The sequence below is a fragment of the Cornus florida genome, unplaced genomic scaffold, assembly GCF_030987335.1.
Source record: "Cornus florida cultivar Cherokee Brave unplaced genomic scaffold, ASM3098733v1 CherokeeBrave_3.0.0_Hap2_Chr09, whole genome shotgun sequence".
Lineage (NCBI taxonomy): Eukaryota > Viridiplantae > Streptophyta > Magnoliopsida > Cornales > Cornaceae > Cornus > Cornus florida.
This window is the reverse complement of record NW_026775579.1, coordinates 75,642,949-75,746,504: the sequence shown is the minus strand read 5'-3', so window position 1 is coordinate 75,746,504 and position 103,556 is coordinate 75,642,949. Positions and strand designations below refer to the sequence as shown.

The 103,556-nt window shown below is 35.6% G+C and overlaps 1 protein-coding gene, 2 long non-coding RNA genes and 3 pseudogenes across 4 annotated transcripts; 4 read left to right on the top strand and 2 right to left on the bottom strand.

The window, feature by feature from the left end:
• Positions 1-18,504: 18,504 nt before the first annotated feature.
• Positions 18,505-47,518, top strand: LOC132272891 (uncharacterized; annotated as a pseudogene).
• A 2,494-nt stretch (positions 47,519-50,012) lies between these two features.
• Positions 50,013-52,969, top strand: LOC132272890 (wall-associated receptor kinase 2-like; annotated as a pseudogene).
• A 215-nt stretch (positions 52,970-53,184) lies between these two features.
• Positions 53,185-57,128, bottom strand: LOC132274464 (uncharacterized). Its single transcript, XR_009470432.1, has 3 exons — positions 56,979-57,128; positions 56,011-56,056; positions 53,185-53,648 (listed from the first exon to the last, which is right to left on the bottom strand). It is a non-coding gene; the product is annotated as an uncharacterized LOC132274464 (long non-coding RNA).
• Positions 57,129-74,372: 17,244 nt separating this feature from the next.
• On the top strand, positions 74,373-77,655 carry LOC132274461 (wall-associated receptor kinase 2-like). The gene is made up of 3 exons (XM_059775733.1): positions 74,373-75,222; positions 75,331-75,495; positions 76,457-77,655. The coding sequence occupies exons 1-3, from the start codon at positions 74,373-74,375 to the stop codon at positions 77,653-77,655; spliced, it is 2,214 nt and encodes a 737-aa protein (XP_059631716.1).
• Positions 77,656-84,619: 6,964 nt separating this feature from the next.
• LOC132274462 (uncharacterized) lies at positions 84,620-97,120 on the top strand (annotated as a pseudogene).
• On the bottom strand, positions 93,254-98,118 carry LOC132274463 (uncharacterized). Of its 2 annotated transcripts, none has more exons than XR_009470430.1 (3): positions 97,771-98,118; positions 93,794-93,985; positions 93,254-93,712 (listed from the first exon to the last, which is right to left on the bottom strand). It is a non-coding gene; the product is annotated as an uncharacterized LOC132274463 (long non-coding RNA). The 2 variants fall into 2 exon arrangements; XR_009470431.1 differs by having other exon boundaries at positions 93,794-94,005; positions 97,771-98,116.
• Positions 98,119-103,556: the final 5,438 nt, after the last annotated feature.

Sequence of the window (103,556 nt, the reverse complement as noted above, 5' to 3'; positions counted from 1 at the left end):
AATAAATAAATTGCTGAAAAGAAACTAAAACAATAATCCAATAATTAATCCTCAGAATAAATTTCCATTGATTAATAAATCATTCTGATACAATTAATCCTCTAATATAATACAACTCGGGAATCCATACTATGTGGACCCCTAGAAAATCCAAACTGAATAATATCTTTATTTGAAAGCTGAATCATAAACGAATCTCCAAAATAGAAGCGGAAGAATGAAGTAGACTGATCCCTGCTCAGCACGAACAACCTCTACTCCTGACGAACACCTGAAAAATAATGATGGGTCAGGTCCACAAACAAGTTCTACTCTATTACAGTCCAAGCAGAGATCCGATACATGTATACATCCTATTCAACTCAACAATAGCTATATAGTCCATACATAGATATATCCACACTAAGGGACTCTCACTGGACTACAAAGGGGGTTTCAACCTGAATAGAAGGCAACATGCAAAACGCACCTGAATGGGCATGAGTACCTAAGCCTAATAGGGTATACCTCTACCATCATAGCCAGCTACTCATCCTACTGCATATATGCTCCCTAACCGTCGATCCTGAGACTCAAGCTCATATCACGGTATTATAAAAATATATTTAAAGTCCATCCTATCCCTTTTAGGTAAGTCCAGTTAGTCATTCAGCTTGTGCAGCTTCTTTGACTTAACATAAATAACAAGTAATCTAATTAGTCATTCAGCTTGTGTAACTTCTTTGACTTAATTATAAGTAGGATTTTATTCATATAATCCGTTCCCTTATTCCGATATAGGTATAATATAGTATTTTGAAACTAATCCGTCCCTAGTATGCCACCGTCCCATACCGGTGCATACAATCCATCCATCCAGCAGTTGATAAAATAAATAATGAATGCAAATATCAACTAATCCACAAAATCCATATAACTGACAAAACATGGATAAATGCTTACATCAATTAATTCCATAGCAAGCATAATAACATTGGCCAATTATCATGCTTATATTTTCAGTCCAACAATTAATGCGACAAATATTGAAATTTAAACATCAATTTAATCCTTAACAAGCATAACAAAAAATATAAGATTGGACATGCATATTTTTCTATTGATACATGATTTGAAACATATAATCACTGAACTAAAATTGCTAAAATAAATCCAAGCAATTTAATTTTCCATAGCCAAAACAAGTATGCATAAATTGTTAAGAAATTGTTTTATAACTCCGTGTTATCCAATTCCTTAAGCATATGACGTGTATTATGCATTATAGAACCTTCCAAAGTCCATTTAACCCATTTAGATTTAACTAAAATAGGTTTAAAAACAATTATAGGCAATTAAAACCAATATTCAGGTCACGGTCCAACTGAGCAGGCTGAGTTCCCAACTTAGTTGGCTGAGTTGGTGCTGAAGTCATCTTCTTCGTCTGTTCAGCCTCTGTAAACCCTAAAACTCCATAGTTAAAGCCTCTAAGCTTCAACCTAAGTCCCATACGTCCATACTAAATTATTTTAGATGTTTTAACATGCAAAGATTAAACTTAAACATCAATTATGCATTAAAAATTCCAGAATCATTCAAAACAAGAATATGAAACTAAAAATATGCAATCCTTTGTTTAAGTTCAATTAAGCATGCATAATACTTCAGTTTAATTGTTTAAGTCTCCGGGAATATCCTAGGCATGTATAGAAACACAGATCAAAGGGAGAGAGTAAGAGAAGAACTTTCCTTAGGATTTCAGATTGAAAATCCCAAATCTCCTTCTCTGTGTTCTTCCTCTGATTCCGGCGACCTTGGTTGCCATCGAACCTTTTGCTGCTCGGTCTTAACCACACGAACAGTCTCTCCTTCTTCCTCCTAGGGTTTGGCCTTGAACCCTTGGCCAAAGCCTCCTTCTTTTTCCTTACGTTTTCCTCTCTGTATCTCTCTGCCTCTAAGTATAAAATATATCACGAATAAGAAAACCTAGCCTCCCACAGACCTATACTATTATATATATAGTAATCCAATATTACCCTAATCCAAATCAAACCCTAAGTCTGCCTTAAGGAAAAATATAAGGAAAAAGGAAAATAAAAATAATATATATATAAGTTTGTTATAAAACTCACGTGAATAAGCATACATACATATATATATATACTATATAATCTTCTAACTATATATATAATATATATCTGACTATAGTTAAATTACTATTAACTATTTATAATACTAATGAATATAAAATCCTTATATACATATATATCCATATATATATGTACATCCATCCATGGGTAAACATTCGTACCCAACCAACTCCTATCCAAGTAGTCCATGTGACCCATTGGGTTGGTCCATTACTACTATTTATATTCAACTCCTTTAAAATAAAATACAACATAAAACAATTAAATGATTTAATCCAAATAAATAACTACAATTAAATCACACATCAATTTAGCAAGTAAAACACCCAATTAATTAACTACACAAGCACTTAATTAATTCAAATAAATCATATAAGCAATTAAGACAATAAACATATAATCATGTAGCCACATAAACACCTAGCCACGTAAGCACATAATCACATAATTAAATTCCCTTTTTATCCTTTTGAAAATGTAATAAAATAAATAATTAAATTCCCTTATTATCCTTTTGAAAACTATGGGTATTACAATTAGTTAACGAACCGGGTTAAGTTCTTTGTGCATAATTCATGTTAAACTGATGTTGGTAATTGAAAAAGGAATTCAATGGGTCGAGGAACCTGCTGGGACTTAGTTTAAACATCTAAGTATCTTAGGAATGGATGGCAGACCGTCGGAAAACCGCCGGAGTTGGAAGAAACGAAGAACAGAAGGAGAACCAGCTCCCGTTGGAGCCCCAAACGAAAGAGCAGGCTCCCTGGATGAGGGAGCCGGCTCTAGAGACCATGGAGGTAGCTCCCCATGGTGGGGAGCCGGCTCTAAGCTTTAGAGAGCAGGCTCTCTCCAATTTTCTCATTTTTTTGGTTTTTCGGCGACAGTTTGGGCTACGAGGCTTGGATTTTGGGATTTTCAGATTCTGTTAAGAGTATATTAGGGGTTTTTAGTATGTTCTAAGGCCATATTAAAACTTCCAAGGGTTGGTTGATGTGCATTAAAACACTAGGGTATATAGTGAAACATTACATAAATCGTTACATGCAAATCTGGATATTGTTATTGGAGATGAAGAGTTTTAATTACTTATGATTAATTTAGCAGTTTATTGTGGATGGTTACACCCTGCTAAATATAGAACAGCGGTAGGAATAAGCATGCGTAAATTTAACTGTTGCTGGCTACGGATTTAAATGACGGTTATCAGTTAACGACTTATTTTATTTAGTATTGGTTTGGTATAAAAAGTAAACATGTGAATTTATATGTTTTGTTATGCTAACTTGGAATTAATTGATGTTCACATGCATGATATGTATAGTCAATTATTGGATCTTGGAAAGTAATATGTATAAGCCTGTTAATTTATAAAATTTTATCATGCTTAATGTGGAACAATTGATGCCTATATTTAATATATTATTATCAATTGTAGACTTTAGGAATAGTTGGTATCTACATATATGGTTGTATTATCAACTGCTGGATGATGGATTGCATGCACTGGTATGGGATGGTAGCATGTCTAGGTTTAGATTAGCTCAAATTGTTAAATCCTACCTATATCGGAATAAGGGAATGGATTATATAAACAAAATTCTACTTATAATTAAGTCAAAGAAGTTGCATAAACTGAACGACTAATTGGATTACTTGCTATTTATGTTAAGTCAAAGAAGCTGCACAAGCTTAATGACTAACCGGACTTACTTTAGATAGATGGGATGGACTTTAAATATATATACTTATGGTACCACAATTTAAGCTTGAGTCTCAGAGTTGTCAGTTAGGGAGCGTATATGTAGTAAGATGCGTAGCTGGATATGATAAGTTGAGGTATACCTTGTTAGGCTTAGGTACTCATGCCCACTTAGGTGCGTTTTGCATATTGCCTTCTATTTAGGCTGAGACCCCCTGCATAGTCCAGTGAGAGCCCTGTAGTGTGGATATATATATATATATATACGGACTATATAGCTATTGTTGAGTTGGTTAGAATGTATATGCGTATCAAGTCTCTGTTTGGATTGTAATAGGATAGAACTTGTTCGTGGGCCTGACCCATTTCTATTTTTCAAGTACTCGTCAGTTCCAAACTTAGACCTGATCGTGCTGAGCAGAGATTACTACTAACTCTTCCGACGACGTAGGACTTCTCTCCATGGTTTAACTTTGAATGTCTTTTAGCTAGTTATATTTCAGTTTGGATTTTCATATTAGGGGTCCAATGGATGGATTCCCGAGTTGTTTAAACTATTGGAGGTTTTGGAGTTTAAGTATTTAATTTTTAAAGGATTCTATTTTAGATTTCTTCCAGCTGTTAATTATTTATTTCATATTCAGTTTTGTAATCTGTGTTCATTTAAAATACTTTAATTATTTGATATTCCCTCGGGTTTGGGCTTGAGCTCGATCAACCCGTGTCTCGGATCCGAGGGGTATCACAGTTAGTATCAGAGCACTCCAGGTTCAAGTGTCTCTAGGATGTTTCGTACTAAGATTTCCGCATAGCGTTTTCTCTTAATTAGAGCTTAAGTTTAACTTTCATTGTATTCCTTTACGGTTCGGTTTAAATCATTCTGATGTCTTTTCTTTCTTTGTTAATAGATGGTTAACGCTAGGAGAGGACATAACCTACAAGGGAACAGGCAGTAAAGGAGAGCGGCACGTAGGCAACAAGATCGCCTATAGCGTCAGCTAATGGAGGAAGAATAACATTTGCCTGGGTTTCAGGATGATGGTCAGTTTCAGGGGGAGTAAAAGGGAGTTCAGCAGACTCGGGATGAGAGAGGAGATCCAGAGTATCCTCCTCATCTCAACGACCTCATTGCTTGGGCTATAGAAGCAGGGGTAATGGCTGCACTTCGGAATTAGCCTCAGGTACAGCCGACACTATTACCAGCACTGGTTGTTCAGACTGATACATGGGAGAAGGCTTGGAGTTCTTTCATAAAGGGGAGCCCGCCTGAATTCACAGGTTCCACCAATGCGAAAGCAGCTCATCAGTGGAAGAAGGATATCGAGCGACATCTTCAATTAGTTCAGTGCAAGGAGGTTCAGAAATAGATGCTTGCTACCTTCAACATGGTCGGGGATGTACTACAATGGTGGGAGTCAGTTACCACCACAGAGGAGAGGGTGTTATTGACTTATGATCAGTTTAGTACACATTTTGATGAGAAGTACTTCCCTTATGCAGTCAGGACAGCTATGAAGACAGAGTTTCTTAATCTGCAGCAGGGGAACATGACAGTGGCAAAGTATGAGCAGCAGTTTACGCGCTTATCTCTTTTTGCTCTAGATGAGGTGGATACAGAGGAGAAGAAGCGCAACAGTTTTGTTAAGGGACTAATGTGGTCTATCAGGAAAGCTATTACAGGTAATCCAGCCTATACTACTTACGCTCAGGTGGTAGACGTCGCTCTACAGCAGTATTAGTTGACCATGGACTTCAGACAGGCCAAGGGTGAGAAGGGGGTGACAGAGACTCTGCAAATTAGTCAGCTGAGAAAGGGAATGGCAACGGTGACCGACAGAATGACAAAGGAAAATTCCAGGGACAGCAGTCATGGAAGAAGCACAAGGGTGGTCCGGATGCTCACAGGGATGGGGCACCTGTTCAGTGACAGCAGAATGGGGGACCACAGGCAGGATAGGGTCAGCCATAGGCTAACTAACAGAGGAGGCCATTCGGCACTTTCCAGGGTAGTTGCTACACTTGTGGAGAGTATGGACACACTTCCAGGCTGTGTCCTAAAGCAGGATAGGGATGGGGACAGCATGTACAGCAGGGGCAGAGGGCGCTAGTGCCTTTACCAGCTCCACAGGTTCCACGGATTCAAGGATAGACACATCTGGCATTACTGGCACCGCCGCAGCCTCAGGGACAGGCACTGCAATTGTTGCATTATGGCAAGGTTTTCAACCCCATGCCGCAGGATATTCAGGCACCTCAGGCTGTTGAGGGTAAGTTTCTTATTTATGGTTCATTGGGACGTGTTTTATTTGATACGAGTGCTACACACTCGTTTGTATCTCGATCTTTTGTTATTTTATCTGGGATGATGACGCGGGTATGTGATAGACCTCAGAGTATTTCTACACTTTTGGGAATACAACCATTTTACATGAGAGTGATGGGCCTGTGACACTAGATATTGGAAGGCTCAGATATCTAGCCAATCTACTGGTCCTGAATATGCACACTTATGATGTGACACTTGGGATGGATTGGTTATCTCACTACCATGCCCAAGTTAATTGTTATGATAGGTTTGTTGTGTTTACCATACCTGGTTAGAATCTGTACATCGTCGCTATGCCACGTTCTAACGGGGTTAATAACACTTATTTGTTTCATGTGGAGTAGGAAACGGAAGAAGAGGTTACTGTGTCATTGGATTGCATACCAATTGTACAGGATTTTCCGGATGTTTTTCAGGAGATTCCAGGGTTGCCACCTAGTCGAGAGATCTATTTTATGATTGATTTAGCTCCAGGCACTACGCCTACTGCTAGGGCACCATACATGATGGCACTAATAGAGATGTGAGAGTTGAGGGATCAGATTCAACAATTACTCAGCCAGGGTTTTATTCGTAGGAGCACTTCACCCTGGGGAGCACCGGTTTTGTTTGTGAAGAAAAAGGATGGTTCACTTCGCCTTTTTATAGATTACAGGGAGTTGACAAGGTTACTATTCGTAACAAGTACCTTTTACCCAGGATTGATGATCTTTTTGATCAATTGAAGGGAGTCACGTACTTTTCTAAGATTGATCTGCGTTCTGGATATCATCAACTTTGGGTTAGGGAGCAGGATGTTCCGAAGACAGCGTTTCTCACTAGATATAGATCTTATGAGTTTCGAGTGATGCCGTTCGGGTTGACTAATGCACCAGCGGTCTTCATGAATTTAATGAATAGAGTCTTTAGGGCTTACTTAGATCAATTTGTCATTGTCTTCATAGATGACATTTTAATTTATTCTAGGTCTGAGGACGATCATGTTAGGTATCTTTGGATTGTGTTGCAGATGTTTCGTGAACACCAGTTATACCCCAAGTTCGAGAAATGTGAATTTTGGCAGCGGGAGGTGAAGTTTTTGGGTCACGTGGTGTCAGAAAGGGGAATAGCGGTGGATCCAACTAAGGTTTCTGCAGTGGTTGAGTGGGGGCAGCCTACTTCACCTACCGAGATCCGGAGTTTCCTCAGATTGGTAGGATACTATCGTAGATTCATTCAGGGGTTCTGTAATACCCTTAATTTTACAAAGGATAGTCCTGATATTTCATTAATTGGTTAATTGTTATTTTTTTAATGGTTAATTGTTTAATTGCTTGATTGGTTGCATTATTTGACCTGATTGTGATTATTTGACTTATGTGTCAGTTTACTTGATTCTTGATTTATTGATAATTGATTATTTAATTGTTTTGATTTAATTGATATTTAATTAATTAATTGTTTTAATTTAATTGTTGTAAATTGAAGTGATGTAATTTAATTTATTTAGTTGTAACATAACTATAGGGTTGGTTGCATATATAGTATACACATAACTAACCGACAAAATTTTTAACCTAGATTGTTCTATGGGGCCGAGTAGTTCATGTTTAGGGTTTAATTTAACTTAAGGTTAGTGGCCTATAAATATACGAGTAATAGTCTGACTAGGGTTTTAGAAAACTATCACGCTATAGTAAGGGCTGAGGGACTTGGAGACGGCTGGGAAGAAATAGAGAGCAAACAAAGGATTCGTCGAAAATTTGAAACGAACATCGGTGTAAGGCAAGTTCTATCCTTACTCTCTCTCTTAGGCTTCGTGTTCTTTGCATTCTTAAACAGTTTTAGGATTAATTGAATCAATTAAAAACATTCTCTGTTCGTGCTTAAACTGAAACTTATCAGTATGTTTTATGCTTTGTAAAACTATTAAAAACATAATGTTTGCTTGCATAAATCCTTGTTTAAAGCCACGTATGTAATGTTAACTGGACTTAAGCATGGATTGGGAGTGTACTGGGATTGGGTTGCACCCTCTAGAAGTCATGGTGTGAGGTAGCAGAGGTGTAAAACGGAGACAGAAGGCGAAGAGAAGAGGCAGAGAGGGGGAGAGCCGGCTCTCCCTTGGAGAGAGCAGGCTCCCTTTGATGGGAAGCGGCTCCCAAGGGTGTAGGAGCCGGCTCCAAGGGTAAAAGAGCTGGCTCCACATTTGTTTGGAGTAGGCTCTTGCTCCAATTTTCTTTTTTTCTTTTTTTTTTTTTGTTTTCTGCTAGTTTTTGCATGCAATGATGTTTTCTGGAGTTTTCAGATGTGTTTAAGATTGGATGTGAAAGGTCTAATTGAAGCATATGGTTGAATTAAGGCTCCAGATGTAGTGTTAATTAATCTAATTACCTAGAATTGCTTGGATAGTAGAGGAATTAATCAGATAATTACACTGTGATTAGATTTGGAAAACTAGTAAAGTTTAACTCTCTGCATTAGTAATCTTTTGAGACGGATAATATAATTGTAACATGTTTAACTGTATACCATGATCATGTATTTGAATTATACATGGGTAGGATGTGTTAGTGTTGAATGAAATTAAGTTTTAAATTTAACACTAATGGAATTTTGTAAAACAACCTAAACTAAGCATGTATATATACATATTGTAATTCTATCTTGATGCTTGCATTAATACTATTAGTACCAACTGTTGGAGGAATGAACTTTGTTGATGTTTACTCTAAATGTCTGTAATATCAACTGTTAAGTGTTGAATGATAATTTGAGATAATTCTATCATTATATCAGATTTAATAAAACAACCTAAATTGAGTAGGTTTGTATATATATGGTGACTATATTTCTTGATGCTTACATTATGACTATTAGTATCAGTGTTGGATATACAACTAAACATGTTTATGTATATAGCTGATTCTGTTTATTGATGCTTACACTATGCCTGTTAGTATCAGTGATGGAGTTATGAATTTAGTTGATGTTTTGTTGATATTATCAACTGCTGGATAATTGGATATTATACACCGGTATGAGACGGTGGTATACTAGGGACGGTTTGGTTTCAAAATACCAAAACCTACCTATTCTAGATTAAGAATTGGATTAACTAAAAGTTAAGTCCTATTGATTGTAGTGTCATGGCAACGACTAGTTGAGCGGCACTACTAGGATTCAGGATGGATTTTAAATATATTGTTATGGTACCTCGATATGAGCTTGAGTCTCAAGATCAACGGTTAGGGAGCGTATATCTATTAGGATGCATAGCTGGATACAATGGTTAGAGGTGTACCCTATTTAGGTTTAGGTACACATGCCCACTTCGTGTGCGTTTTAGCATGTTACCTCTATTTAGGTTGAGATCGGCCTGTGCTCCAGTGAGAGTCCTTTAGTGTAACTATATATATACTTACGGATTATTAGCTATTGTTGAATTGTTTAAGGTGTACATACGTGTCGGGCCTCTATTTGGATTGTAGTAGTATAAAACTTGCGCGTGGGCCTGACCCACTTCTATTTTTCAGGTACACGACAGTTCCAGTCTTAGACGTGTTCGTGCTAAGCAGAGGTTTCTACTCACTCTACCGACGATGTAAGATTTCTCTCCGTAACTTATCAGGATGTTCTTTCAGTTGTTCTATTTTAGTTTGGATTTTTACTAGGGGTCCACTAGAGTTGGATTCCCAAGTTGTTAAACTTATGGAGTTTTGGATTATCAGATTTTCGGTATTTAATTTTTTAAAGGATTTATATTTAGTTTCTTTCAACTTAAATTTTATTTCTTAATTCAATTTGTATTCTGTGTTCATTATAAAATATTAATTGTTTGATATTCCCTCGGGTTTGGGCCTAGGCCTGATCAACCCTTGTCTCGGATCCGAGGGGTATCACAGGTTCTCGAAGATAGCGAGACCACTTACTCATTTGACTAAAAAGGGTGTACGGTTTGTGTAGGATGAACATTGTCAGAAAGCTTTTGATGAACTGAAGACTAAGTTAACCTCTGTACCAGTTTTGTCTACCCCACAGAGCGGGACAGAGTATCTTGTCTACACAGATGCTTTTTGCAGGGTATTGGATGTGTTTTGATACAGGAGGAGCGATCGATTTCGTATGGATCTCGTAAGCTTAAGCCACACGAGCTTAATTATCCAACACATGATTTGGAGTTGGCAGCTGTAGTCTTTGCTTTACATATTTAGAGGCGTTATCTGTTAGGTGAGTCCTTCAGATTATTTAGCGATCACAAGAGCCTACAGTATTTGTTCACTCAGTGAAAGCTAAATATGAGACAGCGCAGATGGTTGGAGTTTGTGAAAGACTATCACTTCTTTATACAGTACCATCCAGGGAAAGCGAATGTGGTGGCGGATGCACTTAGTCTTCGACCTGTTGCTAGCCTTTCTGCGCTAGTCACTACTAAGTGGGACGCTTTGAAGACGGTGGATGAGTTGTTAGATACTTTCATGGTTTGCATGGTAGTTACACCTTCTATCATTCACAAGGTTTTGAAGGCACAACTCGCGGATTAGCATTGTATTAACAAAGTTGTAGAGATAGCTTCCGGTGAGGTCCCATTTTACTATGTTGTTGAGGTACAAGGGACGGTTGGTGGTACCTTCTGCTGATGATTTGAGAAAGGATGTGATGACTAAGACTCACCACTCTGAGTTTTCTGTTCATGCAGGATGCGACAAGATGTATCAGGATATGAAGCGTCAGTTTTAATGGGCAGGTATGAAAAAGGACATTGCTATTTTCGTCTCTCGATGTAGTACTTGTCAGATGGTCAAGATTGATCGTCAAAGGCCGCCAGGAGCTCTACAGCCACTGCCGATACCAGAATGGAAATGGGAGAGCATTTCTATAGATTTCGTGGAGGGATTGCCTAATTCCTTCAAGGATCACAATTCCATTTGGGTCATTGTGGATAAATTGACTAAATTAGCTCATTTCTTACCTATTCGCAATGACTTCACCTCGGAGCAGTTGGCAAGACTTTACATTTCAGAGATTGTAAAACTGCATGGCATTCTATTGTCTATTATATCGGACAGAGACTCGAGCTTTGTGTCAAGATTTTGGAAGAGTTTTCAGCAGGCTTTGGGTACAGAGTTGCATCTTAGCACTGCTTATCATCCTCAAACTGATGGACAGACTGAGAGGGTTAATTAAATCATGGAGGATATGCTTCGGTCGTGTGTTCTTGATTTCAAGGGCCATTGGGAGGATTATTTGCCGCTTGTAGAGTTTGCATATAACAATAGTTTTCAGAAGACTATTGGGATGGCACCATTTGAGGCATTGTACGACCGACCATGTTGATCGCCTGTTTGTTGGATGGAGGTTGGGGAGAACAGATTCTTGGGTCTTGAGTTCATTAAGGATACTTTTGAGAAGATTGCTCTTATTCGAGATCGCATGTGTACTGCCCACAGTAAGTAGAAAAGTTATGCGGATCGTCGCACACGTGCTTTGGAGTTTCAGGTTGAGGATCAGGTTGTACTAAAAGTGGCTTCTATGAAGGGTGTAATGCGCTTTGGGAAGAAAGGGAAGTTGTCTCCGCGATTTGTCGGTCCATTCATGATTACGGATCGAATTGGAGCTGTCGCTTATCGGTTGGCACTTCCGGATAATTTGGATCGTGTGCATAATGTGTTTCATGTTTCCATGTTATGGAATTTCTACGAGATGAGGATCGGTATCAGCATATCGATGTTGGGGAGATTGAGTTGCAACCGGATACAACTTATTTGGAACCACTGTGTCATATTATCGACCGTAGGGATCAAATCCTTCGTAACAAGGTTATCACTTTAGTTCGTGTCCAGTGGAGTCATCACAATGAGTCTGAGTCTACTTGGGAACGGGAGGATGTCATTCGCTCGCAGTTTCATAAAATATTGGACGAAGGTAAAAGCGAATTCCGAGGACGGAATTCATTTTGTTAGGGGGAAAGAATGTAATACCCCTAATTTTAAAGGATAGTCTCGGTAGTTTATTTTGAGGTTATTGTAATTTTGCATTCTTATGTGGTTATTTGGCTATTTGTTTGGTTTTTTTATTTGTTGTTAATTAATTGATTAATCGTAGTATTTTGTTTTATTTAATTAATTGAATTACTTGATTAATGGTGTTATTAAATGGAATTAATTATTTTTATAGAACTTATTGTTTTCCTTTAATTGAATTAATTGGTAAATGGTTTAATTTAGTATTCATTGATTTATTATAATTGTTTAAATACGTTAATGGGATTAAGTTAGGGTTTTGGTTTTTTTCACTCTATAGCCGACCTCGTTTTCCCATCTAGTATTAGGACTAGAATTAGGGTAACCTTATGGGCCTATAAATACATGTCTTAAGGTTCTGCCTAGGGTTTTAGAACCCTATTCATGATTGTGGAGGCAGAGAGAAAACAGAGAGGGCAAACAGAACATTCGTCGGAGAATTAAGGAAGACGTCGGTGTAAGGTTTCGGATTGAGACCTAAAGGCAAGTTCTAATCCTAACTCCTTCCCTTTGGCTCGTATTCTTTGCTTGTCTAACTCAATTCCAAGAACAGAGAAAGATTAAAATCAATTTATTACGCATGTTTGCATTATTTGTATCAATATGTGTTCATAAACTGTTAACTTCTTGTTTTACATTCTTTGTACATAATTCATGACTTAAATTGATGTCAGTTGATGAATAATGAATTTTACTAGTTCTGAAACACGTAGGGAAATATTAGAATTAATCTGGTTCGCTTGGTTGAACGTCTTAAAACAGTACGTGTTCTTGATTAGTTAACGGGCCGGGTTAAGTTCTTTGTGCATAATTCATGTTAAACTGATGTGTGTAATTGACCAAGGAATTTAATGGGTTCAGGAACCTGATGGGACTTAGTTTAAACATCTAAGTATCTTAGGAATGGAGGGCAGACGGTCGGAAAACCGCTGGAGTTGGAAGAGACAAAGAACAGAAGGAGAGCCGGCTCCTGTTGGAGGGGAGCAGGCTCCCCAAACGAAAGAGCAGGTTCCCTCAGGGAGCTAGCTCTAGAGACCATGGAGGCGGCTCCCCATGGTGGGGAGCCGGCTCCAAGCTTTAGAGAGCAGGCTCTCTCTTTGAGGGAGCAGGCTCTCTCCAATTTTCTCATTTTTTTGGTTTTTCGACGACAGTTTGGGCTACGAGGCTTGGATTTTGGGATTTCAGATTCTGTTAAGAGGTATATTAGGGGTTTTTAGTATGTTCTAAGGCCATATTAAAACTTCCAAGGGTTAGTTGATGTGTATTAAAACACTAGGGTTTACAGTGAAACATTACATAAATCGTTACATGCAAATCTGGATACTGTTATTGGAGATGAAGAGTTTTAATTACTTATGATTAATTTAGCAGTTTACTGTGGATGGTTACACCCTGCTAAATATGGAACAGTGGTAGGAATAAGCATGCGTAAATTTTACTACTGCTGGTTACAGATTTAAATGACGGTTATCAGTTAACGACTTATTTTATTTAGTGTTGGTATGGTATAAAAGTAACCATGTGAATTTATATGTTCTATTATGCTAACTTGGAATTAATTGATGTTTACATGCATGATATGTATAGTCAATTATTGGATCTTGGAAAGTAATATGTATAAGCCTGTTAATTTATAAAAATTTAATAATGCTTAATATGGAACAATTGATGCCTATATTTAATATATTATTATCAATTGTGGACTTTATGGAATAGTTGGTATTTACATATATGGTTGTATTATCAACTGCTGGATGATGGATTGCATGCACCGGTATGGGACGGTGGCATGTCGAGGTTTGGATTAGCTCAAATTGCTATATCCTACCTATATCGGAATAAGGAAACAGCTTATATAAATAAAATTCTACTTATAATTAAGTCAAAGAAGCTGCACAAGCTGAATGACTAATTGGATTACTTGATATTTATGTTAAGTCAAAGAAGCTGCACACGCTGAATGATTAACCGGACTTACTTTAGATAGATGGGATGGACTTTAAATATATATACTTATGGTACCACGATCTGAGCTTGAGTCTTAGAGTTGTCAGTTAGGGAGCGTATATGCAGTAGGATGCGTAACTGGATATGATAGGTTGAGGTATACCTTGTTAGGCTTAAGTACTCATGCCCACTCAGGTGCGCTTTGCGTGTTGCCTTCTATTCAGGTTGAGACCCCCTGCATAGTCCAGTGAGAGCCCTGTAGTGTGGATATATATATATACGGACTATATAGCTATTGCTGAGTTGGTTAGAATGTATATGCGTATCAAGTCTCTGTTTGGATTGTAATAGGATAGAACTTGTTCGTGGGCCTGACCCACTTCTATTTTTCAGGTACTCGTCAGTTCCAGACTTAGACCTGATCGTGCTGAGCAGAGATTACTACTCACTCTTCCAACGACGTAAGACTTCTCTCCATAGTTTAACTTTGAATGTCTTTTAGCTAGTTATATTTTAGTTTGGATTTTCGTATTAGGAGTCCAATGGATGGATTGCCGAGTTGTTTAAACTGTTGGAGGATTTTGATTTTAAATATTTAATTTTTAAAGGATTCTGTTTTAGATTTCTTCCAGCTGTTAATTATTTATTGTATATTCAATTTTGTAATCTGTGTTCATTTAAAATACTTTAATTGTTTGATATTCCCTCGGGTTTGGGCTTAGGCCAGATCAACCCGTGTCTCGGATCCGAGGGGTATCACAGTTAGGGTTGGGAACACAGGAATCAAACTTGTTTGAGCTTCGGTCCCGTTATTGATCAGGCGATGGATATGGGGCGTCGGGGTCTTAAACTGGTACCTAAATCGAAACCCATCTGATGAAATCAGGAGAACAATTGGGTGGTTGAGTTTGGTGAGAAGACGAGTAAAATTTTCAATTGATTCAGAGGTTTGATTGGGGTCGGATTGAGATTGAGATTTAGTTGGAGAAAAAGAAGAAGACAAAAGAGAAGGCGTCGGAGATAGCGACGGAGGTGGTGAGGATGAGAGAGATGATGATGACGGCGGCAGTGGTGGATTTGGAGGGAAGGGTTCATGAGGTGACGGTGTTGAAGGACAGAAGAGCTGTGGTTTAATTTGGTGGATCTTTTTCTTCATGGATTTTGATTGGTGTCGGCTTATTATTATTTGAGGCCAAGATAGAGAGAGAATCAGAACCCATGGGGAGAGAGAGAGAGGTCGTCTTCCTCAATGGGTTTGAGATTTCAAGATTCTGTGAACTAGGTTGTGTTTTACTCTTTCAGAAGAATCTGTGATCTTCTTCTGGGTTATATATCGTTATTGTACAGAGGAAAAGAGAGAAAATGGGGTCGATTCTAAAGAGAGAAAAGGAAAGGTTGGCTGGGCATGAACACAATTGGCCTAAAAAATTTATAGGCTTTGTTTTGGTGAATTAATGAAATGGGGGTAGCATGGCAATTTGGCTCAAATAGTGAAAGGTTATTTTGGGTAACAAACTATAGTGAACAGTGAAAGTTTATGTTCGCATCATCAATTTAGTCAACTTCATTTTTTAGAAACTATAGGATTTTGACTACATAATATTGTAAATATAGGCCCATAATTACATTTATATGTAAAAATCCTTATAAAATACGAGAACTCTAAAGAGACTTTTTGCCCTCCATCAATATAGCCCACATATTGGCGATAGATTTCCAAAAGTCTACATGCCCATTAATTTAATCTCACACACATACTTTTCTCTTTAACCTTCTCAATGATTATCAAACCTTTTTAAGCGTCCTTTCATCTCTCACCTAATAACTTCACAAACACCGAGAATGCCACCAACATCACCAGAGCTCCCACAATCAGATGGTGCATATTTCTCAGCGGTTTCAGAGACCCCGTAATCGTACACACCGTTGGCAAAAAATCATCCACCTTAAAAAACCACGTTTCCAGAATCTCCGCACATTTTTTCCACAACAACGGGTACAAAAAAAAAAAAAAAAAAGTGATTATGGTGGTGGTTGCCGCCGTTCATTTCATCCTCGGCGTAGATTCTGTTTACCACAAATTCAACGATTTCCCCACGCGGTGGTATAATCTGCCAAGTGATGATAGTGGGTGTGGCTAGAATTTGACCATCATTTGTGGCAAAGTTGGTGGCGTCACTGATTGACATCGCCAGAGGGCAAACAATAAAAGAATTGATGATTAATTAAGAACAAAATTGAGAAAAAAGTTTAAAAGAGAGAGTGAAGTATTGGACCACAGAGAAGAGGCGGTGATGCACGTGAGGGTGGTGTTTTCGGTTATGATTTTCTCACATATTAGAAGTTTGATTTGTTTTCTCTTTCTAGAAGTTGTACTTATGGTGTGACACAGAGATATGGGATCAAAATGGATAGCAAGAAGAGAGGTTCATCCGCTATTAGAGCATCACCAACAGTTGTGTTTATATATATATATTTTTTTTTTGTAAATCTGATGTGTCATGATAGATTTACACAAAAAATTTATTTTTTGTGTAAAAATATATTCTTCAATAACAACCAACCATGTGTTATATCAGAACTCACATAACTTTTATAAACCTACTTAAAATAGACTTGATTCTTTAATGTAATGAGAAAGTAAGGTTGATTCTTTAATGTAATGAGAAAGAGGGAGTAGAAAGGAATTATTCTGATGTGGCTGTGTAAAAAGGTTGTGTAAAATTTACATGCACAATAATTTTACACATTGATAACGTGGCAGTGTATATATCTTAACACACTAATGAAGATAAAAAAAAATTATATATCATATGTGATCGTGTATATTTTATACAAGAATATTTTAACAGACTGCTGGAGATACTTTTAGTGTGCGTTTGTGAGGGTTAATTTGTTTCCATAAAATAACATCTAATTGTTAAAAAATAATTTCATCATTCAAACACGACAACTAACAAGTAAAAGTATAATAATGTCAATTCACTATATCAGATGTGACATGTGATTAATGAAAGTATCTTTATTAACTTTATTAAATCTCGACAGATGTTATTGTTAAAAAATAAATCTAAAAAGGCGTAAGTGTAATTTATCTTATTTTGTTATGTTTTGTACTCTAAGACGATAATTGGTTTAGTTTGGTATGTTATTGTTTGGTTTTGTACCTTGCTATTAATAAAATTTGTTTGTTTCTAAAAATAAATAAATAAACCGGCTAGAAGAGACAGCTTCTTCTGCCTCGGAAAGAGCATTACAATTATTATATTAATTAATAAATTGATTAGAGTTTGGGAAGTAAAGTCAAAATTGATCAAAGAAACAAATTGGCCAATTTTATTGAAGGATCCATATTCCCACCTAACAAACCTTGATTCCTATTTGACTTGTTATAATCCATATTGATTCGAAAAAAGATTATTTTCCTCTTCCCCTTTCGTTTTATCAACTATATATAAGCTCCTTTAAATCGCTTTATAAACTGAGTCCTTCCCTACATGTAAGGGTTTCTTTAGTGCGGGCATGAAAGTAGTTGTTCAATCACATCCATGGAGAGTTGAGATTCATCAAGTGGTGATGCAATCACCCATTGGTACTTACTACCCAGAAACTAATTATTTGTTTAATCCAAATTGCACAATTGTGTTCTAGTTGATAATTTCAATTTTCAAGTGTTGTCACAATCACTGTATAGTATTCTAATTATTGTTGTTGCAATTTGCAAAGTGTACCACCACGGGCTTGTACTAAATTAACTTAATTTGGCTGATCATTTATTGATTAAGGGGCAGAAAGTTGTTAAGTCAACTGTTAAAAACTTTTAGATGTCATAGGATCCGGATCTTTTACTGCAGTGGCCCCTATGGTAAGGGGGTGTATTTTTTTTTTTTTTTTGATATATTTGTTCTAATTTTCAACAAATTTATTTTGTATTTTAACACAATTTTAATTAATAAAACAAATATATTAAAACACGATTTAAGTATATTAAAGCTATAAATGATGATGTTTGGAGATATCAACAACTTAAATTATGTTACAAACACATTTGAACATTTGTTGAAATCTAAAACAAATTTAATAAAAATTATTAAAGGTTATAACTTAGTTTAGTGTTTTTTTTTAATTTAAATTTTTGTTTTTGAAATGTGTTATTTCCTCCTTATAGATAAATGTGTGAGTTTTTTTGTCCAAAATTTTTTTTTTTTGAAGTAAACGAAAAAAAAAAAAAAAAAAAGCAAAAAACAAAAATTATTGAGCAATTTACAAATGGAACACCCTGGACCATTTCTCATTCTCTTTTTTTATTTATTTTTTTAAATCGGTTGTTACTTCTCCTTTCATTTTCAAAAGTCTGTAAAATCAGAACGTCAGAGCTCTCAAATCTCAATGCTTTATGTCATGTCCCATCAAGTACACCATATAGTTCTATTCTTTTATCACAGTGCATTGAATTGGTCTTCCAGTGAAGTATTCTATAAACGACCAACAACCAGTATCTTAAGTGTCCACGAGAAACAAAGCCTTCTGCAACTGAATCTGGTGGGAGTTGTTTTAGCAACCATGGCAGCACCAACAAGTGCTCAAGCCAAGCCAGGTTGCCAAGACAGCTGCGGCAACGTTAGCATCCCATTTCCATTTGGGACAAAACCGGGCTGCTACTACAACGACGAATTTCTCATAACTTGTAACAACACTTTCAATCCTCCCAAACCTTTTCTAACAAACAGTAGTATTGATATCACCAACATTTCATTCCATGGCCAGCTGCAAATCATGCAGTATATAGCCCGCGATTGCTACAAGAAATCGGGTGCACAGGCCGCACATAACGTACCCTGGCTCAGGCTGTCCAAATTCAGAATTTCTAGTACCAGAAACAAGTTTACAGCAATTGGTTGTGACACTTACGCGACCATTCAAGGTTACCAAGGTAGTAAAAATTATGCCAGTGGGTGCATATCAGTATGTGACAGCATAGACTATGTTACCAACTGGTCTTGCTCTGGAATTGGTTGTTGCCAAACATCGATCCCAAAAGGAGTAAGATTTTATGAACTGACATTGGATATCTTTTTCAATCATACAAGAGGATAGGTTCAACTTCTCCTCCAACAATCTTAGTGATTTAAAGAAGGTAAACAAGCTTCCGGTGGTGCTTGATTGGGCAATCGGAAATGAGACATCGTGTGAAGTTGCAAGAAAGTCCTCTGGATATGCATGTAAAGATAACAGCAACTATTATGAGGTTGATTATGGTTCTGGGTATCGTTGCAATTGCTCGGAAGGTTACAATGGAAACCCATACCTTCCTAATGGTTGCCAAGGTATGTATCTATCACATTCATTGTTGGGTATATATATGTTCATTGATTTTCATTATATTACCTATAGTAATTTGTTTAATGATTCATTTCTCTTCTATTGTCCTGCAGATATCAATGAATGTAATGATCAAACACTCAACGAGCGTGAAAAATTTGTGAAAATACGGCCGGGAATTACACGTGTTCTTGTCCTAAGGGGTACCATGGAGATGGCAGAAAAAATGGAAGTGGCTGCACTGTTGATCAACTACTGGTAATTAAGATTGTTTTAGGTAAGAATATGAGCTTAATTACCTAAAAATAAAAAATAAAAAAAGTTTCAAAATCTAACAAGTAAAATGTGTGGTCTTATTTTACTTGTTCCCATTAACTAGCTGCAATTTTAATGTCAGAGTAAATGGAATCATTTTTTGCCAAAAAAAAGTTGTAGCTTAATTTATAGATTGTTCAGAAAAATGACACACATATGAATTATGAAATTTTCCATTATTCCCTAGGTATGTGGTTTATGAAGGTCCTCAATCCATTAAAATAGATTGAATAGAGACAAACAAGATCATGTGAAGATAATAAAATTGTCTAAACTGGCTATTTGCACCAGTCTGAAAGCCATGGGAGGACAACTTGAGAGTTTTATTTTAGTTCAGAGGAGCAATATACAAATAACTTCTCCAAATTATTTTATGGAGAGATTTTTTCATGCTGACAAATTGTGTCCATTGGAAAGTCATCTGCTGGCAAGTCATCATAAGCTAAAACTTTCAAGTTTCAAGACAAATTGATATAGCAATTGGACTTGAGAGGAAAACAAATTAACTGTTTTTCATCATTACATTTCACATTTTGCAAAAACAAATCAGTCATACATTCACATTAAGGATAGTTATCCGAGCAATAGGTAAGAGTGAAATTTAATAAATGATCAAGAGTAGCTAAGATTTAAGCTATATATGCCTCGGTGGTTTTTCTGAGTCAAATTGCAGAACGGTGTTACAAATTTACTTCCATAATTAATAGTACAAAGGAATTTATCTAAGTCACACCAAAGCTGAGAGATTTGTGTGCTTAATCCACTATTTGTAGGATGAGTGTGACAAGAATTTTTCTTCTGATTTGCAGTTCTCTGAAATGTTCCGAGTTCTGGACAATCAATGACTTAACCAAATAGAAGTCTGAAAATTCTTTACAACAATGAATTTTCAATATTTCAAATGCAGGTATTGCAATAAGTGTTTCAGTTCTACTTGTGGGTTTCACTTGGTTGTACCTGGGACTCAAGAAAAGAAAGCTCATTAGGCTCAAAGAGAAGTTCTTTCAGCAAAATGGTGGTTTAATGTTGCAACAGCAACTCTCTAGACGGGAAGGATCCACAGAAACAGCAACAATTTTCCACAGCCGAAGAGCTCAAAAAGGCTACTGACAACTACAGTGATGACAGGATTGTAGAACGAGAAGGTTATGGTATAGTTTTCAAAGGAACTTTAACGGATAACAGAGTAGTAACCATCAAGAAGTCCAAATTAGTGGATCAAAGCCAAATAGAACAATTCATCAACGAGGTCATTGTACTCTCCCAAATCAATCACAGAAATGTGGTCAAACTTTTGGGTTGTTGTTTGGAGACAGAAGTCCCTTTATTAGTTTACGAGTTCATCACAAACGGAACTCTCCATGACCACATACATAATAAAACTAAGAAGTCTTCACTTTCCTGCCAAACTTGTCTAAGGATAGCAGCAGAAACTGCCGGAGTACTGTCTTATTTGCATTCTGCAGCTTTGATTCCTATCATCCATAGAGATGTCAAGCCTACAAACATATTCTTAGATGACAATTACACTGCAAAAGTGTCTGACTTTAGAGCATCGAGGTTAGTTCCCTTTGATCAAATGCAATTATCTATAATGGTTCAAGGAACTCTTGGATACTTGGACCCTGAGTACTTGCAGACAAGTCAATTGACTGAGAAAAGCGACGTTTATAGCTTTGGGGTTGTCCTTGTGGAGCTGTTAACGGGAAGGAAGGCAGTCTCATTTGACAGGCCAGAGAAGGAGAGAAATCTAGCTATTTATTTTCTTTCTGCGTTGAAAGAAGAACGTTTATTTGAAGTTCTTGACCACAGTATTGTTCATGAAGGAATTATTGAGCAACTCAAAGAGGTTGCTGTTCTTGCAAAGAGGTGTTTACGAGTAAATGGGGAGGAAAGACCTAGCATGAAAGAAGTAGCAATGGAATTGGAGGGACTAAGAAAGATGGAGAAACCTCCATGGGTTAACAATGAATTGAATTCTGAAGAAACTAAGTACCTGCTAGGTGACACGTCGGACTCTTATGGATTTGGAGTTGCTTATAAGACAACAGGTGAGTATGATAGCACGAGAGGGCATATTGTTCTGCCACTAGATGGTGGGAGGTGATTGTTTTGTCATTTGTGTATATGCATCTTCATTGAAAGTGTGTACTGTGACTGTGCCCAATCCAATGACTGGAGTGTCTAGCGATATCCTATTTTGCTATACCTGACGAGCATGAAAGATGTGTAGCTGTGTAGTTATCTACTTGGAACGACTTCAAAATTTTGATTTACACTCTCTTCTCTTTATCTGTAGAATTTTATTTTTCCCCCTTTTTCTTTGGTATGTTTGTGTGTGTTTTCTAAGTAATTGTGGAATTGTTGGGCAGATGCGTTGATATGTTATTCTTATTTGTCATTGACTATTTGTTTCACAAGGAAAAACACTGTGAGTTTGGATTCTCTCAGTATGTTTAACAACTTACGTATTTTTTGAGTGTAACATGGTTCCATAATGCTAACAAATTATAAGTTGAACAATTTATTTTGAGTTCAACAATATGGTGTTGATGTCTCGAAATAATGTGTTGATGCCAAAAATTTATTTCAAAAGTGAACTTATTAAATCGATTCTCAATGTAATTTGTTGGATTAAGTTGTTACACGTGAATCTGGACTCAAAGGTCACATCCCAAAATTATTCTTTATCATATGATCACGCACACAAACACACATCTCTTAATATATTGCTTATAGAGTGGTAGCGGTTAATTAAATAATAACTAAAATGTGTTAGTGATAAGATGAAATAAAATAGCCTAATATGGTATGAACACAAATTAGAAGATCTATGAATGTTTAGGTAAAAAGAGAGAGACTAATTTAAATGGAAGAATTGGATAAAATCATTAAAAACGATTTTAAAAAGTCAATTATTATAAGAAAAACAATTTGCAATAGAAAAAATAAACAATAGTAAAATAACAAAAGATAGAAGAATAATTATGATGGTGATGAGGAGTCTTCAGCTAGGAAGTTTGACCGTCACACAAAGCTGTAAATCAGGATAAACTCCACTATCTTGGATAAGGATAAGAATATGTTCTCCCTTCCGTGTTGGAAAAATATAAGGAATACTACTCCTCCTTCAATACAACTTGACACCCCTATAAAGAGGGCTTTCAGGTTAACATAAAAGTACGACACAAATCCCTAAGAGAGTTTTGAACTTTCTTTCCAACCTCCTAATCTAGCACTGACTTGATCGTCGGAGGCTTTTAGGCCGGTACTACTCCAGTACTCGATCACCTTTCTCTTCATTTTTCAGGTACGACGTCGTTTCGGGTCGCCGCAGAATCTCGCATCATCAGTTAGCGCCGTCTGTGGGAAATGATATTAGTTTCCTAGAATAACAATGATGTTGTGATCCGGAGTCCATCTTGGAGAAGGAAGTCAGCACCCCTTGCGTCTTAATGGAGGAAGCCACCAAGACCAATCACATGATGGTAGCAGCCACCATCAACCTGATGGCAGAAATCAATCGCACGATGATGACAGTCACCATCATGAGCATGGTATGAACCAGTCGCATCATGATAGTGACCGTCAATTACACCATCACCACAACCAAGCTCGCCTCGGGGACGACCACCTAAGGGGAGAACATTCCGTGCACGCATCCCATCATGAGAGCATGTCAAGGCGTGCTCTGGAAGACGGGGAGCGTGTTCCAGCATTGGAACAACATGTTTAGAACCTTAGTCAAGGTATGAACCAACTGGTCGAGCAAAATGCAGCAATCAATCGAAAATGTTTCAGATCAGCGTCCGAAATTGAAGACTGAACGTTGTCTCCCATGTCTACATTAATATTATCCATCACATGGAAATAACAATGGAAGAAAAAGACATTTACCTTGAAAGGTGATGACAGGTTATAAAGGTAACAGCTTACTCTTCTATACTCTTTAAATAAGGAGAATAGGTGAAGAAGGAGAGCGTATGGGTAGTTCATTTTCAAAAAAAACAAAAACAAAAAATAAACTAATGGTAAAGGCATGCTTGATTTCTCAGACTTTATCTGATGCCTCTGGTGATGCTTCAGTAATGGTGAAGGCGTGCCTAATTTCTCAGGCTTTATCTGATGTCTCTGGTGATGCTTCTGCGCACATAGCTGCTGCGCCTACTCCTACTTTACTTTTCTGGCCCGTAAGAGTATCCTACTTTACTTTACTGCGCCTACTCCTACAGCAGCCTACTGTTATACAACATACAAATGTTAGAAGATGTCTCCGACGCTGCCACGTGGCCGCCATACACCTCTCTACAGCAGCCTGCCACGTGGCCGCCAGCCTCCTCTACAGTAGCCTGGCACACCTCCTGCCATGTAAGCTACGTCTTTTAATTAAAAAGAATATTTTGGCGCTTGAAGGGAGTTTTAAACCCATGACCCTTGGCACCAAGGTGGAGGGTCTTAACCATGTGGGCTGCATAAGCCCATGTGCATTTCTGCAGCAAATAAAGTATATATGTGTTATTTTTACTTGTTGGTCAAAAATAAAATGTAACGACCCTAAACTGATACCTTTTTTTAAAAAAAAATTTGGCATGACCTCTCCTAAAAAGAGGACTACAACCACCTGCTCAAATAAAAAAAACACAATGGCCCTTCTTGCCCTTTCAAAACACCTCCAACCAATCCCAACACATAATACAATTAATATACTCCAACATCCCATCCATCCGTTCATTATACCTTAACATGGCTCATTTCATGGTGAAACATCAACATACCGTTTAATCCAAATTATCATAATTACAGTCCCAAAATATAGTTACAATAGCAACAGTTCACAAATCTCTATACCAAATATAGCAAACTAAGATTTTACAAAAATATGGGACTTAATACAAAAATAGCAAAAAGAAGTCTTCTAATCCAAATTAGGCCTGTGGTGGAAAGTCATCTGCCACTTCTTTCCCGTTTCCTGAAAAAAAATTATTAAATAATAGGGTGAGCATAAAGCTCAGTAGGTAGCACTTAAGACACGCATCTTGTGTTCTTGTGAATCTATACAAATAATAGATCAATAGGAATGGGGATCACACAATGTCGGGATAATACAACATGCTAACCAAATTCAAATACAATCAATGCAATGCCATGGAATGCAATGCATGCTGATGTCATTTCCCATTTTCAACATTCGAAACCATCACTTTCAAACTGTTAATATAACCCGCCATTTGGTGACCCCGCAGCGACATGAGAGAAGGATTGGCTAGTGTCCCTGACCCTTAGTATCCCCGCGGCATCATTATGGGGCCCAGCTAACTCAACCACGCTAGGGCGACTCCCTAGTTCCCTTTAGACTATATTAATACTCCGGCCCTTTGGTACCCCCGCGGCGACCGGGTTTTCATAAAACCATTTCATAAAAATTATTTCCCAAAATTCCACTTTTTATTTCAAAGGAAAAATTCTCCCACTTCATGCCCAATGCAAATGCACGGATGCATTAATACCATGTACATGTCTATTATTCCATAACCAATTCAACTTTAGTAATCGAAGCATAGTTTCATAAGGATTTCTAAAGAAATTACAACATGTTTTTATACAATATAATTTTAGCAAGATGAACATATATAAACCATCCCATAAACATGCTCTTTACATAACTCATTTACCACACATAGTTGCACAATTAATGTATACACATAACAACCAACAATTTACTAAAGTTCTAAACAAATTGATCATGCTAAACAACAGTTTAAAAGGGATTAATTCACTAAAGCACAAGACTTCATGGATTAAGAACCCCTACCTTGATTTTAAACAAAACCCTTAAAATGTTCGAAGTCCCTAGGGAGGCTCAAAGCTGGAATTTCTGGTACACATGCGTAGAGCTCGTCGTGCTCTTTGTTTGCCTCAAACAGCACTCAAAAACTCCAAGGATTGAAGATGGAATCAAGCTTCAAAGATTTGAAGTAAAATGAAAAAGAAAAAGTAAGAACAAGAGTGAGAGAGAGGAACTTACGGGAGAGAGAAATAAGAAGACAGAATTGTGGTCTCTAGACCACTTTTAATATAGTGGTGGGCCCCACGAATTTTATTTCTTTTCTCATTATCTTTTACTTGAAATTTTACACCATATAAAATGCATCACCATTTAAATGTCACACCATCATATAAATTAAAATGCACCAAATGCAATTGGATCCAACCACAATTCCACACGAAAAACGTGAAAAGATAGAAATACTCTTACTTCGAAGAAATTCCGGAAAAATGGAAAGTGCCGAAAATCAGAAACGTCACAATCTACCCTCCTTAAAGAGATTTTGTCCTCAAAATTTACCCTCCTTAAAAGAAGGAGGCTCACAACCACAGTCTTTCGAAGAACACCCCACAAAATTCCGAGACTAAAAACTCAACAACCATATTACTTTTGACACCAGCGTCAATAGGCAATCACACACTACCGCCAGAAAACTCAATGATTACCACCCCATGAGGGAACTCATCACTCACAACATCAAGCACAAAACCCACTGAATCCTATACTCGACTTAAGACCAACACTGGTCTCTTCTACACTACTACATAATACCTTGGAGCTCGAAGGAGAATGGTCACAAAACCCCGAAACATGATAGCATCCTATCACACTCATCCTTCTAAAGGGCAACCCAGACCCTAAATGAGGAACCTCATCCAACACACAATCAGACTCAAACCCAATGTACACGTCACCGTCCAACCAATACTCGTCATCCAACATACCTATACTCCTACAAAATCATACAATGACCACCAACCACACTAACCGATAATTATAATACTGGTCAACCTCAAGATAACAAAATGATGAATCCCCCAACAATTATTCAATCATGAGTCACCAAAACAATAAAATGTACTAGCTTGTGTTCTGAACACAAATCCTCAAAACGAGATTCTCTATAATCAATGATTGTACTACTAACTTGTTATCAAACACCCAATACCACCTAACACCTTTCGTCACCCAAGATAAATCATGTAAATCCACATTGTCGTATCAACACAACGCATAGTACCATACTCTCACTATCACCAACAAATCGGAACGACCTTTGACCCGACATCGTGCTGAAGAGGGATTGATTCAGGAGAAATGGTTGGCCAGGCCATTCTCATCCTCAATCCGATCTCAACACAGATATCGTTCCTATCCTTAGGTCTAAACCTCAAACACAACTCTACATAGTTCTCAAAGCAACCACGAGATCCACTCTCTAATCAATCCGTCACTCCAAATAACCTCAACAACTATACAATCACATACCAGCACTAAGAATCTCAATCATTCAATCACATAACCCATAACAACTAATAATAACATGACATTAAATACATTAATCATCGACTAGCTCATAAGATCCATGTTCTCTCCATAGCCCCATACCACACAAACAACTCCCTAAGATCATTCAATTAATTATTACTTCTTCAAAACACATAATATGACCGTCTCATACCTGTAACCTCAAAATCAAAGTCAATCATTCTTATTATCCCTCAATAGAATCACACATTCACTTTCTCCAATCATAAAATTCTAAAGCAATAACAACACTTATCCTCAAAACACTGCTCGAATTAGACACCTACAAAATCATCCGAGTACATGAGTCACATCACATCACGTCACTTATTCATCCTTAAACTTTCCTTCATGACAACATCCTTGCCGCCACCGCAATTAATAACACTAGAAACACAGTCCCCACTCGGCAACCTGTGCCTCATCCTACTAGTCAAAACCATTCACAGAACAAGCACTACAAAACCTAAAGACTCCACCTCCCTCCATAGGAGTGAGTCGACCCATTCAACCAAAACCTCTACCAACGAACCCCAACAGCATAACAAACCACCCCTAAACCTGTCCACCCACGAATGTGCACAACTCCTAATTGGAGAACAAGACTCGTGACAATCAACGTCCTTGCCAGGACTAAAATAAACGGAAAGGGTAACAAGCCCCGCTCTCTCAAGAGACTAACAACTCAAGCCTAAGTGTACCCGACCACCTGTCACACGTTATCCATCAATTATCCAACCATAGACACCCAATCTCTTCTGAGACGAAATGAACTCCTTACACACAAGGAGTAAACCCAACTGGAACACATACGGAACTACGAACACAATTCTAGACAACCTTGCCACAAACAAGCCGTCACACCCTATCAACACAAACACCTCGCATAAGAGACTCCAAAACACCCATGCTAACCTAAACCAATCAGAGAAAAGCACCAGCACCCTTAACAAACTAACACTAGGAACCATCAATGTACATTGGACACTGCGTCCCATCCTACTTGATAATCCCCTAATGTGAAACTTTATGAATTATAACAACACTTGATCATCTGTTCCACTTCTACTTGTGAAGTCGACACTGCCTCAATCATTGTGCGCGCAAGACCCGTAACCTTAATCACAACTATCCACTGACTCCTCAAAAGAAAAAGGTGCCCATCCGATAACACCACTCTCACTAGTTCTAAAAGTTTAATCCGTCCATAACCGCCTCAACTGGCGCACAATCCCCTGACATACCTGTCAGCACAGAACAACATTCATAATTTTCAACCTACATTCGGATCATACCTCGAACCATTATGCTCATCAATGCCAAACTTCACGTCATAACACCCTCATTGCCATTCATTTAAGACAACGGTTTAAGCCTATCACCCCCCTCAAACCATCATGCCACTACCAAGCGATTCTTCTTTCAATAACCTTAATGTAACACCATCACAACAATAAAATGAGCACCACTCTCAGTACTTACCACAACTACCACTATTTACCACATGAAAGGAATATCCATATAGCAACACCATGTTGACAAATCCTCAAACAAAATAAGCATAAAAATCCAAAATGCTCAACACCCAACTGTCTTCTTAAAACCATCAATAATGCGATCAATCACCACTGTCTTCCTGAATACTGGGATCACCTCTAAACTAACTTACTCTATAATACAAGAACCTTAAGTACTAATACCCCATGATAATCTTTCCCAAAATGACTGCACAACTCTTATCCCTGGGAAACAACAAACCTCCACTACCAACCATTCCTTCAAAAGTGACGCCAACTTGACACGAAAACACACATCACTCATGATACCCAACACCATAGTCAACAACCCGCTACAAGAAAAAGAATCATACGTAGCATTCTACAGAAACAGCCCCCAGAGGAAAACAAACACTACGCTAAATGGTCAAACACAAAAACTGTAGCAGACAACGACTACAAAACAATGGTCTCCCATTAGTATCCAACTGGACACTCAAGTCATGCCTACAACCATGACTGACATCCAACACAATGGAATGTCCATATCGATTTCATCTGAGTTGTGTGCTCGTAGCTCGCTCAGTATGGTAGCCTTCTGGTGCCACCTGCACACACTCACACACACCCGCCCACAACGCCACAAAACAAATAAATCAAATAGAATAGGTCACCAAGCCCAAGAGGTCACTCCTCATCCTAGCTCAACACAATCTGTGATCAATACTCTATGGTCACCAAACAACATTACACTTAGTTTCTGCCTTCTTCACTGGAAACCATAACAAAAGGTGTGTGATACCCCTCGATTCTAGAGCCACAAGTGATCAAGTCCGAGCACAGATCCGAGGGATATCAAACATTAATATTTAAACAAGCACTGGAATACAAGATGAATTAAAAATAAATAGATAAGCTAAAAAGAAAACTAAATAATAATTAAAAATCCCATACTAAAGTTCTCCAATCCTCTGATACCAGTAAATAATTAAAATCACAACTTGGGAATCCATATTGTGGACCCCTAATAATATCCTAACTGAAATAACTGAACTGAAATAAAATAAATAATTAAATCAATTAAACAAGTAAACAATTAGCCAAAAAATTAACTAAATAATTAAATGCAATTAAAATAATTTTTAAAAAATACCGAGACTATCCTTTTAAAATCAGGGGTATTACATTCTTCCCCCCTAATAAAAGGAATTCCATCATCGAAATTCGCCCTTACCTTCTTCCATTATATCTGGGAACTGTGAGCGAATGACATCCTCTTGTTCCCAAGTAGACTTAGCCTCATTATGGTGACTCCATTGGACACGTACTAACGATATGACTTTATTGCGAAGAACACGATCCTTACGGTCTATAATGTGACATGGTGGCTCCACATATGTTGCATCCGGTTGCAACTCAATCTCACCCACATCTATGTGCTGATACCTATCCTCATCGCGCAAAAATTTTCGCAACATGGAAACATGAAACACGTTGTGGTCGTGATCCAAATGATCCGGAAGTGCCAATCGATAAGCAACAGCTCCAACGCGATCCGTGATCATGAATGGACCGACAAACCGCGGTGACAACTTACCTTTCTTCCCAAAGCGCATGACACCTTTCATAAGCGACACTTTGAGTAGAACCTGATCTCTAACCCTAAACTCCAAAGCACGAGTACGCCGATCAGCATAACTCTTCTGCCTACTCTGGGCAGTGCGCATGCGATCCCTAATAAGAGCAATTTTCTCAGAAGTATCCTTAATGAACTCAGGACCCAAAAATCTGCTCTCGCCAACCTCCATCCAACAAACAGGAGATCTACATGGTCGGCCATATAATGCCTCAAATGGTGCCATACCAATAGTCTTCTGAAAGCTATTGTTATATGCGAACTCCACAAGTGGCAAATACTCCTCCCAATGGCCCTTAAAGTCAAGGACACAAGAACGAAGTATATTCTCCATTATCTGATTAACCCTCTCGGTCTGTCCATCAGTCTGGGGATGATAAGCAGTACTAAGATGCAACTCTGTATCCAAAACCTGCTGAAAACTCTTCCAAAACCCTAATACAAAGCTCGAATCCCTATCCGATATAATAGATAACGGAATGCCATGCAACTTCATAATCTCTGTAATGTAAAGTCTCGCTAACTGTTCCGAAGTGTAATCAGTGCGAATAGGTAAGAAATGAGCTGATTTGGTTAACCTATCAACGATGACCCAAATGGAATTGTGATTCTTGAACGAATTAGGCAATCCCTCCACAAAATCTATAGAAATGCTCTACCATGTCCACTCTGGTATCGACAGTGGCTGTAGAGCTCCTGGCGGCCTTTGATGATCATTCTTGACCATCTGACAAGTACTACATTGTGAGACAAATAGAGTAATGTCCCTCTTCATACCTGCCCACCAAAACTGCCACTTCATATCCTGATACATTTTGTCACCTCCTGGATGAACCGAAAACTCAGAGTGGTGAGTCTCAGTCATCACATCCTTCTTCAACTCATCAGCAGAAGGTACCACTAACCGTCCCTTGTCCCTTAAACCTCCATCAGCCTCAACATAGTATAATAGAACCTCTTCGGAAGCTATCTCTGCAACTTTATCAATGCACTGTCGATCTGTGAGTTGTGCCTTCAAAACTTTTTGAATGATAGAAGGTGTAACTATCATACAAGCAAGGAAAGCATCCGACAATTCATCCACCCTCTTCAACGCATTCCACTCAGTAGTGAATAGAGCAGAAAGACTACCAACAGGTTGACGATTGAGTGCATCCGCCACCATATTCGCTTTCCCTGGATGATACTGTATAGAAAAATGATAGTCTTTCACAAACTCCAACCACCTGCGCTGTCTCATATTCAGCTCCCGCTGAGTGAACAAATACTGCAGACTCTTGTGATCGCTAAATAATCAGAAGGACTCACCCAACAGATAATGCCTCCAAATACGTAAGGCAAAAACCACAGCTGCCAACTCCAAATCATGCGTTGGATAATTAAGCTTGTGAGGCTTAAGCTTCCGAGATCCATACGAAATCGGTCGCTCCTCCTGCATCAACACATATCCAAGACCCTGCAATGAAACATCTGTGTACACAAGATACTCTATCCCGCTCTGTGGGGTAGATAAAACTGGTGCAGAAGTCAACTTAGTCTTCAGCTCATCAAAAGCTTCCTGATAATGTTCATCCCACACGAATCGTACACCCTTCTTAGTCAAATGAGTGAGTGGTCCCGCTATCTTTGAAAACCCCTGGATGAACCTCCTGTAATATCCTGCCAAACCGAGAAAACTCTGAATCTCGGTAGGTGATGTAGGCTGTCCCCACTCAACCACAGCTGAAACCTTGGCTGGATCCACCTCTATTCCCCTTTCTGACACCATGTGACCCAGAAATTTCACTTCCCGCTGCCAAAATTCACATTTCTCAAACTTAGCATACAACTGGTGCTCACGAAGCGTCTACAAGATTATTCGAAGATGTCTAGCATGATCGTCCTCTGACCTTGAGTAAATCAAAATGTCATCTATGAAGACAATGACAAATTGATCCAAGTAAGCCTTGAAGACTCTGTTCATTAAATCCATGAAAACCGCTGGTGCATTAGTCAACCCGAACGGCATCACCTGAAACTCATAAGATCCATATCTAGTGAGAAACGCTGTCCTCGGAACATCCTGCTCCCGAACCTGAAGTTGATGATATCCAGACCGCATATCAATCTTAGATAAATAGGTAGCTCCCTTCAACTGATCAAACAAGTCATCAATCATGAGCAAAGGATACTTGTTACGAATAGTAACCTTGTTCAACTCCCTGTAATCTATATACAAGCGGAGTGAACCATCCTTCTTTTTCACAAATAAAACCGGTGCTCCCCAGGGTGAAGTACTCCTGCGAATGAAACCCTGGCTGAGTAGCTACTGAATCTGATCCCTCAGCTCGCGTATCTCTACTGGTGCCATCCTATACGGTGCCCTAGCAATAGACGTAGTGCCTGGAGTAAAGTCTATCACAAAGTCGATCTTGCGACTAGGCGGCAACCCTGGAATCTCCTGAAATACATCCGGGTAATCCTGTACAATTGGTATGTTATCCAATATTACAGTAGTCCCCTCCTCCGTTTCCTCCTTCATATGAAACAAAAAGGTGCTAGTGACCCCCCTAGAACGCGGCATAGCGATGACGAACATGTCTTGACCAGGTATGGTGAAAACAACTGACCTATCATAACAATCAACTTGGGCATGGTAATGCGATAACCAATCCATCCCAAGTATCACGTCATAAGTGTGCATGTCCAGGACCAATAGATTGGCTAGAAATCTGAGTCTACTAATATCTAGTGTCACAGGCCCATCACTCTCATATAAAATGGCTGTATCACCCAATGATGTAGAAATACCCTGAGGTTTGGTGTATACCCTCGTCCTCATCCCAGATAAAGCAATAAAAGTCCTAGCTACAAATGAGTGTGTAGCACCCGTGTCAAATAAAACATGTCCATGCAAACCATGAATAGGAAACTTACCCTCAACAGCCTGAGGTGCCCGAACATCCTGTGGCATGGGGTTGTACACCCTGCCATAGTGCAACTACTGCTGTGCCTGTCCCTGAGATTACGGCAGTGCTGGTAAAGCCGGGAAGGTCTGTCCCTGAATGCGCGGAATCTGTGGAGCTGGTAAAGGCACTAGCGCCCTCTGCCTCAGCTGCACATGCTGTCAATGTCCCTGTCTTACTGTAGGACACTACCTGGAAGTGTAACCATACTCTCCACAAGTGTAGCAACTATCCTGAAAAGTACCAAATGGCCTCCTCTGTCGGTTAGCCAGTGGCTGACCCTGTCCTGCCTGTGGACCCCCATTCTACTGTCGCTGAATAGGTGCCACATCCCTGGGAGCATCTGAATCACCCTTGTGCTTCTTCCAAGGCTGTTGTCCTTAGAACTTGCCCTTGTCATTTTGTCGGTGTCCGTTCCCATTCCCTTTCTCAGCTGACTAATTAGCAGAGTCTCTGTCACCCCGCTTCTCACCCTTGGCCTGTCTGATATCCACGGTCAACTGATACTACTGTAAAGCGGCGTCTACCACCTGAGCATAGGTAGTATAGGTTGGACTACCCGTAATAGCTCTTTTGATATACCACATCAGTCCCTTGACGAAACTGTTGCGCTTCTTCTCCTCTGTATCCACCTCTTCTGGTGCAAAGAGAGATAAACGCGTGAACTGCTGCTCATACTCTGCCACTGTCATGTTCCCCTATTGTAGATTAAGAAACTCAGTCTTCATGGCTGCCCTGACTGCATAAGGGAAATACTTTTTATCAAAGCGTGCACTGAACTGATCGTAAGTCAATGTCATCCTCTCCTCGGCGGTGGTAACTGACTCCCACCACTGTAGTGCATCCCCAACTAGCTTGAAGGTAGCAAGCATCTGCTTCTGAACCTCCGTGCAATGAACTAAACGAAGATGTCGCTCGATATCCTGTTTCCACTGATGAGCTGCTCTCGCATCGGTGGAGCCTGTGAACTCAGGTGGGCTCCCCTTTATGAAAGAACTCCTGGCCTTCTCCCAACTATCAGTCTGAACAACCGGTGCTGGTAACGGTGCCGGCTGTACTTGAGGCTGATTCCGAAGTGCAACGGTTACCCCTGTTTCTATAGCCCGAGCAATAAGGTCATTGATGTGAGGAGGAAACTCTGGATCTCCTCCCTAATCCCAAGTCTGCTGAACTTCCTCATGCTCCTCATAGAACTGACCCTCATCCTCCTGACGCTGCCTACGGGCCGCCTCTCTTCATTGCCTGTTTCTCTGATTGTCCCGTCTTCTTCTAGCGTTAACCATTCTGTTAACGTAGAAAAATAGACATTAGTACGATTTAACCGAACCGTAAAGAATACAACGAATCCTAATCTTAGGCTCTAAATAAAATAATACGCTACGCGGAAGTCTTAAAACGATAGATCCCTAGAGACACTTGAACCTGAAGTGCTCTGATACCAACTGTGATACCCCTCGATTCTAGAGCCACGGGTGATCAAGTCCGAGCACAGATCTGAGGGATATCAAACATTAATATTTAAACAAGCACTGGAATACAAGATGAATTAAAAATAAATAGATAAGCTGAAAAGAAAACTAAATAATAATTAAAAATCCCATACTAAAATTCTCCAATCCTCTGATACCAGTAAATAATTAAAACCACAACTCGGGAATCCATATTGTGGACCCCTAATAATATCCTAACTGAAATAGCTGAACTGAAATAAAACTAATAATTAAATCAATTAAACAAGTAAACAATTAGCCAAAAAATCAACTAAATAATTAAATGCAATTAAAATAATTTTTAAAAAATACCGAGACTATCCTTTTTAAAATCAAGGGTATTACAAGGTGCAACCTACTCATCCCGTCGCCAACTCAAGATCAACCTCAACTTTTACTCCCAAAATAGCAATCTAAGAGACAACTCGCAATCTTAAACATTAATGAACTTCTAAGTAAAAATTCAAATACAAGCCTTGTTTAACCTGCACAATACCTGAACCTTAGAAGTTAGACACTACTTACCACCTCATATCTTGTGACATCACATCAACTTTGCGTACGTGAAAAGAATCCCATGACTCACACACCCTACTCTACTAATCCATCATCCCAAGAGTCCATTCGTTACACCGAGGAAACACAACACAAACCCTCGCCCGTGTAAGAAAATGAGGACTTCTATCCAGAAAGACACCTAAGATCAAACCCTTTCACCGTTACTAGTCTCTAGGAAGAAGACTCCCAATGGAACAACACGTTCCGGTAGATTGTGCTATTCACATCACCCTTGCTCATAATGCTGATACCTACCCCAGTCATAAGGGATAACTTGCAAAATTAATACAACATAAAAAGATGCCTGCTAAACAATTACATATTAAAAAAATAACACCTACTCATGGGTCGTTTAACTTAGTGCTGCACACATATAACATATAAGCATGTGATCACATAAGCAAATTAACAAGTAGGCAATTAAACAGGTAAGCAAGTAAACAAGTAGGCGTGTTGCTCAACATTTAAACACTTTAACATATACCACATAGGCAAGTAAACAATTTAGCATGCTTCCTCAAATATCTAAACACGTAACAAATAATCTCATACGTAATGCAAACAACTTCCTATGCAATCCTACATAGGCCTCTACTCGTCGTCCTAAGGTTTTCGAGCCATCGCTCTGATACCATTTTTGTAACGACCCTAAACTGATACCCTTTTTAAAATAAAAAAAAATTTGGCATGATCTCCCCTAACAAGAGGACTACAACCACCTGCTCAAATAATAAATAAAAAAAACGCAATGGCCCTTCTTACCCTTTCAAAACACCTCCAACCTGTCCCAACACATAATACAATTAATATACTCCAACATCCCATCCATCCGTTCATTATACCTCAACATGACTCATCTCACAGTGGAACATTTACATACCGTTTAATCCAAATTATCATAATTACAGTCCCAAAATATAGTTACAATAGCAACAGTTCACAAATCTCTATACCAAATATAACAAACTAAGATTTTACGAAAATATGGGACTTAATACAAAAATAGCAAAAAGAAGTCTTTTAATCCAAATTAGGCCTGTGGTGGAAAGTCATCCGCCACTTCTTTCCCGTTGCCTGGAAAAAAATTATTAAATAATATGGTGAGCATAAAGCTCAGTAGGTAGCACTTAAGATACGCATCTTGTGTCTTTGTGAATCCATACAAAGAATAGATCAATAAGAATGGGGATCACACAATGTCGGGATAATACAACATGCTAACCAAATTCAAATACAATCAATACAATGTCATGGAATGCAATGCATGCTGACGTCATTTCCCATTTTCAACATTCGAAACCATCACTTTCAAACTGTTAATATAACCCGCCCTTTGGTGACCCCACGGCGACACGAGAGAAGGATTGACTAGTGTCCCTGACCCTTGGTATTCCCGCGGCATCATTATGGGGCCCAGCTAGCTCAACCACGCTAGGGCGACTCCCTAGTTCCCTTCAGGCTATATTAACACTCCGGTCCTTTGGTACCCCCGCGGCGACCGGGTTTTCATAAAACCATTTCATAAAAACTCTTTTCCAAAATTCCACTTTTTATTTCAAAGGAAAAATTCTCCCACTTCATGCCCAATGCAAGTGCACAGATGCATCAATACCATATACATGTCCATTATTCCATAACCAATTCAACTTTAGTAATTGAAGCATAGTTTCACAAAGATTTCTAAAGAAATTACAACATGCTTTTATACAATATAATTTTAGCAAGACGAATATATATAAATCATCATATAAACATGCTCTTTACATAACTCATTTACCACACATAGTTGCACAATTAATATATACACATAACAACCAACAATTTACTAAAGTTCTAAACAAAATTATCATGCTAAACAACAATTTAAGAGGGATTACTTCACTAAAGCAAAAGACTTTATGGATTAAGAACCCCTACCTTGATTTTGAACAAAACCCTTAAAATGGGTTCAAATTTTCGAAGTCCCTAAGGAGGCTCAAAGCTGGAATTTCTGGTACACATGCGTAGAGCTCGTCGTGCTCTTCGTTTTGCCTCAAACAGCACTCAAAAACTCCAAGGATTGAAGATGGAATCAAGCTTCAAAGATTTGAAGTAACATGAAAAAGAAAAAGCAAGAACAAGAGTGAGAGAGAGGAACTTACGGGAGAGAGAAATGAGAAGGCAGAATTGTAGTCTGTAGACCACTTTTAATATAGTGGTAGGCCCCACGAATTTTATTTATTTTCTCATTATCTTTTACTTGAAATTTTTTACACCATATAAAATGCATCACCATTTAAATGTCACACCATCATATAAATTAAAATGCACCAAATGCAATTGGACCCAACCACAATCCCACACGAAAAACGTGAAAAGACATAAATACCCTTACTTCGACGAAATTTAGGAAAAATGGAAAGTGCCGAAAATCGGAAACGTCACATAAAAAAAATATATAATCGTGTAAATATATATATGGCATGATGAAGAATAAGTTAGGGAATAAATCTTTACATTTTCTACGTTCGACATAGGAACCCGAGAATGGGGGGCAACTAATGAGGGCTCTTCAGCTAGGAAGTTTGACCGTCACACAAAGCTGTAAATCAGGATAAACTCCACTATCTTGGATAAGGATAAGAATACGTTCTCCTTTCCGTGTTGGAAAAATATAAGGAATACTACTCCTCCTTTAATACAACTTGACACCCCTATAAAGAGGGCTTTCAGGTTAATATAAAAGGTACGACACAAATCCCTAAGAGAGTTTTGAACTTTCTTTCCACCCTCATAATCTAGCACTGACTTGATCGTTGGAGGCTCTTAGGCCAGTACCACTCCGGTACTCGATCATCTTTCTCTTCCTTTAAGGTACGACGTCGCTTCGGGTCGCCGCAGAATCTCGCATCATCCGATGGTGATGCCATTTTAGTTGTATTTATAGTTTAATTTAAACTTGATTGGATTAGACCTAAATTTAAGCTAATTAATCCCAGAATTAGACCTGGTGAGTTGACCAATAAAATCAGACCCGTTTACCGTCCAATGACCTGGCCTCCCAACAGCCCACCAGAATGGCCTGCCAACATGGCCACCAACTCGCCATCTAACGTAGCCCTAGAGCTAGGTCTGGGCTTGTCAAATTTAGGAACAACAGAACCCAGCCGTTAATAGGTGGACAACCCGATAGATCTGACCCTGGGCCTATACAGGGCCAAGCCTCTCCGCTCTACCAAATCGCCCAAACGAATGTTTTTTTTTATAGATTGTATTTTTAATTATTCACACATGTAGATAATTGAGAGAATTATAGCTTTTCTATTTTTTCTCTCTAGTTGCTATATTACATCAAATTTGAATAGAAAAGATCGAATTTGAATGGATAAGATCTTAGGTCTGTAAGGATAAGTAAACTGCGACCAAATACTTTTCTCTTTGATATACTTTAATTATTCTAAATTATAAAAGTAAAATGACAGTTATAAGCGCAAGTTTCATTTGTCGAGAGGGCGTTTTCATTGCTTCTTAGTCCAACTAATTAATATGGTTCATTTGAAGACATAAATGCTTAGTATACAATTTTATATGTGCTATAGGACGTTTCATTGTTTCTTAGTCCAACTAATTAATATGGTTCATTTGAAGATATAAATGCTTAATATACAATTTTATATGTGCTATAGTTCATCTGTCGAGAGAAAAATTTAATGAATTGATTTATTAAAAAAAACAATTTAATGAATTAATTGAATGACACCAATATTATGTTTAAATCATAAATTGTTTTTTGCAAGATATCCTAAAATACATATTTTATTGTGTTCTTATTACTTCAAGATTATCTATTAAATTTATGTTAGAAATGTTAAATAATGTCAATTTAAGTATTCACGAAAAAATGTCGAGGAAGTGTCTAAAAAATATAGCCTATTTGATAGCGGGCCAAGCGCCTCTGCTCTGGACCATGTCGTTGGTTTGGTCAGCACAAATATTTTTCTTTTCCTGTTTTTTTTGTCCTTTTCCTTTTATTCTTACGTGCGCGTTTCTAGCACAAAGGCTCTCTACCAAATCGCCTCGATGAATGATTTTTTTATAGATTATTTTTAATTAGCTTTCCTATTTTTTTCTCTCTAGTTGCCATATCATCAGACAAAGTTGCAATATTATCATCTCTCTAATTTGAGATTCTACATCAGGAAAATAATTATGCCCCAAGTCAATGACCAAGAAATCGAAACAGATCCTCTCCAATAAAAATTCTCTTCAAACATTTACAGATATTAATCCTATGACTATTAAGGTCAACAACTTCTTTGATTCACTGAATATATTAAAAGTTATTGCACTTTCTTAAAATATCTAACTATGTTAAATTACAAGTTTACCTATATTAAAAATTTTTTTTAATTTTTTTTTTTTTTCCTCTTTCTCCTCTCTTTCTTCTCTCTTATATATATATATATATATATATATATATATATATATATATCTACAGATTATATACGATTCAACTCTCTTCTTTACTGTCGAATCGATTTTTTATTTTTTATTTTTGTCAATTCCAATTAAAATTGATTATGATCCTTCAATTTGTATTTATATCCGATTTAAGAAATTCAAGTATGGTTCTCCAATATTATATATTTAAGAGTTTGAACAGTTTTGTTGATTGCCATCACCAAGCATTAAAATTATTAATTGATTCGAAGGCTTTAAGCTTGAATAATTGTTGATTAAAGGCTTGAAGCATTTTTTCTCCACTTTTCAATGGATTCTTGTGAACCCAATTCGATGAGACACACAGCTCTCTGGAACGACATAGAAATAAAGAAAGAAAGAGGAGGTTTGAGAGAGAGAGAGTTGTCAATGGCGGATCAAGAAAAGGAGCAAATTGGGTCTATTCTAGCCATGTGTGTGTGTGTGTGTGTGTGTGTGTGTTATATATAGGAGAGAGAAGGAAGAGATGAGAAAGAGTAAAAAAGTTTTTTTTTTTTTTTAGTTGTGGCTAAACCTATAATTTAACATAGTTAGATATTTAAGAAAGTGCAGTAACTTTTAATATATTTAGTGTGTCAAAGAAGTTGTTGACGTGGCGCCTTAGTAGTAGTAGGATTAATAGTTGTAGATGTTTTACCTATTGATCAGAGTTGCAGCTTAGTTCGTGGTTAAATGATCTGGACGTTAAACTTAAATCTCAACAAGGTTTGATATCATGAATCGAGATATTTATATCTAACTAGTATTTATTTATGCATTATAAATTATGTGAAAATAATGAAATTATAAGATTATGGGATTCATGTTTATTTTGTGATGAATGACTTAACACAAATAATTATAGTTTACATGTGGTATTAGAGTTTACGCTTTAAGAACTCATTATTTTCCTCTATATAAATAATGTGTAAATATAAAGTAAAATTAAATATTTATATAATTTAATTTTTTTATGAAATCTATATATATATATATTGTCTTATATTCGATGATTGATCCAAATTACAAACCCATATATATAATATTTGTTTTTGATCGGTCTCATGAGACTATTCACGAATTACCGATCGGTCTCATGAGACTATTCACGAATTACCAAATATATGGGTTTGTAATTTGGATCAATCACCGAATATAAGACAATTCACGAATTACCATAGTAATAGTATGCATAGCGTGGTAACGCCCCATCTGGTATAGATTGAAACTGCAAATAGGTTGAGGTTGCTTTATAATTATTGCTTTAGAATTCATATTTTTTACATGGCTGGCATAAAGACAAACAAGATACATGTATTTGTTTCTTGGTCTTTGTGCACAATTGGAGTAACATATAGATGTGGTATCAGAGCTTACGGTTTAAGAACTTATTATTTTCCCCTATATAAATAATGTGTAAATATAAAGTAAAATTAAATATTTATATAATTTAATTTTCTTATGGAATTTTTATTGGAGAGGATCCGTTCCCAAGAAACCCGAGTATGTTCATAGCTGAGGAAGTTTCTCAAAATAGCAAAATTGACCTCCTAATGCCCGCTGTATTATGAAGGTGCCAGAGAAATAATGTGGTAAATTCGTGTATGATATGTGAATTATATATGTACATACGAATTTTTTAAAAATATTTTTATTTATCGTTCAGAATTAAAAAATACGATAAAATACACACAAACTACATCTTTTAATATAGTCATTTTATTTCACATTAGCTGTACTTTCAAAATAATACACTCAGTCATTCTAGTAGGTTATCACTCTATTTTTTTTCTTTCTAAATCTATCATCGTTGTCACTCCGATGCACTCTCTCTCTCTCTCTCTCTCTCTCTCTCTATATATATATATATATATATATTAGATATTTTAAAATTTGTTAGTATCTTTATTTATTATTTATTATTTATTTTTAATTTTTTTGAAGTTTGTAGATTACCAGACTCAATAAATGTTTAAGTAGAATATAAAGATATTTTCACAACTTACAAGTATCACACTATATACCTATGTATTTATTATATATATATATATATATATATATATATATATATATATATATATGTTATGTACTTGGGGTTATTGATTACTTATATTTAGATAGTTTATTTTCTTTTATGATTATTATAATAGTGTCCATTGGAATATATTTATTTTATTATATGTTACATATTATTTATTATTCTTACAAATATATGCTGATATATAAGAAAATAATAAGATGTTTATAGCCGAATTTTTTGTCCCGAATTTTTAGTGCATATAATGTATTATACACGTCACGTACGTATTCATCTTCATAGTTTTATGTTTACGTTTCCAGTTTTTTTTTTTTTTTAACTGAATTTTTGAAATGTATTTTAAAAAAATAATATTAAAATTATACTCACACGTTTTCGTATTTATCTTTTTTTCGTACCATATTTTACTAACTATGGCATATACCATTGAGTTTTAAGTTAACAACTTATCTCTAGCTATATGAAAACCTTTACAATTTTTTTCTTTCTTTTATTTTTTCTTATTTGATTTTGCTAGAAAAATTAAAATATCTCTAACAATTTAAACTTTAATAAATTATGATTAACATGATAATTAAAATCTCGCCATTACCTGGCTAATTAAAATTAAAACACACATGGCAAAGAATTCATTTGACATGGTAAGGGTGGGAAAGGTGTACACGTTTCATATATTTGTATTTTTGTTAGACTTTTACGAGTTGGCAGTTTTGAAACTTATCATGCAAAGCAACGAGAAGAGTGTGATTGATGTGAGTCCTACAAATGAGGTTCACTCATTTAACAATCTAACAGAAGTGTCACAGTCATGCGAGAGGACTCGATTGGCACGTGGAATGAGATTCTTCGAGGAATATTATTAATTCAAACCAAATCGGTTCCATCGTATAAGTATTAGATAGATGTGGAAATTTGGAAATGGAAATTTGGAAGGGTCGACTCCAAAGACCTGTGGAGCGTGAGCCTTGAGATAGTCCATGGCTTGTAATTGCGTATTTGTTGCCATTGCAGTGTAATGTATTTAAAAGAATATCGATATAAATTGATCAAATAAATTAGTTTATGAGAATATATAACAATATCAAATACTAAGAAATATAAGTTACTTAACATATATTCACATGCATATATAATAATATCATATATATATATATATATATATATATATATATATATATATATATTGTTCTGATAAACTATAGTAGGGTAGTTGAATACGAGCACACTTGTTACACGTTACACGTTACGCTACCATTGAATGATGCCTTTTATTCAGTCAAATTAGAGGAGGATATTTGAATAGGAACACACTACATGGCATAATATAATATTAATTAATTGGAATAAAAATTGCTCCTTATAAAACCAAGATTCCAAGACTTGGTACCAAGCTTACCGTTCCATCAAGTTTGATTTTCAATCTTCAAAATTATTCCACCAATGAAGTCTGTTCAATTACAATCTATGGTGACCTTAGACTACTCGCGTTCTCACATGGAATATCTCAAAAACTTTTCGATCTTCAAAATTATTCCACCAATGAAGTTTGTTTAATTACAATCTATATGGACCTTAGAGTAATCGCGTTCTCACATGGAATATCTCAAAGCTACATTTCTTTGACGCAAATTGCCAAGTAGAAGTTTATACTTAAATTGTATATTTGGAGTTTTCTGAAAGCAAAAATATTGTGTCGATCGGAACATACAATTGTATATTTCTTTAGCGTCTTGCGCTGAATTGGTCGTCATTAAAAGATTTTCTATAAGATAAGCAATAACAATTAGAAGTTTTCCAAATTACAAATATCTCATCTAGCCTCACAAACAAAGAGCCCCCCATGAATTTGCTAAAAATGTTTCTGCTGGTCACTCTAGTAGCAGCCATGGCAGCACCAGCAAGTGCTCAAGCCAAACCAGATTGCCAAGACAGCTGTGGCAACGTTAGCATCCCGTATCCATTCGGCACAGAGCCGGGCTGCTCCTATGACGATGCATTTCTCATAACTTGTAACTACACTACCACTCCTCCCAAACCTTTTTATGGTAATATTGATGTCACCAACATTTCACTCCATGGTGAGCTGAACATCTTGATGGAGATAGCCTATGATTGCTATACCCAGTCGATTGCATTCACACCCTCGCTCAGGATGACCAAATTCAGGATTTCTAGTACCCGAAATAAGTTCACAGCAATTGGTTGTGACACTTACGCGTACATGTATGGTAACGTACGTGAGAATGAATACGGGAGTGGTTGCATGTCCATATGTGACAGCATAGACTATGTCAACAATGGGTCTTGCTCTGGAATTGGTTGTTGCCAAACATCGATCCCAAAAGGACTAAGCTATTATGAAGTGTCATTGACAAGCTACAACAATTATACAAGAGTGAAGAATTTCAGCCCCTGCAGTTTTGCCTTTGTTGTTGAAGAGGATAAGTTCAACTTCGCTTCAACTAGTTTTGCCGATTTACGGAATGTAAGCATGCTTCCGGTGGTGGTTGATTGGGCAATTGGAAATGAGACATCATGTGAAGTTGCAAGAAACTCGTCTGAATATGCGTGTAAAAACAATAGTGAGTGTTACGAAGTTGATTATGACGCTGGGTACCGTTGCAATTGCTCCGAGGGTTACCATGGAAACCCATATCTCCCTAATGGTTGCGAAGTTATCAATCATATATATTCATGTAATTATTGGGTATGTTCATTGCTAATTTTATGTGGTGATTTACTTCTTTTTTTATTGTACTGCAGATATAAATGAATGTAATGATCCAACACTCAATCAGTGTGAAATTAGTTGTGAAAATAGAGCTGGGAGTTACAACTGTTCATGTCCCAAGGGGTACCACGGAGACGGCAGAAAAGATTGAACTGGCTGCACTGCTGTTGTTGCTGTTGCTGATCAACTATTGGTGATTAAGATTGCTCTAGGTAAGCATTTGGGCTTAATATCCTAAAAATAAATGTGAATTTTCTAATGGCAGAGGAATTCCAAATTTCCAATAATATTTCTCAAACAAATGTGTAGTTTAGTTTCAATGTAAAATATATAATTTTTTTGTAAAATATTTTCTGTAAGAAACATTTACATGTAAGATAAGTTTCTTGTCCCATTTTTTTGGTCATTGGCAACAACTTGAAAACCAAGGTTCCAGTGGTATCTCCCCTATCTCTTAAAGTGAATGGTGAGTGTTTAAGTTTCCAAAGGGACAAAGTTGGTGTTTGAGTGATGTATTTTCTTGCCATTAATAAAAAATAAAATAAAAAATAAACAATTTGAAAATATTTTTAAGGGTAAAGTGCAACAAATCTTCCTAAAATAAGTTCGAATTTGCAAATAATCCCTTGAAGTATATTTTGTACATAATACTCCCTTAACTATTTATTACATTTTGTTGCAAAATGCACAAATGGCTAGAGTGTATTTCATTAAATGCCCATAATGCAATTTCTTATTAAGTACATTTAAACTATTTTTCTTATTAAAATAAATTACGAAAAATATTCATACTAATTTCAAGTCATTTTCTCCATTAAATTTGCATAAATTTACCTTTACTTTTTCAAATTAATTGTATAAATAAAAATCTTAAGTAAAAAATTTAAAATAATTTCTTTATTTTTCATGAATATATTGCATGAAAATGAACATATAGTTTATTGAAGTAATTTATTAATTTTTCATTAATATATTGTATGAAAAATTAAGAAGGTATTTCTTGCGGTAAAAAAATTAAAACTCAGTTCACTAAGTTTTTTTTTTTTTTTTAATTTTTTATAAATAATAAAGTTTTAATAATAATTTAATCATTTTAAAAAATGGTAGTTACATTTTTTTTTTTTTTTTATGATAAATTGATACTAATAATAAAATTAAGGTAAATAGAATAAATAAATTAATAGTTGATGGGCCATTTGTAGTTCAAGGGGCAATTTACAAAAGGGCAAATTTATTTATTTATTTATTTATTTTTAACTTTACCCTATTTTTAACAAAAAGAAAAGAGTCAGTCTCCCATGCAATGGGCAAGAGTGAAATTTAAAATATGATCAAGACTAACTCAGATTCAAGAATAATATACCTCGTTGGTTTGTCTGAGTCAAATTACAGAACATGTTACAAAATTACTTCCAAAACTAACACTACAAAGGAATTTATCTTTGTTAAGATTTTAATTCAACAAAGCTAGTGATTTGTGTGCTTAATCCATTATCTATTAGGATGAGTGGAACTAGCATTTTCGTTCTGATTTCAAGTTCTCTGAAATGCTCTACGTTCTGGACAATCAACTAGTTGAGCAAATAGAATTCTGAAAATTCTTACAATAATCATTCAAACGCAGGTACTGCAATAAGTGTTACAGTTCTACTTGTGGGTTTCACCTGGCTGTATTTGGGACTCAAGAGAAGAAAGCTCATTATGCTCAAAGAGAAGTTCTTTCAGCAAAATGGTGGTCTAATGTTGCAACAACAACTCTCTAGACGGGAAGGGTCTACCGAAACAGCAAAAATTTTCACAACAGAGGAGCTCAAAAAGGCCACTGACAACTACAGTGATGACAAGATTGTCGGACGAGGAGGTTATGGTACAGTTTTCAAAGGAACTTTATCAGATAACAGGGTAGTTGCCATTAAAAAGTCCAAAATAGTGGATCAAAGCCAAATACAACAATTCATTAATGAGGTGATTGTACTCTCCCAAATCAATCACAGAAACGTGGTCAAGTTCTTGGGTTGTTGTTTGGAGACAGAAGTCCCTTTATTAGTTTATGAGTTCGTCACGAACGGAACTCTCTATGACCACATACATAATGAAAGTAAGACGGCTCTACTTTCCTGGCAAACTCGTCTAAGGATTGCTGCAGAAACTGCCGGTGTTCTCTCTTATTTGCATTCTGCAGCTTCGGTTCCTATCATCCATAGAGATGTGAAGCCTACAAACATACTCTTGGATGAAAATTACACTGCAAAAGTGTCTGACTTTGGAGCATCGAGATTAGTGCCCCTCGATCATATGCAGCTATCCACATTGGTGCAAGGAACTCTTGGATACTTGGACCCTGAGTACTTACAAACAAGTCAATTGACGGAGAAAAGCGATGTTTACAGCTTTGGGGTTGTCCTTGTCGAGTTGCTAACGGGACAGAAGGCAATCTCCTTTGACAGACCAGAGGAGGAGAAAAACCTAGCTATTTATTTTCTTTCTGCGTTGAAAGAAGATCGCTTGTTTGAAGTTCTTGAGTGCAGTATAGTTCACGAGGGAAATACTGAGCAGCTCAAAGAGGTTGCTGTTCTTGCAAAGAAGTGTTTACGAGTAATTGGGGAAGAAAGACCTAGCATGAAAGAAGTAGCAATGGAACTGGAGGGACTAAGAATAATGGAGCAGCATCCATGGGTTAATGGTGAATTGAATTCAGAAGAGACTGAGTGCCTACTAGGAGACACATCAAACACTTTCGGAATTGAAATTACTGGTAACACAACAGATGCGTATGATAGCACTAGGGAGCATATTGTTCTGCCATTAGATGGTGGGAGGTGATTATTTTGCCATTTGTGCATATGCATCTTCATTGAAGGTGTGTACTGCAACTGTGCCCTATCCTATGACTAGTGCCAAGTGATGTCCTAGTCTGCTATATGATCAGCATCTATACCTGTCGAGCATGAAAGATGTGTAGCTGCGTAGTTATCTACTTGCAATGACTTCTAAAATTTGATTTTCAGTCTCTTTTCTTTATATGTCGTTTTTTTTCCCCCCATTTTATATTGTTTGTGTGTTTTTAAGTAATTGGGAAATTGTTAGGCAGATGCACTAATATGGCGTTTTCTATACCTATATTGTGTGAATGTGTTTTGCTGCAACCTAAAGTGATCAGACCTGTTACAAGAGTGAACTTTTCATTGTGGTTTGTAAGAACATTTTGTGATGTAACTTGTCGTAAAATGAGTTTTAGCAACAGCTATTTACCACCTTGTGTACTACAAGAACTAGTTTCTCAATGATGGAAATAAAAGACGAATAAATGATTGGGAGGAAAAAAACAGAGGACCCTTTGAAAGATCAATTAATTTACATCCCTAGAGGGTTCTTCATCAGATTATTTCTTTAACAAGCAGCAAAATTGGCTTAGGAGCTATGAAAAATGTTTCTCCTATTATTAACTAAAGTTGTATTCAAAAGCACCTTCAATCAGTGAAGGGGGGAGAGAATTCTTTTGGGAGGGGGTGGTTAAACAACAATAAGGTAAATTATTTTCAAACTATCATAATAAACAAAAACAAAATATATATATATATACTTTAACCGATAATTTCATTGAGTACCTTCACAATTGTCGTCGACGAGTTTCCATACTTCAAAAATTTTGTATGATAACTTCATTATCTATGCTATTAAATATATCTTTTTCAACATATACAGTCAATCTATCACTCTTCCATTAATATATCGAGAACTCTCCAACAGCACAAGATCATGAAGCCCATACTCCCCTATTCCAAGTAACACCAGATATCACCTCAGAGCTCTACAACATTCTCAACAAATACACGAATCTAAAATACAACACATATTGGTGTTAGTTGAAAAAAATAAATAATAAATAATAAAAATGAGAGAGAGAGAGAGAGGATTAAGGATTTTAAAACAACAAAAACAGAAAACCACTCATAGTTTGTATCAGACACTGTAGTCAATGGAAGAATGTTGTATTACACAAGATTAGGGGCAATTACAATCTAGGGTTTTGCGAACTCGAATGGAAGCTTTCTTAACCCTAGAATGGGAAAATGGGGCGAAGGATCCTAGACCTCCTCCACATCCGCCAGATTAATTCTTTAAGGTTCGAGAAAAAACAGTAGCAACTGAATTTTAACTCGATTGAATTTCAGTTGCTTATTTTGGGCCTTTTGGGCCATGTTTTGTGCTAGTTTGTCCTTGTACATTTGTTCCTTTTGGCCCATTGGGCTTAATATTCTTAAATTCAAGCTGAAGCCTGTATAAAATACCAACGTGCTCTCATGTCATATGAAGCACATGGACTGTGAACTCTATTTGTTTTCTGTGATTGGATAATAAACTAAATAGTAAAAGAAATGGGTTCCTGTATTTTGCTATTTTTCCTTACTACCCTCAACAATGAACAAACCCAATTTTACAGAACTCTGTACAATTACCATGATAACAATGACTCGCCATTTAATGGTCACAAGACGAAGGAACAATCACTCTGTACAGAACATCTGCAAATGAAATCCAAGAGAAAGAAAGAGAGTTGGAAATCTGAAAACGAAGAGGAGGGGGAAATTGAAGAGAGTGAAAGGTGAAAAAAAATATTACCAACGTGCTCTCATTTACAGTGTCCTTTTGTTCTATCATTTTTGTTTTTCTCTACTTCTTTTTTATTTTTATTTTTATTTTTATGTTGAACGTGATGTTTATATATTGTTCAATTCAGCAACGAAAAAGACATGTACATATATTTAATAACAATTATGGTTACAAATTATCAATTTGCCTGAGTCTTCGGAGGGAAAAAAAGTTAGTCCCACATACTATAGAAAAATAAACACACACCACAAAGAACATAAAGATTTACAGATTCAAAATAAACTTTATGTTTAGAGTCAAGATCAAACAAAAAAATTCATTATGCAAAAAATAAGAAATTATAAATTTCAGCTACCAAACATTATCTCTCATCTAATATGCGTCTTTCAATGGGATTCACAAGAGAAAGCAAGTCAAAAAAACAAAAAAAGTGTCAAAATTGGATGGCAACCAGACTCAAGCCCAAACAAAATTTGGCTACAACTTCGCATCCCCTTGTCCCTTTTACGTGCTTTCTTTATGCGATCAACACTTAACTCAAAAACAAACCATGGTAACAGGATTATGGTACATACGAAAATTGTGTTTGGCAATAAACATTATTACGACATGGACTAAAAATAAATAAGCTAATGAGCGACCATACAAATATACAACAATATCACTAAACCAAAGTCAAGATATTGCAAGAGAGATTTTCTTTCTGTTCACAAAATTTGATAGAGTTGCACCAAATGGTTCTTTCAATGAAGTTAATACTAACCAACATTGCCAACTATTCCAACTAACCTCAGCCCAAACTTAGTGCAGACACATTTATATCTCTTTGTATATCACACTACAGTGGACTTGGTCTTCCACTAGAGTGCCTAAAAAAGACCAAAAAAAGGGCTTGTGACTCTGTATGCACCAAAAAGTAGCCATCAGAAATCAAACAAAGTTGTCACTCACAATGGGTTTGCCTGTGATGCCTGTCCAAATTCTCTCCCTTGTGCTGTTGATATTCTCCTCAGCACCAACTGCTTCGCCAGCGAATACACCCATAGCCAAACCCGGCTGCGCTGATTATTGTGGGAATGTAAGCATCCCATACCCATTCAGCATGACTCCGGCCTGTTATCTTGATAAACATTTCCTCATCACCTGTAACAATTCCTTCAATCCTGCCAAACCATTTTTAGAGAGTACAAAAAATGTTACCAAAATTAGACTCGAAGGTCAGTTGCAAGTCTTGAAGTTTACCGCTCATGATTGTTATGATGTGCATGGTTACAGGACGACCTACAACGAGCCCATATTCAAGCTGACCAAATTCACCATCTCTAATACCCAAAATAAGTTCGTAGCAGTTGGTTGTGATACTTAACGCCATTTTACATGCCTACGAAGGTGATCAGAGGTAACGAGTGGGTGTATGTCCCTTTGTGATAGCATGGATGACATTACTGATGGTTCTTGTTCCGGGTTTGGATGTTGCCAGACATCCATCCCCAAAGGGGTAAGAAAAATTAATTTGACACTAAGTAGCTACTACAATTATACATAAATACATGGCTTCAACCCCTGCAGCTATGCCTTTGTTGTAGAAGAAAGCGAGTTCAACTTCTCAAAGAATTATCTTCACAATTTGAACAACAAAAAAAAAGCTTCTGTTGGTGCTTGATTGGACCATTGGTAATGAGACATGTGAAGTGGCTGGCAAAAATTTGATTAGCTATGCATGTAAAGAAAATAGTGAGTGTTATGAACCAGATAATGGTCCTGGGTATCGATGCAGATGCTTTAATGGTTACGAAGGTAACCCATACCTGTCCAAAGGTTGCCAAGGTATTCACCATATTTATGTTTGTATTAAACCTTTAATTGCAATGCTTCTAAGTGTTTTCCTGACATGTGCCTCAATTTAATTCTTTAATTGTTTTGCAGATATTAATGAATGTGAGGACCCAAGTCTCAACAGGTGCCCAAAACATTGTGTTAAAATTGCAGGCAATTATACATGTTCTTGCCCCAAAGGATACTGTTGGGACAGCCGAACAAATGGAGAAGGTTGCGTTGTTGATCAACTACTCGTGATTACTCTTTATGTCAGTAAGTATATTAGATGGATTCTAATTAATTTCCTCCTCAGATATAATGATGATTCAATTTTTCAGATATCCTTAGCAATTGATGCCACTCAGTTGAAAGGAGGGAAAGATAAATGAATATAGTTTATATCCATCAATTCATTTATATTACCCTTTGGGCCACAAAGATACTTTGGTAGTGATCTCCTTAGGTACTGTCTTCCTTTGTTAGTGTAGTAATTCAAGACAACCTTCTAAACCTCACAATTGTTGGGTGGCACCATCATGAGTTGGTCAAGTATGGACATTGAAAGTGAAGGCTAGTTTTGATAAAGCAATGAGCTAATTTGTAATAACAGGTTTCGGGGTTCTTGAATGAAATGTTAGTTTTTCCTGATTATTGTGGATTGTTTTATCCTTAAAATACTATGGTCTCCAAGTTTTTTGGTGAATTATATTCTCATCAAATTGTCCATGGATATAAATATAAGGGGGAGTTTTATATTCTTGGTTGTGTTATGTTCATCTTACTTCTTTCCAGTACTGTACGGTATCCTTTGGACTTTTCAGTATTTTATTCATGCTTTACTTAAATTACTTACAAAAAGAAGTAAAATATTCCTTTCTAATTTCAATTACAGGTATTGCTACAGTGATAACAGTTCTGCTTGTTGGTAGCTCCTGGTTGTACTTTGGATTGAAGAAAAGAAAGCTCGTTAGGATCAAAGAAAAATTATTTCAGCAAAATGGTGTTTTAATGTTACGACAACAGCTTTCTGAACAAGAAGGAAACAAGGATACAGTCAAAATTTTCACCAAGAAAGAGCTTCAGATGGCTACTAACAACTACGACAATAGCAAAATTATTGGTCAAGGAGGTTATGGCACAGTTTATAAAGACTACTTAACAGACAGCAGAATAGTGGCCATCAAGAAGTCTAAAATAGTGGATCAAGGCCAAATTGAGCAATTCATCAACGAGGTGATTTTACTCTTTCAGATCAACCATAGAAATGTGGTAAAGCTATTGGGTTGTTGTTTGGAGACAGAGGTCCCTCTACTAGTTTATGAGTTCATCAACAATGGCACCCTCTTTGAACACATCCATAATAAAAGAAAGGAAACCGCCATTTCTTGGGACATCCGTCTAAGGATTGCAGCAGAAACTGCTGAAGTTCTATCATATTTGCAATCTGTAGCTTCTACCCCGATCATCCATAGAGATGTCAAGTCTGCAAACATACTCTTAGATGATAACTACACTACAAAAGTGTCTGACTTTGGAACATCAAGGTTGGTTCCGTTGGATCAAGCTCAGTTATGTACGATGGTGCAAGGAACTCTTGGATACTTGGACACTGAGTACATGCACACGAGCCAATTGAATGAGAAGAGTGATGTTTATAGCTTCGGGGTAGTCCTTGCAGAGCTACTAACTGGAAAGAAGGCCCTTTCTTTTGATAGGCCAGAGGAGGAGAGGAGTCTAGCTACGTATTTTCTTTCTTCGTTGAAAGAGGGTCGCTTGTTTCAAGTTCTTGAGGATCATCTAGTGTGTGATGGAAATGCTGAGCAGCTTAAGGAAATTGCAGAGATTGCAAGGAGGTGCTTAAACTTGAAGGGAGAGGAGAGACCTTCTATGAAGGAAGTAGGAATGGGACTAGAGGGACTAAGGATGGTAGAGAAACATCGATGGGTTGAAATAGCATTGAATTTGGAGGAGACAGAGTCCTTACTTGATGAGAGATCAAATGCCAACGAATATGGTGGTAGTAGTGCTACAAATGCCAAGTTTGATAGCCTAAGGGAACATGTAATATTGCCTATCAATGGTGGGAGATGATTGTTTCGTCCTGATTTTGCCATGTTAGCATCTAAACCTTTTTGGACATAAACCTAGCCAAATTATCTGAAAACTGGCATACGTCCATGAATGATAAGCTCGTGGAGTGATACATGGTGAAAAGATATGTACCAAGTGTTGGTACTCTATTGTAAGACTACAATAGAGTACCAACACTACTCGCTCGTAAGACTACATCTCTCTCAATCTCATAATTCTCAACCCAAAGCCTACGTATTTATTTATAGAGTTCCAAACTCAATTCCTTTTTGGACAAGGATTACAATTTCTTAGAGGCCAAGACTTGCCAAACAAGAAATTAACAAACAGAATACAACTCTAAAATAGAAACATAATTAGAATAGGAATTTGAGACACAAATTCCAATAATCACCACCTTGTCTCAAATTACATCTAGTCGATCATTGTTTCCACGGCATTGATGAGGACAATTCTTTTGTAGCTTCAATCTTGACAAACCTCCTGGAAAACTCCGATTATCCACACTCTACGCTGCTCGATCAGTCAAACCTCCAAGGCTCCACCTTGACTACTCGAGCTCCATCCCATGTAACCAAGCTGATTGACTCCACCTAAAATTGAAGCCCGTTGCAACACATGTTTAGACTTATTGTGTTTCTTGGATCTCCTTCACCTTTGGCTCTGATACCAATTTGTTCTGACAGGAAGCGCACAAATATAAAGATCCAATAAAAGCCAACAAAACAATCACACACAAATACAAGATATAACGTGGTTCGACCAAAACCAATCTACGACCCTGCTTGGATTGGCTTTTCAAACGTTTCTTTTGGCTTTTTGGGCTTGAAAGCTATTTTAAGTAGTATTTGGCTAGTTTATTAAAAGAGCTTTTGGGTCTTGGAAAAGCGTTTTGGAGAAGCTGGCACCCCCTAACTTTTCCAAAACGCTCTTTTGAAACAACACGGGAAGAGTTTTGGTGTTTTAATGAAACTTTTTAAAATAACAAGCGTACCCCTTTTATTACCAAATAAAAAAATAATAATAATCCCAAGCATGTCCCAATAAAAAGACCTTTAATTCTTTCCAAACCCTAGTGCTGCACAACTCGTCTCTGCATTTCCCTTGACACTCAAAAGATTGATATGATCGAGCACTCAATCGGAGGAAAACCCAGAGTAATATACAACCATATACAAAAAAAAAAAAATATATATATATATATATATATATATATATATATATATAATTGAGGCATACTTCGATTCGTACAGACATTAAGGAAGAAAGAGGCATACTTCTATTCATACAAACATTGAGGAAGAAAGAGGCATACTTCGATTCATACAAATATATAGAGACATTGAGCCATACTTCGATTCATAATTCATACTTGGGGCTTTACGGCCTTTTGATACCTTTATGGAAGGTAGGTTGATACTTGATACAGAACTTTCTTTTATGAGAGGGACTGAAAAATTCATATAGTAAAAAATTGCTCTTCAAGCTTGACTTTCATGTTTCTTAGTATTGGCTTTGGTCCTTGATTCATCGGCCAAGTTCATATCTCTCTGTAAATAGAGACAAAAAGTCTCTTTCTTCCTCCATATATATATTTCGCTCTTCGCAATCTATAATTTGATTCATTCTTAGCTACCAGCATATTCTTTTTGCCTTCATATCCTTTTTGTCTTCAATTTTATTTTGTCTAGGTTTGCTTGTGAAGCTGTGGGTTTATAGTTTTTCTCTCTGAGTTGTATTTGTTTCAATATTTCAATTTATCCAAACACTATAGAAAGAAAGAAAAATTATTGAAGAAAGAATTTATAAAATGAGTTAAATATATATTATGTTCAAAAAATAGAAAAATAATTATTATTTAATTGACGGTGAGAATGACTTACTTATAGTAGAAGTACGTTTGCTCATGCGGTGAGTGTTTTGGACCATTAACTCATTCATGTGGTTTACTAAGTTTCTTAAACCGTCAAATGGTTTTTGTAATTTTTATTATTATATATAATGTAAGAATAAATTTTATTATATTAAATAGTTTATTCGTATATATTTAAAAAGAGTGGTATAAAAAAAAGTTAAACTACTTTACGTTGACGAATGATAAAAAAATAATAATAAAATAAAAAATAAAATCTTTTAAGGGCAAAATGGTTATATTAGTAGTAGAATAACTTTAATAAACGTTTTGCCCGCCAAATATAAGTGATACCTTCTACTTCTCTTTTTCTTCTACGTAAAGCAGAAGTAAAAGTTATGCCAAATGGGACCTACATCCACGGATGAGAAGAGTTTCCACCATAATTCATAGAAATATTATAATAACAGAGTACCAACACCACACACATGTCTTTTCACCATGTACCACTAACCCTTGGGCTTTTCCCTATCCTACCAATACATAAACTATCTCTATTCATCAACTCCCTCATGAGACTAAATCTCTCTCAATCTCATAAGTCTCAACCCAAAGCCTATGTATTTATAGAGTTCCAAACCTAATTCCTTGTTGGAGAATGATTACAATTTCTTAGAGACCAAGACTTGCCAAACAAGAAATTACCAAACAGAATACAACTCTAAAATAGAAATATGATTAGAATAGGAATTTGAGACACAAATTCCAACAATAATAAAGTGCGCAAAAGAGTAAACCAAGGGCGTATGAACTTTGGGCTTTTTTAACTAGAAAAAAAAAACACTTTGGGTTTATTTGAAACAATTTTTTTTTTTTTTAAATTTACTTATTTTTTTAAAAAAATAATAATAATAATTCAAATTGTCCCTCATACACAATGGTGGTGTTCTATTGTCTCTAGGGATGAAGCCGGGATTTCATTTCGGGGGCACAATGTGCTTGATTAAAAAAAATAAAAATTTAATCAACAAACATAGCAAATATAGATTGTTCAAATCACAGGCAAATTGAGTATTTGATGTTAACTAACAAGAGATTTAACAGTAAACTAGAACAAAAGAAGATGAGAGTTCAAGGGGAATAACCAAAACAAACAGACAAATAAATTTATTAGTTAAAAAAATTAAACCTGACCAAGTGGCATTGTCTTTAGCATTCCAATTCAATTCTGCTAACTGCAAAAGAACATATAATTCTCACTCAACTTCAAAATATAATAAAAACAATGGACACCCAATATTATAAAACATAAATGGACCATGTAGTATCAACCAAGAATTACAAAATTCCAAGAAAGTATACTTTTACATAGAAATAAAGTTCTTTTTCAGTAAAACCCAATTGTTAGATATGTGAAAAAATAATAATAATAAAAATAAAATAAAATAAAATTTTAGATATACCTTAACTATGACAGGAAAATTACAGCTATGTTAATCATGAAGTGTGGCAAAATACTAAGCAAAGAAGAAAAAGTGCAATAAAATCATTACATAAAATCAAATCACTTTTCTTAACATCAATAAAAAAAAATCGGTTAGGTCACTGAGATAGGGAAAAAAAAAAATCATTATAGAAAAAGAGAATATTTAGCTCTCTTTATGTTCTCCCTCCCTCTCTCTCTCTCTCTATATATATATAATCTTTTACTGAGAAAAAAAAAAAAAATATATATATATATATATATATATATATATATATATATATAATCTTTTAGATGTAAAATTCAATGGTCAAATCAAAGATTTAAATTTTAGAAAACCTCGGTGGTAGGTAGTTTTGTTAGGGAAAGTCGTTAGTAAGGGTTTCTACCATACTCAATAAATCAATCTTATTCACTAGACCCTGCATTCATCTAAAATGAGGGTTACTAACATAGTTAATTTCTATTTCATATGCAATCCAATTTCTGCGTTTGCAGTGGTAAACTCAGAATTGATAAGAGGAAATGAGACAAAGAGGTTGGGCTTCGACAAAAAAAGAGTATAAAATTTTGAAGGAAAAAAAGAAAAAGACTTTTAGAAATGATAATTTTAGGGTTTTTGATTTGAAGAGACAGAGAACAGGAAAGAGAAATGGGAGTTATAGAAGATGTACCTGTGTAGTCGTAGCCGATTAGAAACATCCGAAGTGGTCGCCATTGTCGTATTTCGGCCGGCGATGTCGAGCACTTTCCGTCAAAAGACTCAAGACACCGAAGAGCGATTGGGGAATCAATGAACAGGCGCTTTCTCTCTGAGTTTGAATATAGATTTTATTTGCTGATTGAGGGTGCATCAAGAGTCTTACACCTTCAGTAATCTAACGGTTAAAAAAGATCTCAAGGAAAGCACTTTGTATTATCACACTACTAAAAACATTTTCATTTCAAAAAATTGCGTAAGAATTGTAACTTTTAAAATTGTGGATAAAAGTTAATGTTTTTAGGTAACAAATTTTTTTAGATAATTTAATCTCTTTTTATTTTTTATAAATGCGATTTTGCCCTGTTACAAACAAATAGCAAACAATATTTAAATTATTTTGAGACTTTGCAACCCCTTCCAAATCAGATACAAATTAATCATCATTAAGATATGTTTAATTCATTTATATTTTAGTACTCAATACAAATTCGATATCATAAACAAAATATGTGATATTTTAAAAAATAAATTATTGAACTCAACGAAATTTTATAATATTTAATATTAGGGAATTAGCACATGTTTAGTGTGAGGGTAATATAGTAAAATTAGTAATAAAAATATTTTAAGCAGCATTATTACCAAACAAATTTAAAAGTGCTTCAAGTATAAAAAGTGCACTTTATGCAATGTGTCACCAAACGCATAAATGCGTTTTACTAACAACAGTTTTATAATAGCTATGATACCCCTTGATTCTACAGCCACGGGTGATCAAGTCTGAGCACAGAATACAAGAGATATCAAATAATTAATATTTAAACAAGCAATTAAATACAAAAAGAATAATAAATAAATAATAAGCTAGAGGGAATTAAATAATAAATCCTCACTTAATAATCCTCAAGTAAATAATAATTAAAAATCCTATAATAAAATCCTCCAATCCTCTGACACCAGTAATTATTTAAACTACAAATAAGGAATTCATACTGTGGACCCCTAATAATATCCTAACTGAAAAAAACTAAACTGAAACAAAGCTAATAACTAAAACATGAAGAAAAGTCTTACGTGGAGTCGGAATAGTGAATGACTGTCTCTGCTGGGCACGAACAATCTCTAAGACTGGAACTGACGAACACCTGAGAAATAATGGTGAGTCAGGCCTACAAACAAGTTCTAATCTACTACATCCTAAACCAGGGGCAGAGCCAGGGGGCTGGGGGTGGCCATGGCCCCTCCTAATTTTTTGGATTTTTTTTTTTTTAAGATAGCTAAAAATAAAAATAATATAGAATGTATGATATAAAATCTATACTTGGCCCCCCCAAAAAAATAAAAATAATAATCATTTCTTTAATTAGCATTTAACAAAAGATAATTTATATATAATCTAAAGAAGAGTGATTTAAATGACTACTATAGAATCCCCATAAAAACTTACTTATATAAAAATTTAATGGGACTATCTTAAAATTTCAACTTAAATACCGTTCTTTCCATAATGTGTCTATTTTACAATTTCAACTCAAATACAGTTCTTTCCATAATGTGACTATCTTAAAATCTTTCCAACTCAATCACGATTCAATAACCTTATTATCATAAATTGCATCTCATACATAATTCTTTTCGATCACTTTCTTTCTTTTTTTTATTTTCTTTTTACTTGCCAATATTTTTTTATTTAAGTTAGTCAAAATTGATTTATTATTGTTTGTTTTTTTATTTATATATTGTGTAATGATTATTAATTTGTGCAAGGATTACATGAATTTCTTATTTTTTTTTATAAATTAAAATCTAATTGATTAATTAATTTTTTTATATAATTTTGGCATAAATCTTATTGGTGTTTGTTCAGAAAGTTTGATAAAAAGCTTATTTAAATAACTATTTTTTTTTATTTAAAAAATTGGCAAAAGTTTAAATAGATATATTTTTATATAAATATAATAAATAGTAAAATATTTTTGCCTACGTAATATTTTATTTTTTCAAAAGTTCTAGCTAAGTAATGTTGGTTATAATTTTGGCTCCCCCGACCTCAAGATTCTGGCTCCGCCCCTGTCCTAAACAGAGACCCGATACACGTATATATCCTAGTTAATTCAACAATAACTAAATAGTCCATTGCACATATAGTGGGCATGAGTACCTAGACCTATTAGGGTATACAACTACACTATATATAGTTACACATTCCTGGCAATATACACACCCTAACCACTGATCTTGAGACTCAAGCTCGTATCATGGCATAATTATATATATATATAATCCATCTTATCCAACCATCAAAAATAAACTATCTAAATATTATTTTAGTAATATGTCATCCAACTGTTCCGTTGACCTGACAGGAAAGTAAGTAGGACTTAATTTTATTAGTTAATCCATTCCCTTATATGCCTCCCATCCCATAATAGTGCATTAATCCACAATATAATCACATAAAAGTTTCCATATCCATATAAAGATGCAATCAACCTCTACATCTAATAATCCACGCAAACATGATATAATCATATATATATCACTTACATTTAATTGAGCAAAAATAACAATTCTAAAAATCATGCAATTAATTTTACCTCAAAAGAAATTAACACGCCTCTCAATTAATTGTACTCAACTACAATCTGATTAAATTTATTTAAATCCAAATATTTGATTTAAATAATTTAACCCAACCCTATTTAATTAACTTAGCATGAGTACTTTAAATCATGCAACCCAATTCTTAATGAAGCTATTTAAATTAAATAAATATTTAATACAGATCCATTAATAAAAAAAATAATAATAACAAATATTAATTTAATATTCCAACATTAAACAGATTAATGTTTGAAATATTTAATGCATATCTATTTTTTTTTATATACCGGACTCATTCCTAACCACCTAACCATATTAGTTTGTTGTATGTTACTTTTTTTTCCTTGTGTAGCGTGTATGCCTTAAGAAAAAAACAAATAAATGAAATTTCAATTAAAATTTACAAACTGATGCAGCCTTTGACTTTTTTTTTCCTTCCTCGTTCAGTGTGTATATATTATGACGCAACCAAAATTCTAATTTCACCAATACATACAACAAATAGATTTTTTTCTTCATGGAGCCTTCCTCGTTCAGCATGCCTAAAGACAAACACAATATCTAATTTCATACATATACGCAAACTGTTTCATTCTTGGAGTCTTCCTCGTTCGGCGTGCATGAAAACAACTATCAAAATCTAATTTTAACTTATACAACAATACACTGAATCATGCTTTAAAAAAAAAAAAAACACACAAACAATAAAGAACCCAGTTCAGCAGAAGAAAGAAAAAATTTTAAAACCCATTATTAAAACACATATTAAAACACATGAACTGTAATTTCTAAATTAATTCATGTAATTGGATACAATTAATTTATTTAAAGAATCTAGAATTAATCTAGCATGCATAGGGTATGAATCAAAGGAGAAGAGAAGAATTAAAACTTGTTTTTATGGATTTAATAAATATCCTAACCTCCTTCTTCCTCTTTCTCTTCCTTCTTCTTCCTTCTTTCTCTTTCTAAAATATACTACATGACTATTTTTCAGCCCCTTTTATAACCTTATAGTTATATATTTATAGGTAAATAAAATAACCCTAATCATGTTCTCAATCCAAGTATAATTAAAAAAAATATAACTATCCACAGGTAATTATCCGTACCCATTTAACTTCATATCTAAGTAGTCCATGGGATCCAATTAGTTGATTCACTACTACCTTCCAAATCCAATTCCTTTAAAAATGAAAAATAAAAATAAAAATAAAATAATTAAATTCCTAAACAAATACACATCATCACATACATTTTAATTTAAACAAAGAAATCGAATACACATAATTTTAGTACATAATTTAATTTAAATAAATAATTCAATTAACACATAAACAATTAAATCAATTAAACAAGTAAACAAGTAAACAATTAACCAGGAAATTAAATAAATAATTAAAAATGCAATTAAAACATATAAATAAATACCGAGACTATCCTTTAAAATTAGGGGTAGTACATTCTTTCCCCCTAACAAAAGGAATTTCATCCTCGAAATTCGCCCTTACCTTCTTCCACTATTTCTGGAAACTGTGAGCGAATGACCTCCTCTCGTTCCCAAGTAGACTCAGCCTCATTATGGTGACTCTACTGGACACGTACTAACTATATGATTTTATTACGAAGAACATGATCCTTACGATCTATAATGCGACACGGTGGCTCCATATATGTTGCATCTGGTTGCAACTCAATTTCATCCACATTTATATGCTGATAACGATCCTTATCTCGCAAAAATTTTCGCAACATGGAAACATGAAAAACATTGTGGACTTGATGCAAGTGGTTCGGAAGTGCTAACCAATGAGCTACAGTTCCAATCCGATCCGTAATCATAAAAGGACCAACAAAATGCGGTGACAACTTCCCTTTCTTCCCAAAGCGCATTATTCCCTTCATAGGAGATACTTTGAGTAGAACCTGATCTCCAACCTGAAACCCTAATGCACGAGTATGACAATCTGCATAACTCTTCTACCTACTCTGGGTAGTACGCATACAATTCCTAATAAGAGCGATCTTTTCAGAGGTGTCCTTAATGAACTCAGGACCCAAAAATTTGCTCTCGCCAACCTCCATCCAACAAACAGAAGATCTACATAGTCGGCCGTATAATGCCTCAAACGGTGCCATACCAATAGTCTTCTGAAAGTTATTGTTATATGCAAACTCCACAAGTGGCAAATACTTCTCCTAGTGGCCGGTAAAGTCAAGGACACAAGAACGAAGCATATCCTCTATTATCTGATTAACCCTCTCGGTCTGTCCATCAGTCTGAGGATGATAAGCAGTGCTAAGATGCAACTCTGTACCCAAAGCCTGTTGAAAACTCTTCCAAAACCCTGATACAAAGCTCGAATCCCTATCCGATATAATAGATAACGGAATGCCATGTAACTTCACAATCTCTGTAATGTAAAGTCTCGCCAACTGTTCCGAAATGTAATCAGTGCGAATAGGTAAGAAATGAGCTGATTTGGTCAACCTATCAATGATGACCCAAATGGAATTGTGATTCTTAAACAAATTAGGCAATCCCTTCATAAAATCCATAGAAATACTCTTCCACTTCTACTCCGGTATAGGTAGTTATTGTAGTGAACCTAGCGGTCTTTGGTGATCGATCTTGACCATCTGGCAAGTATTACACTTAAAGACAAATATAACAATGTCCTTCTTTATACCTGCCCACCAAAACTACCATTTCATGTCCTGATACATCTTGTCTCCTTCTAGATGAACAAAAAACTCAGAATGGTGAGTCTCAGTCATCACATCCTTCCTCAGATCATCAGCAGAAGGTACTACTAAATGCCATTTGCACCTCAAGCCTCTATCAGTCCCTACATGATAAAATGGAACCTCCCTAGAAGCTATCTCTGTAACCTTATTAATGCACTGTTAATCTGTGAGTTGTGCCTCCAGTACCTTGTGAATGATCGAAAGTGTAACTACCATACAATCCATAAAAGTATCGGATAACTCATCAACTATCTTCAAAGCATCCCACGCAGTGGTGAATAATGTAGATTGGCTAGCATAAGGTCGGCGACTGAGCGCATCTACCACCACATTCGTTTTCCCTAGATGGTACTGTATAGAGAAATGATTGTCTTTCACAAACTCTAACTATCGGTAGAATCTCATATTCAGCTCCCGCTGAGTGAACAAATACTGCAGACTCTTGTGATCACTAAATAATCTGAAGGACTCTCCCAACAAATAATGCCTCCAAATACATAAGGCAAAGACCACAGCTGCCAACTCCAAATCGTGTGTTGGATAATTAAGGTCATGAGATTTAAGCTTACGAGATCCATACGAAATTGGTCATTCCTCCTGCATCAAAACACACCCAAGACCTTACAAAGAAGCATCTGTGTAGACAATTTACTCTATCTCGCTCTGTGGCGTAGACAGAACCGGTGCAGAAGTCAACTTGCTCTTTAGCTCATCAAAAGCTTTTTGACAGTGTTTATCCTATACAAACCGTACACCCTTCTTAGTCAAATAAGTGAGTGGTTCCGCTATCTTCGAGAACCCCTGAATGAACCTACGATAGTATCCTGCCAATCCGTGGAAACTCCAAATCTCCGTAGGTCAGGTAGGTTGTCCCCACTCTATCACTGCTAAGACCTTGGCTGGATCTACCGCTATCCCTTCCTTTGACACCATGTGACCCAGAAACTTCACTTCTCGCTGCCAAAATTCACACTTTTCAAACTTAGCGTATAACTGATGTTCGCGAAACGTGAAACGTCTGCAACACTGTTCGAAGATGTCTAGCATAATCGTCCTCTAACTTAGAATATATCCAAATATCATCAATGAATACGATGACAAATTGATCTAAGTAAACTCTGAAGACTCTGTTCATTAAATCCATGAAGATTGCTGGTGCTTTAGTCAATCCGAAAGGCATGTCACGAAACTCATAAGAATATCTAGTGAGAAACGTTGTCCTAGGAACATCTTGCTCCATAACCTGAAGTTGATGATATCCAGAACGCAGATCAATTTTAGAGAAATAAGTAGCTCCCTTCAATTGATCGAAAAGATCATCAATTCTGGGTAATGGGTACTTGTTACGAATAGTAACCTTGTTCAACTCCTTGTAGTCTATACACAGGCGAAGTGAACCATCCTTCTTCTTCATAAACAGTACTGGTGCTCCCCAAGGTGAAGTATTCCTACGAATAAAACCCTGACTGAGCAATTGCTGAATCTGATCCTCTAGCTCTCGCATCTCTACTGGTGCCATTCTGTATGGTGCCTTAGCAATAGGCGCAATGCCTGGAGCTAAGTCAATTACAAAGTCTATCTCTCGACTAGGTGGCAACCCTGGAATCTCTTGAAAAATATCTAAAAATTCCTGTACAATTGGTATGCTATCCAGTGATACCGTAATATCCTTCTCGGTCTTCTCTTCCACATAGAATAAATAGGTGCTAGAAGCCCCGTTAGAATGTGGCATAGCGACGACGTACATGTCCTGACCAGGTATGGCGAATATAATAGACCTATCATAACAGTTAACTTGGGCATGATAGTGAGTTAACCAATCTATCTAAAAGTATCACGTCATAAGTGTGCATGTCCAGGACTAATAGATTGGCTAGAAATCTAAGTCTACCAATATCTAGTGTCACATGCCCATCACTTTCATGTAAGATGGCAGTATCGCCTATAGGTGTAGAAATACCATGAGGTCTATCGCATACTCGCGTCGTCATTCTAGATAATGCAACAAAATAATTAGATATGAATGAATGTGTAGCATCCGTATCAAACAAAACATGACCATGTATACCATGAATAGGAAACATACGCTCAACAGCCTGAGGCGCCTGAACATCCTATGGCCTAGGGTTATACACCCTGCCATAATGTAACTGCTGCGGTGCCTGTCCCTGTGGTTGCGGTGATGCTGGTAAAGTTGGGAAGGTTTGTCCCTGAATGCGCGGAATCTGTGGAGCGGGTAAAGGTAATGGTGCCCTCTGTCCCTGTTGCACATGCTAACCCTATCCTACTGTAGGATACTGCCTAGAAGTGTGTCCAAGTTCTCCACAAGTATAACAAGTACCACTGAAAGTACCAAACGGCCTCCTCTGTTGGTTAGCCTGTGGCTAATCCCGTCCTACCTGTGGTCTCCCATTCTGCTACCTCTAAATAGGTGCCCCATCTCTATGAGCATCTACACCACCCTTGTGCTTCTTCCAAGACTGTTGTCCTTAGAATCTGCCCTTGTTATTAGGTCGGTGTCCATTGCCATTCCCTTGATCACCTGACTGATTAACAGAGTCTCTGTCACCTCGCTTCTCACCCCTAGCCTATCTGAAGTCTACGGTCAACTGATACTGCTGTAGAGCAGCGTCAACCACCTGAGCATAAGTAGTGTAGGCTGAACTACCTATAATAGATCGTTTAATAGACCACATAAGCCCTTTAACGAAGCTAGCACATTTCTTTTCCTCGGTATCCATCTCCTCTAGAGTAAAAAGAGATAAGCGCGTGAACTGCTACTCATACTCTGCCACTGTCATGTTTCCCTACTCAATATTAAGGAACTCCATCTTCATAGCTGTTCTGACTGCATATGAAAAATACTTCTTATCGAAGCGAGCACTGAACTGATCATATGTCAATGAAGTCCTCTCCTCCGCAGTGGTAACTGACTCCTACCACTGGAGTGCATCTCCGACAAGCTTGAAGGTAGCAAGCATCTGCTTTTGAACCTCTGTGCATTTAACCATGCGAAGATGTCGCTCAATGTCATTCTTCCACTGATGAGCTACTTTCGCATCGGTAGAACCAGAGAATTCAGGTGGGCTCCCCTTTGTGAAAGAACTCATAACCTTCTCCCAAGGATCAGTCTGAACCACTAGTGCTAGTATAGGTGCTTGTTGAACCTGTGGCTGATTCCGAAGTGTAGCTGCTATACCTGCTTCTATAGCCCGAGCAATGAGGTCATTAATATGAGGAGGGTACTCTGGATCCCTACCCTGATTGTAACCTTGATCTTGAGAATCCTGATTCTGCTGTACTTCCTCCTGCTCAATGTGCAACTGACCATCTTCTTCCTGCTTTTCCTCCTAAAACCTAGATAGTTGTTGTTCTTCCTCAATTTGCTGACACCATAGGAAATCTAACTGCCTACGTGCCGCTCGCTGCCTGTTTCTCTGATTGTCCAATCTTCTTCTAGCGTTAACCATTTTGTTAACACAGAAGATAGACTTCAATACGATTAAAACGGACCGTAAAGGAATACAATGATTCCTAAACTTAGGCTTTAAACAAAAGAATGCGCTACGCAAAAGTCTTAAAATGATAGATCCCTAGAGACACTTGAACCTAGAAAACTCTGATACTAACTGTGATTCCCCTCGATTCTAAAGCCACGAGTGATCAAGTTCGAACACAGAATACAAGGGATATCAAACAATTAATATTTAAACAAGCAATTGAATACAAAAAGAATAATAAATAAATAAATAAATAATAAGCTGAAGGGAACTAAATAATAAATCCTCACTTAATAATCCTCAAATAAATAATAATTAAAAATCACATAATAAAATCCTCCAATTCTCTGATACCAGTAATTATTTAAACTACAATTTGGGAATCCATACCGTGGACGCCTAATAATATCCTAACTGAAAAAAACTGAATTGAAATAAAACTAATAACTAAAACATGAAGAAGAATTCTACGTAAAGTCGGAAGGGTGAATGACTGTCTCTGCTCGGCACGAATAATCTCTAAGACTAGAACTGACGAACACCTGAAAAATAATGGTGAGTCAGACTCACAAACAAGTTCTACTCTATTACATCCTAAATAAAGACCCGATACACGTATATATTCTAGTTAATTCAACAATAACTAAATAGTCTATATACACACTAAAGGAACCTCACTAGACTATAGCGTTGCCTCAACCTGAATAGTAGGCAACATGCAAAACGCACATATAGTGGGCATGAGTACTTAAACCTACCAAGTACACAACTAAACTATATCTAGCTACACATCCCTGACAATATACGCACCCTAACCACTGATCCCAAGACTCAAGCTCATATCATAGCATAATTATATTTATAAAATCTGTCACATTCAACCATCAAAAATAAACTATCCAAATATTATTTTAATAATATGTCATCCAACTGTTTCGTTGACCTGATAAGAAAATAAGTAGGACTTAACTTTATTAGTTATTCCATTCCCTTATATGCCCCACATCCCATAATAGTGCATTAATCCACAATATAATCACATAAAGGTTTTCATATCCATATAAGCAAACAACCTCTACATCTAATTGTTGGGATTTATATGCCCTGGCATAGCAAATTCCTATCTGGATTGTAGTGACATATGTTCCTGACATATCTGAAATATTTATGATTTATATAATTGGTGAATTCAATGTATTATGTTTCGATTCACTATGAAATTGATAGTGTCCATGTAATTACAAGAAATATTTATATATATGTATGTGATGACAATCAATGCATGATATATAAATAGTAATTGTAAATTGTTCATAGTCGGTAATTATGGATGGACTCATAATTAATTAAGACTTGAACTGGATCCGCGTTAGGTTGAGATATATTGCGAGAGCCGTCGTATGCAATTACTCCCTATCACTGTCATGGCATTTGACTCTTAAGCATGAGAAAAGTATAGACTCTTTTATTAATTAATAATTACTTTGATTTGTTCGGCGGATTCTTCGGGATCCTTAGACCGACACTTTGGGTAGTTATGTAATTAATAGTTAGAGGGTTATATTTTCAATATTTGCATCATTGCTACTTGTATTTATTTTGTATTGATTATGGTTGATCACAAAGTAAATTCGAAGGCCTTCGTGTGTTTTTAGACAAAATGATTTATTATATATTTATTTATTTAAATTATTATTTTTGTCAAACAAATGTTTTATTGTGATCGAGTCAGAAATAATCAAAAGTACCAAAATAAATATATTAATTAAGTAGTCGGATTGATGGCTATATTTATCCGATAACTAATTATGCATAGAGGGGTCAAAGTGCAATATTGACTTAGAGGTTATTTATTATTTAATTGGAGTTCAATTAATTTCTTTTAGTGGAGTAGAAATTAATTTATGAATTAATTGAATTCGGTCCATGGACCGGGCCAATTATTAATTCATTGTAGCCAATAAAATAATAGGCCCAATGGATTCTCACTCATAGCCCAACTTGATATTGGAATCATATTAGATTTGAGACATATGAATTAGAGATGGAGAAGGATTTGTTGTTTCCTTTTCTTTATTTTTATGTTGCCTATAAATATACATGGTCTATGTATATTTTAGGGGGTGATTTTTATGAGAAGGAAAAAGGAATAAATTTTTTCTCTCTAGAAAATTAGGGTTTATGTTCTCATCTAATGGAGGCTCCCACAAGCCTAGTTTTCCAAGGTCATTCATGGAGGCTTATGAGTGATTCCTAAAGGCAAAACAATTACCAAGAAGATGGAGATCCAAGGAGAATTCATCTTGCTAAGGGATCTACAATAAGTGAGAACATTCACTTTAGAGGAAAGATTTAAAGGTTTACTCAGACCTTTTGATGTAAGTATTCAATCCATTAATTGAATGATACATCATGTTTTATTTTTGCATAAAACTCGTCTCTATGTAATGAATCAAGATTTATGAATTTAAATCCCTCGAAAAGTTTTTAAAACTTGCACGTTTCCCTACACTAATAATCCATATAAACATGATATAATCATATATACATCACTTACATTTAATTGAGCAAAAATAGCAATTCTAATAATCATGCAATTAATTTTACCTCAAAAGAAATTAACATGCGTCTTCATTAATTGTACTCCTCCATAATCTGATTAAATTTATTTAAATCCGAATAATTGATTTAAATAATTTAACCCAACCCTATTTAATTAACTTAGCATAAGTATTTTAAATCATGCAACCCAATTCTTAATGAATCTATTTAAATTAAATAAATATTTAATACAGATGCATCAATAAAAAAAATAGCAAATATTAATTTAGTATTCCAACATTAAACAGATTAACGTTTAAAATATTTAATGCATATCTAATTTTTTTTTTTTATATACCAGACTCATTTCTAACCACCTAACCATATCAGTTTGTTGTATGTTACTTTTTTTTCCTCGTGTGGCGTGTATGTCTTAAGAAAAAAACAAAAAATGAAATTTCAACTAAAATTTACAAACTAATGCAGCCTTTGACTTTTTTTCCTTCCTCGTTCAGTGTTTATATATTATGACGCAACCAAAATTCTAATTTCACCAATACATGTAACAAACAGATTTTTTTCTTCATGGAGCCTTTCTCGTTCTGCGCGCCTAAAGACAAACACAACATCTAATTTTATACATATATGTAAACTGTTTCATTCTTGGAGTCTTCCTCGTTCGGCGTGCATGAAAACAACTACCAAAATTTGATTCTAACTTATACAGCAATACACTGAATCATGCTTTAAAAAAACACACAAACAATAAAGAACCCAGTTCGGCAGAAGAAAGGTAAAAATTTAAAACCCATTATTAAAACACATGAATTATAATTTCTAAATTAATTCATGTAATCAGATACAATTAATTTATTTAAAAAACTTAGAATTAATCTAACATGTATAGGATATGAATCAAAGGAGAAGAGAAGAATTAAAACTTGCCTTTATGGATTTGATAAAAACTCTAACCTCGTTGTTCCTTTTTCTCTTCCTTCTTCTTCCTTTTTTCTCTCTCTAAAATATACTACGTGATTATTTTTCAGCCCCTTTTACAACCCTATAGTAATATATTTATAGGCAAATAAGATAGCCCTGATCATTTTCCCAATCCAAGTATAATTAAAAAAAATATAACTATCAATGGGTAACTATCTGTACCCATTTAACCTCCTATCCAAGTAGTCCATGTGACCCAATTAGTTGATCCACTACTGCCTTCCATATTCAAATTCTTTAAAAATAAAAAAAAATAAAAATTAAATAATTAAATTCCTAAACAAATACACATCATCACATACAATTTATTTTATTCAAAGAAATCGAATACAAATAATTTTAGCACATAATTTAATTTAAACAAATAATTCAATTAACACATAAATAATTAAATCAATTAAACAAGTAAACAATTAGCCAAGAAATCAAATAAATAATTAAAAATACAATTAAAACATATAAATAAATACCGAGACTATCCTTTTAAAATTAGGAGTATTATATCAGCTTTACTATAACAATCTAACAGCAATCCCAAACGGGCTCTAATTTATAGGTAAATTATACTCACATCCATTTATCCTCGTATACAAGTTAGTTTCTTTTTGAATAATGCTATCCTATGTGAGAAACTAAAAATATGAAGAAAAAAAAATGATATTGCCTTCAAATATTTAATTGATTTTAGTTACTCCGCTTGTCCCAAAAAGAATGCCGACATTTATTTCGAAACAGAGGTGGAGAATAAAAGGGATTTTTACATATAAATGTACTTATGGACCTATATTTACAATATTGTGTAGTCAAAGTCCTATAGTGTCTAAAAAATGAAATTGACCAAATTAATGATGTGGACATGAACTTTTACTATTTACTATAGTTTCTTGTCCAAAATAACCTTTCACTGTTTGAACCAAATTACCATGCTACCCCCATTTCATTAATTCACCCAAACAAAGCCCTTAAGGCAATTTGGCTCAAACAGTGATTGACCACTATCTCCCACAATGGTTCACCTAACCACCAGTTGGGCTAGTGATTGCTCATAATGAAGGTCACACCAGTGTGTGGATTAACAAAATTGTTGTTGATGATTCCATGAAAAGCAGGGTATAATCCAGTTACAATTGAGTAATGGTTTTTGAATGTTTGGGTTGGGAACACCAGAATCAAACCCGTTTGAGCTTCGGTCCCGTTATTAATCAGGCAATGAATGTGGGGCGTCGGGGTCTTGAATTGGTACCCAAATTGAAACCCATCTGATGAAATCAGGAGAACAACTGGGTGGTTGAGTTTGGTGAGAGGACGAGCAAAATTTTCAATTGATCCAGAGGTTTGATTGGGGTGGGATTGAGATTGAGATTGAGATTTAGTCGGAGAAGAAAAGGAAGACGAAGGAGACAGCGGCGGAGATAGCAACGGAGGTGGTGAGAATGAGAGAGATGATGATGATAGCGGTGGTGGTGGATTTGGAGGGGGGTTGAGGAGGTGTCAGTGTTGAAGAAGAGAAGAGCTGCGGTTTGATTTGGTGGATCTTCTTCTTCGTGGGTTTTGATTGGTGTTGGCTTATTATTATTTGAGGCCAAGATAGAGAAAGAATCAGAACTCATGGAGAAAGAGAGAGAGGTCGCCTTCCTCAATGGGTTTAGAGATTTCAAGATTCTGTGAACTATGTTGTGTTTTACTCTTTCAAAAGAATCTGTGATCTTCTTCTGGGTTATATATCGTTATCGTGCAGAGGAAGAGGGAGAAAATGGGGTGGATTCTAGAGAGAGAAAAGGAAAGGTTTGCTGGGCATGAACACAATTGCCCTAAAAAAATTATAGGCTTTGTTTGGGTGAATTAATGAAATGGGGGTAGCATGGTAATTTGGCGCAAACAGTAAAAGGTTATTTTGGGTAACAAACTATAGTGAACAGTGAAAGTTCTTGTCCACATCATTAATTTGGTCAACTTCATTTTTTAGAAACTATAGGACTTTGACTACATAATATTGTAAATATAGGCCCATAATTACATTTATATGTAAAAATCCCTATAAAATATGAGAACTCTAAAGAGACTTTTTGCCCTCCATCAATATAGCCCACATATTGGCGATAGATTCCCAAAAGTCCACATGCCCATTAATTTAATCTCACACACATACTCTTCTCTCTAACCTTCTCAATGATTCTCAAACCTTTTTAAGCGTCCATTCATCTCTCATCTAATAACTTCACGAACACCGAGAATACTATCAACACCACTAAAGCTCCCACGATTAGATGGTTGCATATTTCTCAGCGGTTTCAGAGACCCCGTAATCGTACACACCGTTGGCAAAAAATCATCCACCTTAAATAACCACGTTTCCGGAATCTCCACACCTTTTTTTCCACAACAACGGGTACAAAAAAGAAAAGAAAAAAGAAGTGATTATGGTGGTCGTTGCCGCCGTTTTCATCCTTGGCGTAGATTCCATTTACCACAAATTTCGACGATTTCCCCATGCGAGGGTAAAATTTGCCAAGCGGCAATAATGGGTGTGGCTAGAATTTGACCATCGTTTGTGACAAAGTTGGTGGCACCACTGATTGACATCGCCAGAGGGCAAACAACAAAAGAATTGATGATTAGTTAATAAAAAAATTGAGAAAAAGTTTGAAGGAAAGGGTGAAGTATTGGACCACGGAGAAGAGGCGGTGATGCACGCGAGGGTGGTGTTTTCGGTTGTGATTTTCTCACATACTAGAAGTTCGATTTGTTTTCTCTTTCTATAAGTTGTACTTATGGTGTCACACAGAGATATGGGATCAAAATGGACAGCAAGAAGTGAGGTTCAAGCAAGAAGAGAGGTTCATCTGCTGTTAGAGCATCTCCAACAGTTGTGTGTGTATATATATATATATATATTTCATTTTTGTGTAAATTTGATGTGTCATGATAGATTTACCAAAAAAAAAAAAAAAAAAAAAAAATTACTTTTTGTGTAAAAATATATCCCTCAATAACAACCAACTATGTGTCATTTTAGGACTTACATAATTTTTACAAACTTACTTAATATAGGGTTGATTATTTAATGTATGAGAAAGTATGGTTGAAATATACTGATATGGTTGTGTAAAAATGTTGTGTAAAATATACATACACAACAATTTTATACATTGATGACGTAGAAGTGTATCTTAACACACTAACAGAGATAAAAAAAATTTACATATCATACGTGACCGTATATATTTTACACAAGAATATTTTAACAGATTGCTGAAGATGCTTTTAGTGTGCGTTTGTGATGGTTAGTTTGTTTCCATAAAATAATATCTAATTGTTAAAAAATAATTTCATCATTCAAACACAACAACTAACAAGTAAAAGGACAATAATGTCAATTCATTATATCAGATGTGACATGTGACCAATGAAAGAATCTTTGTTAACTTTATTAAATCTCAACCGGTGTTATTGTTAAAAGATAAATCTAAAAAGTGTGAGTGTAATTTATCTTATTTTGTTATGTTGAGTACTCTAAGAGAGGTAATTGGTTTAGTTTGGTATGTATGGGATTTCCATAGGATTATATATCTACTATTTTTATTTGTAATCGTTTGGTTTTGTACCTTATTAATAAAATTAGTTTGTTTCTCAAAAATAAATAAATAAACCGGCTAGAAGAGACAACTTCTTCTGCCTCGGAAAGAGCATGACAATTATTATATTAACCAATAAATTGATTGGAGTTTGGGAGTAAAGTCATATTTGATCAAAGAAACAAATTGGCCAATTTTATTGAAGGATCCATATCCCCACCCAACAAACCTTGATTCCTAGTTGACTAGTTATAATTCATCCTGATTCGAAAAAAGATTATTTTTCTCTTCCCGTTTTGTTTTAGCAACTATATATAAACTCCTTTACTTGCTTTATAAACTGAGTCTTTCCCTATGTGTAAGGGTTTCTTAAGCACAGGTATGAAAGTAGTTGTTCAATCACATCCATGGGGAGTTGAGATTCATCAAGTGGTGAGGCAATTACCCATTGGTACTTACTACCCAGAAACTAATTATTTGTTTAATCCAAATTGCATAATTGTTTTCTAGTTGATAATTTCAAGTTTCAAGTGGTGTCACAATCACTGTGTAGTATTTTAATTATTGTTGTTGCAATTTGCAAAGTGTATCACCACGGGCTTGTAGTAAATTAACTTAATTTGGCTGATCATTCATTGATTAAGGGGCAGAAAGTTGTTAAGTCAACTGTTAAAAACTTTTAGATGTCACAGAATCCGGATCTTTTACTGCAGTGGCCCCCGCCCCTATGGTAAGGGGGGTGTATTTTTTTTGATATATTTGTTCTAATTTTCAACAAATTTATTTTGTATTTTAACACAATTTTTACTAATAAAACAAATATATTAAAACACGATTTAAGTATACTAAAACTATAAATGATGATGTTTAGAGATATCAACGATTTAAATTATGTTACAAACACATTTGAACATTTGTTGAAAACTAAAACAAATTTAATAAAAATTATTAAAGGTTATAACTTAGTGTAGTGTTTTTTTTTTTTTTTTTTTGAAATGTGTTATTTCCTCCTTATAGATAAATGTGTGAGTTTTTTTGTCCCGGAAAAAAAAAAAAAAAATTGAAGTAAAAAGAAAATAAAAAAAAAAGCAACAAACAAAAATTATTACGCATTTTACAAATGGATCACCCTGGAGCATTTCTCATTCTCTTTATTTATTTATTTTTATAAATTGGTTGTTACTTCTCCTTTCATTTTCAGTCTGTAAAATCAAAAAGTCAGAGTTCTCAAATCTCACTGCTTTATATCCTGTCCCATCAAGTACATCATGTAGTTCTATTCTTTTATCAAGGGGCATTGAATTGGTCTTCCAGTGAAGTATTCTATAAATGACCAACAACCAATATCTGTAGTGTCCACCAAAACATATCATTTGATCTGAGAAACAAAGCCCCAAAATGCTTCTGCAACTGAATCTGGTGGGAGTTGTTTTAGCAGCCATGGCAGCAACAACAAATGCTCAAGCAAAGCCAGGTTGCCAAGACAGCTGCGGCAACGTTAGCATCCCATTTCCATTTGGGACAAAACCGGGCTGCTACTACAACGACGAATTTCTCATAACTTGCAACAACACTTTCAATCCTCCCAAACCTTTTCTAACAAACAGTAGTATTGATGTCACCAACATTTCACTCCATGGCCAGCTGCAAATCATGCAGTATATAGCCCGCGATTGCTACAACAAGTCGGGTGCACAGACCGCACATAACGTGCCCTGGCTCGGGCTGTCCAAATTCAGAATTTCTAGTACCAGAAACAAGTTCACAGCAATTGGTTGCGACACTTACGCGACCATTCAAGGTTACCAAGGTAGTAAAAATTATGCCAGTGGGTGCATATCAGTATGTGACAGCATAGACTATGTTACCAACTGGTCTTGCTCTGGAATTGGTTGTTGCCAAACATCGATCCCAAAAGGAGTAGGATTTTATGAAGTGACATTGGATAGCTTTTTCAATCATACAAGAGTGTGGAATTTCAGCCCCTGCAGTTTTTCCTTTGTTGTTGAAGAGGATAGGTTCAACTTCTCCTCCAACAATCTTAGTGATTTAAAGAATGTAAACAAGCTTCCGGTGGTGCTTGATTGGGCAATCGGAAATGAGACATCGTGTGAAGTTGCAAGAAAGTCCTCAGGATATGCATGTAAAGATAACAGCAACTGTTATGAGGTTGATTATGGTTCTGGGTATCGTTGCAATTGCTCGGAAGGTTACAATGGAAACCCATACCTTCCTAATGGTTGCCAAGGTATGTATCTATCACATTCATTGTTGGGTATATATATGTTCATTGATTTTCCTTATATTACCTATAGTAATTTGTGTAATGATTCGTTTCTCTTCTATTGTCCTGCAGATGTCAATGAATGTAATGATCAAACACTTAACGAGTGTGAAAAAATTTGTGAAAATACCGCCGGGAATTACACGTGTTCTTGTCCTAAGGGGTACCATGGAGATGGCAGAAAAAATGGAAGTGGCTGCACTGCTGATCAACTACTGGTAATTAAGATTGTTCTAGGTAAGTATCTGAGCTTAATGTCCTAAAAATAAAAAATAAAAAATAAAAAATAAAAAAAGTTTCAAAATCTAACTAGTAAAATGTGTGGTCTTATTTCACTTGTTCCCATTAACTGCAATTTTAATGTCAGAGCAAATCGAATCAATTTTTCCCAAAAAAAATTTGTAGCTTAATTTATAGATTGTTAACAAAAATGACACACATATGAATTATGAAATTTTCCATTATTCCCTAGGTATGTGGTTTATGAAGGTCCTGAATCGATTAAAATAGATTGGCTAGAGACAAACAAGATCATGTGAAGATAATAAAATTGTCTAAACTGGCTATTTGCACCAGTCTGAAAGCCATGGGAGGACAACTTGAGAGTTTTATTTTAGTTTAGAGGAGCAATATACAAATAACTTCTCCAAATTATTTTGTGGAGAGATTATTTCATGCTGACAAATTGTGTCCATTGGAAAGTCATCTGCTGGCAAGTCATCATAAGCCAAAACTTTCAAGTTTCAAGACAAATTTATATAGCAGTTGGACTTGAGAGGAAAACAAATTGACTGTTTTTCATCATTACATTTCACATTTTGCGAAAAAAAAAAATCAGTCATACATTCACATTAAGGAAAGTTATCCGAGCAATAGGCAAGAGTGAAATTTAATAAATGATCAAGAGTAGGTAAGATTTAAGCTCTATATGCCTCGGTGGTTTTTCTGAGTCAAATTGCAGAACAATTTTACTTCCATAATTAATAGTACAAAGGAATTTATCAAAGTCACAATGTTTCTTTACCAAAGCTGAGAGATTTGTGTGCTTAATCCACTATTTGTAGGATGGTTGTGACAAGAATTTTTCTTCTGATTTGCAGTTCTCTGAAATGTTCCGAGTTCTGGACAATCAATGACTTAGCCAAATAGAAGTCTGAAAATTCTTTACAATAATGAATTTTCAATATTTCAAATGCAGGTATTGCAATAAGTGTTACAGTTCTACTTGTGGGTTTCACTTGGTTGTACCTGGGACTCAAGAAAAGAAAGCTCATTAGGCTCAAAGAGAAGTTCTTTCAGCAAAATGGTGGTTTAATGTTGCAACAGCAACTCTCTAGACGGGAAGGATCCACAGAAACAGCAACAATTTTCACAGCCGAAGAGCTCAAAAAGGCCACTGACAACTACAGTGATGACAGGATTGTAGGACGAGGAGGTTATGGTACAGTTTTCAAAGGAATCTTAACGGATAGCAGAGTAGTAGCCATCAAGAAGTCCAAATTAGTGGATCAAAGCCAAATAGAACAATTCATCAACGAGGTCATTGTACTCTCCCAAATCAATCACAGAAATGTGGTCAAACTTTTGGGTTGTTGTTTGGAGACAGAAGTCCCTTTATTAGTTTACGAGTTCATCACAAATGGAACTCTCCATGACCACATACATAATGAAAGTAAGAAGTCTTCACTTTCCTGCCAAACTCGTCTAAGGATAGCAGCAGAAACTGCCGGAGTACTGTCTTATTTGCATTCTGCAGCTTCGATTCCTATCATCCATAGAGATGTCAAGCCTACAAACATACTCTTAGATGACAATTACACTGCAAAAGTGTCTGACTTTGGAGCATCGAGGTTAGTTCCCCTTGATCAAATGCAATTATCTACAATGGTTCAAGGAACTCTTGGATACTTGGACCCTGAGTACTTACAGACAAGTCAATTGACTGAGAAAAGCGACGTTTATAGCTTTGGGGTTGTCCTTGTGGAGCTGCTAACGGGAAGGAAGGCAGTCTCATTTGACAGGCCAGAGGAGGAGAGAAATCTAGCTATTTATTTTCTTTATGCGTTGAAAGAAGAACGTTTGTTTGAAGTTCTTGACCACAGTATTGTTCATGAAGGAAATACTGAGCAACTCAAAGAGGTTGCTGTTCTTGCAAAGAGGTGTTTACGAGTAAATGGGGAGGAAAGACCTAGCATGAAAGAAGTAGGAATGGAACTGGAGGGACTAAGAAAGATAGAGAAACATCCATGGGTTAACGATGAATTGAATTCTGAAGAAACTGAGTACCTGCTAGGTGACACGTCGGACTCTTATGGATTTGGAGTTGCTCATAAGACAACAGGTGAGTATGATAGCACGAGAGGGCATATTGTTCTGCCATTAGATGGTGGGAGGTGATTGCTTTGTCATTTGTGTATATGCATCTTCATTGAAAGTGTGTACTGTGACTGTGCCTGTGCCCTATCGAATGACTGGAGTGTCCAATGATATCCTATTTTGCTATACCTGACAAGCATGAAAGATGTGTAGCTGTGTAGTTATCTACTTGCATCGACTTCAAAATTTTGATTAACACTCTCTTCTCTTTATCTGTAGAATTTTTTTTCCCCCCCTTTTTCTTTGGTATGTTTGTGTGTGTTTTCTAAGTAATTGTGGAATTGTTGGGTAGATGCGTTGATATGTTATTCTTATCTGTCATTGACTCTTTGTTTTGCAAGGAAAAACACATAGTGAGTTTGGATTCTCTCAGTATGTTTAACAACTTTTTTTATGAATAACATGGTGCCATAATACTAACAAATTACAAGTTGAACAAATTATTTTGAGTTCAACAATATGGTGTTGACGTCTCGAAATAATGTGTTGATGCCAATTTATTTCAAAAGTGAACTCAATAAATCGATTCTCGATGTAATTTGTTGGATTAAGTTGTTACACGTGAATTCAAAGGTCATATCCCAAAATTATTCTTTATCATATGATGACGCACACAAACACACATCTCTTAATATATTGCTTATAGAGTGGTAGTGGTTAATTAAGTAATAACTAAAATGTGTTAGTGATACGATGAAATAAAATAGCCTAATGTGGTATGAACACAAATTAGAAGATCTATAAATGTTTAGGTAAAAAGAGAGAGACTAATTTAAATGGAAGAATTGGATAAAATCATTAAAAACGATTGTAAAAAGTCAATTATTATAAGAAAAACAGTTTGCAACAGAAAAAATAAAAAATAGTAAAATAACAAAAGATAGAAGAATATGATGGTGATGCCATTTTAGTTGTATTTAGAGTCTAATTTAAACTTGATTGGATTAGACCTAAATTTAAGCTAACTAATCCCAGAATTAGACCTGGTGAGTTGACCAATAAAATCAGACCCGTTTACCGTCCAATGACCTGGCCTCCCAACAGCCCACCAGAATGGCCTGCCAACATGGCTACCAACTCACCATCTAACGTAGCCCTATAGCTAGGTCTGGGCTTGTCAAATTTTGGAACATCAGAACCGACCCGTTAATAGGTGGACGGCCCGATGGATCTGATCCTGGGCCTCCCCCCCCCCCCCGCGGGCCCCTATTCTTCCATGGGTGTTTCTAGCACAAAGGCTCTACAAATCGCCCAAATGAATGTTTTTTTTTTAGATTGTATTTTTAATTATTCACACATGTAGATAATTGAGAGAATTATAGCTTTCCCATTTTTTTCTCTCTAGTTGCTATATCACATCGAATTTGAATAGAAAAGATCGAATTTGAATGAAAAAGATCTTGGGTTTGTAAAGATAGGTAAGCTGCGCCCAAATACTTTTTTCTTTGATATACTTTAATTATTCTAAATTCTAGAAGTAAAATGACAGTTATAAGATCAAGTTTGATTTGTCCAGACGCCATTTTCATTGTTTCTTAGTCCAACTAATTAATATGGTTCATTTGAAGACAGAAATGCTTAATATACAATTTTATATGTGCTATAGTTGATCTGTCGAGAGAAAAATTTAATGAATTGATTTACTAATAAAAACAATTTAATGAATTAATTGGAATGACACTAATATTATGTTTAAATCATAAATTTGTTTTTGCAAGACATCCTAAAATACATGTTGTATCATGTTACTTCAAGATTATCTGTTAAATTTATGTTAAAAATGTTAAATAATGTCAATTTAAAGTATTAACAAAATATCCGAAAAAGTGGTGATGAAGTGTCTAAAAAATATAGTCTATTTGATACAGGGCCGAGCCCTTCTGCTCTGGACCAATGTCCTTGATTTGGTCCACACAAATATTTTTCTTTTCCTGTTTTTTTGTCCTTTCCCTTTTATTCTTACGTGTGTGTTTCTAGCGCAAAGGCTCTCTACCAAATCGCCCCAATGAATGATTTTTTTATAGATTATTTTTAATTAGCTTTCCTATTTTTTTCTCTCTAGTTGCCGTATCATCAGACAAAGTTGCAATATCATCATCTATCTAATTTGAGATTCTACATAGCTGAGGAAGTTTCTCAAAATAGCAAAATCGACCTCCTAATGCCCGCTGCATTAAGAAGGTGCCAGAGAAATAATGTGGTAAATTCGTGTATGATATGCGAATTATATATGTACGGACGGATTTTTAAAAACAATATTTTTATTTATTGTTTAAAAATAAAAAATATGATAAAATACACACAAACTACATCTTTTAATATAGTCATTCTCTTTCACATTAACTGTACTTTCAAAATAATACATGTAGCCGTTCTAGTAGGTTATCACTCTATTTTTTTTCTTTCTAAATCTATCATCATTGTCACTCCAATGCACTCGTATATATATATTTTAAATTTTGTTAGTATCTTTATTTATTATTTATTTTTAGTTTTATTTTTTTGAAGTTTGCACCACACTCAATAGATGTTTAAGTAGAATATAAAGATATTTTCACAACTTACAAGTATCACACCTGTGTATTTATTATAAATATATATGTTATGTACTTGGGGTTATTGATTAATTATATTTGGATAGTTTATTTTCTTTTATGATTATTATAATAGTGTCCATTGGAATATATTTATTTTATTATATGTTACACATTATTTATTATCCTTACAAATATATGATGATATATAAGAAAATAATATTCGTATTCATATTTTTACGTTTCAATTTTTTTTTTTTTTACCGAATTTTTGAAATGTATTTTAAAAAAAATAATAGAATTATACTTGCACTTTTTCTTATCTATCTTTTTTTCGTACCATATTTTACTAACTATGGCATATGCCATTGAATTTTAAGTTAACAACTTATCTCTAGCTATATGAAAACCTTTTCAATTTTTTTCTTTCTTTTATTTTTTCTTATTTGATTTTGCTAGAAAAATTAAATATTAAAATTAAACTATCTCTAACAATTTAAACTTTAATAAATTATGATTAACATGATAAATAAAATCTCGCCATTACCTTGCTAATCAAAATTAAAACACACATGGCAAAGAATTCATTTGACATGGTAAGGGTGGGAAAGGTATACATGTTTCATATATTTGTATTTTTATTAGACTTTTACGAGTTGGCAGTTTTGAAACTTATCATGCAAAGCTACGAGAAGAGTGTGATTGATGTGAGTCCTACAAATGAGGTTCACTCCCATTTAACAATCTAACAGAAGTGTCACAGTCATATGAGAGGACTCGATTGGCACGTGGAATGAGATTCTTCGAGGAATATTATTAATTCAAACTAAATCGGTTCCATCGTACGAGTATTTGATAGATATATATGTTATTACATTAATAGACCTGTGGATGTGGAAATTTGGAAGGGTCGACTCCAAAGACCTGTTGAGCGTGGGCCTTGAGATAGTCCATGGCTCGTAATTGCGTATTTGTTGCGATTGTGGTGTAATGTATTTAAACGAATATCGATAAATTGATCAAATAAATTAGTTTATGAAGATATGTAACAGTATCAAATTCTTAAAAATATAAGGTTAATTATAATGACACCCCCTGAGGTTTGCTATAATGACACTCATATATAAGTTAGACGTTTTTTGAACAATGACACCCCTAGACAAAATTGGGAGCCAAACAGACCCTTAAAAGGTTTGAAAAGACAAAATTGCCCATCAATATTTAACTAATTTTAATTGTAAAATATTAAAATTTTAAAATGACACTTTTGCCCTTCTACCAATCTCTTCTAAACCCATCGATCCGGCCCTCTCTCTCTTCACCCACCGCCATCATCTCCTCAATCACAACCCCTCAACCACATCCCGCCGTCACTTCTCTTCAACCACATCCCACCGCCACTTCTCTTCAACCACAGCCACCGCCACCTTCTCTTTCCTCGCATCGGTGATTGCACAATATCACATCTCTTATCACCACCACCATGCTTGATCTGTGCAAAAATGTGCAAAAACAAACAAAGGAGCAACCCACAGATCAATCCAGATCCATTTGCATCATGAAACCGTGGTCGGAGGTTACGATGGAGGTGGTGGTGGTATCACCAGAATCAACTGAATCAGATTCATTTGATTCCTTTGTGCGATCTGAAATCTCGCTTAAATCTACTCCGGGAAGCAAAAGGCTCAGAGCACTTTGTTCTGGCCACAGATCAGTATATGTGAATCGATATATATATGTTAGGTTATATATTGTTCATATTAGATTGCGCAATCTGCAACTTGAAATCAGGAGTTTACATGCGTGCTTCTCGTTGCTCCATAAATGGATTTGCTTTAAAAGCTAAATCTATATATGTGTGTGTGTGAATTTCAACTCTCAATATTTTCTTCTTGAATGCAATGACAACTTTTCATATTTTCTTCTTAAATGCAATTATTAATGGAATTCCATGGAAGTTAGAATCATGTTCCAATCAGTGAAGCTCATACATATATGACTGAGATGTTTGGAAAAGGGAAAGACATGCAACCAAACCAGAACACCTAATTAGCTTTAGAGAGTAAGCAAAACGATTCTAATCTTGGCAATCAAAAAAATTAATAAATAAAACATTTGATTTGTAAGCATACGTGATAGTATTTTCCTTTATAATTTTTCTCAACTTTCTCGGCAACCATGTAAGGGTTTTAGAATAGAGAACATACAAAATTCACCTTGAGAAGACCTTTCGTTGTTTTGCTAATGAGATCTTTGTGGAATCCATCTCTCTTTCTCTCTATATATATATATGTCAGGTTATATATTGTTCATATTTGTATATAATGTGAGAGAGGTTATTTTGGACATTTTAAATTTATTAGAATGGGTAATTTAGTAATTTTGTGTCATTTCATAAGTCAAATGACATTTAGGTCATTTTATCACATGTCAGCCCCTCAATGGGTGTTTGTGTCAAAGGCAGCAAAGCTTAGGGAGTGTTATTGTTCAAAAATGAGCTAACTTGTATATGATTGTCAATAAGGTAAACCTCAAGGGGTGTCATTGTAATTAACCCAAAAATGTAAGTTACCTAACATATACTCACATGCATATATATATATATACATATATATATATATATATATATATATATTATTGTGATAAATTATAGTAGGGTAGTTGAATACGAACATACTCGTTACGCGTTCCGCTCTAGCGCTAGACCATTGAATGATGCCTTCTATTCAGACAAATTAAAGGAGGATATTTGAATACAAACACACTACATGGCATAATATAATATTAATTAATTGGAATAAAAATTGCTCCTTATAAAACCAAGATTCCAAGACTTGGTACCAAGCTTACCGTTCCATCAAGTTTGATTTTCAATCTTCAAAATTATTCCACCAATGAAGTCTGTTCAATTACAATCTATGGTGACCTTAGACTACTCGCGTTCTCACATGGAATATCTCAAAAAAATTTCGATCTTCAAAATTATTCCACCAATGAAGTTTGTTTAATTACAATCTATGGGGACCTTAGAGTAATCGCGTTCTCACATGGAATATCTCAAAGCTACATTTCTTTGATTACTTATATTATAAATATATATGTTATGTACTTGGGGTTATTGATTACTTATATTTAGATAGTTTATTTTCTTTTATGATTATTATAATAGTGTCCATTGGAATATATTTATTTTATTATATGTTACATATTATTTATTATCCTTACAAATATATGTTGATATATAAGAAAATAATAAGATGTTTATAGCCGAATTTTTTGTCCCGAATTTTTAGTGCATATAATGTATTATACACGTCACGTACATATTCATCTTCATAGTTTTATGTTTACGTTTCCGGTTTTTTTTTTTAACTGAATTTTTGAAATGTATTTTAAAAAAAATAATATTAAAATTATACTCACACGTTTTCGTATCTATCTTTTTTTCGTACCATATTTTACTAACTATGGCATATACCATTGAGTTTTAAGTTAACAACTTATCTCTAGCTATATGAAAACCTTTACAATTTTTTTCTTTCTTTTATTTTTTCTTATTTGATTTTGCTAGAAAAATTAAAATATCTCTAACAATTTAAACTTTAATAAATTATGATTAACATGATAATTAAAATCTCGCCATTACCTGGCTAATTAAAATTAAAACACACATGGCAAAGAATTCATTTGACATGGTAAGGGTGGGAAAGGTGTACACGTTTCATATATTTGTATTTTTATTAGAATTTTACGAGTTGGCAGTTTTGAAACTTATCATGCAAAGCAACGAGAAGAGTGTGATTGATGTGAGTCCTACAAATGAGGTTCACTCATTTAACAATCTAACAGAAGTGTCACACTCATGCGAGAGGACTCGATTGGCACGTGGAATGAGATCCTTCGAGGAATATTATTAATTCAAACCAAATCGGTTCCATCGTACAAGTATTAGATAGATGTGGAAATTTGGAAATGGAAATTTGGAAGGGTTGACTCCAAAGACCTGTGGAGCGTGAGCCTTGAGATAGTCCATGGCTTGTAATTGTGTATTTGTTGCCATTGCAGTGTAATGTATTTAAAAGAATATTGATATAAATTGATCGAATAAATTAGTTTATGAGAATATATAACAATATCAAATATTAAGAAATATAAGTTACTTAACATATATTCACATGCATATATAATAATATCTTATATATATATATATATATTATTCTGATAAACTATAGTAGGGTAGTTGAATACGAGCACACTTGTTACACGTTACACTAGACCATTGAATGATGCCTTTTATTCAGACAAATTAGAGGAGGATATTTGAATATGAACACACTACATGGCATAATATAATATTAATTAATTGGAATAAAAATTGCTCCTTATAAAACCAAGATTCCAAGACTTGGTACCAAGCTTACCGTTCCATCAAGTTTGATTTTCCATCTTCAAAATTATTCCACCAATGAAGTCTGTTCAATTACAATCTATGGTGACCTTAGACTACTCGCGTTCTCACATGGAATATCTCAAAAACTTTTCGATCTTCAAAATTATTCCACCAATGAAGTTTGTTTAATTACAATCTATGGGGACCTTAGAGTAATCGCGTTCTCACATGGAATATCTCAAAGCTACATTTCTTTGACGCAAATTGCCAAGTAGAAGTTTATACTTAAATTGTATATTTGGAGTTTTCTGAAAGCAAAAATATTGTGTGGATCGGAACAAGTCATTTTGGTGAATTTAATTTCTTTATCGTCTTGCGCTGAATTGGTGGTCATTGAAAGATTTTCTATAAGATAAGCAATAACAATTAGAAGTTTTCCAAATTACAAACATCTCATCTAGCCTCACAAACAAAGAGGCCCCCATGAATTTGCTAAAAATGTTTCTGCTGGTCACTCTAGTAGCAGCCATGGCAGCTTCAGCAAGTGCTCAAGCCAAACCAGGTTGCCAAGAAAGCTGTGGCAACGTTAGCATCCCATATCCATTTGGCACAGAGCCGGGCTGCTACTATGACGATACATTTCTCATAACTTGTAACGACACTTTCAATCCTCCCAAACCTTTTTTAGGAACTGGTAATCTTCCTGTCACCAACATTTCACGCCATGGTCAGCTGCAAATCTTGCAGTATATAGGCCAAGATTGCTACAACCAGTCGGGTTCACAGATCTCACATAACGTACCCTGGTTCTGGTTGGACAAATTCAGAATTTCCAGTACCAAAAACAAGTTCACAGCAATTGGTTGTGACACGGTAGCGTCCATTACAGCTATCCAAGGTGAAAACAAATATATGAGTGGGTGCATGTCCATATGTGACAGCATAGACTATGTTAGCAATTGGTCTTGCTCTGGAATTGGTTGTTGCCAAACATCGATCCCAAAAGGACTAAGCTATTATGAAGTGTCACTGGGAAGCTTCTACAATCATACAAAGGTATGGAATTTCAGCCCCTGCAGTTTTGCCTTCGTTGTTGAAGAGGATAAGTTCAACTTCTCTTCAACTAGTCTTGACGATTTACATTATGGAAGCATGCTTCCAGTGGTGGTTGATTGGGCAATTGGAAATGAGCCATCATGTGAAGTTGCAAGAAACTCGTCTGAATATGCGTGTAAAAACAATAGTGAGTGTTACGTAGTTGATTATGACGCTGGGTACCGTTGCAATTGCTCCGAGGGTTACTATGGAAACCCTTATCTCCCTAATGGTTACTATGGAAATGAGCCATCATGTGAAGTTGCAAGAAACTCGTCTGAATATGCGTGGAAAAACAATAGTGAGTGTTACGTAGTTGATTATGACGCTGGGTACCGTTGCAATTGCTCCGAGGGTTACTATGGAAACCCTTATCTCCCTAATGGTTGCGAAGGTATCAATCATATATATTCGTGTAATTATTGGGTATGTTCATTGCTAATTTTATGTGGTGATTTACTTCTCTTTTGATTGTCCTGCAGATATAGATGAATGTAATGATCCAACACTCAATCTGTGTGAAAAGAGATGTGAAAATACAGCCGGAAATTATACGTGTTCTTGTCCCAAGGGGTACTACGGAGACGGCAGAAAAGATGGAACTGGCTGCACTGCTGATCAACTATTGATAATTAAGATTGCTCTAGGTAAGCATTTGGGCTTAAAATCCTAAAAATAAGTGTGAATTTTCTAACGGCAGAGGAATTCCAAATTTCCAATAATATTTCTCAACAAATGTGTAGTTTAGTTTCAATGTAAAAGACATATATTTTTTTGTTAAATATTTTCTGTAAGAAATATTTTACAAGTAAGATAAGTGTTATGTCCCATTTTTTTGGTGGTTGGCAACAACCTAAAAATCAAGGGTCTAGTTGTATTTCTCCTACCTTCCTAAGTGGATGACGAGTATTTAAGTTTCTAAAGGGACAAAGTTGATGTCTGAGTGGGGTATGTTTCTTGCATTAAAAGAAAGAAAAACAAAAACAATCTGAAAATATTTTTAAAGGTAAAGTGTTAAAAACCTTCTTAAACTATGTTTGAATTTGCAAATAATTCCTTAAAGTATATTTGTATATAATACTTCCTGAACTATTACATTTTGTTGCAAAATGCCCCAATGACTAGAGTATATTTCATTAAATGACGTAATGCAATTTCTTATTAATTATATTTAATCTATTTTTCTTATTGAAATAAATTATGAAAAATATTCATACTAATTTGAAGTCATATTCTCCATTAAATTTGAATAAATTTACCTTTAATTTTTTAAATTAATTATATAAATAAAAATCTTAAGTAGAAAATTTTAAATAATTTCTTAATTTTTCATGATTATATTGCATGAAAATGAACATATATTTTACTTAAGTAATTTGTTAATATTTCATTAATATATTGTATGAAAAAGAAGGTAAACTCAGTTCAATAAGTTTTTATTTTTATTTTTATAAATAATAAAGTTTTAATAATAAGTTAATCATTTTAAAAAATGGTAGTTACAATTTTTATTTTTTATTTTTTATTTTTATAATAAATTGATACTAATAATAAAATTAAGGTAAATTATATAAATAAATTAATAGTTCAAGGGGTAATTTGTAGTTCAATGGGTTATTTACAAAAGGGCAAAAGTTTTTTATTTATTTATTTATTTTTTAACTTTACCCTATATATATGTATATATTTTTAATGGAACTTTACCCTATTTTTAACAAAAAGAAGAGAGAGTCAGTCTCCCATGCAATGGGCAAGAGTGAAATTTAAAATATGATCAATACTAATTCAGATTCAAGCCAAATATACCTCGTTGGTTTGTGTAGTCAAATTGCAGAACATGTTACAATTTTACTTCCAAAACTAACACTACAATTTATCTTTGTTAAGATGTTTATTCAACAAAGCTAGTGATTTGTGTGCTTAATCCATTATCTATTAGGATGAGTGGAACAAGCATTTTCGTTCTGATTTCAAGTTCTCTGAAATGCCCTATGTTCCGGACAATCAACTAGTTGAGCAAATAAAAGTCTGAAAATTCTTACAATAATCATTCAAACGCAGGTACTGCAATTAGTGTTACTGTTCTACTTGTGGGTTTCACTTGGTTGTATTTGGGACTCAAGAAAAGAAAGCTCATTATGCTCAAAGAGAAGTTCTTTCAGCAAAATGGTGGTCTAATGTTGCAACAGCAACTCTCTAGACAGGAAGGGTCTACCGAAACAGCAAAAATATTCCCAGCAGAGGAGCTCAAAAAGGCCACTAACAACTACAGTGATGACAAAATTGTCGGACGAGGAGGTTATGGTACAGTTTTTAAAGGAACTTTATCAGATAACAGGGTTGTCGCCATCAAAAAGTCCAAAATAGTGGATCAAAGCCAAATACAACAATTCATCAATGAGGTGATTGTACTTTCCCATATCAATCACAGAAACGTGGTCAAGCTCTTTGGTTGTTGTTTGGAGACAGAAGTCCCTTTATTAGTTTATGAGTTCATCACGAACGGAACTCTCCATGACCACATACATAATGAAAGCAAGGCGGCTCCATTTTCCTGGCAAACTTGTCTAAGGATTGCTGCAGAAACTACTGGAGTTCTCTCTTATTTGCATTCTGCAGCTTCGGTTCCTATCATCCATAGAGATGTCAAGCCTACAAACATACTCTTGGATGGAAATTACACTGCAAAAGTGTCGGGACTTTGGAGCATCAAGGTTAGTGCCCCTTGATCAAATGTAGCTATCCACATTGGTGCAAGGAACTCTTGGATACTTGGACCCTGAGTGCTTGCAGACAAGTCAATTGACGGGGAAAAGTGATGTTTACAGCTTTGGGGTTGTCCTTGTTGAGTTGCTAATGGGAAGGAAAGCAATCTCTTTTGACAGGCCAGAGGAGGAGAAAAACCTAGCTATTTATTTTCTTTTGCGTTGAAAGAAGATCGCTTGTTTGAAGTTCTTGAGTGCAGTATAGTTCATGAGGGAAATGCTGAGCAGCTCAAAGAGGTTGCTGTTCTTGCAAAGAAGTGTTTATGAGTAAATGGGGAAGAAAGACCTAGTATGAAAGAAGTAGCAATGGAACTGGAGGGACTAAGAATAATGGAGCAGCATCCATGGGTTAACGGTGAATTGAATTCGGAAGAGACTGAGTGCCTACTAGGAGACACATCAAACACTTTCGGAATTGAATTTACTGGTAACACAACAGGTGCGTATGATAGCAATAGGGAGCATATTGTTCTGCCATTAGATGGTGGGAGGTGATTGTTTTGCCATTTGTGCATTTGCATCTTCATCGAAGGTGTGTACTGCGACTGTGCCCCATCCTATGACTGGAGTGCCTAGTGATGTCCTAGTTTGCTATATGATCAGCATCTATACCTTTCGAGCATGAAAGATGTGTAGTTGCGTAGTTATCAACATATCTACTTGTAATGACTTCTACATACAATTTGATTTTCAGTCTCTTTTCTTTATATGTATTGTGTTTTTTTTTTGCCCCATTTTATATTGTTTGAGTGTTTTTTTAAGTAATTGGGGAATTGTTAGGCAGATGCACTAATATGGTGTTTTCTATACCTACATTGTGTGAATGTGTTTTGCTGCAACCTAAAGTGATCAGATCTGTTACAAGAGGGAACTTTTCATTGTGGTTTGTAAGAACATTTTGTGATGTAACTTTGTTGTAAAATGACTTTTAGCAACAGCTATTTACCACCTTGTGTACTGCAAGAACTAGTTTCTCAATGATGGAAATAAAAGACGAATAAATGATTGGGAGGGAAAAAAACAGAGGACCCTTTGAAAGATCAATTAATTTACATCCCTAGAGGTTTCTTCATCAGATTATTTCTTTAACAAGCAGCAAAATTGGCTTAGGAGCTATGAAAAATGTTTCTCCTAGTATTAACTAAAGTTGTATTCAAAAGCACCTTCAATCAGTGAAGGAGTGAGATAATTCTTTTGGGTGGGGGAGGTTAAACAACAATAAGATAAATTATTTTCAAACTATCAAAAAAAAAAAAAAAAAAAAAAAAAAATATTTAACCTTCATTGATAATTTCATTGAGTACCTTTACAATTGTTGTCGACAAATTTTTATACTTAAAAAAATTTTGTATGATAACTTCATTATCTATGCTACTAAGTATATCTTTTTCAACAAATACAATCAATCTATCACCCATCCATTAATATATCTTTTTCAACATATACATATATGATTGATATACGGTATAAGAACTTGACTGAGAGAAAAGAAATAAGATGCCATAATAAATGCGAACTTAGTCCAACAGCCTAAGATCATGAAGCCCATATCCCCTATTCCAAGTAACACCAGATATCACATCAGAACTCTACAACATTCTCAACAAATACACGAATCTAAAATACAACACATATTGGTGTTAGTTGTCCATTTAAAAAAAAGAAGATTAAGGATTTTAAAACAACAAAAACAGAAAACCACTCATAGTTTGTATCAGACACTATAGTGAATGGAAGAATGTTGTATTACACAAGATTACAATCTAGGGTTTTGCGATCTCGAATGGAAGCTTTCTTAACCCTAGAATGGGAAAATGGGGCGAATGATCCTAGACCTCCTCCACATCCGCCAGATTAATTCTTTAAGGTTCGAGAAAAACCAGTAGCAACTGAATTTTAACTCGATTGAATTTCAGTTGTTTTTTTTGGGCCTTTTGGGCCATGTTTTGTGCTAGTTTGTCCTTGAACATTTGTTCCTTTTGGCCCGTTGGGCTTAGAATTCTTAAATTCAAGCTGAAGCCTTGATAAACTACCAATGTGCTCTCATGTCATGTGGATCAGATGAACTGTGAGCTCTATTTGTATTCTGTGATTGGATGATAGACTAATAGTGGTAAAAGAAATGGGTTCCTGTATTTTGCCATTTTCCCTTACTTCCCTCGCCAACCAACAATGAACAAACTCAATTTTACAAAAACTGAATTGATTTTTGTGTGTTTTTAACATTAATATATTTTTTGTGTTGACATTTTTAGATACTGTTTACTCTAATTATATATGTAATTTTTCATTAAATTGATTTAACAAATATTGTAATTGAAAATATTTGATAAAGCTTTACTTTTGTATTAAGGACTAGATACAGATGGATTGAAATTGGTTAATCATAAAAATCACAATTACTTTACATGTATATACAAAAAAGTATAAAACTTGGCAATTATTTTTTCCTGCAAAATAATAACAAAATTGTATTATTATTATTATTATTTAACCGCAGTGTGAGACCTTTGCCCATGATGCAACTGTCCCGATTTTTTCACTGCCCTCTGCCGATTATATATATATATATATATATATTGTTTGGCCTCTGAATCACACGACAACATGGACTTGGTAAAATTGATGTTGGAAAAGATCATGACGGCCAAGGGCAACATTGAGCAAGAGAGTTAGAAATCTGAAAACGAACAGAAAAGAAGCCAATTTCTTGAAAAAAAATGATGTCCAATTACCCTGATAAATCCAAGAGAGAGAAAGAGAGTTAGAAATCTGAAAACGAAGAGGAGGGGGAAATTGAAGAGAGAGAAAGGTGAAAAAAAAAAAAATTACCAACGTGCTTTCATTTACAGTGTCCTTTTGTTCCATCATTTTTGTTTTTCTCTTCTTCATTCTTTTTTATTTTTATGTTGAACTTGATGTTTATATATTGTTCAATTCAGCAAGGAAAAAGACATGTACATATATTTAATAGCAATGATTAATTATAATGACACCCTATGAGGTTTGCTATATTGACAACCATATACAACTTAGCTAATTTTTGGACAAAGACACCCCTTTAGGTTTCATAAAGTTAACAAAGACACCACAATGGTCATTACACATGGTGAATTGACATTATTGTCCTTTAACACATTCAATTACCAATTTATCTAATACCATTCTTTTTTATTGACTAAAATACCCTCATAACCCTACCAAACCAATAGCCACCACACCCACCACCACTACCATGGTGCTTGACTTTTCTCAGAGAAAAGAGGTTCTGATTGGAAATAAAATAGGTTCATCAGTATAAATTTCTAATGTATGTATATATTTCTGCAGCATAATAAGAGATTGAGATTAAAAATACGAAATAAAAACACATTTTTTTTTACAGAAGAAGAGATGCCAAAAGCAATACAGAGGGGTATGGAAGAATGGAGGATGAGAACCAAAAATGGCAGTGTGTGTCCAACACATGGAAACATGGCAAAATGGGTTTCAATTAGTATAAAGACTAAAACATGTGCCTAATTTATTTGGAGCATTTTCTTAGTAACCAAACCATCTGTATAAATCAAATTATAAGTTAATTAACACTGAAACGATCTGTATAAATCAAATTAAAATTGAAACAAGTTGTATAAATAAAATTAACACTGAACCAATCTTATAAAACAAGTTGTTAATTTAACACTGAAACTATCTTATGAAACAAGATGTATAAATCAAATTAAAATTGAAGGAGCAATGTTTATAACCAGTAATCCATCTTTCTTCCCCAAATCCACTTCCCCCAAATACTTATCCCTCAAGTTCATGTAATCTATCTTCTTCCTATATATATGTGTATGAATATATAGATTGTGATTAATCGAACCACCACCGCCATCACCGTTCTTCTCGCCGAAGCGGCGGAGCCTCAGCATCGGGTCATTGTCAGGAACTTCTCTAGCCGTCACCGTTGTCTGGTATGATGGTCACCTTCATCGAAGCTTCCACTGGTCGTCGCCGTCGTCGGGAATCTCCATTGGATTACAAGCTTTGGTTTGGGTTAGCATCGGTGGGATGGTTTATATATGTATGTACAAACGTATATATGTGCTAAGGTGTGAAATTAGGACTTGTAGTTTGTAGAAACAAAGAGATTATGAGACACAGATCAAGCAGTGGAGAGAGGGTGGAAGTTGCGGTGGTGTAGGACCATAGGTGGGCGACGGTAGATGACGATGGTGCTGTGTTGGACTTGGTTTTATATATATATATATATACACACACTGTTACATCTGCACCATCATATATAAATAATATAACCATCATATATATATTATTTATATATGATGGTGCTAATGTAATAGTGTGTATAAAAATAAATTAAATATTGTAGGACAATCTCATCTTTTTAAACGTTTTAAAGGCTTGTTTGGATCAAAATTTTCACTAGGATGATGTCTTTGTTCAAAAAAGGGCTCAAAAAAGGGCTAAGTTATATATGACTGTTAATATGGCAAACCTCAGACAGTGTCATTGTAATTAACCCTAATAATAATTATGGTTACAAATTATCAATTTGCCTGAGTATTTGGAGGGAAAAAAAGTTAGTCTCACATACTATAGAAAAATAAACACACACACCACACAAAACATAAAAATTTACCTGTTAAACTTTATGTCTAGAGTCAAGATCAAACAAAAACATTCCTCATGCAAAAAACAAAAAGTTACAAATTTCGGCCACCAAACCTTTTTTCTCAAGTAACATGCATCTATCAATGGGATCCACAAGAGAAAGGAAGTCAAAAAAAAAAAAAAAAAAAAAAGTCAAAATTGGATAGCAACGCCACTCAAGGCCCAAACAAAATTTGGCTACGACTTCACAAACCCCTTGTCCCTTTTACACGCTTTCTTTATGCGATCAACACTTGATTTACAGAATTACTTAAAAAAAAAACTGGTGTTTGGCAATAAACATTATTACTACATGGACTAAAAATAAATAAGCTAATGAGCGACCATACAAATATACAACAATATCACTAAACCAAAGTCAAGATATTGCAAGAGAGATTTTCTTTATGTTCACAAGATTTGATAGACTTGCACCGAATGGTTCGTTCTATGAAGTTAACACTAACCGACACCGCACGTCAAGGATGTTACTATCTTTGTCAGTGACTCAGACAACATTGACCCACGGAAAAAGAAAGACCAACTATTCCAACGAACCTCAGCCAAAATTAGCGCAGACACATTTATATCTCTTTCGTATATCACACTGCAGTGGACTTGGTCTTCCACTAGAGTGCCTAAAAAAGAACCAAAAAAGGCTTGTGACTTTGTATACACCAAAAAGTAGCCATCAAAAATCAAACAAAGTAGTCACTCACAATGTGTTTGCCTGTGATGCCTGTGCAAATTCTCTCCCTTGTGCTGTTGATATTCTCCTCAGCACCAACTGCTTTGCCAGCGAATGCACCCATAGCCAAACCCGGCTGCGCTGATCGCTGTGGGAATGTAAGCATCCCATACCCATTCGGCATGACCCCGGACTGTTATCTTGACAAACATTTCCACATCACCTGTAACAATTCCTTCAGTCCTGCCAAACCATTTTTAGAGAGTAGTACAAAAAACGTTACCAAAATTACACTCGAAGGTCAGTTGCATGTCTTGAAGTTTACCGCTCATGATTGTTATGATCATGGTAACAGGACGACCTACAACGAGCCCATATTCAAGCTGACCAAATTCACCATTTCTAATACCCAGAATAAGTTCGTAGCAGTTGGTTGTGATACTTACGCCATTTTACACGCTTACGAAGGTGATAAGATGTACACGACTGGGTGTATGTCCCTTTGTGATAGCATGGATGACATTACTGATGGTTCTTGTTCCGGGTTTGGCTGTTGCCAGACATCCATCCCCAAAGGGGTAAGGGAAATTAATTTGACACTAAGTAGCTACTACAATCATACATATATACATGGCTTCAACCCCTGCAGCTATGCCTTTGTTGTAGAAGAAAGCGAGTTCAACTTCTCAAAAAATTATCTTCGTGATTTGAAGAACAGAAAAAAGCTTCCGTTGGTGCTTGATTGGACCATTGGTAATGAGACATGTGAAGTGGCTAGCAAGAATATGATTAGCTATGCATGTAAAGAAAATAGCGAGTGCTATGAACCGGAAAATGGTCCTGGCTATCGATGCAGATGCTTTAATGGTTACGAAGGTAACCCATACCTGTCCAATGGTTGCCAAGGTATTCACCATATTTATGTTTGTATTAAACCTTTAATTGCATTGCTTCTAAGTGTTTTCCTGACATGTGCCTCAATTTAATTCTTTAATTGTTTTGCAGATATTAATGAATGTGAGGACCCAAGTCTCAACAGGTGCCCAAAACATTGTGTTAACATTGCAGGCAATTATAAATGTTCTTGCCCCAAAGGATACCGTTGGGACAGTAGAACAAATGGAGAAGGTTGCGTTGTTGATCAACTACTCGTGATTACTCTTTATGTTGGTAAGTATATTAGATGGATTCTAATTTCCTCCTCAGATATAATGATGATTCAATTTATCAGATATCCTTAGCAATTGATGCCACCAGTTGAAAAGAGGGAAATATCAGATCAATGAATATAGTTTATATCCATCAATTCATTTATATTACCCTTTGGGCCACAAAGATACTTTGGTAGAGTGATCTCCTTAGGTATTGTCTTCCTTTGTTAGTGTAGTAATTCAAGACAACCTTCTAAACCTCACAATTGTTGAGTGGCACCATCACGAGTTGGTCAAGTATGGAATTGAAAGTGAAGGCTAGTTGTGATAAAGCAATTAGCTAATTTGTAATAACAGGTTCGGGGTTCTTGAATGAAATGTTAGTTTTTCCTGCTTATTATGGATTGTTTTATCCTTAAAATACTATGGTCTCCAAGTTTTTTGGTGAATTATATTCCCAGCAAATTGTCCACGGATATAAATATAAGGGGGAGTTTTATATTCTTGGTTGTGTTATGTTCATCTTACTTCTTTTCAGTACTGTACGGTATCCTTTAGACTTTTCAGTATTTTATTCACGCTTTACTTAAATTACTTACAAAAAGAAGTAAAATATTCCTTTCTAATTTCAATTACAGGAATTGCTACAGTGGTAACAGTTCTGCTTGTTGGTAGCTCCTGGTTGTACTTTGGATTGAAGAAAAGAAAGCTCGTTAGGATCAAAGTAAAATTATTTCAGCAAAATGGTGGTTTAATGTTACGACAACAGCTCTCTGGACAAGAAGGAACCAAGGATACAGTCAAAATTTTCACCGAGAAAGAGCTTCAGATGGCTACTAACAACTATGACGATAGCAGAATAATTGGTCGAGGAGGTTATGGCACAGTTTATAAAGGCTACTTAACAGACAGCAGAATAGTTGCCATCAAGAAGTCTAAAATAGTGGATCAAGGCCAAATTGAACAATTCATCAACGAGGTGATTGTACTCTTTCAGATCAACCATAGAAATGTGGTAAAGCTATTGGGTTGTTGTTTGGAGACAGAGGTCCCTCTACTAGTTTATGAGTTCATCAACAATGGCACCCTCTTTGAACACATCCATAAAAAAAGAAAGGAAACCGCCATTTCTTGGGATATCCGTCTAAGGATTGCAGCAGAAACTGCTGGGGTTCTATCATATTTGCACTCTGCAGCTTCTACCCCGATCATCCATAGAGATATCAAGTCTGCAAACATACTCTTAGATGATAACTACACTGCAAAAGTGTCTGACTTTGGAACATCAAGGTTGGTTCCGTTGGATCAAGCTCAGTTCTGTACGATGGTGCAAGGAACTCTTGGATACTTGGACCCTGAGTACATGCACACGAGCCAATTGACTGAGAAGAGTGATGTTTATAGCTTCGGGGTAGTCCTTGTAGAGCTACTAACTGGAAAGAAGGCCCTTTCTTTTGATAGGCCAGAGGAGGAGAGGAGTCTAGCTACGTATTTTCTTTCTTCGCTGGAAAAGGGTTGCTTGTTTCAAGTTCTTGAGGACCATCTAGTGTGTGATGGAAATGCTGAGCAGCTCACGGAAGTTGCAGAGATTGCAAGGAGGTGCTTAAACCTGAAGGGGGAGGACAGACCTTCTATGAAGGAAGTAGGAATGGGACTAGAGGGGCTAAGGATGGTAGAGAAGCATTGATGGGTTGGCATAGCATTGAATTTGGAGGAGACTGAGTCCTTGCTTGATGAGAGATCAAATGCCAACGAATATGGTGGTAATAGTGCTACAAATGCCAAGTTTGATAGCCTAAGGGAACATGTAATATTGCCTATCGATGGTAGGAGATGATTGTTTAGTCCTGATTTTGCCATGTTAGCGTCTGAACCTTTCGGGACATGGAGCTAGCCAAATTATCTGAACGCTGCTTAGATGTCTTACTCATGCATTCTATATAGTTATGTTTTTAATGTCTCTTCACCTGTCATGCAATTGTTAGGTTTAAGCAGATAGATTGTCCAATTTTTATTAGTTTTATGCATATGCAGCTATGTGTTTGGCTTCAACTTCAAAGTGAAAGATAATATATGAGCGAACTTTAAGCATGAATTTTCCATGATAATTTGTGAGAACATTCTGCAGTGCAACTTTTTGTTGCATTATCATTTTTAGACAACCATATACCAACTGTTAAGGAATTTGATCGATCTCAAATTAATGGTTTTTTTCCCCCCTTCTGTAGAGCTAAAATTATTATTTTTAACCTTACATAAATACTGTAACTTAGAAAAGTTCTTGAATAGATATGTAGCACCTCATAAATGGCCTTTAAAATCTAATTCTCAATGTAAGGCACGTGACACACATGGCTGGGGCAAAATTTTATAAAGACAAAAATTACCCTTATGACAGTTAAATGGATTATATACACAAATACATGTTATAGGTATACAGTTTAAAATCAAAAAACCCCCAATTTGTGTTCAGCAACAAACCCTAACCTTCATTCATACCAAACAAAATGTACCTGAAAAAATAATAATAGTAATAATAACAATTATCTTACTATTAGCTTAAGGAAGGAATGCACTTTCAGCAATATCTTAATTACTCAACATGGAGGAAGAAATTTATCAAAAATAGAACTATTAAACACAACAGTCGATCAAAAAACAAAACAATTATACACACAGCAATTGCAAATTCTCAACCTCAAGAAACACCCCCTGCCTTAGCCTTCCACTAAACCCCAAACCAACACCAGATATATTCTAATAAATCAGTAAAAAAAAAAAGAACAATCAAACAAATCGGTAAAATATGAATGCATATATCTATATATGTGGAGAAAATATGATGATGATGAATTACCAGCAGACTCAGAGTCTATTCAGAATAGGTTGAACCGTTATGGCCGATTACCTCCGACATGAGTGAGGTCGCCGGAGCCACGGTCGTCCACGGAGGAGAAGCGTCTTCCATATCTGACGGTTGAAAATAAGCAGAGAAAGAACGAAACCCTTAATTTGGGATTGTTTGACGAAACTATTGTGACAATCTTCTATAACTAACTGTAACTAACTGTTGAAATTTAACCGGAGAAAGAAAGAAAACCCCAAATTGGAATTGTTTGGCGGGAGAAATCAGACCTAGGCAACTCACCAATACGTGATAAAATTATGATGAGCCTTTTGTATTGTACATTTTCCCAACGTCAGCAGCGGAAGTTGAAAAGTATTATATATTACAAAAGGTAATTTACACTAACATCTTTTATGGTTTGTCATAATTACAAAGACCTCCCTTCTAATTTAGAAATTTACTCGAACTTCCCTTAGGAATGAAAATATCCTACACGAATCTCCAATCTGTTAGAGTCAACGACGAAAATTGCTGACATCATGTACAAATTTTACTAAAATTTTCATAATACCCTTATCCCATAATTGCTGATGTCACACACACACACACACACACACACACACACACACACACATATATATATATATATATATATTTGTTGTGTATGTGTAAAGTGTAATCTTACAAGCCAATGAAATATTGATAACAAAACAATATAAAAATATATGTGAAAAAATAAGAAATAAAAAGAAAAAAAGAAGAAGAATAAAATAAACTAAATAGGGAAGCCATGGTGCCTGATCGTGGGATGAAGGCAGCGAAGAGAAAATGAACTCCTTGAGATGGGTTCTTCACAATCTCAAGCTCCGATCTCCCGACTTCGACTCTAGTGGCTCCTTCGTGTCCTCCACGTTTAGTCACTGCCGTCCATCACCGCTGGAATCAGTCCCAGTGCTATCCCCTATGGTGGTCTGTCAATCTATCCACAAGATTGTTTCCTTAATTTCGCCACAATATCATTTTTTTAGTTATAATATATCTCTGAATCGATCAATTACTGAGTTTGAACTTACAAGAACACTTTAATTTTGATGACCGTTACGTTGATTTGGAGCATGAGTTGCATAATCAACATATATTGGTATGGTTTAGGTTACCTGGGTTTGAACGGAAGCAATGTTTCTTCTCCGATGAGGTCAAAATTTTGGGTAAGGGCTTTTTTTGTTCCCTTGATTTGGGTAAGTTTTTTTTTTTGGGTAAGTCAAAATCTCCCTTTTTGCTTCTTGCGGAAGAGGAAATTAGAAACTTGACACCTTCAAGTACTGTATTCATGGTCTCTGAAAATTCTTTGATTGTCTGGAATATATGTAATTGAAGAATTACACAAGCAACATGTGTGTGTGTGTGTGTGTGTATAAATATATATAGACAAAGGGTGGGAGAGAGAGATGAGAGGAGAGAGAACAAAACTTTGCAGCCATGGTGGGTTAATTTTCATGACCAGGTTCATGGTTATTTTGTTGGTGGCGGTGACACACATGGTTGGTGGTGGCGGCCCAAACAGTTTAAGATTTTTTTTTTTTTTTTTTTTTTGTTTCTCTCTCTCTATATATATATATATATATATATATATATATATATATAGATAGGGTACTTCAGTAATTTACCATGAAAAATTAAGGGCATTTCAATAAATTAGCCAGGTCCGTTAGTGTATTTGATGGTCCGTCACACATAAGGGAGGTTCGTGTAGAATAATTTTATTTTTAGGGGAGGTCAGAGTAAATTCTCAAACCAGAGGGGAGGTTCCTGTAATTATGGCAAACCATAGGGAAGGTTTATGTAAATTACCCTATTACAAATGATGCATTCAATTTAAGTGGAAAAAAAAATACCTTAGCAATGGTTAATTACTAAAATGTAAATACTCAAAAAATAACTCCATCAAAAAATAATTTAGGTAAAAGTAATTACAAATGTGCCAATTTTTTAGGTTCATGAATACATTGAGACCAAATTACCCTTAAATACTAATTGAAATTTATTAAATTACCCTTACTTTACCAACTAAGTACTATTCTTAATATGAAATTCACACCTCATCATCTTTCTCTCTTGTAGACCTAGGGCACGACATCCCATTACTCCTCTTGTGCTAGCTCTGCGTTAAAAGGAACTGAATGAGCGAAAGGCTTAACAGGAACAAAGAGAGCAGGGGTGCGGGTTGTCTATGTGCAAATCCAACGGGTTGATGGTATAGATGCCAAGACCCCCTCACCCAGAGTAGAGTCCGCCATTGATTTGGAGAAAGTTGAGCAAAGAGAAAAATGAAGGAAAGATAAGAAGGTTTTAAGTGCATTGAATGTTTTACTTTGTTTACGTGCGAGTTTTACATTTTTAAGTGAAAATTTTATATTATGTAGTAAAGGTTTTACATAATGTTATTATCGTTTTATGTTGTTGGTTTCCTTGATGGAGTCACCACAACCAACAAAGCTTGAAAGTTGTGTGTGAATTTAGGAGGTGGCCAAGTTTTACATTTATAGAAAGCCACTACTACCTTTCTCTATATAAAATATAGATAGGGCAAGTAGGGATCGTCCCAAGGGATTTGATGGTGTATCGAATTGTGAAACTATGGTAATTAGGGTTAGTAGGTCGAGTGATCACACAATTGGTTGGTTGGTTGATTAAGCTAAATTGAATTCAACTAAATAAAATAATATGAGGTAAACAAGAGAGAGAGAGGTCTTGGGGTGTAGAGATCACCACCAAGCAATAGTTTTCTATACTACTAACAAGTGATCAATTGAGGGTAATGGATGTGTTGCAATATGATAAGGGTGTGTGTGCATTAGGTTGATTCAATTGGCAAGGATGACAAATCAAGCAAGTATTGTCTAAACATCATGTGAAGAGCACAATATATCTAAACAATAGAGCATATATTGTCTAGACAACATGGGGATAGCACAATAGATCAAAACAAGTCATTAATCCTTCATTAAGCTCACAATCCACATGTAACACAATATTAGAGGAATATGCCATTTGGACTCACAAGCATGGAACATCAAACATCAAGAGTAGATTGTCCTCCCATCTAACATTACACTACCACTACACTAAATCTACACTACTAGCATGAAAATAAAGCTATCTAGACTAGGGGAGAGGCACAAACCATCAAGAATAGGCATAAACCATCAAATGAACCAAAATAGCATTCATTAAGCATATCATCTTGATAATCTCTAGATCTATAGCATCAATACACATAGACATGCATAAAAAACACTAAATCTAGAGATAAGCACATGAATATCCTACTCTAGCATACATAGACATATGGATAGAATAGAATAGTCAATTGGAAACATTAAACCATACAAACCATGAAATAATCAAGATTTATATATACATGAATATCAAGATGTATCATACAACATTAATCCCTCAATAATACACAAGATTAGAGTATAGAAAGCATGCTTGGGGCTAACTCTAGCCCCAAGAAGATGTCTAGCCACTCATGGTAGTGATGATCCAACCCTCAAGGGCTAACTCCATGGCTGCTCCTTGTTGGTGAAGATCTCCTCCAATGGTTGCTCTAGCTTCCTCCCTTCTTCCTCTCCAAGAATAGCCTCCAAGATGATTTTCAATGTGTGACAAGAGACTCTAGAGCTTTCTCCAAAAAGTGTATCATATTCCTTATATAGGTAGGTCAAATACACCCTATGATGAGCTGTGGTCGTGCAAGGCATATTCTCCAATGATTGGATGAAGGACGGAATAAATGAGCTGGACTTTAACTTTTTCTCGCTGGAGGAAGTTCGATCGATCGAACGTTAACTTGGATCGATCGAAGATGGGTTCGATCGATCGAACTGCATCTTGGATCGATCGAAGTGGTCTGACTCCTCCGGATAAGGACAAGGCTGAGATATTTCGAAGATATTTATGGGGAAAAGGACAAAAGTGGTTGGTAGGCGTACAGCTGTGGATAAGATCAATCATTTGAATAGGACAAAATAGGGTTCGATCGATCGAAGGTGATGTTCGATCGATCGAACTTGGAATTTCAGCAAAGGCCAAGGTTGGATCTATCGAGAAGTACTGTGATCGATCATAGATGTTCGATCGATCGAACTCTAAGTTGGATCGATCGAACTTTTCAGCTGCACAACTTTGATTCCTTTTTGCTCCTTTCTTTCTCCACTTTGCTCCTCCTTTGGTTTATCTCAGGATTGCTTCAATTAAGCTCTTATTTGGCTGAGTTAGCTCAATTTTGGGATTAGTGCCTGAAAATATAAATAACACGTAATAAGTCTAAAACGGCAAAGTAAGATAGATAAAGGTACTAGAATGCTTAAGCTTAACGGGTTTAAATGCGCACTTTTCAGTGCTCATCACACCCCCAAACTTAAATATTGCTAGTCCCTAGCAATGAACTAAGAAGTAAAGGAATGAAATGAACAACTAAACAAGTATAAACTGGAAAGCAAGTAAAATGATAACACCATTTTCGTAGGGAACACGATTGCATTTAGTATATGCAACAAGCCTTTTAAACCCCTAGGTTACCCCTAGTGGACGAGTAAAGTCTCGTGAGGGTTTCCAGAAATGGCACCCACAAACATTAAGCTAATTCTTTCAAAAGAGGCACCAATATTGCAAACAAGCATTGGGAGAAAACTACCTCAAGTATGCAATTTTTCAACCGTTTCTAAGCAATCTCCCAAAATTTCAATATCAAGCAAGCAAGTATGGTCCTCCACATATCAAGAAAATGATCATGAAAATCGAAACAAGTCTAGAATCCTTTATTTGAGTGGTCTGGCATCAAGTGTGTTGCTATCTTAGCCAACTAGAGAAGTAATCACATCCTTACCCTCAAACTAGCATAAAAATCTAGTACCGATCATCAAGATAAGAGAGTGGACCTTTTATTAAAGCTTTATTGTTCTAGGTGCGCTTATTCTTTTCACTCTTTTTCTTCTTCTTTTTTATTTTATTTTATTTTATTTATTGAGGATCAAAGATGGAAATATTATGCAATGTGTTGATCTCTTAAGCTTTCTAGAAGATTCATGTAGCGAGCTTTAGGTCAATGACTCCCAAACCAGATGGCTTTAGGGCATTAGGTGTTAAGACACCCCTACGGACTTACAAACTCAAATCAACTAGGCTACAAATCAAGACAACAACCATTTAATCATTTCATACTTCTCACCTTTTGGGAGAAGTCCTCACTTTTATTACTTTTGCAACTTTTTTTTTATTTTTTATTTTTTATTTTTTATAATAATCAATTATTAACCTAGAGTTTAGGCCCTCCACCTTTCGGCGCGAGAAGTTCACTGCTTAATGAGGCAAGAATCCCGGCTACTCAATGAAAAGGGGTTATTATCCACCTTTATCAAGAATGAAAGCTTTCAATGCACTACTAGCCCAATTGGGATATAACCAATTCAATAATCAACAAAGCATGTACCCCACAAATGAATGCTAGTGTGCACCGGTGCTAGTGTAAAATCCTAGAATGAATCTCAAAACAATCACAAATTCAGGATGATGTGGACCACAAATGCAAGTAAGATATCAATCTTTTGAAAAATTTACTCCTAAATGGCATCCTCAAGGCATACAAGGAGTATTGGGCTCTCAAGTCAAGCAATTTTTAAATTTTAAGCAATATAGTCCTCAAAAGATCAAAATCATAGCTAGAAATTGACCAAGTATAGAAATATCCCTCAAATACACAAGACATGCTCAAAATTTGAATTTTAAAGTAA

Excerpts from the sequence above, each read along its gene's own strand:
- LOC132274461 (XM_059775733.1), top strand. The coding sequence starts at position 74,373 with ATGCTTCTGCAACTGAATCTGGTGGGAGTTGTTTTAGCAGCCATGGCA. Across the intron at positions 75,223-75,330 it reads CCTTCCTAATGGTTGCCAAG|ATGTCAATGAATGTAATGAT; the intron begins GTATGTATCTAT and ends ATTGTCCTGCAG. Across the intron at positions 75,496-76,456 it reads GGTAATTAAGATTGTTCTAG|GTATTGCAATAAGTGTTACA; the intron begins GTAAGTATCTGA and ends TTTCAAATGCAG.